This window comes from Micromesistius poutassou (assembly GCF_964030765.1).
Source record: "Micromesistius poutassou genome assembly, chromosome: 4".
Classification (NCBI taxonomy): Eukaryota; Metazoa; Chordata; class Actinopteri; order Gadiformes; family Gadidae; genus Micromesistius; species Micromesistius poutassou.
Window position 1 is genome coordinate 5,643,468 of NC_140274.1, and position 142,500 is coordinate 5,785,967.

The 142,500-nt window shown below is 46.0% G+C and overlaps 3 protein-coding genes and 1 non-coding gene across 5 annotated transcripts in view; 1 reads left to right on the plus strand and 3 right to left on the minus strand.

Moving 5' to 3' along the window:
* Positions 1–8,978: 8,978 nt before the first annotated feature.
* On the minus strand, positions 8,979–61,397 carry frya (furry homolog a). Of its 2 annotated transcripts, XM_084466326.1 has the most exons (61): positions 61,203–61,397; positions 58,735–58,934; positions 55,053–55,106; positions 53,189–53,328; positions 52,739–52,829; positions 52,455–52,534; positions 52,261–52,341; positions 50,484–50,652; positions 50,084–50,182; positions 49,651–49,749; positions 48,765–48,866; positions 48,310–48,413; positions 47,838–47,946; positions 47,615–47,701; positions 47,034–47,205; positions 46,475–46,607; positions 46,050–46,157; positions 44,982–45,237; positions 44,374–44,559; positions 43,982–44,068; positions 43,371–43,630; positions 42,547–42,760; positions 41,993–42,117; positions 41,462–41,519; positions 40,567–40,658; positions 40,294–40,466; positions 38,991–39,151; positions 37,709–37,819; positions 36,446–36,600; positions 35,302–35,401; positions 35,011–35,182; positions 34,322–34,599; positions 33,493–33,639; positions 32,964–33,132; positions 32,607–32,697; positions 32,405–32,487; positions 31,552–31,705; positions 31,210–31,313; positions 30,768–30,953; positions 28,817–29,012; positions 28,254–28,375; positions 27,710–27,897; positions 27,416–27,510; positions 26,699–27,318; positions 26,161–26,258; positions 25,889–26,059; positions 25,591–25,731; positions 24,941–25,123; positions 23,758–23,922; positions 23,418–23,492; positions 23,109–23,279; positions 21,365–21,574; positions 20,373–20,567; positions 19,096–19,250; positions 17,910–18,120; positions 17,121–17,270; positions 15,131–15,229; positions 14,724–14,807; positions 11,962–12,072; positions 11,374–11,579; positions 8,979–10,489 (listed from the first exon to the last, which is right to left on the minus strand). In XM_084466326.1, exons 1-61 carry the CDS (start codon positions 61,261–61,263, stop codon positions 10,246–10,248), a joined length of 9,141 nt encoding a protein of 3,046 aa, XP_084322452.1. In that variant the 5' UTR covers positions 61,264–61,397; the 3' UTR covers positions 8,979–10,245. The 2 variants fall into 2 exon arrangements, with proteins under 2 accessions (XP_084322452.1, XP_084322453.1); XM_084466327.1 differs by lacking the exons at positions 8,979–10,489; positions 11,374–11,579; positions 11,962–12,072; ... (5 more) ...; positions 20,373–20,567; positions 21,365–21,574 and adding an exon at positions 21,655–22,481.
* A 30,648-nt stretch (positions 61,398–92,045) lies between these two features.
* Positions 92,046–138,302, minus strand: b3glcta (beta 3-glucosyltransferase a). The gene is made up of 15 exons (XM_084466300.1): positions 138,164–138,302; positions 134,636–134,679; positions 121,165–121,204; positions 113,146–113,255; positions 108,490–108,566; positions 107,441–107,552; positions 106,560–106,696; positions 106,247–106,310; positions 104,973–105,104; positions 103,871–103,940; positions 101,959–102,072; positions 96,723–96,822; positions 96,330–96,449; positions 92,843–92,987; positions 92,046–92,305 (listed from the first exon to the last, which is right to left on the minus strand). Exons 1-15 carry the CDS (start codon positions 138,225–138,227, stop codon positions 92,138–92,140), a joined length of 1,497 nt encoding a protein of 498 aa, XP_084322426.1. The 5' UTR covers positions 138,228–138,302; the 3' UTR covers positions 92,046–92,137.
* Positions 138,303–140,177: 1,875 nt separating this feature from the next.
* wdr95 (WD40 repeat domain 95) overlaps positions 140,178–142,500 on the minus strand; it is a gene marked incomplete at both ends in the record, with an annotated part of 20,645 nt that continues 18,322 nt past the window's right edge. Inside the window, 2 exons of the mRNA XM_084467275.1 lie at positions 140,178–140,383; positions 141,514–141,602. Coding sequence (XP_084323401.1) covers positions 140,178–140,383; positions 141,514–141,602 — 295 coding nt within the window. The remainder of the gene's footprint in view (positions 140,384–141,513; positions 141,603–142,500) is intronic.
* LOC311342693 (small nucleolar RNA SNORA63) lies at positions 142,289–142,417 on the plus strand. The gene has a single exon (XR_014633434.1). It is a non-coding gene; the product is annotated as a small nucleolar RNA SNORA63 (small nucleolar RNA).

The window sequence follows — 142,500 nt, forward strand, 5'->3', positions numbered from 1 at the left end:
ACTCTCTCCCTCTGTCTTAATGTCTCTCTCCCACTTTGTCTGTGTCTCTCTGTCTCCATCTTCCTGTGCCCAAGTCGCTATCCCTTTCTGTCGGGCTGTCTTACTATCCATCTGTCTTACCGTGTATTTCCCTCTCTCCTCATTCTCTCTGTTTCCATCGCCTCAGTCTCTCTCCCTGCGTCTCTCTCTGAGGGATAGTTTGAGGAAGAGAAACCCTAGCAGAGGGACACAGCTGATGAATGAACCATCAAACAAAAACAGCTGTCAGAGGAGAGAGAGTCAGAGGAAGATCAATAAGGAAAGCACAAAAGAAAGGGAGAAAGAAAGAAAGAATGACAGAAACAAAAGAAACGAGAGGATCATCAATTAAAGTAACGGTCGAGTAGAATACACGTCTGTCTTCACCACACAAAACACACACACATGGACTCTCCCTTATTATTGTTACACACCTGCAGCCCTCTTTCTGCCCTACATCACACACACACACACACACACACACACACACACACACACACACACACACACACACACACACACACACACACACACACACACACACACACACACACACACACACACACACACACACACACCTGGAACTACTGTGCCGGCTGATCAGGTAACTCACACAAACACGGCTCACTTCCACAGCTGTCAAACTCCACCCCCACACGACCCACCCTCCGATGCAATCGCCATGGCAACGCCATAAATAATGCAGTCTGCTGCAAAGCATGTGGGGCGCCACAGAGACAGACGGGCAGAAGTCTTCAACCACCGGCTTGCATAACCTGAGACAGTCCCGCATATTAACTCTGCACCATCGTAAAAAGTACTACTCTGTGGGCGTGCCACCATGCCATGAGCCGTCCCCACCATAGTACCCATGAGCAAGGCATGGCAGTCCCAAACGCAGCTCTGGAACGAGGACTGCAGGGTGCTGGAGAGGCGGGTCCTACCTTGAGATGTGCCGTTGGCCAGGCTCTCCTCAGGGGAAGATGGGATGGAATCAACTCAGGCTGTAAGAGAGAGTGTGAGAGAGAGAGCGTGAGAGAGAGTGAGAGAGAGAGAGAAATAACACAATTAGGCCTGCTTTGCCACTTCTTCAAATCCTTCTTCAGTTCCATCCAGTACAGGTCAACAGGTTCACCCAGTAGCTCTTGACTGTAGCTACCCAACACGATTGTTCTCTGTGGACTCCTTTAAGGCCACAAGTGGACTGTGCAGTTCCACAACACAGCCACTAGGAGTCCGGCAGAGAGACACAAATATTATTTAATGACTTATTTATTGAATTATTATATTATCATTATCTATCTAGCACCACTAAAACAAGAAAATTGTATCGTAAAAAGTATGACATTGCAGATATGAACCCTACTGCTCTGCGAGTACGTTATGTTTCTCTCGTTCTATTTTTTGGTTCCAACACGCCTCTTGTCAGCATATTCACACCTTCACCATGAACTCTTTCTGTCTGCTTCATCTCTCTCTCTCTCTCTCTCTCTCTCTCTCGCTCTCTCTCTCTCTCTTCCCCCCCCCCAAGGGGCAGAGTAGCAGTGGTCTGAGGTCATCAGGCAAACACAGACAGACAGACAGACAGACAGACAGACAGTAGCCCAACACATTAACAGGAAATGAAATATACCACCCACACACCTAAACTTAACCCAACACCTACACTTTCCGCCTTCTATCAAACTACTGTGAGGTGGACGCACAGACTAGACGTCTGACGCCCCATCAATCAAACACTGATGGAGGCGCTGTCACTAATCCCTGATTACCTCAGGCCAACGCCGTGTGTGTGTGTGTGTGTGTGTGTTACTGAAGTGCTCTGTGCTAACAAACTGGATCTACCTCTTAATCAACTTACTAAGCTACATTCCCTCACACACACACACACACACACACACACACACACACACACACACACACACACACACACACACACACACACACACACACACACACACACACACACACACACACACCTATTAGCAGTCTTACTGGTGACAGCGACCTCGGATGAACCGTCCACGACAGAGGTTCTGTTCGGAGGCGTCGACTGCCAACATAATGTAATTCTGTCCAACCACACAGAACTCTTATGTCTTGGTGACCAAACGACCCTAGAGCTCATGGGAAATGTATCGAATGAATATGATTTGAATTTAAGTGGAGTGGAATAGAGTGGAATGAATGGAAAGTGAACTTGGCTACTTTTTCATTTGTTTAAAAGTAGCCAAGTTCTGCGTTCTATAAACTGCTCAGGTACACACAGTAGGAGACTGATGGGACGTGGCAGGTCCCCGGGCTGCGGCTAGTGGAGGGGAGCAGAGCCACATTGTGAAGCACTGCCTTTCCTCTCCACCGTCTTCCTAAAATATGAATCTAAAAAGATGTAAAGAGCAAAAATAAAGCAATTTCTTTCTTATACATATTTATGAGACAACTGTGTCTAATGGGCAGGTAGGAAGGAATCAGAGCAGAAGGGGGAAGATGATAGAGAGACACAGCTTAAATTAACCACCAGGGAACGCTCAGACAGGAGTGGCAGGGGGACGCAGTGGCAGAGAGAACGACATGAAGACAGAATGATGGACAGATGTACATTATATTGGAGAACACAAAGACACTGAAAGTACACTGAAAGCGATCATGTTGAGGCAAGGGTTGTAACGTGAGAGAGAGAGAGAGAGAGAGAGAGAGAGAGAGAGAGAGAGAGAGAGAGAGAGAGAGAGAGAGAGAGAGAGAGAGAGAGAGAGAGAGAGAGACGCTTGACTGATCTGGTTTTAAGAGAACACCAAAATCGGTTGGGGATGGGGGAGGTTAAGGGGGCTGTCTCTGTCCTGTCATCTTGTTAATACTGAGGTGAGAACACACTAGACATCTCCTCAGGGAGGGGGGGCAGAGGATGGCTCCTTAGAGAGTCTGAGAGAGAGTGAGAGAGAACGACAAAGAGAAAGAGAGATGCAGTATGAGGGATATGGGGATGAAATATGAGACAGATGTGATGATGATAATGCAAAAATAAGTATATAGTATTAAAGCTCCAAATTCAACTTGAAAAAATGATAAAAATAACTAATAAAGCCATGGTGTGTGAGACTGGGTACGGCGGATACAGACACGTTGTCACACGCTGTCAACATCACAGAGAGAGAGGGAGACAGCGAGCAAGACCACAATAGATAGACAGAGAGAGAGAGAGATTGAGAGACAGAGACAGAGACAGGAGACAGAGAGAGGGAGAGAGTGAGAGACAGAGACAGAGAGAGAGTGTGTAAAGTAAAAAAAACAACCTCAAAATTAATAAGGTGGTCCCTCCGGCTGTCTGGAGAAGCGAACACACACCACCACGTTTAAATCCACACTCATCAATTCATGTTAACCGAATTAGGGAAAATGTGAAGTATTCCTCGACGGGCCGGAGCAATGCGACCGGGATGACCTAACGTCCGTTGGTTAAATACTGATTATGTTAGTGGACTGGCCATGTCAATCATCGGTAAGTAAATAAGTAAAGAGTATGACCTTAAATCTTATTAGCCAAACGAAAGTGTGCGAGTAAACAGACTGAATCGTGACTTTCTGGAAGACAGACGGACACAGGAAGACAGGAAGAAAGAGATGAGCCAATGGAAGGAAGGAATTGTCCATCACCAGATTGAGAGAGTCGTATGCACGTTAGAGTGCCAAAATAAAAGCGCAAGCTCGAGATAAACAGAGATGCTTGATCGATGACCACACTTTGCTAAAAGCTAGGTCCTGGAAGGTGACAGCAGCGAAGGAAGGCAATGGAAAAGAGAGAGAAAGAAGGATGAATGTATTTATAGCTAATTGCATTACAGTTGCTTCAGTGGTTCTGGTGAGTCATGATCACTGACCACAGCCGACTGTCCCCTTAGCAGAGCGAGAGGAGGAGGAGGAGGAGGTTTGATAAGAGTGGACCAGGAGGATGAGAGGAGGAGGAGGAGGAGGAGGTGTGAAGAGAATACAAGAGGGGGACGTCGAAGAGGAAAAGTGGGTGGTCAAAACAAAGAGGACGTTTTTAGTATTCATCACAGTGGGGAAGGGAGGAGGGAGGGAGATGGACTCAGTCACCTTTCCCCAGTGTTTGACTGTCTGTGCATAAACACACGCAGGATGGCACACACACACACACACACACCCAGGAATGCTCTCACACACAGAGGGACTGTGTTGGACTGTGACGGAGGCAGGTAGTTAGAAAGCCCTGGATCTGCTTTCTAAATTTGTTTTTTCTCACTCCTATTTAAAGCATTCATACATCTCTGTCTAACCCCGCGTCACCATTTCTCTCCCAGCATTCTAAAAGATATGGAGGCAGAGTGCTCGGTGAAGTGTGTGTGTCTAGGGGGTGTGGCTGGCCCCAATGAGTGGGCGGTTCCCTCACCATATGGTCACACAAACACACACACACACACACACACACACACACACACACACACACACACACACACACACACACACACACACACACACACACACACACACACACACACACACACACACACACACACACACACACACACACACACACAGCTGTCATGCTTTAACATGCTGAGATATTGTGCCCTTGAATTTCATTTCAGTTCCATTTAATTTTGATTATCAGCCTTACGGTCGAATAAAAGGATCATAAAATGCAGAAAATTGAAAGTGGAATAAAAGATGTAGCAATCCACTTCAGGATAGGTGGGTTCAGATTCTTATATGCTGAATGTCAATAAAGATTGTGTGCAACTGTTTCCCATAAATACTTCAGGTATTGTGGTTTAATAATTGATTTGTGACCTTACAACCTGGGAGGTGGGAGCTGTAGAGGCTTAGAGACGGAAACACACCAGAGGAACAAGGGGTTTAAAGTGGCTCAAAGTGAACCACGCATCAAGCACAAATACAATCCCAAACACAGCGCAACACACACACATTAACTACACAGTCATTACATAACATGACAGCATCATACATAACACTGCCATTTATATTTCTCTGGTTGAAACCCTTTATAAACTGGGACTCATGTCTGATGAAGACTCTCCGTCAGACACCAGCGGCCTCAGTCGCGGTGTTCTCCTCCACCTCGGTCCGGCGGGGGTGGAGCGGCACGGCTAGGTGGTGGTGTTGGTGGAGCAGGAGAGCGACTAAACGCCAGGCTAACCATGCTAACCTCCCTTCAGACAGTGCGTCCATTTATTCAGCTCCTGGCACGGAGCTGGTCCGTCTAGCGCGGCCATACGTGTGCACGGCCGGTGGAGAGTGTGTGTGTGTGTGTGTGTGTGTGTGTGTGTGTGTGTGTGTGTGTGTGTGTGTGTGTGTGTGTGTGTGTGTGTGTGTGTGTGTGTGTGTGTGTGTGTGTGTGTGTGTGTGTCTAGTCCCTAGCTGGCCATGCATTGCAACGGGTCAAATTGACTCAAAACCCAAACAAACTATGTCCAGCCGTCAGTCTGTCCCTTATAAATAGCTCAGATGACAGGTGAGACTAACACAAACACACACACCCTTCTCACACACACACACACACACACACACCTTTATCCTAGGTTAATCTTCCCTGACTGCGGTGGCTAAAGGCACCAGAGCCAAGCTATGGTGTTGGCTGGGTCTCTAAACTGAGTCTTCTAAACACTGTCCCACTACTCTGTAGACACACACACACACACACACACACACACACACACACACACACACACACACACACACACACACACACACACACACACACACACACACACACACACACACACACACACACACACACACACACACTCCCCCCACCCCAGCCCAGCCCTGAGTCAAAGTGACAGATGATTGTTGTCGTACAGCCCATAAAACAACTCCCCTAATCTCTGGGTCTGGGGTGACCATGGCAACCGCCAGACAACCTTCCCGGGCCACGAGGAGCGAGGGCTCTTGGCTGGCCTCAGCCTCGATGTCCAGACTCCCAGTCCGCCCCGTACAACAGTAGCCCTTCTATAAAATCATGTTTGGCATGGAACAGGGGCAGCCAGGTCCAAATCATTTTAACAGCTTGGGCAATGATGTGGCCCATTTAAAAATAAACTGCCATCACACTGGGAACGCCTCCTTTAAAAAGAGGTTCAAACTCAAAAGAGTGCAGCCAAGAGCAGACCACTGGTACTGGAGGATGAGTATATGTTTCCTGTAGGGGACATTTATTTAATCTGCGTCATGTAATTACAGGTTTTTACAGCAGCCGGACGGTTTATAGTTTGTGTCCGGTCCCAGGGAGCAAAGGGCAGGCGCTGTGAGGTGATGAATGGACTGCCGACAGACTTGGGATGACAGAGTGAAAAGGGGAGCGGGGTAGATAAGCCAAACACAAAGGGGTCAGATGCAGAGAGGCATGAAGTGTGTTGGTACAAACCCATGTGAAATTCCATTGCTCTGAAATGTGAGGTCCCAGATTAAGGTTAGAGGCCTATGAGACCAATAGGCTATAATAATAGTCCCATGTCTAAAAACAACAACAACAACGACACTGTTGAACTCTAAATAAAAAAAAAACCTTATCCAAGACAATATTAAAACAATCCCACAATACTAAATATCAGTTGGGGCTGAAATACTGAAATGTGTGAACTGTCCTACAGACGCTTGAACCCAACCTAGACCCGGCAGCAGACCGACTCAGGTGGACCCGGGCAAGGCTTAAAGTGGATGAATCACGCCACCGTTACGTTAGATACGAGGAGGCCTACGTCATGGTGATACCATGAGTTCCTTCGGTCTATCTTATCAACTGAAGCTCAAGTTATCAATAGACTCAACTATAATTCATTCATTCATTAATTCGTCCGAGCTGATCTCCTATATCCCTTCGACCTGTCCTCCCTCCCGTGTGTCAATCCGCTGTGAACTCTATCGGCTCAGGTTCCCGTCACCACGTTGTAAACTCTGAGGTAACCCGGCCCCGGAGTCATCATACCCGGAGCGGGTCGTCCCCGCACTAGTGTCCAAAACTAGGCTCTACCTACCGGGGCCTGGCTGACCTAATGCTGCTGCAAAACGAGCAGCCAGCCCGGTGACACGGAATAATCTGTCCCCCTCATGCTGTACGACCTCCTCGGTTCATTTCGCTGCCCTGCTCCGGTCTACCGGTGCGTTCACCGGAGCACCGGTGTCTACAATGTGGACCCAGCAACCCGACGATCATTATCCCACACATCACGGCGTTTAGCAGGAGCCCGAAACACATGACATTAAAATGCACCGCTTCACGGCTGAATTAAAAACGGCCAACGCGTTAAAAATAACACAGGGGCTAACTCACCAGTTGTCTATTTCGATAAGGAAATTCCACCCTGGACAGTTATTCCAGACTCACAGCCACGCACGACCGCACGCATTCAGCCAACTCTACTGTGGTCTACACCCCACCGTTTTTTTCTTTATGGCAAACTTGCCTATCCCAGTCTATTGTTAGGTCCATAGAGCTACTGCACAGAACGCCCGCCCTGTGCACCCACACCAGCCCCGCATTGGTGGCTATTTAGCCCTTTCATGTTTTCATTGGACGACGCGGCTGTCCGTCAAAGAGGGGACCGGGTCTCAATAGGAACACTGGATTCCCACTGGAGCCGTGGGGTGCGTCTCAAAAGACACGGGGGAAATCATCTACTACACGAGTTCGATGACTCTCTCTTCGTTCTCAGTGTAGCTCAGTTTCGAAACAAGACGGTAGTTCATTACCCGAGGCTAAGGACAATTAAAAAAGGGGTTGTGGTCTAGGCCTGCTGTTCACCTTGCCCATTATATGTTTGCCTCTAGGCTTGAAATGAAACATTATAAAATGCTATAATGTATGTCATCTGGACATAATACCCAAAGATTACTACTTCAATCTGTAAAGGTAGTAGACATCGCAATCGCAATCTCTAAATCTCTAATAAATATGATGATGGATGGATGGATTAGTAGAGTAGGCTATATTTCCATCTCAGGATGAGTAATATATATATATATATATATATATATATATATATATATATATTTGCTTTTCAATAGTCAACTAGTTCTAACATTAATCACGAACCAAACCATTGGATCGATATTACGGACACAATTGTTGATACATAGCGTACTGTTCACAATTTATCCATAACTATAATGAATTGATTTGATGAAGAAATTGTAAAACAGTTCCCTCTAGTGGACACACGGGTAAATTGAGAAGTACATTACAATCGGTTCAAACGCTGGTCCCCGAATCCTGCTTATTCGAAGACCCTTAAGTAATTTCATGAACATTCTCAAAGTCTACATTTTGTTCGTTTTTTGGTCGAGTCTTTGGGTCCATATAAAAGCAAGCATGCGGTTTTAAATAGTATTCATTATTAATGTTATTATTACCTATGATTACCCATGTGTCAGTTTAATTACCTTTTTCCCAATGGCTTCTGGTTGAATTAAGGGCCATTATATTTAGGTTATTTAGGGGAATCTTGATTTACTTTGTGTCTGTGGTCAAAATAAATGGCTTACCTTGAAGATGGCAAAAGGCTTAAAGATTAGCCTTTAAACAATCAGGTGGGTTTAGCCCAAGTTGACATTTCACACACAAATAATAGAGGTAAGATGTAGGGCTATCTGTTTACACTGAAACAGTAGTAACAGCTCACATTACTAGGAGGCCGAAGCTAAAGTAATCCAGGACTCCGATTTCAGACCCTTTGTTTGCAGACACTTTTAGATACAACACTGGATGACTTTGAAACGTTACCGAGATGGGAAAACCCGCCCAATAGTTTTATGTTGGGTCAGGATAAGATCATCTAAGAAATATATGCATAGTGTTCAGGCCTACTTATATTTCATATGGTAAATGGTAGATTACTCTGGAATTAAGGATGAGTGTGTGAAAAATATATAGTTTTCTTTCCTGGAAAGAAGGAGAATAGAAACAAGTTAACAAATCTAGTCTTTACTCTTTATTGTCACAGAAGTGTAGAGATCACAACACATTGCAGTAGAGGCAGTAGTACAGTATTTACATGATGAAAAGCCAGGGCAATAATCCATATCAAAGCTGTACAAACACGGTGTCCTTCACTCAGCAAATAAACTCATAAAAATACAATCTTCTTGTAAGCCTGAGCCAGCCCTCATCGCAATATGTACATTTAGTTTCAGTCAAAATAGTTTTAAATGTATGTTTATAAATATTACTATTGCCATCTTATAGTACATACAATTCTTCACGCTTGGCATGTTATTTCCCAGATGGAACTATACTCTTCTATAAAACTAGCTCTGGAAGGGGAAAGCAGGTACATTAATGCATGATTAAAAATCATTTCATGATATGTGCTGACAGCCACCAAGCAGGAAGGTGCAGTTATGTGTGATGAAGTCATATCAATATTCTGGTAACATTATTATATGGTTGAAGTAGAAGGAATCAGTTGGTGAGACGTACAGTAGACGATGCAGCATGTCGACGCTGTGAGATACAGTATGTACATTGTTCTGTGATCAGCATTAGAGACCCACACGCACACACACACACACACACACACACACACACACACACACACACACACACACACCCTTTCTAAAATTACATCACAACTCTATTCCTACGACTTTCATGTAAGCCCAGAGCCCTGATACAACAACAAACAGTTTCCTCAATGATACAATATAGGTCTTCTTTAATTCTAAAAGCATTGCACATGTCCCTGGACAAAGTAAAAACAACAGCGTTGAATGAGAATAACTTAAAACTTTGGTACATCGTCGTAGAATGTAAAAACGTTAACTTCCGATGGCCCGCGGTTGGCAACCATCTTGTGACATCATCTACTCTTAGTGCAATGAAAGCCTGCGCGTCTCGGTGACGAGTAAAGCCTCTCAGGACCGACGAGTCCACCCAGTGCTGCTCCCTGAAGACCTGAACCACTTCCCATCTCTGAGCTCACGACAACCCGTCAGAAGACCAAGCTCCATCTCTGATCACATGACGCCACGACGTTGCGTTGAGTCTCAGGTGCCCTCCACATCTCGAACAGAAGACGACGGTTTTAGCCTCATGCATAACGACAACAATACCCGACCCCCGGAGATAAAGACAGCGTCTCAATATCCTGACGTATCCTGACGAAGAAGCTGAAAGGACATGGGGTCCGGGTCCGAGGTCCCCCCGAGCCGTAAACCTCACAGAGCCCCGGCCTAGACCGTCCCGGAGGTCAAAGGTCATACGTTGGAGTCTGGCAGGAAGGCGGCGATGGCGCGGAAGCCCTGGGTGCGGCGGACCAGGTCCCGGATCTCGGCGTTGAGCTCCGTCAGCTCCCCGCAGACCCGGGTGAGGTCCTGGACGGAGCCCACCAGGGCAAAGGTCCCGGGCCGGCCCAGCGCCTGGTGCCGGAAGAACATGTTGAGCAGCGTCTGCACCTCGTCCTCCGACGCGCTGCCGAAGATGTCGCTCGGCCACGCCTTCCTGGACGCAAACAAACGGCCCCACGCTCCAGTTCAGTCTTTTGTTCATTCATTTATGAGCGATATTTAGATATCAGTACAGGAACTGTTTTTTTAGGTAGCAATGTTGAATAGATTATTTGGGATTCACCCCTGAATATATTTTGTATTATTTAGTACTGATTTATTATGACTGGTGATTAATTCATAATTCTAAAACGGGTGGCTTAAATCAAGCGATCTGATTGGTTCCCAACTGTTGTATAATTAGCGTATACACACAGCTATGACGCCCGTTCAGGTTACAGAGTTCAGTATCACTCCGTGCCTAACTTGAACTGTTGTTTATTTATATATAAAAGCGATAGCATAGTTCACTGAAGCCTAAAAACATGTTGATTGCTGGAGAGGGTGGAAATGTTGTAAAGCAATAGGCACACAGTGAGTGAACTGCTCGATAGTAGGTCACGGAGTCACGGAGGCTGGATTTGATTGATATCATCAAAAAGAAGTGTAGTAGAAGCCACTCAGAACTTACTGCCAATGATTCCATGTGCTAAAAAGCTTATAATCACGACAGGCTGTGGAATGTGCTCATTATACCACAGTTAAGGGGGTCGCCGTCCCTCCGCTGTGCGTCGGGACGAACAACGCCCCTTAACTCTGGTATAATGAGCACATTCCACAGCCTGTCGTGATCTATTGCTTAAATATATTATATTATATTAATACATAGACTTTTTGAGAGGTATCAATACATACACTGGATTTAAATGGAATAAAAGGTGTTCATCCATAGACTGATCATAAACAGATTCCCAAGTATCAATCCCTAAACTGATTATAAGTGGACTATGACCGGTCGGTCCCTGAGCTGACTATCAGGCCAGGTGGAGGAGAGCTAACCTGCAGTCCCGGATGGTGCGGAGGGCGGAGGGGAAGTGCTGGTTCGTTAGGCCCTCCAGGACGCTCTGCACGGCCTCCTCAGAGGAGCTGAAGGTGGGCTCGGGGCCGTACCCGTCCGGGGGGTCCTGTGCGTCGCTGGTCACAGAGGCAGCCGCCCCCCTCAGGCCCCTCTCCAGGTCGTTCAGCTCAGAGGAAATGTTGCTCAGCTGGGGGGTCCAGGGGAGAGAGAGGAATCAGACTCACGGTTTATTTACTATCTCTATCTAGTTGTTTAGCAGGCACATTAATCCAAAGCCACAATCATTCAGGAGCAAGGCATGGTGATCAATGATGGTAGACTACAGGTAGACTGTAGTGAGGACGAGGGGATTGGACCCTGTGCACCCAGTTGGGAGTAAAGCACCCCTACCACTACAGTCTTCTTCCCCAGGATTATACCAATATCCAAGCATTATAGTAATAATTCAACTCCTTAATCTCCTGCTTGGGTATTACCTGTCAAAGCATGTTGTACACCACGTCTAGGATAAAACCGAGATGTTCAATAAAGATCTGTTGGGTAGGAGGATGGTAGGGGGGAGGTCCTACCTCAGGGATACAGCTGATGGTGTGGACCTGGCCAATCAGCTTGCAGTACGACTGAAAGAGCAGCAGGAGCTGGAAGTGGAGTTTGTAGAGCCGTTGACAGAGCTCCAGTTGCTGAGACGGAGAGAAACAAACAAAAACACTAATAAACAACAGTAGAGGAACAGTTGAAATGCCCTACTACTTTAATCAACTCCAAGACCGACTGACCCACTACTGTACACCGCCGTCTAGAGGCGATCTAGTGGTACTGCTTCTGTGGATTTGATTGATATAATCAAAAAGAAGTGTAGTAGAAGCCACTCAGAACTTACTGCCAATGATTCCATGTGCTAAAAAGCATGCGTGTTATGAGAGAGAAAAAGAGGGAAATGGACAGAATCAATGAAAAGCATGCATTGTCGCGTTAGTTAGCTCTTTCATCAAGCCACTAAAAGCTTGTGTTTTATTGGTGTGCACTAGTGGAGTGGAGAACAGAGGGTTGGCTGTTCGCTATGTGTGGGTCTGTGTATAACATAAAGGAGGAGGAGGCTCTGGTGACTCAGTGGCACATGAAGGTAAACAGCCAGGCAGGTCAAACAGCCCTTTTCTTGTGAGTCCACACAAAAGACCTGGTGGTCAACAGCCGCAGCGGCGCCTAGAGACCACAGTGACAGCTGACACCGTTACGGCTCCCGCAGAAAGCAAGCCATCAGCTCACGTTGCACTTTGACTCATGTTCTCTCTCATGTTCTCTCTTATGTTCTCTCTCCTTACTTTGGTTACATGTGTGCAAGATGTGTGCAAGTGTTTAGGAAATGCAAAGCCCAGCAATGAGCTTCCATGCTGCAGGACAGAGAGCAGCAGGGAGCAGTCAGTGCGTTTACATGACACTCAAGAAAGTCGATTTATTGGCTTAGTCCAACTATGATTGGATTACTAAAATGCATGTATACACCTTAGTCGAGCTATACTCGAATCGAATTGGCTTACTCATAGTCGAGTTAAGACCCCTAGATAATGCGATTCATAGTCGAGCTAAGCGTGCATGTAGCCAATCGAATTGGCTTATGCGTTGATTTGCGTTCTGCGCATGCTCGAGACCTTTTCCCGGGGCCGTGAGCCGGAAGTAGAAGGAGACGATAGTCTTGTTGTTGTTGTTGTCGCGGCCGTCGGATAAGGGATAACGAGAAACGGCGATTTATTTAAAAAGGTGGCGCAGAAGATGGAGGAAGCCGGTGAATGTAGTTACCCCCTATAAGAATTGTGTCCCGGCCGCGGGAGTGCGCATGGCATGCATTCATTAAAGGTGGAAACACACGGACACTACGCTTCCATTTCACCCAAGGCTGAATTAAAAGTACATGTTTTCTAAATGTGGGTCATCAACAAGGTTGTAAAGTAGTAACTTCGGGCACATCTGTCAAAATAAATGTTTTTTTCTCCCGACGTGTTTACGATCTTTATTCATTCCTTGCGATGCGGTGGGAAATGTATACGGACGGGCGGCGGAGGGGCTGCTCCAGCGGGAGAAAGATGTTTTCAGCAGACAGCTGTCAACTAACTTTGGGTTGGCGATTTATTAAAAAAGCTGGCGCAGAAGATGGAGGAAGCCGGTGTCGTGTAGTTACCCCCTATAAGGAGCGTATCATCATCAACGTGCATTCAGTACACACTACACTTCGATTTAACCCAATTCTGAATTAAATGTTTTGTTTTTCATCAATGTTGCTCATCAACGAGGTTGTAAAATAACTACGATCTTTATTAATTAATTTCGCCGCGGCCGAACTGACGGGGGTATTCTCTGATATTATGAATCTTACAGACTGCGTCGGGTTCTCCGACTCTCTGGTACTTCCACAACAAGTAAAGACTCCTAGTCGGGTTTATCTCGCCCATGGGCAAAAGGAATTGGGGGAAATTAACTTTGGCTTTGACTCTCTGAAGTCCAGATTGAAACGCGACATGGAGGAGAAAGCGATGTTTCAGCAGACAGCTGTCAGTTCACTTCGGGTCTATATCATTTCTCCGACGCTCCATTGTTCCTCTCGGTCGTATGCGGACTGCTCCACCGGCAGAGCAGCCGGAGGAGTCGGCATACGACCGAGAGATCGGAACAATGGAGCGTCGGAGAAATTATATAGACCCGAAGTGAACTGACAGCTGTCTGTTGAAACATCGCTTTCTGGAATGAGTTTGTTGTTGCTGGTGACGTAAGGAGGTCAACCGGTGGCTCTATTACCACTAGTTGAAATGGGCACAGCGCCACCTATCGTACCGGGGAATGACACGCTTCGGCCAATGAATCGATTTACTCACCGCCATGTATATGCGGACAATTGCAGTTGTCCAATTGAGGAGCATAATCGAGCTATGGCTTTAATCGAATTAAGCTGTGCATGTAAACGTACTGACTGATCATGGGGCGGTCGGGGGGCTACCCAAAGCAGCTCAAGGTGGAGTGTGAGAGGTGGGGGTATGAGTAGAGGAGAGGAAGAGATGCACTCACAGAGCTACAGAACCACACAGAGGACAGGAAGGCAGGGAGCACAGAGTAAGACACAGGGTTACAGAGGGAATCCACAGAGAGAGCGTTGAATCTAGTGCACGGCTTCCTCACAACACACTCATGAGTTGCTAAAACATGCAGAATATTAAGTTATTGAATGAGTACACTACAGAGCAGTACAGATAAGCTTTCATTCTTAACCATGGACTGAACAGGCTGTATTATTTGTAATGTACCAGTAGTGTATTTAGTAGGGTGTTTGTTTGTGCTGTACCTTGTCCTTCTCATCCTCTGGTTGGTGATTAATGGAGACGCCCTCAGTAACTCTGGGAAATGTAGTCTTACAGTCGCTCAGCCACTGTTTACAAGAGAGACACCACAGCAGCAATTACAGTCAACCCAGGGCCAATCCATCAAGCAACCGACAAATCGATCAACTGATGTATTCTGCTTCTAGAATTCTAGTCAAGAAAACTGCCCCATCGTTTCTCTAACATGACACAGATGAATATGGACATAATCAAAATGATGATAACAGATGTCATATAAATGATTGTGTTTTAATGTCCACAGCTATGACCCGCAGACCCTCCGAGCCCCCCATTGATCCTGTCACCATGCCTCAACCCAAACACACGAGAGCATTCGGAAGGTTTTAACCCAGAGAGTAAAAGAGCGTACAGAAATGGTGGCATCTCGTCGGTTGTTGTAGGTGTCCAGATACTCCTGGACCTCCAGCACACTGAACTTCATCTTTTCAAGGAGACCATATGACATGATCTGAAAAAAGAGGTTAAAATAATCAGTTTTCTCTCTGCCAGAAAAACTGCTGATAGGAGGAGCAGTGATGTTAGGGAATCATTTATCTACTATGTACTACCTGACCTCCACTTATCTCCCTCACCTCCCCCACCTCACCACTCTCCCCTCACCTCTCCTCTCCTCATCATATGTTCCTTACAGTGAACTGACATATCTCCTCTCATCTCCCCCCTAGACCTCACCTACCTCCCCTCCCCTCACTACCCAAACATACCGCCCCCTCCTCAGGTCATCGTACTCACAGTGTCTTAACATACTGCCCTCAGATCATCAGTCTCACAGTGTCCTAACTAGGGGTGGGAATCGAGAACCGGTTCCTACTCAGAACCGGCTCCAACTAACCAATTCCATCGGAATTGTACGCCTCCAACGTTATCGATTCTTATTAACAATCTCTGCGCAACATTTTCCGGTTTTCTCGTCGAATGCCATGTGTTCAAAAGCCTGCGTTTGAGTCAAGCGCTCTAATCAAGCGAATAATAAATCCTGATTCGAAAATGGATAACGCACAGAGCAGCCAACCTGAGCGGTAAACTGCAACCCCAAGTCATCCCCGCTGACAGCAACACGCTGCGTTGGTGGAGAGACACGGGCTGCCACAAATACCCGCTTCTCTCAACATAGACGCGCAAATCCCTGTGTGTGCCAGGCACGTCTGTGCGCTCCCAACGTGGGTTCTCCACCGCTCGTAACACCGTGAATAGAGGGGGCCGCACTTGATCCAGATCAAGTTGATAGACTGGTGTTTCTAGCAAAAAACATTAATAAATTAATTTCTTGCAGATAGGCTATAAGCCTTAGTACTCCTGCTGCTGTCTCTTGTTTAAGTTGTCACGTCATTGTTTGCGCTGTGCAGGATTCCGTTTTAGTTTTTCATTGCATAGCCTAATTTTGTGATATGCATAGTGGCACTTTATATTGATTAAGTTGATATATGTTTCAAACAAAGAGGATATGGTCTAAGTCCTGTTTATGTCTCCTCTAGTCACGTTATATATTTGTGATTGAATCTCCGTTACAGTGTTGTTGTTTTTTTGTGGGGGGGAGCAGGGCCTCATAGATATTCAAATATATTCGAATACGTTGCTTGATATTCGATATCCATTCAAACTTGATTTTTCTCAAAAGTGACAGCCCTGTATAGTAGTAGTATAGTCGTATTTATTAATAAGGCAGAGCGAGCTGCATACAAATATTTTCCGGTTTCATGGATTTTAGCTGATGATGACACGATAGCTCTCAGGCAGCTGGCCCCTCCACATCGGCTCAAGTTACCCCTATATTTTCTTTTCAACTCTATATCCTGCGATGGTGTTGTTCAGCATGTAAAAAATAAAAATGAAATGGTTGCTTTTGGTGCAGAAGACTGTGTAGAACTCTTTTTTGCCACTCAATGAACTACTCAGGAATCGGTAAGGAATTGGATCGATAGACAGAATCGACAATGGCATCGATATTGATAAAAACTTCAATTCCCACCCCTAGTCCTAACATATCACCCTCAGATCATCATACTCACAGTGTCCTAACATACCACCCTCAGATCATCATACTCACAGTGTCCTAACATACCGCCCTCAGATCATCATACTCACAGTGTCCTAACATACCGCCCTCAGATCATCATACTCACAGTGTCCTAACATACCGCCCTCAGATCATCATACTCACAGTGTCCTAACATACCGCCCTCAGATCATCATACTCACAGTGTCCTAACATACCGCCCTCAGCTAAGGTTATCGTACTCCCCCCTCGAAAAGTTGTTTACGGGGAGGGGGGGGGGTGGTGGGCCTGCTTCGCCCGTACCTAAAACCGCCACTGATACCCACAGTATCAGTATACTCACAGTGTCCGCGTCGATGAACAGTGTTGGACATTCCGAGCACGAGGTCAGCATCTGGGAAGACCGTGAGAACCTTGCTCCAATGCCCCTGAGTCCGTCGCCAAGGTAACTCACAGCCTCGCAGGTCAGGGAGCAGAACTTGTTCTGAATATTCTGTGGATCGAGGGAGGCGGAGGAGACGTGGTGGGGTCATGGATAATCACAGACTGTGAAATACACCTGGTGGTGTGTGAGCTGTTTGAGTGAACTCCATGTGGTGGTCGATAAGGCAGACGACAGCTCTGAAAATCACTGTGGGATTAACAAATCCAATCCTAATTCTTGTGACTTTCATTTCTCTTACAGTGAATCGGCCACAGGATGACTCCTGGTTGTGTTGAAGTAACTATTGTCAAACCTAAACCAAGAGGTACAATATACCTAAAAGAGACCCACTGATTCATGACGGCTGCAGTAAGTTTCACACATATACAGTAGCTGTACAACACAAATAGAGCAGCACAATTATATTAAAACAAATAAAGGTAAAATCAAACTCAATATTGTTTTCCGCAATAATATGCGGTGGTAATCGGTCTCATGTGCTGTGTGTTTTGTATTTCTCATTACTATCTCTCACTTCAACAGTGGTAAACATTGTGGATTAATCATAAGCTACCGAGCAGCCAGCGGTTCCCCTTAGGTACGTAACTCTCTCTGCATTGGCGCAACCCTGGCAACGACAGATGGCAGCTGGCGGTAATTAGTGGTTGGTTGTGGTGGGTTGGTGGTGGTGGGTGGGAGGGGGTTTACCTGGAAGAGCGAGGAGAACAGGTGGAAGGTGTAGACGGCGCAGGAGCCGTCGCTGTCGGCGACCAGCTGGCTGAGGTGGCGCCGCCAGGCCTCCTCCACGTCGTCGCACGCCGTGGGCTGGAACGCCGCCAAGATGGCGGAGAAGAACGGCGAGGGCGGCGGTGAGGAACGGCCGGACTGCAGCGTGTCGCCCCTCCTCTCTTCTGATTGGCTGAGAGGATAACAAGACCTTGTTTATTACTTACTGCTGTTTGTTTAATTGGATGACGCCTGACAGTGGATTCAGGTTCAGCCATTGAGTCCAACGCACACAGCCAGACAGGTGCTAATAATGTTTCAAAATGCTAGGCGCTCATGATTCTTTTTGGGTTGGGTTACAAATATAAACAGAAAAAGGAGCAGATAATGGTTAGGGTATCTTGCCCAAGGAGGACTACCGCTAGACTGTGAACTTGGGGATCGAATCCAGAACCTTTCAGCTTGGAGGCCATAGCCACTACACTACCCTGCCACAAGGAGTTAACATTGATGTCGTCCCATCCCATAATCCCACTCTCTTTGCACTTTGTTTTCATTGTTCTTGTTTAAAGCACACTGCGTTACAAAGATACAGTCTTTCTGTTGACATTGTGTTGTTCTAGTTTATTTGTACATGCCCTGTGTTGGCTCCCAGTGTTCACCACTGTTTGTGTGGCGGTTTACGGCCTTGGTTTAAAAGGAGTCCAGCTATGTTTACTGAACCGGTGAGCTACTGTTCTCTCGTAAACGTGTTGCATTCTCATTCTTTTTAGTTTTTTATTGTAGAGTAAGACAGGAAGGTATGGGAGAGAGAAGGGAAGACATGCAGCAAAGGACCACGGGCAGGAACGAACCCTGGTCACTGCGGTAAGGACTGGGCCACTCTACCCGGTGAACCACGGGGGGGGAGCCCCAATGTGTTGCATTTTGACTGGATGTGACATCACATGACATCACATGACCTGGCTTGGACTAAGGGGTTCCAGAGAGCACCTTCACCTCCACCCACAGCAACGTTGTTTGGGTTTTCACAAACAACCAAACCCTATGTTCTCTTGTACTAAAGGATATACAGTGATCCAAATGAGTGTGTGTGTGTGTGTGTGTGTGTGTGACCTCGGCGAGGCAGCGTTCCACCCGTCTGACCCGCGGGGGGGCCTGAGCGTACCTGGGCAGGCCGCGCGGGTCCAGCACCCCTCCGCCGTGGTCCTGGTGGGAGCGGTCCAGGGAGAAGACGTCTCCGCCCAGGTACTCCAGTGGGATGTCCGCGATGGAGAGGGAGTAGCGCTCCTCGTGGAGGTCGGCGTCTTCGTCTGCCGTCGACTGGAAGACGGAAAGAAGAAAGGACGGGGGGGGGGGGGGGGGGGGGGGTCGTCAGCGTTTTAGGATCTACGCCGGCCGCTGACACAAGGAAACGCTTGCATGCGGTAATACACAAACACATTGCTTGTACAGTCCAATCATGATTCACATCACAACAACGTACATACATACAAAATGGTGGATAAAACAGTTGGACTAACCTCTCGGAGACGGGACATTAGGGCACACTCCACGTGGTATTGTTTGTTTTTGTTTCAATTCTTAGTGTGCGAAAAGTCTTTTTTTGTTTTTTGTCCAATCAAATTAAAATCCTTCCACTCTTCTAGAAAGGGCGAGAGAGGGGGGGAATCCCTTTTTGCACAAACTGGTGGTTTTGGAACAGGCAACGTGTACACCTCCTGGACCCCCATGCACGCCATGAGCCACCTGCCCCCGCAGCAGGTGTACACGTTGCCTTGGGAACGGTGCAGAGGAGAAAGAAGGAAAGTCCCTACAAGGAAGAAGGAAAGTCCCTACAAGTCCCTAGACCCAATACCACAAGACGGCTCTACACCACTGCATGAGGCAGTACACTGCCCACAAGCACCCGCCGCCCCCCCCATCCCCAACCAAGCACCCCCCCCAACCAAGCACCCTCCGCCCCCCCTCCAGCTCCAGAAGGCCAAAGACCCCACCTTTGCAAGCTTCAGCGCGTTGTTTCTCATTCGCATGCAGAGGTTAGAAGCTCTTAAACGGACAGACGGAGATCTGTCATGCAGAGTCCATACGCCAGAAAGAATATAGATATACTGTACATATATATATATATATATATATATATATATTGTGTATGTTGTGTTAGTGTATGTGTGGGATGTTTGTGTGATCACCCCTAGATATCTCCAACAAGCCACAGATTAAATTGACAACCCCCCTGGTTCATGTTAACTGTCATGTCACTGTTGCATTGTGGGTGAAATACTGTGCGCAACAGAGCGAGGGAGAGAGCGTGGGGAGGTGTGTTTATGTGTGTGGGGAAGGTGTCTACTTGGCGGAGTTTGTGAAGAGCTGTAGGAGAGAGGAGCGTAGCGTGTAGGAGTTAGTGGCCTTGAGAATCTCAGACACCCTGAATCCCTTATTCACCCGCGGCTTGGGCTGTTCCCCGGCCGGCTGCACCTCCAGGCTGGGCCTCCTGGAGCCCAGAGGAGGAGCAGGGAGGCTCCCAGGCTCCGAGGACAGGGGAGGAGGAGGAGCCAGAGGAGCAGGGGTAGACGTGTCGAAGGAGGCGTTCAGGGAGTCACCGCTGGCACTCTCGGCCGACTGAGAGAGATGGACTGTCTGTGGAGATAAAGAGAGAGAGGGATAGAGAGAGAGAGAGAGAGAGAGAGAGAGAGAGAGAGAGAGAGAGAGAGAGAGAGAGAGAGAGAGAGAGAGAGAGAGAAAATCAGAGACACGAGACATTATCGTGGGACTGTTTGGTGTTTGTGTGTAAACACAGAGTGTGTCAGAGAGGGACTGAGAACAAGGACCATTAGAGAAGGGACCTGACAGATGTTCAGATACACGGCGTCTTCACTCCTTACGGATAGGAGAATTGCCTTCAGGACCCCTGTGTCCCACTCAATCACAGCTACAGACAAGCACTCCGGCTTCTCACACCCTGAGGCTACAAGGACTCTTCAGTTATAGCCACACCATGCTGGGTAAATTAATACAAAAATGCAGTTTTCATGTGTGGCTGTTCCACCAGATCATGAGAAGACCCTTTAGGTTTTCTGATGACTGGATCACCTCACAATTATATGTCATCCTTTTTAGAAACAAACGTTTTGTCCGTCCATACACCCACAGAAGTCTGGTGTTTAAGATCTGTCGGTTGTGAAAATGCCTGAAAGTGTATCCTGAATACCAATTTTTACAAAAATATACATTTATCCTGCGTAGCATAGCCCCAGTTTATGAATTCAGGAATACGATCATTCAGGAGCAAAGCACGGTGATCAATGATGGCTACTGGGTGGACTGCAGTGAGGACGTGGGGATTGGACCTAGTGCATCTAGTTTATATCTCAACGCTAAATGTGACACCCTGGTTAGTTGACCCAGTAATGAGTGCAGCCATCAGGTGAACTCACCAGCCGAGAGTGGGACAGGCCCTGGCTGGCCGAGAGGGAGTCCTCCTCCTCTGAGGAGGAGTCTCCAGACTCCTGGTCCCGTGCCAGCGGGCTGAGGCTAGGCAGGCTGGCCGCCAGCAGGTTCTCCTCCAGGGCCGGCGTCTCGCCCTGCTCCAGGCTGTCCATGGAGCGCCTCCGCACCCCCCAGTTGAAGTTGTCCACGCTCTCCCCCTGCAAGGCAGCCCGGCAGGGGCCGGGGGACACAGTGAGTGGGTGGTGGAGGGGGACGGCGGGCAGCAGAGAGCCACACATGCATGGATCCTACGCAGGCTACTCGTAGACAACACGTATACTCACACACACACACACACATGCATTCACACACGTGCACACACACGCATTCACACGCGCGCACGCATACATACATATACACGCATCGGGCACAGACACATGCGTGCACACACACACACACACACACACGATACACACGCACACATACTCACACACAAACACACAAACGAGTGCATACAAATGCACACACACGCCCATACACACACACACACACACACAGACACACACACACATGAACAAATGCACAAAGGCACATACTCAAACACACACATGTGCCATGCAGTGCAATGGAGGCCAGGCTGTGGGTCAGTTTCCTGCCCCATGAAGAGGAACAGAGTACAGGTCCTTATCCTGGTGTCAAACTACAAACCATTAGCTCTCCTAAAGCTGACACTTTCTGTTGTATCATGTAGTGTTTGTAGTGTTTGTAGCCACATATTGATGAACTACTGGCATCACTTGAGTCATGACTTGGGTCAGGCCAGTCTTGATGCAGTTCTATCTCTGGCCACTAGGTGGAGCCCATGTACCAATAATCAGGTCAGGATGTTTTATTCATTCATACACAAAGTTTGTCTATATTAGAGTTATGTGTGACATTCTTTTCTGCTCAGCATGTAAACTGCACTTCACTGTACGTCATGCACACACACACACACACACACACACACACAGACACACACACACACACACACACACACACAGGTAATACACTGCCAACTGTGTGCAGGTAGGACGACAGACCAGGTGTGTCTACAGAGCATTCAGCAGGACTTACCTGGAGCTCCTGGTAGCGTGGACAAAACAGAAAGGAAAGGCAATTACACGGAGAAGAGAGACCGAGAGATGAAATCAAAAGCTTTCATTCCTTTCCTTTCATTCATTTCTGTGTTTGTGTTCGATTGTGTCAAATTTTAGACCCCTTTTCCTCCTCCTGGTTATTTGATCTCCACTCATCACGGCAGAACAGATAAAAGAGAAGTATAAAGATAATTGATAGAGATAATTGCCTCTCTGTGTTTGTTGGGATACACCAGCTACTTGTATGCACCTGCCTACCCACTAATACAAATAAATGAAAAAGAAAATGAAATAGATGTAATCCCCTCACCTTAATCCTATAAGTACTCCTAAAAATGACTGCACTCGAATGTTAAAATGTCAAATGTCAAAAATATATTTTTTAAATTATTTAAATGATTGTATTTCATTTGAAAGTTTTGATTGTTCTTGTCCTCACTGTACGTCGCTTTGACAAAAATAAAAAAAAGTAGAATCATAAGCTTTCATGCGCGTGTTCTCTCCTCCATTGTTGTGTTCATGCATGTTCATCTCATCTTCTTTTCCTTCAGTACTCGACCTCGACTCTCCGTGACCCAAAGTGGGACATGTCCCTCAAGAGAAGGCCCATCACCTCTCCGTCCTCCAGCTCCACATCCAGGAAGTCAAAGTCCCGGAACACCCTGAACTGCTGCTCGGAGCAGGTGTCCTCCATGTTGTCCGGGTCTCTGGTGCCGTCCGAGGAGGAGACCAGGCTGGGCTGCAGCTCCATCAGGTCCAGCTCCCCACAGCTGGAGAAGATCACCTGGGACGCGGACACAGAGGAGACAGCAGGGTCAACAGGACCTGATGGTGGGTGTGCGTGTGGTTGTCTTAGTGAGTATGGTTCTACGCTGCGTGATCTGATGGTTCTGTGGTGTTTGAGGGTCTGGAGGGAACCTACTGAAGGGTTCTTGGTGAGTCCAACTTCTTGTCCACATAAAGACAACACGTCCACCAGCTTCTCCCGAGTTCGCTTCTGTAGGAGGGACATGAGTGATACGCTTCATACTGTATACACAACCAGAACTGGAAGAGGGTAAAACTGTATTTTAAAAAGTTGTTTAGAAAAAAGACACTAGATTAGAATAGATTAGAAAGTGTCTTTATTAGAATAAAGACACTTTCAGCATATAAAGAAAATGAGAAATCAATGTTTTTTGGGAATCCAAGGAGAAAATATGCAACATGCAATCCCAGTGTGAGCGAATGGAGACACACGACTCCACTGACAGCCCGCTGACCTGTGACGACTGAGGTCTCTTCCAGCTGACGGGCACCAGGACGGGCTGGGAGGATGAGCCGGACGAGGTGGAGGAGGTGCTGCGGGTCACGGCCAGGGCCCGGTTCTTACCATCGCACCCCGGGGAGCTGCGGGGGTCGTCACACCGCCGGCCGATGACGGGCGTCTGCCGGCCGGGAGGAGCGAAGATAAAAGGGGGAGGAAGGACGGAGCGGATGAGGAGGAGCGAGGAGGGCGTCAGGAGGAGAACGTTTGACTCTCCGCGGGGGAGGAAACATGGTGGCTCCCGTTTGGCTCCCAGAGGTCTCGCTGGAAACCTTAAAGCTCCGGTTCCGATGGTAGAACCGAGCAGAACGTCAAGGCCAGCAGATGTTTAGCTAAACTGTTCTCTAATGCTGGTCAGTGCTGAAGGGCTTTTAAAAAGGAAAAAAAGAAAAAAAGGACGGCAGGGAGAAAAAAGCAATGTATTTCTTGGAGACAAGTCCCTCAACTGTTCTCCTGTTCCATCTTAAAACACACCTAGGAGGTTTTTCCAGTGCGTGTGTTGGGGGTTTTACGTCTGTCAGTTTGAACCCTGGCTGTTTTCACACACAAAGGGCGGCAGCGAGCGCTGACATCATTTCCTGCCATTCATAAAGAACACACATAGCTGCCTGTTCAGTTCCCACACAGGCACCACCCTGCGTCTATGGCATCATTCTCCCCAGCCCTGCGCGGCTTAGCTAATTGTGTTTACCTTTTAGTAGCCTTCCAGCTAATCTCACATGGGATGCTGAGAGAGAAAATACTAGCAAACGAGGAGGGGGAGAGAAATGTTTCCTCTGCTCAAAGGCCAAATAGCATTCCATGCTCGTACACTCACCAGCTAGCTCCCATTAGCTTGAGAAAATAACCAAACACTAAAACACAAACGCTTTCTGTACATACCAATCATAAACAATAAAACTCTTCTTACTGCTACTACTACTGCAACTACTACTACTTCTTCTACCGCTACTACTAATATTAATATTAATAAAATGAATCATGAAATATCAATAGTTATAACATTAATACATGTATTGGTTAGGTTATTCAACTCTAATAACTCTAATAATAACTATAATAATAGTCCCAACAATAGTCATACCAGTAATACATATATCCTAATTATTAAACATGTTTAATATGTGGACATGTCTAACCTCCGAGATGTCGAAGTGGAAGTGCAGGGTCTTCCCAGGCAGGGCTTTAGAGGAGCGGTCCCATAGCCGGGCCCCGGGCTCCTGGGGGCCGGGCTCGCTGGGGGGGCCGGAGGGCTGCACCAGGCTGGCTGAGCGGGACACCACCAGCTTCAGGATGTTCAGAGCCTCCCTCCAATGGGACGTCTGGAGGAAACACACGCAGATAGATACACACACACACAAACAGGTTAACACATGACACACACACACACACACAAACATTAACAAACACACGCATAAACACATAATAGGTCACATGGACAAACACACACCCACAAATGGACACACACAAACACACACACAGAAGTTAGCACACATGCACTCATTGACACACACGCACACACACACACACACACACACACACGCACACACACACAAACAACGCTAAAGGCTCAGTGTAGGAAAACGTAGCACAATAGGTATGCATTTATTGGTGTTTAAAGACACCAGTGGTGCTCTATAAAGCCTACCATTAAAACAAGCAAACATGAAGAGCAAACAGATCCTTCAAGAGTCTTATTTTAGGGTCAATGTATGGTGTGTGTGTGTGTGTCTGTGTGTGTGTGGGGGGGGTGTTGTGTGTGCGTGTGTGTGTGTATGTTCTCCCTCACCTGTACAAATTTCTCGATAGTCTTCAGCACCTCCATGTTGAATGGCTTGGCCTGGATTCCAGCCAGGTCCATGTGACTCAACAGGCTGTAGATGATGTGCAGCAGTGTCTGTTGCATGCTGGGAAGTCCCTTCTCCAACAACTGACACCGTTAAGAAAGGAAACCATGAGTACCTTTTCCCTTAAATCGAGAAATTCTAGTACCTTTACTTTGACAACCCTGAACATGTCATTGTATCTTCCCTAAGAAAAAAACGATTTGAATGGCCACTCAGAGCAGAGAGTTTGGCTGTACTCACCTCGGCCATGTAGGTGACCATGCTGAGAGTGATGTCCGGGAAGGCCTCGTGGAGGTAGCGGCACACAACGTTCACCCAGGAGAAGCAGTCCCGCGTGTAGGCGTGTGTCTTGTACAAGGTCATCACGTGCGCCAGGTTAGACAGCTTGGCGTTCTTCTCCTCCAGACACACCTGCCGAATACCGAATATGGAAAACGGTTGGAATATGGAAAACGGTTGGAAACCAATGCCTGCACTTTAAATAATGAGGTGAAAAATGCTGAAACATGGACCTGTGCTATCCGCTGCGCGGCGTCTTGACAGAAGAGTGTGGGGCCGTCAAAGTTTTGGACGAGGTGTGGCAGCAGACAGAGGACGTTCAGGGGGAAACCTACACAGGGGAACAATGACAGAGATGAGCACTCATTCCCACAGGGACACTTCCATCAGGAATCTAAAACGGCCATGCCCCACTGAGACAGCTGCAGCTTGATGAGAAGTGAACGAACACTGCTGCACATCCGCCATTACTCTGGCAATTCCAATACTTTTTTCATTATATAAAGTATTTTATGGCCTCTTTATGCTTTAATAGGCAGGTCAGTAAAGAGAGACAGGGAAGTGGGTTGAAAAAGCCCCCCAGAGCCATTTCAATTTCTATCACCAGTGGAACAGTGAGTGTGTGGACAACATTTCAGTTTTTCGTATATTTCACGGTGAACTGTTCTGCTGGGTGGATGTAACACTCCAACTTTTGGCTTAGGGTTAACCCTGCGTACACAATCTGTGACAACACAAATCCCCCTGTACACCATAAGCAACACATCCCACCTATGGTCTGGGAGCTGTCCACCACGGGCACCCGGGACACAGGCGTGAGCTGGCAGAAGATGTGCAGGGTGAGCTCGGTGGTGGAGGGCGAGGTAAAGCCCTTCAGCAGCAGCTGCTGGAGCCCCCTGAAGCTGCTCCACCTCAGCTGCTCCTGCATCTTCTCCAGCTTCTCCCGGCTCTCCGGCTGCTCCAGGCACACCTGGGCCAGCAGCTTGCCCAGTAGCCTCAAGGACATCTGGTACTCAAACTCAAAGTCAGACTCCATCAGCGACACGCCCGCCCAGAAGATGGTGGCCAGCAGGTTGCTGGGGTGGTTGGCGTTGGAGGGGTCATTGAGATTGTCCCCGGACGAGGATAGCGGGTTGTGGGCGGGCTTGGCCAGGCCGCCGCCGCCACCGTGCTGGAAGCAGGCCTGCAGGCGGTCCATGGTGGCGCTGCGGGGGGGGTCCGAGCACGAGCGGTCCGCCTCGCCAAACTTCTTGGGCACCGAGGAGCTGCGCTGGTGCCGGCTCCGGTCGGCGCGCCGCGGGTTCAGTTGGCCCGTGCTCTTCCGGTTTGACATCAGCCGTACGCCCGCACCGCCAGCACCAACGCCGCCCAGGAAGTCTGGCGACGACGCTCTGGAGGGGAACACGGCGTTCATCAAGCTCTCTGGGAGACTGTGAGGGTGTAAGAGGAGAGGAGGAGAGAGGAGAGGGGGAGGAGGACGGGTCGTACCGGGTCAGCAGGGCCATGAGGTCCTGGTTCTTCAGACATTCTGCCAGGTTATCCACCACTGACTCGAGGGTCAGCAGAACCTCCAGCACGTAGCCCTGGAGGAGAACGGTCGGTTAACACATGGTGTTTTTGAGAAAGTTCTGAAAAGTTCTGGGTTCGATCCCCAATGTCCACAGCCACTTGTACACTACCTGCTCCGCTGAATATAATGCTAGTCACTTTGAATAGCAAACCCACACCCACCAACACCCACACACACCCCCACCCACACCCACATTAAACCCTCCTACTGACCTGGACCTCCTCCCCGTGCTCCCCCACCACCTCCACCAGCCGGGACAGCAGGTCGGACACGGCGTGGGCGGAGAGGGGCTGGCGGAGCGCCCGGTACACCTGGAAGGAGCGGCTGGCATAGTGGCGGGAGGAGCTGCACAGACCCGTCTGCAGCGCCACCTCGCTCAGCTGCTGCTCCAGGTGGAAGTCTGCACGGTGGAGGACAGACAGGCAGGGGACAGAGCAGATAGACAGGCAGGGGACATACAAGCAGGGGACAGACAGGCAGGGGACAGAGCAGATAGACAGGCAGGGGACATACAAGCAGGGGACAGACAGGCAGGGGACAGACAGGCAGGGGACAGAGCAGATAGACAGGCAGGGGACGAACAAACCGAGGACAGACAGACAGGGGACAGAGCAGAGAGGGAACAGAATGGTGAGCTATGCATTGAAGAGCCACCGTTGTAATAGCAGGATTGCTAGGTTTTCTAAAATGTGAGATGTGCCATCCTATTTGTGACATGTTATTGTGGGAGGGTCCATTCTCTGGGGAGAAGCGGACCTGACTTGGAGTCCTTGAACACAGAGATGACGTGCCGCAGGAAGTTGGTGAGCTGTTCGGTGCTCTTGGAGTTCTGGTTCTTGGGTGAGATGTCCTCGTGGCACCACAGGGGTCCGTAGGCTCTGGAGAACACCAGGGAGAACCTGTTAGACAACCGCATCTCCCAGGTTGGTACTGGTACTACTGGTCGTGTTGTTATCAACCAAAGACAAGGAAGATGCTACATTTCGCCTGCCTGCCTTCCTCTGTAATGTAGCCCATGGGCATTCAAATCAGTTGCGGGTTCGATTTCCTTCATGCAAAGAGTCAGCTGTGTGACAATGTTAGGCGCTAGTTGGCTTTTGCATAAAATACAAATTTGGCTTGGAATTGATATGTGAAGTTGTCATTTATCCTGTGATAGTCCCTGTCTGACTGTCAAACCAGTAGGGGGCGTACTAAATCCAGTGACGCTCCTCAATACAGGCAACCTTAGGATGTGACTGGTGACCCGGCTAGGGTTGAGAGCCAGGATGGAGCCAGGATGGAGCCAAGATGGCCACTAGCAGGGAGAAGGCCGGTACCTGGTGGTGAGGAACTCTATCAGCTTGTTGGTCTTGTGGTCCAGCTGGCCAGAGGGGTCCAGCTCCTCCTGGGACATGTCGGGCAGGTTGCTGGTGCTCCCCCCGAGGCTGAGGCTGGAGGAGGTGGAGGAGGAGTTCAGACCGGAGTCCGGGACCGGAGAGCCCTGGCCCTCCCTCAGGAAGTCAAACCCTCCACCTGGCGGGAGAGGAGGTGGGTGGTCATTGGTGACGGCAGGTAGAAGGGAGAATAATGCTGAACAAAACACTTAAAAGTGGAATTCTAATCCACTGCTTAGGTTTTACAGAACTAGGTTGCATCGGCGCGCTGTTACTTTGAAAGGTGCAGGTGTTGAGGTACGGAGGGAATTGTGTGTGTGTGTGTGTGTGTGTGTGTGTGTGTGTGTGTGTGTGTGTGTGTTTGTGGAGGAGAACCAGGGAGTAGTAGGAGGGGCTGTGTTTTGGCATCCCAGGAATTTGGATCCAATTAGTCCTGTCTACAGGTTCTACTTCCCCTGGTCTGTTTCAGAAGCCATCAGGTCGAATATCCGTGCAGTGGTAATGGGATGGCGCAGCTAAACACCACCGAGATAATATCACGTTTGTTTGTGTTTGGAGTCTGTAAAGGACACTCCCAAATGCCGGCTATGCCCAAGTAGCACCACCCACAGACAGGGGTGGAAGGAGGAAGCAGGAGGAGGAAGCAGGGTCGGAGTTATAGCACAGCACAGTCTTAGATAATTGCCTGCAGCTAACCCTCCTCCATGTTGACACCATGTATACAATATACTGTGAGGCCTCACTTATATATCAGTGAGGCCTGACCCGTCCGAAGGGCCCCATGCAAGCCTACTGGCTCCTAACCTCTCCTCTGGCAGGGGCACACCCCTTCTCAAAGGGGAGGCCTGGCTTCAGACTACTAGATCCACTCACACTTAACACACCCTAAGGCAATGACAAGCTGCTTCAAAACCTCACTTAACACACACTTGAGGATTTTTTGTACATTGTAGACGTCACACTGTGTGTGTTTTTGTTTGACTGGCCTTTTGCATTTATTACATCCATCTTCCATGTTTCAAGCTGTACCTGTTTAACTAAATTCATAGTATGGAATCATGAACCTTATACCTTATGAACAAGTCTTAGCATAGCGTCTTGATTCTTCAAAAGAGAGTCGATTTTGCATAGCAAATAAATACTCTTCCTACCAAACAATTTCCAAAGCACTAATTCATGCAGACATTCAAAATAAATATCAACGGACTGAACTCCAGATGTGTGCAGCACCACCCCTACAGAATGACTGTCTGGGTGCGGGTATAAATAGTCAGGTTGGAATGCTTTAATCAAGACCCTTGATGTCCTCTGCAAACAATATTGTTGTTGGCACCGTTTCTAAATATTTCCTCCCCCCTGATAAGGAACTTATCTGTCCTCCCTGACATGGAATGTGAGCTAAATTCCTGGCAGTACTTTTGCAGAGATTAGCCGAGGAGAGGAGCGTTGGGTTAAATGTACAGCTGCCACGCAAACACAGCTTCCCACCTCCCTCGGGGAAGCTCACTTAGTCATCTCATGCTCACAGCCGCGCTCGCCGTAGGAGGGTTAATGACTGTTGTTGTTCCTGGAGCCACAATCTGAATGTCCCTCATAAATCATGCTCCTGAAGGTTCTCTCGTGGACGGCGAGCTATGTTGTTATAAGATCCAGAGAACATCTTTGTTTCATCCAAGAAGTTTGTATTGGTGTTTTTGTTTTTAATCGTAATCATCTATCATTATTTCCATTATGTGTGCAAATATTCCGAACTGCTTGACCGAACTTGTACCCTAAGGGGGAAATCCAATATTAGATTAATAAAGTGAAGAGACAGTTTAGTATGAAGATAACAGTGGATCCAGAAGGCAATGTAAGGGATTGTGCGTGTACATGATATGTAAAGGCCTGGTACCTGTGGCGGAGCCGTCTGGCTGGAAGCTGGGACGGCTGGTCAGGGTTCTGCTGGCGTTGACCTCGCGGCTCTGCAGCAAGACCGGGGCGATGCCCTGGAAGTTGTTGTTGCAGGACAGGGTGATGAGCAGGTGGAGCAGGAGACGCTTGCTGTGGTCAAACACCTCTGGGCGGCAGTGGTCCATGCCTGGGGGAGAGAGAAGAGGGGCCTCCGTCAGTTCATGCTGAGGTCACTTGCCTGGAGAACTTTCTGAACAGTTTTTCTGGAGAGATAGAATGTCAGGGTCAGGGTAAAGGTCAGGGTTAAGTAAAGTCTTAGGGTTACAATAAGGGTCGGGGTTAAGTACAGTCTTATGGTCAGGGTTAAGAACAGTGTTAGGGTTAGGGTTAGGGTCCGGGTCGTGGTTTGGTATAGTCTTAGGGTCAGGCTGGTGAGGACATACCCAGGAACAAGGCGTGCAGCAGCAGGGGGAGGTGGACGGCCCAGTCTGCTCTGACGCTGTGGTCCACCACCATCTCCGTCATGAAGAGCACCGCTATGTTACACCTGTCACAGACAAGACACAACCAAGGATGGAGCCTTCTATTAACTCGCACTGGGTTTGATCCCCCAATGTGGCTTATCAGTAGGCTATCCTTAAGAAGGAATAATCTAAACCGCTACCTACTCCTTGAAGACATCTATCTCAAATCACTGTCGTGTAGGATGGAAGTTTCTACTAAATAGTTAGTCGAGGATATAATGGAACTATTATAGTTTGATAAAAATGTATACTTTGTCCTACCTGTGCAGGGGTCCTCGGGGGGGGATGGTGGTCTCGGGCAGGAAGTCCACCAGTGGGACCCAGCACCCTCCGTTGGAAGGCATAGGCAGAGGGTGGGGCTGGTTGGTCTCCACCACCGACACCAGCCATGCGGCGTAGGGAGGCAGGGGGTCGCCTGAGGAGACATACACACGTGAAATACATGAAGTATCACTATGGTTACTCCAACCCTGGGGCCGCAAGGGGAAGGGAGTTTGAATGGCTTGTGAGGTCCACTATTTTCCAACCCTTCAGCGTTGACCTGTGTGTGCTTATGTATATCAGCCCAAAACCTGTTTGATTATTTGCGCTTTATTTATCTTGAACAAGCGGTTCTCAGTATTCTGTCATATTTGGCTGTTATTGAGACTTGCAGTGTGCAGGATTAAGTGACGTCTAGGCGTGACGATGAAGAATCTAACCGCTTCTAATTTATTTTCAACCTTTTCCCACAAGTTTCATTGTTAGATTGTTAGTCAGATGCCGAGGCGACTTGGAGCCAGCAAAAGTTGAAACAATCGGTCGGTTTCAGGTCACTGGCAGTGTCTAAGCAACACCCCCCCCCCCCCACCACCACCACCACACCCCAGTATTCCTTTAGTGCGGTGCCAGTTGTTCTCCTCTCAGCCGGCCCCCCTCAGCAGAGCCCTGGGCCCCTCAGATCTCAGGGGCCGCTCTGTTGTGGTCCTCCTCATGCATAATCAATAGACACACCATCCCCTCCGCTCCAACACCCGGCGTGTTCCCCAGCTCACTGCTGGATGGTTCACACCCCCACCCTCGCCACCCATCCCGACCGAGGGAGCCCCCGGCTGGGGGAGGATAGGACTCTCACTCTTCTCGTCGTCGTAGGATCCTCCAGAGCTGTTGCTGTAGCGCGACTCCAGGCGGTTGTGGGCGCGCTTGATGTGGCTGAGCCTGTGGGGGGGTCACAGAAGGAGAGCACCATGAAGAGCTGGAGTTCCCCAGATGGGCTCTGGGACAACAGGGCGCAGGCCGGCCGTTGGTTCAGGGCGGCTGGGTGTTCACAGGCCTACCTCTCCTCGCTCTCCTTGGACGCTTTGGTCTCGTCCGTGTCAGCGAAGCCATCCTGGCCCGCCACCATCGTGTTGTTGCTGGATGTGGTGCCTAAAACATGTTTTAATAATGTGAGTATATTAGATCCAGTTTTATTCATACAGGAAAACCAGACACTCTGTACAGTCAACCCAAGTATGGGTTGGAACCCATTACAAGTATTAGCAGCTTTGGTTATTTGTATGATTGGCTACTAGCAGGAGTTTATGAACCAATCATGGTAATGCAACCATCAACCAATCATAAAGCCTTAAATTATCAACTTGACTCAACAAATGGGGACCACCAGGGTGTCACCAGGGAGTCACCAGGCGTACCTGAAGCCCCAGGGGGGGGCTTGCCCGTGGCAGTGAAGCGGTAGAAGGGGGGGCTGTCACAGTGCTGGACCACCGGGTTGACAGGGTCCGTCTGCTGCAGCTCGAACAGCAGCTCCTCCATCGTCTGGATGGTGTTGTCACGACACAGGTACACCACCACCTTCTTGATCTACACACACACAGTTATGGTCCATGTTACAACATAGTTCGGGTACAACACTAGAAGTGAATTTAGTGTGTTTGAGTGAATTCAGAGACATGTCATAATAACTAGCGCAAATCATTTACTTTAGGAGCATCTTTTGTCATAATTGTTGAAATTCTCTAACTTCTCTAACATACCATTCAGATATGAGGCTCAAGTTAAGATTTCAAACCTCGGCAGCTCAAACCATTCAGACGTGAGGCTCAAGCTCAAGACTGAGACCAGTGGGGTGAACCATTAAGACAAGATGCTCCCGCTAAGACTGAGACCAGCGAGTCGAACGATTCAGAAGCAATGCTCAAGCTAAGACCAGTGGAGGCTCACGTAGGGCAGCAGGGCTGTGTCGCTGCTGACTCCACACAGACTGATGAGGAACTGCAGCGTGGTGCGCAGGTTCTGGCCCCAGCGCTGGTTGTTGACCAGGGAGTTCCAGGCGTTCTCCATCTCCGGCCCGGGGACGTCGTCTCCGTACTGCCAGGGGAGGAGCAGCAGAGCAGGGTTAACTTCATCTAGTCAGGTCCCTCCCTTGACCGATATCCATCATCCATAATGACTATATTGAGGCTGTCTATCCTCAACCCACCCTGGTACACACACAGACACTACGCAGACACACACACACACACACACACACTACAGAGACACACCCGCACACACACACACTACGCAGACACACACACACACACACACACACACACACACACACACTACAGAGACATACACACACACACACACACACACACACACACACACACAATACAGAGGCACACCCACACACACACACACACACACACACACACTACGCACACACACACACACACACACACACACACACACACACTATGCAGAAACACACAGAGACACACACACACGCACACACACACACACACACACACACACACACACACACACACACACACACACACACACACACACACACACACTCAAATCCCTCTACTTATTTTACCTGGTTCACACACTAATATATAAATAAAAAGCACCTGCTTAATAAAACAAAAGTGATATCACATACTTTTACCCTTTACATTTACTCAGTTCTATCCAAAGCGACTAACATAACTAGAGAACTATCTAAGCATACTTAAATACTTCGATATCAAATCCTTCTCATTCCTCTTCCACGTGTGCATACCTTGGCGGTCATGAACATGAGGTTGTTGAGGACCATGGAGGTGGCCTGCAGAGACCCCCATCCGCTGCCCATCAGCTGGTGGTGGGAGCCCCCCAGACCAGCGTCCCCCCCAGAGGCCTCATACTCTGGGCTGCTGGGTGTGGAGAGGGGGGAGAGAGGGGAGAGGGGGGAGAGCAGGCCCTGGTCCACCAGCTCTATGTTGGAGAGCCAGGGCAGGAGGTAGGTGAGCATGACCTGCCGGCCATTGGGGTGGGTGGTGGGGAACCTCTGACTCACCTCTGGAGACCGGAAAGGAGAGAGAGCGAGAGGGAGAGAGAGAGAGAGAGAGAGAGAGAGAGAGAGAGAGAGAGAGAGAGAGAGAGAGAGAAAGAGAGAGAGAGAGAGAGACAGAAAGAGAGAGAAAGAGACGGACAGACGGACAGACAGACAGACACAGAGACAGAGAGAGAGAGAAAGAGAGAGCGAGAGACACAGCAAGAGAGAGAGACAGACAGAGAGAGAGAGGTTAAGTCAGGTAAAATCAGTGAGAGATTGTTGACAGAAATAAGTGCTGCATTTGTCCCAGCGTTATTGATGGCGCTTTGGAGGAGCTATTCGGAGAAATGCTTTTTTGTCACACACACACACACACACACTCATACACTCACACACGCACACACACACACACATTGACTCGTGCGCGTGGTCACCTGAGAACAGAGGCAGGGTGAGTTCGGGGTACATCCTAGCCAGCTGGCAGGAAAGCTGGGCTAGAGAGACGCTGTAGAGAGGTGGAAGGGGCCGGTGGGTGCCGTACAGTATACTGCTGGCCTTCTGCTCCCCAATCCTCTTAGAGTAAACAGACAGCTTAACTTCAAGAATCTAGCAGGATGGAAAAGAAGAAAGGGGACTTAAGTCAGTTAAAAACATATTGGGAGTAACCGGAGCAATGGTTTGTGGCCTGGCCTGGTTTGAGGTCTGGTTTCTCTTGAGTTCTTTACCTGCATTAGCTGCATGGAAATCTCATAGATTTCCCTACTGGAGTCTGACGCTTTGAAGAGCACCAGGTTCAGCAGGGTCACCATGTCACATGGGTAGTTCCTGCATGTTGGGAGAGAGGGACGAGAGAGGGACGTTTACATTACGCTCCCTCCGCCCCGCGTAGAAATATGGTCTGTGTGTGAGAGGGGTTGCGGCGAGATTGTGAACTCCTTTGTAGAGATCGATAAAACAAGGAAGGGAAGTGTGAAGAGGGATGAATGGAGAGCGAGCCCTCTAACAGGATTAGCTGAGGTGGAGAAGTGGAGCTGTAAGATCGCTGGCCAGAGCCGTTCACACCCTATCGGAGGAAATGTGGAAAGAGGCTGGAGGTTGAAGGCACCCGTGACAGGGATGCTGCGGTGCATCTCAAACAGGCTGGGAAACAAACACCACAGCGGAAACCACAAGATTTAACTACAATTTGATGTGATGTAAAAGTGAATTTCCTCGTCCTTTGCTCTGGAGAGCTGCATGAGCTCATCGTCTTGGTAAGCCGTAACTTGAACCACAAATGCTAAAAAAGTGATGCTAACTTGATGCCAAAAATGAAGTACACAGTTAAGTTTTATCAAACTACTTTCTCCATCACCCGTAATGCACTGCAAGCTGGCAAAATGTAGACTGTAGCCCCGCCCATTCTGCCGGCGATTTGAGTTCGCCCTGCAGAAGGGTCTGGAGAAGAGCAATACATTTCTTTCTAGTTTCGATACGTTTTTGCGGGAGCCAATCACTGGCTGTTCCCTCTGGCGTGCTATTGGCTGGTTTAACACAATGACGACAGGGAAGGCATGCACCGAATTAATCAATTCGGTGAATTAGTCAATTTAACATCATCCATTGATCACACCTCTTGTGCTGAAGAAAATTACAGCAACCTCCCCAGACCTACATGCAATCTACGATTGAGCTTGGTCTGGCAATAGCCAGGCTAGGCAAAATGGGTAATTCACCAACATCTATTTCAACTAGAATAATTTGATCTACAGGAAACACATTTACAATCAGTTGTCAGCCGCTGGCAGGCTACAAAAATTGTTTTCATTAACCTCAAGAACAAAAACACCACATGACTCCTGTATCGGGAGGACAGAGGGAATGCCGCACCTGCTTCCACAGACAGTGGCGATGGCTTTGAAGCAGCCGGACGCGAGCTGGTAGGAGCCGGTGTAGCAGCGGTCCACGGCCCAGTTGAAGAGGTGCACCTGCTGGGCGTTAAGCTCCAGCAGCAGGATGACCACCTCACAACCCAGCTGGTGGACCTGAGAGGAACACACAAGACATGATTATGGCTGCGTTCCAAAACATCCGTCCTATCGCTACTTTGTTCCACGTCGACGCAACGCAAGGGGGTTTACGGACCCATTACAGTCCTTGCGGACCCTCTTTGCCACCGCAAGGGCCTGACGTGCACCTCCCAAAAATATTAACCTTGTGTCGAGGCGACACAGCACTTACTAAAACCCCATGCAGAACCAAAACAGGTTCACAACTGCGTCGAAGCGTCTGCGTGGTCCTTGCGTTGCGTCGACGTGGAACCATAATCAGTCCTTAAGACAGTAGGAGGTGCAGCAGCAGAGAGTGTTTGACTGTGGATGATCTGGGCCCAGCACAATCTTCCAACTTGAAGATTAAAGGACAATTTATGTCTGAAGAGATAGAGGAGGAAATAAAAAACAAACTAAATGATACACTGATGTATCTTTGGTCAGAAGCCGCTTAAGACTGCTCTGATGTTACTACATATTAGGTCAGTCACATCGGGAGATTTATAAAGTGAGGGCGAGTGAGAAAGTGATATCTCCATATCTAGTTTGTCTGGTGTCTCATGTATCCGCCATGTTTGGTTCGCTAAATCAAAGGTTGATCCAGTTCACAAAGGGAGGCTCTCTAGGGAGCCATCCCGTTTTGAAAGATTAAGGTTTTTTGGGTTTGAAAAGCGTGTCATGGTTTTGATATGGCGCAGGGAGGAATCTATAATGCCATGCCAAAAGGAAGATGAATAACTTCTGTTCTGGGCAATATGCCAAGTCAATATCATCTATGCAACCCACACCCATGTAATGTTAACACAGACGCACAAGCTGAAAACCAACTTTATTTCTTATGAAGAGAGAATCAGCTAACACACAGAGAAACGCGCCACACTTTGTGCCTCAATAAACGCCTAAATGATTAAATTACCGCCAACATAAAAGCCATCTTTCCCCTGGCTGCCAGGCTTTTGGGCAGCTCTGTGACCAGCTCCCGGTTAGCGTTTGTATCTTTCCCCCTCGATTTGGGGGCCCCGAATCCCCAGCGATCAGAGGGCCGTTTCTGGGTCGGTTCTTTGTCTCAATACAACGGCGTGATGAATCACCAGCCACTTACCCGCTGGTCCTGGCAGGCCAGTATGTTATCCAGCCACTTATAGAGGTAGCCGTCAGGCGACAGGCCAACGTTATCAAACGCCGGACCACAGCACAGCACGGCAGACATGGCCTGGAAGGGACCGGGGGAAAACAATTAAAATTAGACACATTTGGAAGAAGAAGATAAACGGTTATTTCAGGAAACTATTCCGTTCGGGGAGAGTGAATTGTTGTTTTTTGGGGGGTCGGGGGACATCTGAAATGGACTGCAGCGATGCTATTTCAGAGGCAGCCGGGATCTTGAAAGCGTGAGAACGTCTGGGGTATGCAGGAGAAGGCTGAAATGTTATGGACAGCATTTTTCAGTGTTGTGCTTGTTTGGTTAGTCGTACACGTTTATGTCTATCAAAGCGTTAGGGTATTCGTAGGGTCACAACAACCTTAGAAGAAGTGGTTGGGTTATTCGAAGCATTAGCTTAGGGAGATTGGTTTGAATACACCTTTTTCTTGCAGAGGTGTATAAAGAACAATGTCTATTTGTGTAACAATTTTATAATTAAAGTTATTTTGTTTCCTTCTGCGCTACTGATAACAGTCCAGTCAAGAGCGTATTGTCTTTAAAAGTGTCATAAAACCTAAATGAACAAAGGGTCAACAGTCTTAAACAAAGACTTTGTAATTACACTCCTAAAAAAACTCTAGGAATTATGGGTATCACGCTTGATCTTAAAACCATAGCATGGGCACCAGCACTTCAAAGCACCAAGCAATGCAGTAACTTTGTTTTGTTAATGAGCTAAGCTGTTTACAGCCGATAGCAGCGTCTCCCAGCAGCGACCTGATATGCTGCTGCGTTGACGGGGGCTATGTGTCGCCATTGCAATGACTTTAACCTCTATGTATAGACTATGTCACAGGCTAAAATTAGAAGATAAGATGTTGAGGGGTCAAATTTAGCTTTGGCTAAGTCATCAAAACAAAGTTGGCTAACAGCAGTGAAAGAAAATACATAATTGAACTGTGCATTATATTGAACAGATGGTAGCTAACTATAAATGCTTGATGTATACGTAATGTGTTGTAAACCATTAAGGTCAATCTACCTTCTATGCACAGAAAGTCTTTGGTCCTTAAGGGGAAAATACTAGAGGTTGAGGAGGTCATAGATAAGGGCCTGAGTCACCCAGTGGGCATCATGCTTCCATTTTGGATCTTAACGCTAGCTGGGTGGGGGAACTGAATGCAACTTTGGAACTTTGGAACTTTGGAATGGGTGCCACCCATTGGGTGCAGGTGTTTACCTTGAGGGCACAATACTGATATCTGGTGATTTGGTGGTTCCTGTCGCTGTAGCGGTCCAGGGGGGTGAACATGATGCTGAACGGGCCAGCCCATTGGCTGAAGAGGATGAAGAGGTGGTGACGAAGACTCTGCTGGGGGAATAGGAAGCGCCTGTGGTGCACTAGAGAGAGAAGAAGCAGAGGAGGTGGAAAAACTAGCCAGAAGCGCTTACAAGTCCAGTGCAAATGTCTGTCTCACTATGCTGAGTCACCATACGGGAGAGATCTATATATACTATTTTTAAATATATATTATATTTATTAAAGTTTTCAGAGAGTGGGCTGCACTTAAAATTAACCTTCAAGACTGAACACAAATCGAACAGAAGCCAGGCGTAATACATCTGATGATCTAATGTCTAATTCATGCATAATGTCCTACCTCTTGAAATGCAGTGTTGTCTTTAATGCACAGGTTGAAATTAAAATGGTATTCTTATCCCTTAATGTTTTAATATCTTAATGTCTTGTGTTTTGTTCTGATTGTGTACATCCATTAACAGGTTCCCTCCAGTGAGAGGGCCTGAGAGCCATCTCAGTGTGAGTGATCACCTGCCTTAGCCTCTCCAGAACTCTCTTCTTAATTCATAAACTATTTCTGGAACCCGTTCCCTGGTGGGATATGTCCAAACGGAGATCAATGTTAAAGTTATTCTGTTAGACTGTAGGGACTGTACAGCACCAGGCCGGGACAGATTGAGGGCCCGTTTTTAATAATTCATAATCCTATAATGGACGGCCGGGACGCTCCACTAATGGACTGACGGACTCTAATAGACATCCTCCCCCCAGAAAGAGTTTTAAAGTGAGCAGATACTTTCAGTGCGGAGATTTGTACGACGAGGTTAGCCGGAGGTTAGACAATTGTTTTCATAGTTGTTGTGACATGATCAAATTAAAAAAGACAAATCTAATGTTATGTAATAGTAGAAGTCACGAAAAGCATGTTCATGACTGGAGGATGCATCTCTTCATCATAAATATGAATTTGAAATACAATAAGGTACAATGACGTGTTTTTTCAGAGCAGATAGTTGTGTACTACCAGATTAAACAAATTAACTTCTTTCTTTATTCTATAAAAATAAATATATATTTTTATAAAATGTAATACATCAATTTCGTTTTCTCAGATTTAAGATATTTTTAATTTTTATGTAACAATGAAATAACTAAGCTTGCAACATGATCCTGAGACCCAAATGATTTGTATGGTAAATCCCGTCTAGAGCTGCGTTCAACAGTTAAATCAAAGCGCCTCTACCTGGGACACACTGCACCATGTTGGCCACCATGGTGCTGAAGTGGGCCCGGATGTCCTTCAGGATCTCGGCGTCTTTGTCGTTCTCCGCCTCCAGCAGCATGCGGGTCATGTCCACGTACTCCAGGAACAAGGCGCCCAGGGCCAGGCTGTCCCGCTCCAGCGCCCCGCTGGTGCTGTTTCAAACAAACATCCCTGTGTGAGACACTGCGGAGGAGGCACACGCCCCAGGAGGCCGGAGAGCAGAGGGAGGACCTTGGGGTGGAACACGGCTACCTGTCGCTGATGACGCCGGCGTCTGCCAGCAGCTCAAAGATCCTCAGCAGCTGCAGCCTCAGCAGGTCTCTCCGCTCACGGCGCTTCTTGTTCTGGGTCAACGAGACGGGACACTTTACTCAACCAACCAACCATTCATCTACCAACCAACCTAACCACTTTTAACCAGCCATTCATCTACCAACCAACCTAACCACTTTTAACCAGCCATTCATCTACCAACCAACCTAACCACTTTTAACCAGCCATTCATCTACCAACCAACCGGCTGAACAACCAATCCACGACCAGCCAATAGTTACCAACCAACAAGTGCACCGACAAACCAACTAGCCAAACCAGTCAGTCAGCTAACCAGCCGGTCAGTGGGCCAGCCATACAAACAACCAGCCAGTCAGTCAGCCAGCCATACAAACAACCAGCCAGTCAGTCAGCCAGCCGTACAAACAACCAGCCAGTCAGTCAGCCAGCCATACAAACAACCAGCCAGTCAGTCAGTCAGCCAGCCATACAAACAACCAGCCAGTCATACAAACAACCAGCCAGTCAGTCAGCCAGCCATACAAACAACCAGCCAGTCAGTCAGTCAGCCAGCCATACAAACAACCAGCCAGTCATACAAACAACCAGCCAGTCAGTCAGCCAGCCATACAAACAACCAGCCAGTCAGTCAGTCAGCCAGCCATACAAACAACCAGCCAGTCAGTCAGCCAGCCATACAAACAACCAGCCAGTCAGTGGGCCAGCCATACAAACAACCAGCCAGTCAGTCAGCCAGCCATACAAACAACCAGCCAGTCAGTCAGCCAGCCATACAAACAACCAGCCAGTCAGTGGGCCAGCCATGCAAACAACCAGCCAGTCAGTCAGCCAGCCATGCAAACAAGCGACCAACCTCGGGTCTGCGTTCTAGTGCTTCCTTCATTAAGGGATGCAGCTCCTCCACCAGCTCCCTGTGTGAAGACATACAGACTCATGACTCCAACTGAAACAGCTTCCTAGTCACTAGTCACTACAATACTGAGGGAGAACTCAAGCTAACTACTACTAGTAAATATTGTTTTGTGGCTACAAACTGAACATATTGGGGTTAAAATCTTTTCCAGTGACAAAAAGGATGGGCCATAAAATGGCATGAATCCTGTGCTCCACTGTAATCCCCTGCTGAGCTCCTCTAAACCCAGACAAACACAGGACACCGCGTCCTTTAATTACTGGGAAAGTAACGCATTGTGTGGTGATTTCCATGTCAATGCTTTTTGCCCCATTAACAAAGACCAGATTAATCATGGCCCCGAAATAACGCTCAGCTAACCTGTTTCAACTGGATCTGAACACTCAGGGTTTCCCTAATTAACATCCAAAACACTACCATTATGCCCGTAAACTGTATATATTTCTATTGTGACAGATCTCTGGGTCTCACCTGAAGATCAGGGAGTTGGTGCGGCCGAAGCTGAGGACCAGAGCCTCGGTCAGCTCGATGCTCTCCGCCCTCATCAGGGGAGCCAGCTGCTTCAGGAGCCAGGCCACAGACGGGCTGCCGATGGCCTGGTGGAACAGGGTCAAACACAGGTCACATGATTGGAGCGGCCAATCGGAAAGATCCAAAGCACCCTGTTGTTAAAAGCTGCTTGGAATCTCTTTGGAAGAACATAAAGCCCCAGTCATGTATACATGCCTTTAAATAACTTACAAGTGAGTCTGAGAATTTATAATCATACAAAGAGTGCAAAAGAGTGCTGCATGACCAAATACAGGAATCATAAAGTCACAAAGTGTCATCTGTGCGCTTCGTATTCCCGTATTCCCTTCCCACAGTGTGTAACCTGACACCCAGTGAGGTCAGACATCAGCTCCGGGCTCAACACCTGATCCTCCCGGGGGGGGGGGGGAGGGGGCGGGGGAGCAGAACAAGAAGAACAATGGCCGCTTGGAGGCAGCGGGAGGAGGAGGCAGGAGCGGCGGAGGTGAAGGTACCTTGTTGTCGTGGAGAAGGACCCCACCGCCACCGCCACTGCTGTCAGCCGCACCGGTTGCCATGGCGACATCGGGCGTGGAGGCTCTCAGGTGGCCAGGGCTCATGATGCTGGGCTTGGCCACGCCGAAGCACAGGATCAGGTAGTTCCTCCACAGCGTCACGTAGCCGTCGCCGCCCGCAGACGTGCTGGTCTTCTTGGCATACACCGGGTTGCTGGGCAGGTCAAAGCGGGGAGAGGAGACGTTACGAGAGCCGAATCGGGCGTGGCTATTGTGTGAAACCTGTAGCATTCACAGTCTGACTGCCTGGCAGGGGGCTACTGTTATTACTGCAATGGAGCTGTTTAGGAGGCTCTAGTCCAAAGGGAAACTGAGATACATGTCTTTAAGAGGCAGGGCAGAGCTCGGGCATCTTACTCGAGAAAACCTCCAGCCAGAATGGTACCTTTTGTCTGGGAATCAATCACCCTCAGCAATAAACTACCATGTCAACAGCGAGAGGGAATGACACGTAGCCTCGGACTTCAGGCTGGAATGGAGCCTGAGTACAAGGTGTATTGCTTATGTTATTAGTACAACCAGCATAGCTCAGGGACCGTTTAGAAAGCTCTCTGTTGCCTTGAATGAACCTAACCCTGAGGTGTTAATCTCATATCAGCACAGTACAGACAGATGACAAGAGCAGATGACAAAGCTGTCTGAGTGCGTATGGGAATGTCCTGATCCTGTTGTTGCACTAAAGAACCAGGGATGGAGAGAACAGAGGGTGGAGGTGGTGGTGGTGGTGGTGGAGGTGGTGAAGGAGGTGGATGCGGGGGGCTTACTTGGGGTCGACCAGGGGCATGAGCAGCTGCATGCGGGTGAAGGCGTAGGGCCAGGCGTAGCTGAGCGCGGTGGGGCAGTGCTTGGGCAGGTTGTCCTGACGGAGGAAGCTGTATAGGCACAGCACCCAGGGGTCCTTGACGGACTGGGCGAAGATCCACACGTGGGAGGGGCTCCGCACGTCGTAGGGATTGTTGACCAGCAGGGCGTTCCACTCCACCAGCCACTGGAGGTCCACGCTGTGTCCCGGCGGGACAGAGGCCTGGGGGGGCGCATGGGGGCAGAGCCAGGAGGTCAAGGGTCAAAAGGACACAAGTGTCAAAGTCAGAAGAAAGATATATTTATTTTTTTATTTTGGGGTTTGTGTTTATGGTGAGGAGGGATTTCCATATGAACGTAATTCTCTGCCGCCTTAAACTGCATCACCCAGGCAGCAGAGGGGTAATGCATTCTGAATGCCACACTGGATAATTCGACACTTGGTTGTGCTTCCGAAGACAAGACACAGCAGTTCTTTCCCTCCACGTTACAGACTGAATACATTACGATGGTAATCTTAATGGATTGTAATGAGGGACTGAAAGCTATTTGGTTAAGTGAGAGAATAACTCACCGTGTCGGACACCGCCACGTTGATGAAGCTGTCCAGGATCACAGGGCTCAGCTGATCCATGATTTCAATCATCGGCTTGTTGTCATCCTTCAGTTGAAAAGAGATTAAAAACCCACAATTACTATTAAGCACCCCGGTTACTGAACAACAGCCTCAACGTCTCTATTTGGTTTTTATCTCCATGGAAATCGCCCTTCAATATTTTTTTTAACTTAGCAACATGAACTGAACATCCATGCCAAACTAGACCTAATAAACATCAGTGACCAAGGAGATTTGAATTTCACATGATTATCCTTTCTTTGAATTTGTCGGAGCCATTCTGAACCAACCATACACTAAGCCTTAAGGGACTGTATCACCCACCCACCCTGTGAGGCTGAGTCACGTACCTCCGTCTGCCCCAGGGCCATGAAGAGGCAGCGCACCTCCCTGAGGATGCAGACCGCCAGCCGGCGCGTGCTGAGCTGACAGGAGCAGAGGAGGACCAGCGCCAGGCCCTCTACCGCGTGCAGCACGGCCGAGTGGGAGCCCCGGTCGGCCGGGCCCCTGGGGCCGCTGGGGGCCCCCTGTAACAGCTGGGAGGGACAGAGAGGAGGAGCGGGTTCATAGTGTGGTGGTGGTGGTAGGGTGACTACTATTGTTGAGACCCTTTGGAGAATTGACTTTGGAGGAGACAAGTCAGAGGCTTGCAAGGTTGTGAAAAAGCAAAGCCAAAAGTTATTGTCTTTTGTCTAAGATATCCCTTTCAGAGAGAGCAGAGAAAGTGACAGAGAAACGTAATATAATTGGGATGATTGAGAAGAAACATCCAACTAGAAAACCTGTGAAAGTGATGAGTGAGAGTGTTGATTGATGTACGAATTGATTGACTGATTGTTTGAGGAACATTGAAAGAGAGACAGAGAACAAATCAAAGTCGACCGATCGAGCAGAAAACCTGTGAAAGTGACGTAGTGAGAGTGTAGAATGAACATGTTTAAGTGCTGTTAAGCTCTACCTCAGCCGTGTGTATCTTAGCCGGTTCCTGGCTTCTCCCAGGGGCGACCAAGGCCAGCTTCCATTGGGCGAGGAGCTGCAGGAGCAGCTTGAGGGAGGTGTCCAGCATGCCCTGGTGGGTGTCTTGGACCTCCCGCAGCAGGAAGTTGGTGAAGCCGAACAGGACGTCGTCACGCCAGTCGGGGAAATCCACCAACAGACTTTGCAACGAGTTCTGGGCGATGAGTCGCAGCTCGTCATCCATGTGGATGGTCAGCCTGCCCAGAAGAACCCAGATCAATGAAAACATGTTAACGAAAGCCTATACAGATACTGTATGGAGCGAAAGAAAAATAAACACTTAATAGTGCCAATGACAATTCATCCAAATTATTTTGAAATAATTTGGATGAATTATTTCAAAAGATGAGGAGCTGTTTACAAAAGAAAAAGGTGCACATTATGGTTGTCAATATTTTTTCATGATATTTAATGTGGTTCTCAATATTATGACCATAAAATTGATTGCACATGGAGTGAAACCTAGATTTAATTTGTCTAGTAGAGTTTGGAGCCGCTGAATGTCGTGCTAGCGTCTCAACTCACACCTCTGTGTAGTGCACACTTAGCACCGCCGTGTAAATATGGAGTCCGCTGTGGTGATACATAATGTAATAGACACTTGATGTTCTAGCTTGGACTGCAGTCTCATTCACTGCAACAAGCCTTTGAATGGCATCGTGTCAAAGGGTATATTCATGGTGTGGAAAATTAACTATCAGCAACATTTACATGGTTGACACCGTTTTTTTGTTGGAAATGTTACATACAAATGCAAGAATATTTTCTTTACAGTAGCATTTCAACTCGATTTTCTATTTTATCTTTTTTGTGTACTCACTCGTTTCTATCGTCATTATTTTACTTGTTTCAATGTGTAGCACTTTTTTAACTTATCTTTTTAATAAAAACATGTTTATAACAAAAGCTTGTAAATATATATTGCTGAAAGAGAACGATTTTTTTTTTTCATTCATTAATCAATGAAAACAATTATGTATGAATAAAGTGATTATTGTTGATAACGGACCTAGAGAGCAGGTCGACCAGCTCCGGTCTGGACATCCCATCTGGAAGGATCCGGGGAACCGCGGCAACACAGGTCCTGAACAGGTCGATCCTCGGCTTCCTCTCTCCTCTGTGGGTCAGAACATCCTGGGTTCACACTCCATCTTTAGGGGACCTTTGTGTTTCTAGTGTTACTATTAATACTATTGCTACTGCTTACAAGAACAAAGTTACCATCATAAATCAACAATAAACAATAATCCTCATCATCGTCATCATCACAGCCATATCATGGTAACATGATAATAATAATCGTCAACATCCAGTCTCATAAATAATGTTGATTGTTATTATTACCAACTCCGTCATACAGTGCTAACTGCTAACACTTGCATCAGTGCTGTGTGAGTCACCAGCGGAGGGCTTTCTGCAGAGCTGTGGACTCACGTGATCATCTCCTCAGGCTCTTTGTTCAACATCTGGACGTTGGTCATCATCATGCAGCGACCCACCTCCTTGTCCAGGTGTCTCAGCATGCTGTCGATGGCCTTCCGCACCTGGAAGTAGTACTGGAACATGCCTGCAGGCGGCAGGGGGGGGGGGGGGGGGGACACGACGCCGGGGAGTTTAACGGGGAATAGAACAGCTTCATAACTAGATTATGAATAGTAACTATGGCTACTGCAAGGACACAAAAGGACTAGGCGACCCTCCACGTTCCATGACAAGAAATATAGACATTAAAAAAATGTGTCATCATCTAAGGCACTGAGTTCAATCCCCTGTGTCTGCAGCCTCACTAATCTCTACTTGCTTGTTCATTCATTGTTAGTCGCTTTGAATGGAAGTGCATGCTAAATTACTAGCTAAGTAGCTAACAGCAAACAGTCAACAGTAAACAGTCAAAGCTAGTTGACTTTGCTCTAAGGCTACAGGAGTCATCGTGTCCTATGCCCTAGAGTCCTAAGCCCTAACCCCTAAAGGCCTGACTCTGGTGCCCCCCCACCGATGCCTTTGGCCTCTCCGTCGGTGAGGGTGGTGCTGAGGTAGGTCTTCTTGACGCGCAGCGTGTTCCCCGAGGGCATGCTGCAGCCGGTGTTGGGCATGGGGGGCTCCCCGTCCTTCTGCTGCAGCTTGTCCGCGATGACCAGGAACGCCCGCAGGCCGATGTTCATCCTCTGGAACCACAGGCACCCCGGAGCCATGGTTACTGCACCAGCCACCGCAGTGTGTGTGGGCGTTACTTATATGGAGAATTATATTACTATATAATACTTTAATTATCATTATGTGTATAATAAAACAAAGATATAATACTGATAAATGGTAAGAGAGACAAGTAAAAACTAATTATTATTGTTTTAAGATTAGTGGGATACAGCTGTCTTGAATAACTGTTTAATTGTTTAAGGGTCCATTAAATCTTGTGTGCTCGTAAAATTTATTTCAGTATATGTAATAATAGGTGGCAATTGTGGTTGATATCCCATAAACACCATTGGCCAAAATAAGGATAAAACCCCAGTAGACTGAGACGTCTCAAAACTTACTAGGGCAGATGAAGTGGAAGATTTAGAAACAGTATACCTCTGGATTAAGACTGAAGGCCTTCGCTGGTTTTCCAACGCTGAGTAGGTCGAAAATAATCTCTCTCATGGCGAAATCCAGTCTCTCCTGCAGGTTCCCAATAGAGAAAGCATATACATATGTTACATTCACATCAATAGCTCCCAAAGCCTATTCATGTGTGCACACAAAGTACGTCTGTGATCCAGGTACGTTTGATCACTGTCCAGGGTTCTGTCTCTACCTGGGCAATGAACTGGATGATTTTGACGAAGATGTTGAGTGGCATGTCTCTGGGCACCACACTGCGAGATCCCTTAGGGAAGAGAGTGGAGACGATGGTGCTGAGGCGGCTGCAGACAGAAAGAACCAGAGTTAAAGCACACACATGCTCAGCAAATGTTATGTTTCTGCGTGTTTTTATTTGAAGCCTCATTCAATAACGTATAATGTGTATAAAATATAAACAAACATTACCATATAGGCCTATATGAAAATGACATATATAAACATATAAATATAAATTACATTAACATATATATATATAAATATATAATAATGATTAAAACGTTGATCATTCATTTTATAGATAAGATAAGATAATTATGTATCCGCTCAATATCAGTTGGGTCTGAGTTGACCACTGAGTTGAGGAATCGCTGGGTCTACTGTCAGACCAGCCGATCCCTGAATTACACACAGAACAGGAGACTCACCCCTGGGTGGCTGTGTTGCTCTCACACTTGATCCTGATCATGTAGACCCACAGCAGACGGTACAGAGACTCCAGCGCTACACGGGCCATCTTAGGGTCTTTACTCTGGAAGAAGAGGGTTTCAATAAGTCAGAAAGGCACAGCAACAGACTAGGTTGCATTTAAGTATTTATTGTTGTGTATATACATTGTAATTATAGTGTTATGATCATTGACTGTTTGAGTTCAAAGCATGTTCCAGTTCCATTCCAAAACCTAATAACTACTATAACACACTAAACAGCCATGTACCACTACCACGACTATCAACTAAAACCTTGCCTTGGACCAACTGTATTACGAATTGTAGAATTGGGCATCAAGACACTGTCTCTCTCTCATTTAAACCAAGCTGGACATCTTTAGATGTCGCCTTGACTACATCAGCATGATGACTCGGCGGAGAGGACCCGTTACCTTGAGGTTGGAGAGGCAGTTGGTGAGGAAGATGTGCCACCGGCTGAGGAAGAACTGCTTCTGGCTGACACACAGCAGGCATGTGACCAGTGGGTACAGGGCCTGAGGACAAAAGAGGTAACAATAGTCTGAGAGTCACAGCTCCCTCAAGGTATAAATTGATCCTTCAGTGATACAGTAGTTCCAGACACGTTATTTTAATTAACTTGGGCCGAGGGGAGGATGAAAATGGATTGTGATCCATTCTGCCTTCAGGGAATAGATAAGATCATGAAACGCCTCCTGACAATACTCCCATACCTTCTTTTACTAAAATGTGGAAGCCGATGTGAGGTAATGAAATGAACCTCGCCTAACAGAAAGATTCTTCTAATAATATATGAAACTACCTCAGGCGACTGGGAGTCCTCTGTAGCGTCATGCGGGGGCTGCTGTCCAGCCGTCTGGACGGCCACAGAGGACATGTGACCCATAGTGGGCATGCTGGCCCTGATGCTAATGAAGTACTTAGCAGTGCTTCCTCTTGCGTTCAGCTCCACAGGACTCATATCAGGTCCTCACTTCCACTTACAGCGTAAGCGTCGGTGGCGGCGGCCACTCTTTCTTCGGCGCAACTTGAGCTGATTACACACCGTTGCAGACGCAATGAATCAATCTCAAGAATGTCTAATGAATTGAAAATAGAAAGCAGTGTGTGGTGGGAAAACAGCATGCCAGTCGGTATAAAGTCGGTATAAAGATTGACCTAGACTCCCACAGCACTTTAAGTCAGCCAAGGTGTGAAGCTGAGGCTGTTACCATGTCTATGGGTCAGGTGTAATGACAAACAAACAAACAAGACAAAACGGGCCGGCCTAGGAGTGTGGCTGAAGAGCTGGTGACTGACCAGTGAGTGCTTCTTCTTGGAGGACAACTCCAGGGTCGTGTCGTACATGCTCTCCACAAAGTTCCTCAGGCAAGGGACGTTCACTTCGTTCTTCACAGCCTGGGGCAGGACAAACATCACATTAAATCATCAATCCGTCCATTAATCAATCAAACTATATTTATAAAGAGCAAAAATATTTAGAGCAAAATAAGTAAACCGTGCTTCACAAGAGTAATAACACAAGAACAATATATAAAGTAAGATACAGAGAAAGAAATAGACAAAGATTATAAATGTATAGAGAAAAGCCAAAGCTCAGAAGGTCAGAGTTTGACCTCACATGGCGGCCTGAGTCTCCGCCCCAAAAAAGAGCTGGCTCTATCACACCAAGCCATCCCAAGACAGACATCCCAGACATGTCAGGTTGAACAGCCTGGCAGAAGACACTTACGGCCGCAACAGGAACTAGGATTTCTACGAAGAGGCCGGCCAAGGCATGCTTGATGTCCTTATCTCTGTCCTTGACCTCCAGGAAGTACTGTGCACACTCCTGCAGACACACATTTAGAATGGAATGAGGTGTTAGAATTTATATCTTCATTCTTATTAGTTCTGAATTCATGTTCAGAAGATTTTGCAGAGAACAAGGTGCACAAAGCATGAATGTTTACTTCAGATTTTCTTTGTAGATATTTTATTTTTACGAAAAGGGCTAAATCACCACAGCAAAGAAGGAAGAAGAAAGAACCATATAAAACAAATGTTTTCAAGTGTCCATGTTTTGATGAAGTAATTGGTTTTGTACTTCAGATTCAGATCCAATTGGCCTGGGTTCTCAAGTTGTAACTTACCTGCAGGAACTGGAAGGAGGCCTCAAAGTCTTCCACAGGGTACATCTTGATCCTGAAGAATTTGACTCCCATGATGAGGCTGATGGTGCTCTGGACCACATAGGGGCTCTGCTCCTTCTGCCTCAACTCCTTCAGCTCACTAAGGAACCTCTTCTTCACCACCGGGAACCTGAAGACCAGGAGGAGGACACAACCCAACCATTAACATGGGGTCGGCTTAGCTCAGGAGGTAGAGCTGGCTGACTTGTAACCGGAAGGTTGCTAGTTCCATCCCTGGCTCCTCCTAGCCGAGTGTCATTTTGTCCCTGATCAAGACACTTAACCCTAACTGCTCCTGAGGAGCTGGCTGTCGCCTTGCATAGTTGACTCATAAGTCACTTTGGATAAAAGCCTCTGCCAAATGCCCTAATTGTAATTAACAACATGAAGTTAGATCTACAGGTGGCTGGAGTGGATCCTGACTCCGCTGGTGGGACGTACAACGCACATGTACACGTCTTCATCCACCCACGTTCCTGTCCTTCCTGTCTGTCTTCACAGTTCGATGCATAAAAAGGCACAATGGCCCATCAAATATGGATCAAGAGTTGAGCTAAGTAAAGACTCATCCCAGTATGATGTCCCTTAGATCCGCCTTCTCATGCTCTTTTCCCTCTATATTCAGCAGATAGAAGAGGTCATAAAAGGTCCCAAATACTTGACGTTTCAACACAACTTCTATGAATATCGTCCTCCTCTGGCCCCGGCGCCGGCAGACGGTTAGTCTGCACCCAGGAATAAACCCTCCCTGGTCCCCGGTCTCCGGAGAAGTCGGACACATTTAGTCCCCATTTAACCACAATCCAAATTTAAACCCGAGACAAAATGCCTTCATTGGGCTAATTTGGGGAGGTTGTTCATCAGGGAAGTGCGTGTGAGCATCCCCCAGACCCTGGGACTGGGGGACGCTGAGGAACGTGTGTGTTCTACTGTATCTGGGATGACCTATCCTGGGAGAACCTGACGGTATCTGGAGCTGAATGTGTCTCGCCCGCCAGGCGAACAGAGAAGACCTCCCAGGAAAGTACAATGATTGAATCTGACAAGTTAAGTTACCCTTTATTGTTCCTTTTTGGGGTAAATTCTTTCTCTGATTTTGACCCATCCGGGAGCCATTGAACACATACACACTTGCACATACACACACAGAGGAGTGACCTTGTCAGAGGTCCACACACATGGGGGCATACCGGCACACATGGAGAAGTGAGCAGCCGCAGTGCATGACCGGGGAGCAGGTCCTCGCTCCGTGGATGAGGACGTAGCAGAGTGCTGCACAACTACCCTGTCCACATTTTTTGCCTACCGGTCGGGATTCAAACCGGCCACCCTCCGGTTACCGGTCCTTAACCAGTAGGCCACGGCTGATGAACCCGATTAAGCGGAATTGAGAAGAGGGTGCTCTCTCTCTCTCTCCTCTCTCTCTCTCTCTCTCTCTCTCTCTCTCTCTCTCTCTCTCTCTCTCTCTCTCTCTCTCTCTCTTCTGAGAGAGTGTATGAGCCTGAGTGTGTTATGGTCTCTATTGTCACCGCCATCGTCTTCACCCTCATCATAATCCTCTCCATCACCACCACAGCAACCATCACCATCACCATCATCATGTTATTAAATGAAAAGACATACACAGTAACACAGGTATTAAGTTTCACAAACTGAAGGTCTCAAAAGCATTCAGCACTGCATTCTACGACAGTCTGCCTGGCCCTAGCCCTGGTGGCTGTAGCACTGTTGGACTCACTTGGCCTGGGCCAGGACTCCTATGACTTCAGCGTAGAGGTCTGCCACAGTGTGCATGTTGCCAGTGTTGGGGCCATGGTATCTGTGGGGAGAAGGGGTGGGGGGGGGGAACAGGCAGAAGTTTAGAGAGCAACGCTCCATGACAACATGAGGGAGACGTACACGCGAGAGAGTTTTATAATGAAATAAGCTTACCCCTCTTTGTATCTAAAGTGCTTAAAGGCTAAGTTAATGACCTCATTAACCAGACTGTCAAGTACAGGGTGGAGTGGCATCTGGGGAGGGAGAGAAACAGTGTCATGGGAAACTCATGTGTCATGTTGGTTTTAAACGGAAAACATCAGACACGGTGTTCTCTTGATGCCAGCTGAAGCCGGTCTCAAAGAGCATGATTGCGTGGCACACAGATCAATTATATTGCGGTGTGCTGTGCAAATACACCCTGGTTGTGGGACAGGGCGGAGTCATTTGGGGGTCACCTGTTTTAATACTTCTATGAGGACCAGAGAGAAGATGAAGTCTATGGCCAGATCTCTCCTTTCAAGTAAATAATCCTTCTGCTGTTCATCACTAGAGGAGAAAAAAAAAGACAACATGTTTCCAATCACAAAATGAGTAACCGTCACTCGTAAAGCAAACATAGAACTTTTTCAACTTTTTTCACTGTATCTACAGTAAAAAATTGTAACTGTAGAGATGATCAATGATTTCCTAGCAATCCCAACAGCATTATCTTTTTTTATATATATATGTAATACAAGTGATGAGCCCAATTAAACAATGACACACATTCCAATTCCAATTCCAAGTATCTGCAGTTCTTCAAAAAGGGATTTCCTTGCAATAACAATACACAATAATCATTAAAAAAAAAGTTGAAAACATAGTGACTGCAGCAGAACCCGATGACATCCCCACTTGGAGCTCACTTCTTGGGCTTGGTGTTGGCGCGGGGCCGGTACTCGTGGTACTCCTCGTCCAGGCCCGTCTGCTTCTTGTACCAGTCGAACAGCGTGCGCAGGATGGAGGGCAGGCAGTACTCGGATAGGGAGCTCATGCTGTTGATCAGCTGCACACAGGAGACACAATGGAGAGGTTGGTCATTCAGGAGATAACTCTTTGTAAGTTACGTATGGACGAAAGCATCCACTTTAAGGAGCCGGTAGGGGTTAGAGAATGAATACAGGTCATTAAGGAGCAGATGGGGGTTAGAGAGTGAATACAGACACAGATTATTAAGGAGCAGGTAGGGGTTAGAGAATAAATATATATGTAGGTCATTAAGGAGCAGGTAGGGGTTAGAGAATAAATATATATGTAGGTCATTAAGGAGCAGGTAGGGGTTAGAGAATAAATATATATGTAGGTCATTAAGGAGCAGGTAGGGGTTAGAGAGTGAATACAGATACAGATTATTAAGGAGCAGGTAGGGGTTAGAGAGTGAATACAGATACAGGTAATTAAGGAGCAGGTAGGGGTTAGAGAGTGAATACAGATATAGGTCAATAAGGAGCAGGTAGGGGGTTAGTAGGTAGGTGTTAGCAGGTATGGGATTAGGCAGACATCTCAGCCACAATGCTAACCTGCCCCACATCAACACACAAACAAACGTTCAGCTCATGTGTTAAGCAAGCAGCAAACCAGAGAGCAGGGTGTACTAGATAATTAAAAAAAACAAATTTAACCAGAGAAGGGAATAGAGAGGGTGCACAGGTTCTGGTGGTGAGGGGGTACCTCTCTATTTACCTCTCTCCCCCTCCCCCTGCCCCCTTCTTTCCCTCCCTCCCTCCCCCCCCTCGCTTCCCCCCTCTCTCTCTCTCTCTCTCGCCCTCTCTCTCTCTCTCGCCCACTCTCTCTCTCTCTCTCTCTCTCTCTCTCTCTCTCTCTCTCTCTCTCTCTCTCTCTCTCTCTCTCTCTCTCCCTCCCCTGGGGGTGGGTTATGGGGCAGGAGGGACGGATGGGTGGGTGAGGGGGTTGGGGGTGGGTGGCAGGAAGGAAAGGCAGGGCGGGAGACGGGTGCAGCTCCCTGGCACACAGGAAGGGTGGAGAGGCTGTGTGCGGGTGTGGAGGGGGGTGAGGGGGCAAGGGAGGAGTGGGGGGGGGGGGGGGGGGGAGGGGAGGTGGGGTGGGGGGGGAACACTGCAGGGCCTTCATTCGGCGCCGGGCCCCGAGAAGAATCCGGGCTCTGTGACGGGAGTGGGGCGAGCGAGCCCCAGGCCAGGACACAAACGACGCTCTGTGGCCCTGAAAGAGGACCTTCTCCTCTCCGGGGCACACAGACCTGCCCCTGGACACACCTAGACCTGGGCCGTGGCCAGACCCTGAGGTAAACAGCCTCTGGCCCCTGCCACGGCCTACAAGACTCCTTGTAGGGTTATGAGTAGCCCCCTTTCAGCCCCCTTTCAGCCCCCTCCCCCGCCCAGCCCCCCAGCACCCCAGCCCCTCCCCCGGGTCAGGCTGGTGCCTTGCCAGAGGGCGGGGTTAGAAGGAGAGGATCGACTCAGTATGCAATTAATGTGTCGGACCGTAGAAATAAGGCCAGTGTTTCCTCAAAATGAGCACCTATGTTCTGCTTTTCAACATAGATCAGTTAATGTACTATGACTAACTGGGACATTTAAATATCAGTTGAATGTTGTTGAATACAACTAAATTGAGATAATCTTGATTAATAACAGAGAAACCTTGTATATTTCCTTTGTTAAATGTTATCCTAGGTGTTTCATGTATTTCATATCTCACGTGTCAATGAGATATGTAAAACGATGGTTCAGAGTATTGTGCCGCACTCACCTGGTCAAACTGTGGATCCTCCCCCCTCTGCAGTGATTTGGTCAACGGTTTCTCCTGAAATCAAAGAAAAGGAGGGAACATTATATTCGGTGTAGCTACTCAAATACTCACAATCACACACCTAAAAGAAAAAAAAGATCCGTCAACTTCAGTGGGACACGTCATCTTCCATGTCTGTGAGCGTGAAGAGGATGAAGGATGAGGATCTGAGGAGTCCTTCATCACGTGTTAATGATCGGAGAGACGTGCCATCAGCCTGATCCTGAGTCCATTAACCATGAGACACTAACGCTGTTCCCCCATTACAGCGGCCTTCACTCCTCCCTAAAGATGTCCTTCTTCCACAGAATTTCTGGGCTTGGATTTTGAAGAGTCACTTTTCTGTCTTAAACATGTGATCAGAATCTCCCTGTGATTATCTCAACAGTATAGTCAAACACACTGGTTCATGGGCCCCTCACAGACTGTACAATTCTCCCTCTCAATCACAATCCTGATAAAAGTTTTCCCAAGTATGACTGGTTGGTAAACTGGAGTCGGGACAGCTCATCCGACGGAGTTGTAGCAGTGTTGGACCTTTTGGTCAATGATCTTGCTACGTGTGGCTGGTGATACGATGCCATCCTGGCAAATGAACGATGGGAGCAGGGAGAGGATGGCCTACCAGCGGCCAGGAACAAAAAGGTAGAGCCTGGACGTGGTTGGTAAGCGTACAGTGAAACATTTTGAGACTTGACACCATACTTTTCTGTGTGCGCCATGGGCAAATTTCTAATAAATGCAACCTGGTAAAACCTGCCTGCTATTTATAAATAGCCAACTCCAGATGCAAAATAGCTTGAAACTTACCACAACAAACAAACTTCAGTTTCATAACCACTTGTGCTACTTTCTGTGCGATCTGAACCAAACACAGTAGTAGCTGACTGTTATGAGTTGTTGTAGTAAAACTACAGCTGCACAGTATATCCAATTCCCATCCTTATCCCAATATTGATGTTAGCAAAAATGCATAATACATCCCCCAACCTTGAGGGAAAGTTCCTGTATCTCTGTGGTGTCATGGTGGCCAGACAACACACTGCATTATATCTGTATCGATTATTCTTCTGGAAGAGATAGCGTCTGGTATTGACCTACTGTAGACTGTAAAAACGCTCTTTTCAACTGGAATTCCTATTAAAGCGTAATGCTGATGAAACTGATGTTGACAAATGCTTACATGGGACAAGTCCATTGGTACCCTCCTAACAGATAGTCAACCCCACAAAGTAAAAATCGAATGACTATATTGACTTTTGTTTGCTAATAATCAAGAGCAGAGGGGGATACGTCGTTTTCTAATAAGCACCGTGGCACGGCCTAATGAGGGAAATAGGGGACAGATTCCCTACAGGAGCCAGAGGAAGCAACAGCAGCGCTGTAATAAGGTAATTGACGTCATTATCCCTGTTCCCTGCAGACCCACGGCCGGGGCCCACAGCTCCAGCTCCAGCACCACTCAGTAGAGCTGAGACTTCCAGGGCCGAGAAAGTAAAAGTCCTCACAAAAGATCCTGGCTCCAGCATCTGGAGTCATTAGCTCTACCCAGAGGTAAGGGCCTCTGAAGGGACTTAAGGCATTTGGTACAGAGTTGTCGACCACTGCTTGCATGGTCACAGTCATCCAACACACACAGAGGGACTTGAGCACTGAGGGAGCCCGGATAGTCTTAAGGGTTAGAGGGGGCTTGACTTCCACTAAAAAGGTATGCGGTTTGATTTGTCCCCAGTTTCCCTGACTGTATGCGTCCAAGAGACAGATACATAAGTCCTATCAGCTCATGAAAGACATTTATCAGTATTTACTGATAGATAAATAAACAAGAAAGTAAATATAGCAGCATGACGGCCCTGTAGCAACAGATATAGCTGATTAGTATATGCTACACGTGAACCACCTAAGATGGGGTGGTGGTGGTAGGGGCGATGGTGGTGGTGGGGGCGATGGTGGTGGTGGAGTTGGTTGTGGTGGTGGTGGAGTTGGTTGTGGTGGTGGTGGAGTTGGTTGTGGTGGTGGTGGTGGCGGTGGTGATGGTGGTGGTGGCGCTGGTGGTGGTGGTGGTGGTGGGGGTGGTGGTGGTGGTGGAGTTGGTTGTGGTGGTGGTGGAGTTGGTTGTGGTGGTGGTGGCGGTGGTGATGGCGGTGGTGGTGGTGGCGGTGGGGCGATGGTGGTGGTGGTGGAGTTGGTTGTGGTGGTGGTGGAGTTGGTTGTGGTGGTGGTGGCGGTGGTGATGGCGGTGGTGGTGGCGGTGGGGCGATGGTGGTGGTGGTGGTGGTGGTGGTGGTGGTGATGGTGATGGTGGTGGTGGTGGTGGTGGAGTTGGTTGTGGTGGTGGTGGCGGTGGTGATGGCGGTGGTGGTGGTGGCGGTGGGGCGATGGTGGTGGTGGTGGTGGTGGTGGTGGTGGTGGTGGTGATGGTGATGGTGGTGGTGGTGGTGGTGGAGTTGGTTGTGGTGGTGGTGGTGGTGGTGGTGGTGGGGGTGGTGGTGTCGGGCACCACTCCCTCCATTGACCCAGGCTCCCCGCCACCTATCTGTCACCCCGGTGTATTTATCACGATTGTTCCTGGCACCGCTCACCCTTTTCCAGCCACTGTGGTTAAAACCACGTGGCATGACCTTTCTCCGGATGCCAGGGAGGGCATTCTTCAAATTTTGTCCCCATCGCTTCAACATTTTTATGTAATTATCGTCGCATTACTTTAGCAAAGCACAAAGCGTTCATCAATGTTTTATAGGTACAATGGAAACATGTTAATACAATCTGTGGAAACCTAGAGAGCCTGTTGAAATGCAACCGGCGTTTAAAACTGCAACGGCATGGATGATGTAATTGGCAGAGAACCCACAGGTTAATATCCCTGCCAGGTGAACGCAGAAAACGACTGTGTACTTAAACTGAAAACATTGGGCATATTTAAACTTGGGTATCACCATCAGTCTGGGAACACAGATCATGCTGTTTGACAAAGATATATTTATATGTATTCAGTGATCCATGGCCAATCCCTCTGTAGGCCTATACGTACCTGCTAGACTTAAAAAACGACAAAGAACTACAAAAACAACTGCAGGGAAAAACCACGACGAGCCATTTCCCAACATTATCCTGGGCAGCTGAACCCTTGTCTCATAGCGATGTAGCCTCTTGTAGTGATAGGTCCCTGTGGGGGAATCACCATCATGAGTTTCATTAGCAGGACGTTGACATACGCGGCCAACCTTTCACTAAGGGTGAGGTGTGGGCAAGCCTGCTGCCCCGTTTCACACAAAGGTCTTCATCCATCCTAACCTGGACTTACCCTGCCTTTTATCTTTCATGCACTAAGCAAGGCTTATGGCTATTCCGATACCAATGCTTTAAACAAGTCTTTCATTGAGTCGATTCCAATTAGCTATAAAAGCGCTACCAATGTGGCATCCTACATCCACAGGCTATCTCATCATAAGCATCTGAGCACACTGTCTTCCTGTTAACAAGCTCGCTTTTAAAGACAATAACAATAAAGTGCACTAATGGAATCGCCACTCCACTATCAAGAAATTAAATCAGGATGAACACAGGATGTTCAGGGCAGTATTGACGCAGTCTTTGTCCCATCATTTTGTGTCTGGTGTGTGTTCATTTTCTGCTGACTCACCAGTGGCTCTGCCATGATGATGCGTATCTTGCGCTCCGAGGCGATGGTGAAGTTGGCGAAAAGGCTCTTGAGGACGAACTCGCCCGGCTTGCTCTCGGGGTCCACGCTGATGGGCGTCATGGCCGGGGGGCCCTTCTCTCCCAGGGGACTGCAGACCGGAGCGATGGGGGGCTTGGTGTATCCGTTCCCCACGGGCGACGCTGGAGCACAAAACAAACACACACAAACACACACGCACACACAACACACATTTTAGCTTAACAGGCTTGCTAGCGTTTGCTTGAGGACACCCCCCCCCCCCACCCCCACTCTGTGGAAAGCAGAAGGTGAGCTAAGGCCAGGAGCTAAGGAACATGGTTGTGTTTACTGTAACCCCGAGATCACCTAACAGGGGATGGGGGAAAGGCTTCCAAAACCTTAGCCATTTCATTCCCAACATGGTGCTCATTCCTGGGGCAGTCTGCGCAGGGGGGCAATATCCTGCCTGCATGCCCTGACGTTGGTCGACTCTCTCCTGACACTGGAGAAACGCATGTGTGGAAAGTTAAAACATTGCGGTGGGCAGCTGGTGTTTTCATCTGGCAACTGAAGCTATTCCAGCTGACCTTCGAGGGAATCTGTGCAGCACGTGACCAAGAGTGCACTGGCGATACGTAGAATAACACATGCCGTTGGATCAGTGCGCAAAACCGAGCGTGCGCGGCAGGATTTGATCTTGGTGAACATACAACGACGTTAGCAAAAATAAATAGTGGAGGACGGTCAACGCGTTGCTAATAAGCATTGTGACAAATGTTCACCTAGCCTGAATCAATGCTATGGTTAGCTGCACTTCAACACTGTAAAATGCTGGATGAAACATAGAGGCTATTTCAACAGCAAAACTAGATTGATTACATAATGAAAAGGGCCCCACTTTCTCCAGTGTTCGGGTGTGTGGGTGTGTGGGTGTGTGGCTGTGTACAACAACAACCCTGAAACAGGAATGATTTACTGTCACGTATCACAGCTTGTCGAATGTTATTGCCAAAACATGTAATTGTATACCAGAGAACATTTGTTGGCCAACAAAGCACCATTTCAACCACGCATCTCTATAAGTATAAACACGTCATTAGAGAATAAGAGTTACAACACATTGATGTAAATAAATTAATCATTATTATAAACATTCAAGGTATGCGCAGTATTAATATAATCTGTATCATTTTAAATATCTGATCTGTTATTAGACATTTGATATGCAAATGATCTAACTATCTATCCAAATTATTAGTACACATTAATACACATTATCAGCAAAAATGGTTTGTACTACTATAAAATACTGTATGATGATCAAGTGATCATTGATATTGTCAATTTCCAGCTCTATTGCCCTACTACAGTGAACTATTCTACTCTAACTGATCATAATGTTTAGTGTTTTTTATATTTCTTATTGAAAAGTTGCAAGCATATAGATTTACCAGAAAATCCACAAAAACAACAAGGTGTAGCACTTTCAATTATACCACTGTCATGAATGAGGTCATCACAGGAGCTGTAAACTGATGTACTTAGACATTTAGGAGGAAATTCAGAAAAAAGGGGTGGAAGTTAAATTAATAAAACTTAAAAAAAAAGAATTGTCTAGTGACGCTGACTTCTGCTCCTTTAGGGAGGAAACACTGTAATCCAATCAACGGTCAGTCCAAAGACCTTCCTCATCATTACATTACTGCTAATGTGATCATTCCTTTATCACCCCTAACACCTCAATATCATTAGGTCTCATTACTGCTGCAGAGACCACTCGGCTAACCCATGACACACAGTAGGAAGCTGTAAATGATCATCTTTAAACAACGTTAGCAGTGTCATCAGCAATACTAAAGGAAGCATGGCTCTTAAATCTTAAAGCAGATCGAGATAACGCTGGATGGAAGAAGAAGTGTTTCATCCTCTTTAAGGAAGTCATCTTTCTAGCAGGCCTTTAAACTAAAACCTGAGGTAGCAACACAGAAGTCATCCCTGGGTCAGGGGTGTGACTACAGCACTAATAAAAATAATAACAACAACAATGAAACCAAAAACAGGATTATCATTTCAACCTTGCTGAAATAAATGTTGACAGACGCTTCATGTTGTCATGGAGTCACGGAAGAGGAACAAGGCAAACCTGCAATAAGCCTATTAAACCCTTTAGACAGACAGACAGAAGCAGACAGACAGAAACAGGAGAGCCAAACACTAGAAAGAAAGATGATTCTAGAAACGTGTGGTGGATCTTCTTTGCCCGTATCCAACATGGATCAATCTGGACAGCGCCAAGATTGGCCAGCATGTGTGTTTTCCACCTACACACACACTCACACACACACACACACACACACACGCACACGCACACACACACATACACACACCGCCACACACATGCACCAAGCCAGGTCAGGCATGCAGCTGCCCCCGGGGTGTCAGACACCTACCCAGGCCCTTGATGAAACGGATAACGCTGGCCTTACTCCAGCACACGGCCATGCCATCCATGGCGGGGAAGGACGATAAGGGATCCAGGGTCACGTCCAGTGTCAGGACACTAAAACAGCCCGCATGCGTCCGTCTGCGGGGCGGCCGCCTGTGCTGCTGCTGTGCAGCGAGTGCAGCCCCGTGGGAGTGTGGCAGTAGCGGGACTCGGAGTGGAAGGGGAGTGTGCGTCTGTCTGCCTTCTATTAGGGGCGGCGGTATACCTTGTGACCACCCAGTGCCTTCCAACAGTGAAGGTCAGACGTACATTTTTAGCCGCGGCTCAACTCAGCAGTGAGGTCTAACATGCTATGGTGGCATAGTTGTGGGGCTATATTTATCCTGCTGTACACTCTATACTAACAGATTCACTCCCCCTCCCCACTCCAACCCAATCCCCAAACACCCACCCCCTTGTCTGTCTCTCTGGCCACGAGGCACAGACCAGCAGCATGTAAACACCTCATTCCTAGCAGCGCTACCGCAGACTGAATTTCCCGCTACAACAGAGCTTTGCAAGACAAATGTACAACTTTTCAGGGAATAGAGAAACAGTAGCAAACTAATAGAGAATCAGCCTGACTGATTCTCAGTCAGACTGTTCCGGGGATGATTTTTACTGGTAAGTCGTTGTAAAAAGTGTCAAAATACTTGAAGTCCCTTGAGATCAAATCCTCTGCTTAAAATTGAACTATTTTAATATCAAAGATTGAAATACAAAATAGACACAGTGCATTCTCATGGTGTAGACTTGTTGAGCACCCATCGAGCCCGTATCAGCATTCTGAACCCAGGGCTCCATATTGAATTTGAGGGAAAACATGGCATTTATAGAAAATAATACAAAGGGCATATTTAATAACAGTCTGGAGAGTGGAGAGGCTGTGTGAATGGGGTCTTGTGTTGCTTGATTTCAGCCGAATAATAAAAGCCAAACAAACCAGACAATGCGCGTGGTAACGGAGCCGGCTGTGGCGCGCGGAGCAGCGCGCCTTGAGCAGAGAGCGGGTCATGTGACCGCGGAGACAAGAGGCCGGGCTGCTCTGTTTATCAGCCCATTACATCATCGCCACACAGAATCTCCCCTGGTGCAGCCGAGCTCCCCAGCGCACAATGCTGGTGGCATGACAAGTGATTCTCACACACACACACACACACACACACACACACACACACACACACACACACACACACACACACACACACACATAGAAGCACACACAAACACACATATATACATATACATATACACACACACACACACACACGCACACACACACACACATAGACAGACAGACACACATACATTAGGAACAGACATACACGCACAGTGTGTGCATGTTTGTGTATGTGTTTACACATACACACACACATACACAAACATGGACACACACAAACACACACAGCCAACTGCTAGCAGCATGACAAGCGGTTGTCTTATACAACCATACACACAAGCAGAGATGTAACACGCAATTACTTGATCAAAAATGCTATTATCCTAATACCCTGAAATATGAGAAATCTTCCCTCGTATTTCTGTTAAGCATCAACAAACACAATGAGCTGTGTTACCAGGGTACAATAAAGACCTCAAGGTTCACCTGGAAGTCAAACCACTCAGTATAACCAGCAGAATGAGCTGTGTTACCAGGGTACAGTAATGACCTAGAGTTGTTGACCTGGACGTGGAACCAGTATAACCAGCAGAATGAGCTGTGTGACCACGTTACAGTAATGACCTAGAGTTGTTGACCTGGACGTGGAGACCACCCCTCCATCCCATGTGTTCTGAGGGCGGTGGATTGGCATCGGAAAGAAAAGTCACATGACATCACCTAAGGGTGGTGGCTAGCTCCTTTATGGGCATAGCTGCACAGGCCAGCCATGGAACAAATATACACTGTTTAGGATACTCGCTTGGTTGAGAAACTACTCCAAATGGACACGGCGATGCAGAAATAGCCATCCTTTTTCGGTAAACATCCGGAAAGAAGGAGAGACTCAAAAAGCAAACAAGTGAAAGTTATGTTGGAGTGGGTGGTTATTTAGACAGCAGGGACTATCTGCCAGGACATTCCCACGTCACCGTAATGCTTATACACAAATTAGGGATATAGTATATAGTCAATGTTTCTCTGACAAACATTGACTATGTCTCCTCCCAAGCTTTGTTACGTCAAAACAATCCTATTTACACCTCTCTTTAACCCAGACCAGGAAGCAGACAACTTTTACAGTGTAGGCTTTTGTTAACATTAATAATATAACCAGAGATTTGTTCAGTGCTACGTAATGAAAAGGAACATTTTGCCCATTCATCTTTAAGTCCACAGAAAGACATTTATTTATAGTTCCTGTTCACATGCCAAATGTTCCAACTTGGCTAAAGGACCTGGTGTACTGTGCATATACCTCGCTAGAGGTTTAAACACATATTTATGACTGAGCTCCTGGTTTTAGAGGGAAAGCCTGAAAGGTTTAACAATGCTGTGAAAATGTATGATCTATGACATGGTGCTGGAAGAGATGATTGAAATGGGCTATAGCAGCAGCAGTGTTTGTGTGTAACTCTCCCAGTGAGCAAGGTTCAGAGGGAAAAGAGAGGGAACGAGAGAGGGGAGGGAGAAAGACTGGGAAATGAGAGCAGGGAGGGCAGATAATGAGAGAAAGAGGGAGGGGAGAGACCGAAGGAAAAAAAGAGAGGGAGAAAATAAGTGTGAGAGAGAGAGAGAACAGGGGAGAAAGGGGAGGAGAGAGAGAGAAAGTGAGAGGAAGAGAGGGAGGGAGAGAGAAAGAAAGAAAGTGATAGGAGGAGAGGGAGGGAGGGTGGAGTGACAGTGATGGAGAGAGAGGGGGGAGAAGAGTCCAGGCCCAATTTGTCAGAACGGGAGAAGTTGGAGGAACAACATCCTCATACGAATACATTATCACGTTTCCAGTTCCTGGCTGTGTGTGAACGGAAGAGACCAGAGAGAGTGGGAGATGGAGGGAGGGAGTGAGTGAGCAAGAGAGAGGGAGAGAGATGGAGTGAAAGAGAAGGGGTAGGGAGACAGAGAGAGAGAGAGAGAGAGAGAGAGAGAGAGAGAGAGAGAGAGACAAAGAAGGAGAGAGAAAAAAGAGAGCGAGAGAGAGCAAGCAAGAGAAAGAGACTTGGAGAGCGTGTGAGGTAGAGAGAGAGAGAGAGGAAGGGAAATAGAGGGAGAGAGAGGGAGGGTGATTACAGGCGGCTGTGGAAAGCAGATTAAAGCGCGGGTCTCTAGCTACTGACCATCGGGCCTGGCTTTAGCCAGCTGACCCCCGGCTGTGATCCAGGGTACGTCTGTTCCTTACGGGGGGATGCAGACATACCCTTTAGAGATGAAAGGCTTGCATTGTAGCCATGAAGATTTAAAGTAAATGATGCCCTTTCATTTCGGCTAATATTTGGCATACTTCATGCTGCTGATGTTAAACAATAGCCAAGACTTGAACGTCATCGAAGGGAAACTAAATAAACCAAAACAGACTCCGAAAACAGAATGCCACATTGGTCCTAAAAATAGCCCTTGTTTGGGCCAATCACTAAAGTTCCCGTATGCGGCTTTTCTCACCGATACTTCCCTCTCCCTCTCCTGTGCTGTGATTGGCTGGATGTGGATCTTCCTCTGGGACAAGTGGTGGTGCTCGGGTTGAAAACGCAAAGAGAAAACTAGTTCTCAAGTGTCTCAGACAATGGCCAGTCTGTGTGTCTGGTCAACACTCTTTTATTGGAAACATTAGGTCAGAGAATCCGGAGGGGGTATTTTTGTTTGTTTGGACAAACAGGCCGAACAGAACAGCAACAGCAACTTGTTGATAGAGCCCTGCATTGCTGCATTGCATGTGATCTTCTTTCATCAAGGACCGCAATAAAGAGGGACCTAAACTGAACCTAGACTGAACCTGACTGAACCTATACTGAAACTAAGCTGAACCTACACTGAACCTAGACTGAATCAGACTTAAACTACACTGAACCTAGACTGAACCTACACTGAATTAGACTGAATTAGACTTAAACTACTTTGAACCTAGACTGAACCTGACTGAAACTAAACTGAACCTAGACTTAACCTGACTGAATTAGACTTAAACTACTTTGAACCTAGACTGAAACTGACTGAACCTACACTGAACCTAGACTGAACCTGACTGAACCTAGACTGAACCTAGACTGAACCTACACTGAACCTGACTGAACCTAGAATGAACCTGACTGAACCTAGACTGAACCTAGAATGAACCTGACTGAACCTAGAATGAACCTGACTGAACCTAGACTGAACCTAGCTACTTCTGCACAACATCAAACAGAAAGGTTCAGCCATCATTGAGTGAAGATAATTTTTTCTGGGTCTTTCTCATCTTGTGATTTATTGCATAACACCCTGCGTGACACAACAGACAAATGCACACTGTTTGATTTCAAAATAAAACATATTTTAGAAACAGCACCACTACAGGCAAGGGGAGTTGGGGTAGAAAAGGACCAAACAAACAGATGGGATTGGGAATATCACTTTGGGGCTGACTGACTGCACTGGTGCTTTCAGCTGTGAATTATGTTATGTGTGGGCCTGTGGGTCTGCTAAATGTGTGCAGTCGATGTTGTTTACGTTTTTTTTTTTTACGTTTTTGTCCATCTGAAATTCAATTTAGGGGGATTTTGCTGACGCTTTTATCCAAAGTGAATTACTACCATTCATGCACACATTCACACACCAACGACAAAGGATTTAACGAGCAACCTTCCGGTTACCAGTCAACCCGCTCTACCTCCTAGGCTACTGCCGCCTATCTTTGTCCGTATATGCCTCTTTTTCTCGACTGAATCATCTACTGATAATGATCTCCCATCACATGTTGAACACCGTTTCAACTAAAGTTTTGTTCATCTGAGCCCTTATGTCCCTCCGACTTTTCAACACCAAGTGACTCCCTTCCTGGAGACCCATCACCGGCTACAGGCCATGCCCCATGGTGGTACAACGCAGTGTCTGTCCCTTTATCAGCAAAGTGACCCCTGCTGTGAGGATTATACAACACCATGGTACGGGAGACACGGCAGGCCCACTGTCTCCTGTCACAGTATCGCTCTACATCAGCATCCGATGCCCAGCTGCCCCTAAAGGCACCGGGTGATTAACCCAACCGTTGCGGGTAAATTTCGTGTTTCTTTCGCTATATCGCTTACATGTATTTATATAATTTCTAGGTTGTATACACCTCCGCATGTTTGAACACATAACAGCACAGGAGGACGTAGATGACCAGAGCGGAGGGGGTAACATAAACCTGAGGGCCGCCAGGTTGTGGGGACGGGACACACCAGCATGCGGTCTCTGCATCGTGAGTACAGGACATGCTACCCCGCTGAAGATCCTCCTAATCCTATTAGAGTGACCCAGTGCACAGGAGTGGGTATTTAGTCTCCGGGGAGAGAGGGGCCGAGGGGCAGGAGGGCCATGAGGGGCTGTTAAACGGGTGAGTTCAAATGAAATGATTAAATGTGACCATAAGGCAACAGGCCCAATGTAAGATGGACGCAGTTTGTTTAGTATGCAGTGAGCCTGAAGTGAGTTATGAGGCAGCAGTTAACATGGTTGATGAGAGGATTCTAGAGAGTGTTGTGGCTGCAGACCTGTGACGCACGTTGTTTGGTTTGGTTGTTCAAAATGTAATTATTCTAAATCGTTAAGAGCAAACTCACGGAGGGCTGAGCGACCGAAAAACGGGGACACCTTTATCCGAGAAGTAAACAAACCAACATCAATCCATTCCAGGGTTACATTTATGGTTAGGTTACCCCACACTCAAATTCAAGCTTTTCACTCACTTGACAAGGTGTCCACAAGAACCACCACAACAACAACAACAACAATAATAGCAACTGCAGCAGCCATCAAAATAACCAGCAAAGGAACTTCAACTTACTGCCACTCCATGATTTCAACAGAGATTTGATGCTGATTTCAAAGAATCCTGAATCCTGCTGGCTGGCCATGGCTACAGCTCCCTAGAGGTGGACTGTAGCAGACTGACGTGGACTGGTGTTGACCGGTGCAGTGTGGCTGCAGCCTCTCAGCCTAGAGCCAGCAGCAGGTAGAGCCTACCGTCACTCGCTGTGACGCGCTCACTGCTGCTGTGACACCGGTGAGAGAATGAGAGCCGGACAGAGGGAGAGAGACAGAGAGTCAGAGAGAGAGAGAGAGAGAGAGAGAGAGAGAGAGAGAGAGAGAGAGAGAGAGAGAGAGAGAGAGAGAGAGAGAGAGAGAGAGAGAGAGAGCAAGAGAGCTACAGTGGTTCCACCCCCTTCTCCTCCTCCCACTGTGTCATGTCCTTGGCTGTCAGTCTCTCTCTTCCCTCTTGCTATCGCTCTCTATCCCTCAATCTCCCTGCTCTCATGTCCTCCCCTCTCTCTCTCCCTACCACCCACCCTCTCCCTCCCCCTCAACTCCCTCCCTTTTCTCTCTCTCTCTCTCTCTCTCTCTCTCCCTCCCTCCCTCCCTCCCTCTCTATCTCTCTCTCTCTCATTCCCTGTTTCTCTCTAACCTATCTCTCTCCCTCCCTCCCTCCCTCCCTGCCTGCCTTCCTCTCTCTCCCTCCCACTCTCTCCCTCCCTCCCTCTAAAGCCGAGGCAGGCAGTGGGTAGTGGGCGGTAGCGTCGGTGGCAGCACAGCGAGCTAGCTCCCTTTAAATAACCGCGCGGAGGCAGCGAGCGCAGGATGCAATCCTCTTAGCGCAGCCCGGTTAATAATAACTAACCTCTCTCTCTCTACTCTATCTATCTCTCTCCACTCTCTCTCTACTCTATCTATCTCTCTCCACTCTCTCTCTCTCTCCCACTCTCTACTCTCTCTCTCCACTCTCTTGCTATACTCTCTCTCTCTACACTCTCCCTTTATCTCTCTCTCTCTCGCTCTCTCTAATCTATCTCTCCTCTCTATACACTCTACTCTCTCGCTGTCTCTCTCTCTCTCTACAATCTCTCTCTAATCTATCTCGCTCTCACGCTGTCTCCCTCTCTCTCTCTCCCGCTGCCTTCCTCTCTCTCGCTATCTCCCTTGTCATCAACGATAGCTCAGTAGCCCTCCCTGGGCTGTGGTCACCAAGATGGTGGGTCCGCCCTGGGGTCAGTAGCCCAGGAGTTGGGAGTGAGCAGCAAAGACATAACACAGAGCATCTGGTTCCCTGGGGGAGTGCATATGGGGGGGGGAAGGCCGAGCCAATGAGGATTAAAGAGATTTCCTTGAGTTTACTGTTTTAATGCGGGGGTCCAGGAGAGACTTGAGGCAAGACATGGCGTCTTAAGGCTTTCTTTTGGGGTCGCCTGAGCACATCAGTGTGTAAATCATTAAAACCGAGGTTGGCTGTGCTCTTTCCTTGGTATGTTACTCTCAGTAAACATGAAATGAGGTCAAATGGGAATCTATCGAATAGGGATGGTGGGAAAATACATGAATGATGTGCACTTGATAAATCTGTTTGCTTCCTTTCAGCTTGTTTGTATGTAAACACATATTTTAAGCCATAAGCGTAGGCTCTCCCATTTAGCCAGAGCGGGATTATTCTATTTAATTGCTAGATTGATCCAAGCATGAATCAACATCTTTAGCGTATCCAAGGCATATCTATATTTTATCACTATGGGAGATTTTAAAAGTCCATATTGCAATATTCCTTTCTCCACTGCCGTGTTGTGCTTTTATTCTAATCCTATCAGAACTGCCGCCTACCCATCAAGATATAAATACGAGACCTGTGTTATGTAACACCATTCACGCATAACCCATTTGCCTTTCAGGGCCAAAGCGGGGCCAGCAGCACGCTTTTATTTTGAAGTGCATGCGTTCATCTAGAATAGGGGATAATGGGGATCATGATTAATCTGTAATAAATCATGGAGAGAGGTTATGCTCTTGGATGTGTCACATGAATGTAAGCCAAAGTAACATAGAAATGATGATCAGTAACAAATAAAATATATTATTTCAAATAAAACAACAACTATAAATATGCTACACTGCAAATTTTAATCACTTAACCCACCCATTCATCATGCACCCATCCATCTATCTATCCATGGACGATGATATAGAATAAAACACACAGAATGTGCAGATAATACAATTTATCCAGCCCCAGTCCTCTTTATCATGAAGTGAAGCTTTAAAATCGGTTGCATTTAAGTTCCGGCCACAGAACCATTAAGGTGAATGTGATAGTCGTTCTTAGCTGGTCAGGGTAAAGGATCTATACTAAACCTGTGATTCGGCATGATATGATATGCTTTAGTAAGGGGAAACTTGTTCTATTTTTACTCCTCCACGTTTGATGTTACAATAAATTGCTTTGAGCAGATTAATCTTCGGCAAGAGAGAGGCAGCTGGCTGAATGCTATGCATAGTGTCTTGTCCAAATGTCACGACAGCAAAAAAGACACTTACTATGAGGTATTGTATTAAAACGGCACACATAAAAGCCTTTCATTAGCATATCTCATGCACTGCTGCCTCATACCGTTAGCTGTAATCTATTCATCTTGGCTTGGCCATTGACAGACCTGTTCAGGGGCAGGAGATTATGCAATTCCCTCGTTGGCTAATTTCAGAGACTTTAAAACAAGGCTGCTTAGCAGGAAATGGTTTATGTTGAGCGGGGTGGAGGGGGCACCCACGCACACACATTATATATATATATATATATATATATATATATATATATAAACACACAGACACTGCCACAACTTCCCCTGCATCTGGGGTACAATGCAAGCCAAGACCTCAAGTTACAGTCATCAGTTTTGTCGCTATTTAACAGCAATCCGTCCTGGTTTAGCTATGAAGTGATGCCACTCAGTCTAAACTATACTGTATACACACACATAAATGTAAAAAGACTGACATTTTTATAAATTAATTTAGATGAAAAATATTCAGTTCTTCATTCAAAGCGTCTTTTTTTCTAGTCTAGCTGTTAGAATATCCTTCACAGCCAAAAGTACAGCGAGTTTCTTTGCTTAATCAACAGGCTGTGCTGGCAGACGTTTAATAACTTCAGCTATGTACAGGGAAGATATTAACAGATATGTATTCATTTCTAAACAGACGTGTTCACTGTGGACATAAGAGAGCGCATTTTTTTCTCTTTTTTTACGGTATTCTCATTAAAATCACACGCTGACCCAACTTCAGAGAGAGGGATTATGGGATATTTTGACAGCCTGGCTCTAAGTTTGGGTATCGTTAGGAAAAATCAGACCTGCTGTCACCCCTGAGAGACTTTAAGACAGTGTTTGGGACATAACAACAGATCTGGACGTCCTTCTACTTATCAAGGGCCCCAAGTCCACCCGGCCATTGAGATGTAAGGTACTTCCACTATCACTAAGTCCTGAAGGATCAATACATCTTTACTATACTCAGCAGATGCTTTTATCCAAAGCGTTTTTCATTTACATGTGATTAAAGACCAGGCAGTTTAGGCACTGAGCTCAAGGAGGCCTACAGGTAGACCCTGGATTTTGGGAATCTAACCCAAACATCCTCACACCCTGCACCTTATTTCTTTAACATTACCTAACCACATCACAGAGGAGAGAATGTCTCATTCTGTCTGTCTTACCATGCAGTCCTGAGCCTTGTTTACAATCAACAACCCATACGATTATTTACAAGATAGAGGGTAAAGACCGAGTGGAGGGAGGGGGGGGGGGGTGTTAAAGGTAAATCAAAAGGTACTGAGAATGTTCTACTGGCACCGTGGCCTTCCAGTGTATGAGGGGCTCAGTCCCATCCAGAACTTATTAAAATCATTTTTCAGGCTCAGTCGAAGGTGAGGAATGTGAGGCACGTCTGTCCGGTTCTTAAGCCATCTGCTCAGACCCTCCACTCCCCTCTTAACTTCCCCACTCACCGACACTCTCCTCTCATCCTCCCTCTCCTTCCCTCCCTCACCCTACCTCTCTCCCTCTTCTCTACTCACTCACAAATAATAAACATTCAGATTTAGTTTTGAATACCAAAATACTTCTCACGTGTTCCTTTTGAGATATTTATATGTTTAGTTCTGACAGGCTTATCTAGTCCTCTAGTCCACGATTATGTTACTGTTAAGGAACAGGATTTTGGCTCTTAAAAACAATTATTACGATAAGTCATTAAGCCAACGGTTATTACAGTTGGCTTGATAAGAATATGTATCAATATGATTAGAATATTATTCAAATACCATTTGTGTTTATTCATGGGATACTACTTATGTAATGCACAGTTTAAAAATAGAAGAAATCCCATTAATAAGAAGTCACCAGATTCCTGTTTAAGGTGAGAGATTCGACAAAGTGATGTCAGCAGCTACAGAACTTTGCACATTATCTGTCGTCTGTTACAAGGGAACACTTCAACCAACGTAAAAAAAAAGGCTCCTGCACCTACTTTCAAGGATAGTGGGTCTCTTCCTCTGCCGTATCTTTCTAAACTTCCCTCTGAAGTCCCCCCCGCTGGGGAGTCTGTCCAGAGGCACCAGCTCGTCAAGCTCCTCCGAGCGTTCCCGCTCGCCCACACCCCCGTCCCGCGCAACACCGGCTGCAGAGGACATGCTGGATGGCAGGGAGCCCACGGGGAGTCCGGTCATTCTGCCAGGGACTTCATCTACAACCTGCAGCCAGCCCTGGCTCTCTGGAAGTCTATCACACACGTCTTCTGCTTATGTCTTCTTCTGCTGCTTTTCCCCAGCCTATGGGTCCTCCTTCTGGGTTGAAGTAGTGAGGTCCCCTGGAGTGGAGGTGCTGCCCCGGGGCCAGCTAGCTTACAGTCTCGCGCTAATGTGTTTTAACCCTTGCACTTGTCAGGGTAGCGGAGCGAGTTATACTCTAACACTCATGAATGGGGCAGGTGTAGGGTTACTGAGGAGCCCCTCCTCTTTCACACAAACCAAAGAAAACAGCTAAAGGCAAAGGAGGAGAAGGAGAGAGGTAAAGAGAGAGAAGTGCAATGAAGATTCAGTTACGGTGTACAGACAATATATGGGAAAAGAGGCAGGAGAGAGAGAGAAAGGAAGGAAGACAGAGGCAAGTAGAAGGGAAGAGAGAGAACAAGGCAGACAGACAGACAGATAAACAAACAGACAGACAGACAAAGGAAACGGCACCCTGTGGAATGATATCTTTGAAACAAAATCTTGCAACACACTTTGTTTACGAGATTTGGTGTAAAATATATATTTTGGTCTTTAAAAGCCTTTTTAATACAAACTTTCTGTACAAATATTGCCATCAACAGAATTGACCCAATTGAGTGAACAGAAACAATAAAAAGCTCAACAGTGGCTTTAGTTTTTCTTGTATCTTTAAATATAGATGAGTTTTTTATACAAAGCATGCAGATGCATTGTAGAACCATTTGTTTTTCATTCTTCACTTTCAGCAAACTCAACTCCTATTTCCTGAAATTCATAAATAATGCTCAAAATGAACAGTCACTGTGGAAACAATAGCTCGCAAAACTAAAGTACCAAAGCACATTATTTTAATATTAGCCACACCAGCATGAACAGGTTTTTCCTTGCCTGACCCACATTAGCAATACAAACAGCCAGTGTGCATACAGAGGTGTTGACTGCCTCATAAAGACATCCCATCTCATGTTCTATCCCTCTGTTCAATGCGTCACAATAGACATATTTCTAAATAAATTTTGTTTTAAAGCAAGACCTTTTCACTATTTTCCAATGAAAGAGTTAATCCCAGGACACAATAGACACTATTTATGTTCCAACCCGACTGAACATAGGCTACATTCATCTGTGTTTCCAAACCAAACAAATGCTGAACAGTGTTGGCCAGTCTATTAAGACAACACAGTAGTTTAACTATTCAACCCTGTGTCAGAGAAAGTTTCAGAAGAAAAGTAGCCTGAAGAGAGATGTTTTGATGGAAAGTGGAGAAGCAGTTGTTTACCAATAAACATGGCAAGGTGTCTGTTAGAGACCACTAGAGAGCTCTCTCTAAACACATTTCTAGTTCAGACTGTTACAGCAAACGTTCTTTATTTTACGTTTACTTTAGTTACGTATTTGCACGCCTGATTAATGCTAAAAGAATATATTTATGACGCTCTACTTCTAAGTGTAGTTATAGAAGTGGTCATGGTATGATGGCGCCCCCTGCTGTTTGGCAGTTTAACTACAGTCATTATTTGCAGGTGTGAGAAAAGAGCAAACAATTACATTCTTAGTATTACTAATTATATTTTTAAAAGCACTGCTCCTTATATGAATGTGAAATACGGGCTGTAAACTATAAACTTGAATGCAAATTTAAATTAAAGCCTGAGGTAAATTATATGTGATGAAACTAGCGATGATTTAGTCAGTGAAAACAAAACAAATTTTACATACAAATTTCTAATTAAACAATTAAAATATTTTACAAAAACTGCTGAAACAACTACACAACCAACTAGTTGTCTATGCCACTACAAAAATACAACTCCGTCAAAATACCACCAAACGCAAATGCTCCCAGGCATCATTACCCTGTGTGTGTGTGTGTGTGTGTGTGTGTGTGTGTGTGTGTGTGTGTGTGTGTGTGTGTGTGTGTGTGTGTGTGTGTGTGTGTGTGTGTGTGTGTGTGTGTGTGTGTGTGTGTGTGTGTGTGTCTGCATGTGGAGCAGGACAAGTCTGACTGGTGACACAGAGCCAGCGATGCTAAGAGAAACTCACACCCGAGGCGCTACACAGCCCGGTCGCCATGGTGAGAAGTATTCCAATTTAGCTCAGGGCACCGAGCAGGGCCCAGGATGAATAATTGATAGATATCACAGGCTAATTTTAGCACATTTCTGTTGAGGATGGGGTGGGGGTTAACTCCCAACTACGCTACGAAAATACAGCGTCCGATGGAAGGGATGCAACTAGTAGGTCACCTTGTAAGGTATTGGAGCATTGTCCCTCGGAAGTGTAATATCACGTTGACGAATAAACAGAGATGTCATGGAACAGTTATTACTGATGAGAGGAGAGATTCCAGTCATAAGGTCGGTATAATCGGCTGTTGCATTGGCCGAGTCTGAAAGCAACAAATTTAAACTAAACTTTCTCACAAACTCCCAGAGAGAGTAAGCCAAAAAGTGCCTCCTGTATTTTGGAGTTTTTTTCATCTCATTTGTCTCCACACACTGAATCATGTTGCTGGAGTTACAACTATTTATTTTGTCTTGCAGAAATGCTAAAAGAAACAACTAAACTCTGGATATATCTGTCAATACATATTAACAAAGGGGTCTTTTGTCAATGTATTTTCTTTAAATTGTTTCACTCTGAAGCCAACCAAATGCACATATTTATCACTCTATAAAGAGGACCTCAACTTGGACTTATACAAGTGTATATAATAATATAAAATCACCTGCAACCGAGAGAGCTTACTAGTGGCCCTTGAAGAAGAAAAGCCTCCACATCAACAGTGAGTAATTATTCAACGGATCGCATGTTCCCCTCACCTGTTCTGTCCAAGCTGGGGTGAGCTCAACAATAGCCCCATTCAGGGTCTGTAAACAAGCCCAGCAACAGCACCTGTTCCCTGGGTCTGAGGCTGGCTATTATCTGGCGAGGGGAGCAGGCTCCAGGTGACAGCCCCATGGCTCCCTCCGTGGCCCTTGAAAACGCTGGCCATCTTAAATGACAAACATCAGGCGAGTGTCTTCTCTTGTGCCGAGCACTAACATGCTAACCCCTTCTGCCTCTCTTTCATCTTTTCTGCAAGTGTTGGGTTGTTGAGTACACTTACTTGGTCACTCCCTGCAAAAGTCAGTAGTAGGTATCCAGAATGTGATGGCATTATCCTTAGTTACCTCCAGGTTTGGGAAAAAACTGTTTTTCCAGAATGTCATGACAGAAACGTCTCAGGGCATATCTGTTTGAAAACAACTTACGATTTAACTGATCTGTGCATGACATCGGTTGACCTCATCTTTATTCTTTGGTAAATCTGGGCTTTACACGTTTACTTTCTAAACATTATACTGTGTAGCAGTAGCGCATTGCAGGCTAGTGCAGCATAAACTAGCAATCCCAAGCCTCATGGAAAGTCCAACATAAGTGAATCAATCGTAACACACCTGACCCTCAAGGTACTTCTCACCACAAGCCTTGTGCTTTAACAGTGAAGAGCCAGCCAGCCAGCCTGCTACCTGGCTCTCCATTCAGGCTCCGACTGCCTCTCTCCTGCTTCGGTACCGTGATGACACTGGGGTCTATTGAGACAGGACAGCCATTTTGAGAGGGGTTAATACTGGGTTCTATCAGAGAATGTCTAATATGAAGAGAACTGGCACTCTCTGGTGACTTCCGGTTTCTGAACTGACATCTTTGTCCGTGCAAGGGCCCTCGCCAGTGAGTGCAGAATGAATGGGAGTCGACAGGGTTTCACCCTCAAATTACACCTTTCAGGGTGTCATTTTTTGTCAAGTAATTTGAGAGTCACATTCAAAAGGGGGGGCTAAAATAATACACTCAGCTGAATATTGCATTTTTTTAAGTTCACTTAACTTTTCTAAAAGTCAGTTTAAAAAGATGATGACGTCACTGCCAGAGGTCCTGCTGTAAGTCACTTTGGCACTTCATATATATATATATATATATATACATATTATATATATATATATATATATATATATATATATATATATAATATATAACAATTAACTTCAACGGAAAGTCCTCCTTAAGATAATGTTTCTGATTGTGATTCAGCTTCAGATGCCATCAAGAGGGGTCTCTGGTCGTAATCAGTCGCAAGTCTGTCCCTGACCAATCAGCATTCATTAGCAGAATGCTAGCATGTACGGCCAACAACGGCCCAAACTGTAAGAAAACGAAAGGACGAAAGGACATAAGTACTCATTCATTCGACTTTTGAACTATAAACTATATTGAATTTGCGGAATCTACAATATAATCTGCGATATTTCAACGACAAGCAGGTGAAAGAGATACATTTAGCCGTCTAGCCCCATAGACCCCCATTCAATCTGCACTCATTCGATCACCCCCAGTGGAATTCTAATGGACCTGCAACCAAGTTTGATACAATGGGGCTCAATAGAGAGTGCCAAGGCTCTCCGTATATGGGCTCTGGTTCTATTGAGGTAGGACGGCCATTTTGAGAGGGGTTAATACTGGGGTCTATTGAGACAGGACAGCCATTTTGAGAGGGGTTAATACTGGGGTCTATTGAGGCAGGACGGCCATTTTGAGATGGGTTAATACTGGGGTCTATTGAGGTCGGACGGCCATTTTGAGAGGGGTTAATACTGGGGTCTATTGAGGCAGGATGGCCATTTTAAGAGGGGTTAAAATGTCAAGCTTACTTTTGATCAACTGTCTGGTATGTCAACTGTCAGGGGTTAAAAGATCAAATTCAGACATTGTCTGTAGACATTCTTAATGAAGAATGTTGGTTTTTCTGAAGAATAATTGTCATGCTCCACACGTTTCCCCTTTTTATGCCACATTCCTTGCTTTAGATCATTCATACCTATTAACAGAATATCGATTAAACACATATTTCTGTTACATCATGTTTTTGGGTGCTGAAGTGATTATTAACTCTGATTTGAAGACTTGCTGAATAAGGGAATTCATGGTTGGTTCAATGACGTTTAAAATCCCTTGCCCTGTCAAATACACAAAGTGTGGACAGGTGGATTTGAAAAGGTGTGTGCTTTGCCTTATCTTACCTTCCCTTTGCCCTTGGTGGAGTTAACTTTCCAACATCCTTGGCAAGTCCTGTTTTATTATTTGGCTTGTTATGGAGCTTTTTTCATTATACTTCATTATACGGTGTGTGTATGTGTGTGTGTGTGTGTGTGTGTGTGCGTGCGCATATAACGCGCTTGCTACAGGCCTTGTGACTTCGCACTTTTTCTATTCAGAATAGGCTCAGAATATATTTAGTATCCTTAAGTTATGGGAGAAAAAAAAGGGGATCCTGTGTTGTGATGACTTCTTTAAATACTACACGCCAAACACGACACATTTCTGCTTCCAAAGTTACAAGGTAAAACTGAACTTTGTAGCTTGTTATTATGGTATGCTTGTTATTGGCGTGTTGCTTTTTTTAGTAGGTTGGAAATGCTCCAGGTAGCACAGTTAACTACGCTTATGTGAAATTCATGAGTTCGCTCCTGGCAGTTAAAGATACGCTTCGACTTAACGCGTCGATATCAGAAGTGCGTGACCAAAATTGTGAGAGACAACATCAAAGAGTGATAAATACCTTCAAGTCACGGCGGATTGTAGCTATTCCATCCTCTCGGCTGCGATTGGCGTCGAAACAGATCTCGAAGTCTACTACTCAGTGGACTGTCAAAGTGCACTTGTTCCAACTGTACTGTTGGTCCAAGTCTCCATCAACTGTAGAGGAACCAAACTCCACCCCTAGCAACAGCACTGGGCCTGCTGCCATCCTAGGCTGAGCGAGGACCCTGAACTGGAGCGTTATCCTGGTCTACCGCAATACAATTTCCGGTATCTTACTACCTATAAGCTGTGTATGACAGTAACAATTCCCCTGACCTAGAAAAAGATGACCATGACAAGAAGAATAAAAAATAATAATAACAATAAGAATATATTTTTACGACATTTTGTTAAAAGTAATATCTGAAACATGTAACGGAAACGGATATTCTTCAATCGAAAGTCCCTCCCTATGTCTCAACCCTAAACACATGTAACTTAAAGTCCCGCCCTCTGTCTCTCGAGCCAAGCCAATAACGCCCATAGGGAGCATCCCGTTTCAGCAGATGAGAACGACTGGAACAAGGTTATTGCCCTCCTGAATAATGGAAACACGTCGAAGATCGCCTTTCTGTGCCGTTTGGATGACACGGTTTCTGCGCCGTACACTGTGCCCAGGTTCGTATTTATTGGCGAATTTCTGTCATTCTACTTTCGTGTTCCGCGTTGGTTAAAGGTGCGGCTGGACCACATCAGTTGACCACACAATGGAGGATCAGTGGAAGGGCCTAGATCAAATATTGATTGACTTTGCTAAATTAATATCCCCTCTAGACTAAACTTTACAAACTAAATATAGTTAAGAAAAAAATATTAAAGTTCCAAGATACGATCAAGTGCTGCCTCCTCTAAGATGTTACATCTCATTAAATACAACAAGTAATCCTAATTAAATCAAATAACATGTAGGCGCTAGGCAATTAAAATACATTTTGAACAGATTGTGAATGCTGACCTCCCCAGTGCAATCATGTTTTTCCGTTTTTTACCAATAGAGGTCATACAAGGACATGAATGAGAAACGTAGAACTATCAGACATCAGTCACTAGGGCTCTTAAATCATGTAACACAACAGCTCATTGTTAATTATTTATTGATTGTGTATGTATTCATTTGTTTATTTATTAGGGAGCGTTACAAAACAGATATACTTATTATTTACCTGCATCACCACAATCCAAACAACTATAATAACATCTTGTTTTGTCAAAGCGTTGGGCCAAAGAATCTCATAGATTCAGCTGCTTGTCATTATAAATAACTTGACTAGTGTTAAATACCTGAATGCTATTTTATCAAATGTCACACTTTTATTTATTCTGGTGAGTCATTACAGGAACATGCCCAAAGCCCTGTCCAGACTCTCCAATGGCAATTGCCTTGTCGAGCGTGCTATAGCACACCACGGCTGTCATGGTGACAAACCGGTGCCCACGTTATAAAGCCCCGGGTGCTGCCAATCTGAAGTGACAGACGCAATAATGGTATTCAAGAAAGGCATCTATAGGCCATCATGTTTTATTTCCCCTGTTTAAATTCATTGACATAAGTTCTGTAATGACTTATGTTTGGCTTTTTAGACTATAGTACATATTAAACAAGGAGAAACTTCTGGAATTGCGTGTGTGTGTGTGTGTGTGTGTGTGTGTGTGTGTGTGTACTAGACACCTGGTTGGTTCACACCTGACTCAGGTAGCAAGATAAGTTTGAAGCTTATATTGAAGTCTCCAGAGCAATTAAAAACATGCTCCCAAGCAGGAATTTGCAAGTCATGTCACAGTTATGCATGAGTTCACATTATGCGATTATCCGCCGAGAATATTCATAAGTAAAAGCCTTTCGCAAAGAATTTTGTGAGGATAGAACGATTTTACTGCAGAGAACCACTATTCCACAAGCACGTTTCGTGTGCCACAGTAATCTGTATTAATTGCAAAATTGGAAGTCGAGACTTCAATGTATCTCATGTTTTCAAAGTCATCCACAAAGCAAGCATTTGGAACACATAATATATTCATAGATTTCCCATCATGGTGCCTATAGCTTGATATGCAGTCACTTGAAGTTATTGATCCAAGCTCAAAAGTAAATACGAAAAATAAACTATTTCAATTTGCGTTAAACATCCGTTACATCCAAGAGGATAGATGCAACGAATCTATGGCGCAAGTTGCTTTGCAGCTGGCTTTTTCCACGTCTAAGGACTATTCCATCCCCTTACTGATCTGCCTATCTCCAGCCTTCCCTCAGTGCCATCATTATGATAACAGCTACAATTACCTCAGTGATTCATCAGGTTCGTAAAAAGAATCCCTTGGTGAGACATGTGTAGGCCTCAGGATTCCAGTACATGGAGAGTGCCCTGCAAGCTTTCCACCTCTCTTTGGATTCAGCCTGGGTTTCGCTGCCTAACAGCAGTGAAATAAATCATTTTGTTATGATTACACATGCTCGTAGGTAGGCGTGAAGGCACGTCACAAGACTAATTACAAGGACTGTGTTTTCACCAGACAATATAAAGAACACCGGAAGAGAACCTTATGAAATTTAATCAAATGTAAGACTAATTTCCCCATGCTACAGTTGATGCCCGCCCCCGTTCCTGCTAACCTACCGGTCCCTGTGGGCCCAGCACAACGGAGCTTAGCTCTCTGTTGTGTTAGTATGCCATGGACATCTCTGAAGTAAAGTACGGACCTTTGAAGTCTCCGAACCATGACACACAAGGCCAGCCGTCTGGAGACAGAGAGATTTGAGGAGAGGGTGAGGGAGAGCAGCACTAGGAGAGAGGAAGGGAGATTAGAAGAGAGTGAGGGAGGGGAGAGCGAGAAGGAGAGACAGAGAGACAAGGACATAGCGAGAGAGAGGAGAGCAGTAGTAGGAGAGAGGAAGGGAGCTTAGGAGAGAGTGAGGAAGGGGAGAGCGAGAAGGGGAGGGAGAGAGACTAGGAGACAGGGAGAGGGGAGATGACAAGAGAGAAGAGAAGGAGGGAATAAAAGAGAGCGAGGGTGAGGAGGACATGAACTTGCAGGTCAATAAATGACTCACGTTGCCTGGTGTCTTGCGGGCAGGCCAATCCACGGCTCTGATTGGTCCAAGTGGCTCGGCACCACAAACAACATCGACAAACACTCCGATGAGATGTGCAGCCATGTGGAGCGCTGTGTCTGTTGGTTCACGGAGGGGTGGAACTCCAGTCAATGTGTTTGATCACTATAACCATATAGATATAGCGTGGGATGGAATGCACCGTCAGTTTTCCTTCAGCGGTTAGTTTACCGTGTGGTCATTAAGCAGATGCTTGTGCTATGCAAACCGAATGGCAGGGCATTTTAAATCCATGTCGATAAGGAGCAGACTTAGGGCTCAAGGACACATGCGGGTTGGAACCCCTAACCTTTCGACTGGGAGACACACCCCCTAAATCCCATCACACCAGCCTTTTCTTAGTTTATTAGATTGTATTAGATTTTATTAGGGATAGTAAACTATAAAAAAACAAATAACATAAAGCCCACCGAGCTGTTAAAAACAGAAATAAAACGGTTAACGTTGTTAGTATGTGAGTGCACTCAGGCGGCGTGGAAATAGGATGCAAGTGGATATGCAAATGAGCAGCGGTACCTTGGCGGCCTGGCCTGGCGTGGCTCTGATGAACAGATGGCTGAAGCGCGCTCGTTCCGGATCGATGAAATGGGCATCAGAGGTTGTATGACTTGCATATGGTCGGCTGGAGCCAGGACACCAAACAACATGGACCTCCGTGTCATCTCATGGATGGAGGCCTCTTCCTCCCTGCCTCGCTCTCTTTTTCTTTATCACCGCATACCATTTTTTTTCTTTCATCTTTCTCTGTTCCTTGTCCTTTCTTTCTCCCTCCCTTTCTCTCCTTTCTTTTTCTCTTCATTTCTATCTTTTTGTTCCTTTTTTTCTTTGTCTATCCTTTCTTTCTCTTGTCATTAATATCCTTTCTTTCTTTTCCTCTCCGTTTCTTTCTATCTCTCCTAATTTCCTTCTCTCTTCATTTCTATCCTCTTCGTTCCTTTCTTTCTCTTCCTTTTTATCCTTTTTCTCTCTTCATTAATATACTTTATTTCTCTGTTCCATTCTTCCTCTGTTCCTTTTTGTCCTTTCCTATTTCCTTCCTTTCCATCCTCACTTGATTTTCTTTCCCTCTCCTTTTTGACAATTTCTTTCTCTCTTTCATCTTTAGTATTCGTCTCTTTTTTTTCTCACATTTCTTATCTCCCTCCCTCCCTCCCTCCCTCCACTGCCTCTCCTCCTGGTCCAGGGTGTTAAAGCCTAGTGCTAGGTCACACGGTCTCAGATCAATGGCGTCCCCCTCTCCATACGGGCTGATCTGCCCACTGGGAGGAATTACTTCCCCTCGCCTCCCCGGTAAACAGCCTTGATCAGGCAGAGAGCACTGGCCTCTTCGGGGGAGGACGGCGAGCGTGACTAAGGCCATCCCGTGGAGCCTTCAGCCACTCCGTCTTGGTGCCAGTGTAAAAGGTACGAACATTGAACATCATGGAGATTGATGGCCGACGAGTTAGGAGTTTGCAGGAGGCAGCCAGCCAAGCCCGGGAGATTGATCTGGTTTATGACTCTGCTGTGTGCTAGTGTTAATTATTTTTTTTTATTTGCTTGGTCGACAGCAGAAAGAAATAGAAAGGTCTTGCACCAAAAATCAGATGATTCCTTTAGTGGGATGTAACTACTGACAACTTTTATTTTTAGTTGTATTTTGTATCCCTTCTCTTTGCTCTGGCTATTAGGGTTGGGAATGTCAGTCTGATAGCACAAGTCCTCATTGCAGCTTGGTCAACATCTGGTAGGTTTACACAACCAGACCCTTTCAAAGAGTCATCTTGAGGTGCCCTGGCCTCTACCTCTCTGAATTTCCAACTATAACCTTCAAATGAAAACAAACACAAAAAAAAAATAGGCGGTGATGTTGTGAATACTGAACCATGTCCTGATATGTACCAGAAGGTGTTTCAAACAGTCACCAGACCCTTGAGCACCACCGGGTAAAACAGGTTATTACAATCAGTGTTTCTAATAGGATCTAATTAGTGCACATCACTGAGCACCCGTTTCCACCGATCAGAAACAGGAATTCCATCACCTTGATTGGTGCCGTCTCTGGACTCAGATTATTGCTGGTAAGACAATCAATCCAAACAAATACAATACTCACCCTCAGGGTGATGACGGAGAGACAACAGCAAAGTCAGCAATCATCAACCCACATCTGTGCTGTAATATGTCTTGTCTTGTTGCCAGGAACCAAATATAATTTCTCTTGGGCCGATGCTCAAGTTCACACCCAACCCCGACTACCCCCTCGCCCCCACCCCCTCCATCTGGTACCTCTCGATCGCCTATCCTCTAATCGCTCACGTAGGGCTGCGCCCAAGGCCTATCATTCTTCTCTCGGTCTTCTACAAAGCAAACGACCCCGCCACACTACTGCGGTATCTATGAGGCTTGCTTGTCTCGTTTCTTTGTGGGCCTTGTTAACTGACACTTTCCCCACAAGTTCTTTGAATGTCATTGATCCACCTTTTCTAGACAATACACTCTCCGCATGTGAGTCCCGGTGGCCATATCTCAGACTGTCCCAAGGTCCACACCAAGGACACGCCTCAGACTGGAAGATTCAGGGCTCCTCACGGGATAAGACCTCGTAAATCACTCTTTTTCTCTCTCGCCCCTCCACGCTGTCGCTCATGGTGGAGCTGGGTGTGAGCGCTGCTCTCACACCCAGTCGCTCCAGAAACGACCGTCTCTCTATTGCCTCCTCATGACAGCTGCGCTGGGGTGTCCAGATGGGGCTGGGGGACGGAAGTTATTCCTGGCCAAGAAATAACTCACTATGATGGAGACGCATAAAAGCACCCGGTGGATTCGAGAGCCGGAGTGCCCCCCGGCCCACGGGGTAGCAGCCACCCCCCCCTCCTGGGGGTTCACACGCATCTGTCACCGCGGAAACCATTCTGAGCATCAGGGGGGCCAAATTGGACGATAAGTATTCAAAGTACAGAGAAAAATCGAACTGCAAAAAAAAAAAAAGGTGATGTTTATCAGTACTATTGACTCTCATTATAGAGCAGACCTCTTATTCAAAGCAACCTAGAGTGGTATTCAGGGACATGAGGAGCAGGTAGGGGTCAGGAATCCAGATCAAGGATGCCTACATGTATACGCTGCGGACATTGGGGATCAAACCCCGAACCTTTCAACTGAGATGTGCCCCATCAGTAGGTGTCTGGGGGGGGGGGGCAGGTTAGCTCTCTCATATTTCAGAAAAAGATTCAATGAGACCTGTACCTGAATGAAGGGGAATCATGGAGGGAGTGCAGAACGGTACGACTAGAATGAGGTGAAGAAGGTAATCTGGTTCAAAGAGAGGCTCACAGTGACCTCCCCGGGCATGTAAAGCTACTCTACTATTCAACAGCTACACAATCCGAGGTTGCCCCGGTGGCGCACCGGGTTACAGCGCATACCATATAGGCACAGTCCTGAACGCAGCGCCCCGGGTTCGAATCCTGCCCGTGGTCATTTGCTGCATGTCCTGCCCTCTGTCTCCCATACTTTCCTCTCTATGGTAAAGCATAAAAAAGTAAAAACTAATCTTTAAAAAAAGCTACACAATCCATAGAGACAATCGTCACTTGCAGCCAGCTACACAATGGCAAATTATATTGTGTTCAGATTCTATTGCATAATATTCTATTGCATAATATTCAGTCATTTGAACGTACACATTTCGTTTAGACGCAGCTGTGTGCACGTGATCCAAGCTATTGAGACCCTCATATAAAGACAAAACGATTGCAACACTAACAAAAGGTGGTCATCTTTTTCTCTCAAAGCAATCATGTCTGGTGGAGAAGGTGAACACAGGGAACAGAGGAAGGCTAACTTTCCTTTGAGCATCTGATAATGGCTCGGTGAATCAGTGGTCAGTGGAGCTTCTGAAGCAACTACCTCCAACGTAAAATGTACGTGGGTGGAGGACTGGGTCCTTTCATTTTGGCAGAAAATCCATCCTTTTCACACACACACACACACCTTTTTCAGTACCTAAATCCACAGAGCTCTGCGAGTGTGTAGGCAGACCAGAGATAAGCGCATGAAACACCAGTAAAGACGGCCTGGATCCATTTCTTCAAAGAGCGACCATGAAACCAAAAAGCTTTACTTCTGAACTCTAAACGCCACGGTTTGGCTCAGTTTAACATTACCGTCGACTTAACACGCCTCATGAATATTATGTGTGTTTCATGAATATTTATTGTCGGCTGTTACTATGAATTAAAATGAAACTGAGTTATTTTTTTATGGGTATTTTTCTAAATTAAAAATACCCACAGTTCATTTTCTAAATGAAGTGTTTTTATATTATTTTTCTTTCAGTCTGCCTGGCAACAGGCCTACAACAAAGCAGTACAGGCTCTTAACTTGAAAAGTAAAAACATCTAGCGGTCCAGCCAATCATCTTTGATTGTCCAGCTTGGGTCCTCAGGTCAACAGAATGAGGAGAGCATCTCGGATTTGTTTCCTTGGCAACGACCTCCAGCTTCTCCCCCAGGGATTCTGAAGGGAAGGTTTGGACCTTCTGTTCATTCAAACAAGTTCACTATGTCACCTCCTACTGCAAACTACTGAGATGTTCCTGTCTGGCGCAGTGGGTGGAGAATGGCATTAACACTAGTTGGTTTAGGGGTATGGTTAGCACTGGGGCCACCCAGGCTTACTATGTATCCATTCACAGTATTGTAAGCCGCTTTGGATTGAAGGCTTTATGTCCACTAAATTGGGGAAATCTAACAGAAGACATTTAGAGGAGTTTAGAGGAAGTGAAATTCCTGTACAACCACCACTGTTCATAGACACACCAGCCAACGTTTCAGCTTCAACGGTCTAATGCTTGTGGATGCGTTGGGTTTTCCTTCAGGCTTTTAGCCTTTTATCCAAAAATTAAGTAATATGTAATATGCAATATGCAAAATGGAAAATATTTTCATCGAAACGTTAAGCCTATATTAAAACCATGGCACAACCTCAAGTAAAAATGTCAAATTCCAGCATTGCTGCAAGGCTTTACCATGCATAGCCATCTTGTGGAGCCAACATAGTATTCCCTGTTCCTGTGATGCAGCAGGTCTACCTGGACTGCGTTTTATTTCAGGGAACATTATGTCTGGCTGATAGAGATGGAATGGTATCGACAGCCCGGTACATTCTTTGAAGAGACATTGTGGGGAAAAATGTTAAGAGCTTGACAAAGAATACAAATGTGGCTTTGACATGTTCTGAAAGGCACAGGGACAGGATTTCATAAATACAATTCTCATGAATGAGAATTGAAAAGGCAAGTGAGTGGCTCACGCTGGAATTATCGCCTTAGTGAAGAGCGGGGGGGTTCCTTTCAATGTGTCTCTGACTCCATCGCACAGCTCAGACACTTACTGTATATCCATAGGAGATATACATCAGGCACAGAGGAGATGTGGATAATATCCATAGGTTACCTAGATTTTTCTTTTTCTTTTTTACATAATAATAACCGTAACCTAAACGTTTTTTCAAATAAAATCAGGCAATAGGATAACAACATCCAATCACAAGCAAATAAAAGGGTGGGAGTTGTGTGGTTCGGGATGATGATGAGAACAAGGATTTTATAAGGACAAACGTGGGGGGGAGGTATGAAAGTAATGTCGCAATAACCTCAACAAATATGCAATTTCAAATGGAATACGTGTCTCCCCTGGGGGTTGAACAGGTTCCTTGCTCTGATATCTGTGTGCCTCCAAAACTATGCGTGACAAACTGAGCTCTCATATTTCAGATAAGCAATCATAAATTTCAATTTCAGGATTTCAACTGATCATCTAATGATGATGAGTAAAGGGCTCTTTATGGTCCCACGTTCTGCGTCGGGTTTACGTGTCACTATGCATGTGCAACAAAAGCAGAAGATAGGCTGCTAGTTGGTCATCGTTCTCCATTCTGGTCATTACATTCAAAGTCTATGATGACCGAATACAAAACGTCTCCACTTTTTACAGATTACTAGCGAGTTTAAAAAAGGTTACGGCTATGGAGGCAAAAGTTACATGGTTTGCCTTTGATTTTTTGCATTCAAAGCGTATTGCCGGAAATTATGTAGTTAGCGGACCAATCACAGCCTTGGGGCTGCGTCTCCTCGCAAGGTTACAATAAGGGGTCCGTAACCCCCTTGCGTTGCATGAACGTGGGACCATAACCAGCCCTTAAGTTCGAACATGATTCTCTCCCTTGCTGATTTCAAAGGCCTCCTGAAAGACTTGGAACACAACGGGCTTGGCTTATGTCTGTGTGCTTTATTTTTCCTTTGCACTTTCATCGCCAAATGTATGAGTTTTGCCAAACGTTGGTTGTTCTGTAGTTTTGTGTTTGTATTCAACATTGTGCTGTGCTGGCCTGTTGCCCAGGTCCCCCATGTAATATAAATGATGTGTTATCTAGCTGGATGAATAAAGGTTAAATGAATACAAATGATCGCCATGATTGATTAAGTGCTTGATAGTCTTATAAAAGGTACATTTCATTAAAGGAAGCACAAACATATGCATTAGCTCAGAGATTTGGCTGATGGTTCAACCCAGAGCCGTATAAAGAAACAGTTGCGACAACTCCACCAACAACTTTTTTTTTCAACAATTTTTTCAACAATGGTGTCTCATGCAGCCTATAAATAGTTCCCGGAAGTTGGGATCGAACTCAAAGGAGATGGTTTGTTGACAGTTGTTTTACTACTAATTACTCAAATTCACAATCCTGTATATTCTCTATATCTTGAAGGCTACTAAGCAGTTAAAAAGCTAACGTAGGCACAGCAACTGTCACTTTGTCACTCGCTTCCGGGAACTATTTGAGGCTTACACAAAACCACGTGACCAATGGAATTTTGAACCCCCATTGTCGCAACTCTATCTTTATACGGCTCTGGTTCAACCATGACAAGAATATGGATGTTCCTGTCCTTTGCTTCAAAGTGACGTACCAGCCCAAAGGTATGTGCACACACACACACAACTTATCTAGTCCGCCCACAGTATATATACGCACGCTTCGCTTTTATGTGCAACGCTGAAATCTCATTTAGCATGGGCTGTCAGGTACCGACAGGAGGAGAACCTGGACGCCCATCATACACAGACCGCTACTGCGACTACACAACAAAACTAAATAAATGAAAAAAGCAAATTCATTAGAGTCTGCTGCCAGTCTTGTGGACCTGTGTCCACATCCAGATGAGTCCCTGGGTAAATGTTGGCTTTCAAGGTTATTTGTGGGTTCCCAACCACATACCGTTATCTCTTGGAAGAATGTAAACTGTCAAGGTAGAGAGCTCTTCATAGAAGGTATTTTCAATCGCTGTTCTGGACTTTGACGGTCTGAAGCCACTAGATGAAAAGATAACTGAATCGAATAAAAAACTATCCATCAGCTATAATGACACTCAATGTAACGGCCGCTATTTGAGACTAAGGCCCTGTCCCATTTCCCCCCCCTTAAAACTTCCACTTGGTTTGCAGTACCCTCAACAGTAAATCTTCCACTTCGTTTTAAGCCTGCATCGGACCTCACTACATTTTGAGGGTTGATTATAAGGGCAAAATAGCACTCCCCCTTGCTCCCTACAGTAATGGGAAACCCTACCCCTACACAAGAACGCGCAAAATCTAGGGTTAGGGCAAAAATCTAGGGTTAGGGGAGGTATTGGGACGGGGCCTCAGAGTCTGTATTTGTGCCTGACATCTAGTGGGGTAGGTAGGTATGGGGGCAGCTCTCTTCCCTCTTGTGTTGGCTTCACCGTAACGAGAAGATAGTGAAGATAAAATGTGCCAACTGAACTGCTAATCAAAGAGACACAGATTTCAAGTATGGGAGAGGGGAGTACAAACTGATTGGACACAAACATCCACTTACATCTGGAGCAAAGTGATCGGGGTATAGCTGTAGAAATGTGTAACGGAATCAGTAAACACCACCTCCACATAACACTGTTATCCTCAGTCCTCCTCCTGCTCCCAATGGGATAGCCATCATGTGACATGATGGCTTTTGTGTCATCACGAAAACAAAGAAGGAATAAATAATAATCGGTTTAAAACGGTACAATTTAAATTCCATGTGCTACTTCAGCGAGCGGCTCATGGGATGACGCACAAAAGCCATTAGAAGCCCTGTGTCCGATCAATTCTTGGAAATATACATTTTAATGAAAAATTGTTTGGGGAAAAATTGTTTTTTTGGGGGGGGGGGCAAATCCATTTTTGGAGACTGCTTGTCCCCTGAAGAAAGGAGCGTTGTTATCGAGCCAGAAAGCCAGGGCGCAGATGAAATTCAGGCTGCGTCCGTCACCGGGGACACACACACACACAACACCACTGACCTCAACGCTTTCTCATCTGCCCCATTTTGAGGTGCTGGGCAGGCTACGGTTTTCTGGATCACACACACTGACAAGCACACACACAAACACGCACACACTGTCACACAGACAGAGCCTCTGATGAAAATCCATCAGCTCTGGCTCCCTACCCTGTAAAGTGTTACATCTGAGTCCCATCGTCGTCCCCCCCCCCCCCACACCCCATTTTATTTTCTTATGAATATTAAAGCCATCCGATCTGACCCTCTATTTGTCACATCACGCTCCGTTCCGTGTGAGTGCTCAGCCGTGTTTTAGCCTACAACCGCCGACACCATACAGCGCCACATCAAGCAGACGTAAAAGGATAACGCAGCGTAGCCAATTATACTCTCACCCATCGCTTCAAAGGGCTTTCACGGTTAAGCATGCAGCGTTTGCGGCTGACTTGCATCTAATAAATATCGGTTTAATCTCTGACACTGAAGTCTGCTGGATCTGTTTTCTGCTTTGTTTTGCTTTTACCAACTCTCTCCACTTAAACCTCATTCTCCTTCCTCCCATACACACACTCACAGACTCCCACGGCTCTTGAAAGATTTATTTTGGATCAATTTAGATACTACCTAAGGGGATCTTTTATGCAAACACAGCAACACATCTAAACTGTAGTCTCTCACAGAACGGATTTCAAGTGAACACATGTAGGCCGACACAACACCAGATGGATATATGTACGGGCGAACGGCAGAGGTGTTACAGGAAGGAAGCAACTTATTCAAACTAGAGACACATGACTATAACTATTAGGCCTAGTAGTTTAATTATTGAATTGGTTAAACACACACATTGGTTAAAATGGACCACATATGGCTCATAATAACCAAGAGTCTGTCAACCAATAACCATCCCCCCCCCCCCCCCCCCCCCCCCCCCCGTGTGTGTGTGCGTGTGTGTGTGTGTTAGAAGAATGCGTGCATCGCAGGAACGTGACAGTTGTCCTCTGGTGATTCGATGACCTAGATGATACCATCATGCTGGGAATACTCACTAGTTATTATGGGCTGTCTCATTTTACCGTTTCTTTTGGTGTTTCCCGACAACAACAACCCGATAGTTACAAAAAATCTATATGATAGTTACAATATATATATATAAAAACATATGAATAACTGCCGAATGTTGACAAAAAACATTTAAAAAAAAGAAACAAAGCAAAAAAAAGATTAATATAGCCACCAATATTTTTCCTACATTCGAAACCATCGCACTGACGCCATTTGTATACTGACAAAGCAAAGACCGCCCCAAGGTTAAAGATAAAGACTTAAATCACTGTGTATCCATTCTGATCGTGTAGCACAACCAACCTCCATTTCAAAAGAAAACCACTAACCAGGCACGACACCACAAGGTTAAACACAGAATAACCTTTAACAAGGCGCTGTGGAGACGTGGAAGAGCAGTTTGTTTTGCAGACACTCCAAGGTCAGCAGCAGAACAAGTTTCTGCAGTGACAAGTTACGGGTGAGTATTTTTTAACCTCTAGAAATGGAAGTGAGTGTAGTGTAAAAAAGTGAGACGGCGGCTCTTAAATCACCAGTTGGAGCATGATGGAAGTGAAGGTTAAAGCTGTAACGGGTTTACCCACAACCTGGAAAAGTTATTATGATGCCAGTAGTGGTAGTAGAAGTGATAGTTAAATCATTATTACTATTATAGTAATAAAATACATTCAAACCACAAATGCGTGTATTAAACAGTTGTACAAAAGTAATGAATATTATTTACATAATGACATTATTTATAGGGTTATCATTTACTGTATGCTTTTAAATGTTTTAATATAACCTTTAATTCGATATTTCTAATGGAGGGGGTCTTTGTTACATGAATAGGTAATGTTTAATGTATTGTTATTAGCATTCATAATAAACTAAATTCTGATTTATCTGGTTTGTATAAACGCAGTACAGAAATCACCACTATTATAAATAGATATTATTATCATAATATTAACAGTGAGGAAACTGGCACATAACTGAAATTAAAAGGCGGCACATGTTAAATGTTGATATTTTATGTCAAAATAGAGAAAACTGTACAGCAATGGGGCACTCTTGAGAGACCTTTGGCTCGCAACATACGAATAATACACAATAATAATAAACACAATATAAATATACACATATACATTCACACGTACAACTTACCCCTACATGGAACTCAAGTAAAAACCTCAGTCAACAGAAGTGTTCAGCCGTGTACACAGTAATTGGGCGGTCCTTCTGAAAATATATTTGTTTAAATTTACATTAATTTACATAAAAACATGGATGCACTCAAGACAAATTCAGTCATATTAACAACAATTCCATTCAATATCATTAGTTCGCAAAACACTGGCCAAAGAAATAACCATGCCCACACAAAGAAACAGACAGAGTCACACACACACATAGACAGAGACAGAGAGACTGAGAGAAGAGGGAGAGAGAATATAAGACAGAATGCGGAAAAGAGCTATGTATAAAAAAAAAAAAGAGAGCGAGATAGAGAGAGAGAGAACAATGTGTGATCGCAGCAGCAAGATTCGTCACCTGTTGTGATGAGAGAAGGACCTCAAACTCCCCATAAACAGACCTGGACTCACTCTTTCCATTTTTCCTTTCTTTAATTTATCTGTTGATTTATTTGGGGATCCTGTCATTTTTATAATATCGCACATTTTACTTTTTATAGTATAATATCTGATATGTATGTAAATATTTTGTATTTAACGTTTTATACTTATATTATACCTGACCTACTTTTTATTTCATTGTTCACCTGCTTTGGCAACGAAAATGTATATTTCTCATGCCAATAAAGCTTTTTTGAATTGATAGAGAGTGAGCGAGAGAGAGAGCGAGAGAATACTATTGAAACGAGGGAGACAGTGTGTTAGAGAGACAGAGAGACCGAGAAGGGGCGAGGGAGGGAAAAAGACAGAACATGAGACAGAGAGAGAGAGAGACACAGAGAGAGAGACACAGAGAGAGAGAGAGAGAGAGAGAGAGAGAGAGAGAGAGAGAGAGAGAGAGAGAGAGAGAGAGAGAGAGAGAGAGAGAGAGAGAGAGAGAGAGAGGCTCCAGGCTCTACAGTTCCGTCTTGGGGGTCTTGTCCGTTGGATGGTCCGCTGTGGTCGGGGCCCCCTCCCTCAGCCAGCTGTTGAACACCGCCACCGGGTTGATGTTCCAGTGTTTATGGAAGGAGATGGGCACCTGGTGGGACAGGTAGTCCCGCGCGTAGTCCTCCGGCCGGGCCTGGACGCACACACAATGCAACCTCACTTATTCAGGTTAGAATACGTTTCACCATATTGTGTATCTACATCTACACTGTGTTTTTTAGTCAAACGCACGTGGGCCTCGGTGCGTTCTATTCCTCGTACCGTCGCCGTGCCACTCAATAGTTTGGTAGCCGCAGTTAGCGTGCGTCTGCTGAGGGGTTCTGCGACCACACGGCTCTGCATGCGTGGTGTGTGTGACCGGGGCCGCGCTATGTCACAGCCGTCCTCTCCGTAGGACCGGGCTTCAGTTGAATGTTTTACAGTAAAAGCATGATGTACACCCCGGCCTCCCCCAGGGGCCACCGGGCGCCATCTGCTTCTGCCGCCGACATGAGGCCAGAGTGGTGGTCACAGGACGGAGCTCTTAGATGAGAGGACACCAGCAGAGTGGTGGCCACACACACACACACACACATTTATATATATATATATATATATAGATCAGAAGAACAAACACACACTCATACCCACACACATGTTCATGACACACACACACACACACACACACTACCTGGTGGAAGAGGGGGCTGTGCGTGACGGCCAGTCCCAGGGCGTTGAAGCACATGCCCAGCACCATGTCGTCTGGGGCGTCGTCGCTGTAACACTTACAGCCGCTCTGCAGCAGCTGCAGCACCGCCGCCCTGCTGAACACCATGCTGGACACACACACACACACACACACACACCATCACTACCATGGACCAACTCCCTGCTGAACACCATGCTGAACACACACACACACACACACACACACACACACACACACACACACACACACACCTGCTGAACACCATGCTGGACACACACACACACACACACACACACACACACACCCTGCTGAACACCATGCTGGACACACACACACACACACACACACACACACACACACACAACAGCCTAACTACCACGGACTGACTCACTCCATCCAGAGCCACCGCTGCTCCACTCACATTCATGTCACTCACAGTCTGTCATTCTGTGGCCGCGGTCCGCGGCCCAACTCCCTCCTTTCTCCTGTCCACCACCTTGGTTTGATTTCTACCGTCCATATTGTTTCTACTACGGTTATTGTCAATGTTGGCTTGTCTGTGAATTAATTTTGCAATTTATCTATTTGTACTTGTTGCTGTGGCGCCCGAATTTCCCATCTGAGGTCAATGAGTATTATCTCATCTGATCAGCGGCAGCGGCAGCTAGGGGTTAGACAGGGCATCTCGCTTGGGGGCATTGGGGATCAAGTACCTTTCTGCTAGGACTCTAACCCTCTAGTCTGGCCACTAATCAAACCCATCATTATTATCCCTGACCGTCAGAGTGGATGACTGGATGCATCCCGCTCAACGAGGCCCACAGGGAATTGGCGCCATTGGGGAATTTAACCCAGTACCTTCCGCTACACACTACACTCCCCACTCCCCACTCAATACACTGAGTCAACAGTTCATGCTAAGGCTGGACCTATGGGTGGCGCCGATTAAGCCAGACTCTAATGGCGCATTTCCACTGGTGGGTACGCTTCGGACCCAGCACGTCTCACTTCAGTAGTGAGGGTGCGGTATAGCCCAGCTCAGTTACGGCTTGCGATTCCACCGGCTTGCGATTCCGCCCGGTAGGGCGGGGTTTAAGCCGGACGGCGATAGCCACGGTAGCTACGTAAGCATTGTGATCTCATAGCAGCCCGACACAGTGTAGCCTGCTTATAAATCCAAACTTTTAGCAAACTTTTGCTAAAACTTTTGCAAACATTTTCTTCAATAAACGAAGCTTTCGCCGTTGTCCAGAAATACCTCGCGGGTACTGTGTTTGTTTGTTATTATCGCCCTGTCGCACGGAAGGGACGATTCTGTCAACCAATCAATGGACGGCGTGTGTAGCTCAAACTTGCCGGGACCCTTTCAGGCTCAGTACCCCAATGGAGGAGTGCTGCGAGACGAGAACGGCTCAGTCCGGGTCACGCCCACTTTTGGCGGTGGAAACATGAACCATGCCGCACATTTGCAGACTGAACCGACCCGCACCCTGCGGTGGATATGCGCCATTTAAGCTAAAGGTACCGGAGGTAGAGAGTCCTGTGGTGGTTTTCTTTGCTCCACCGATGCCACTGAGCCAGCAGATTTGACCAAGTTAGATGGGCCTCTGGGTTGCTATTAGCCTGGCATCTGGCTTCAGTGATGATACCGGAGGAAAAGACTCCTTCAGTGATATTTTGTCCTCCAGCAGATGAGAGGAAGCTCCAGGGCTGTCGATTAAGAAACATCAGACCATGGGCTAAATGATTCTGGGAGAACTTCTCCTGACCCAGGAAATCCCCCCCCCCCCCCGGTGGCACTCATCGCTGGCGTTTAAGGTTTTAAGAGACAACAGACTTCTTAAGTTCCTCTCTTCCCTGCTGGAGGTCCTGTCTCTCGTTCGGCTTCGTCACCAGTGGACGATAAAGAGGGTTGAGGCAGAGTTGAAGTCAAAACAGAGAGGACGTTTTTATTTTTTCTTGTGCTGTAAGATAGAAGAGTTGGTCACTTGCTGAGAGAGAGCTTCTTAAGAGAGACCATAAAGAAAAAAAACAAGTCATTACCGCTCAAAGTACAAAAAACTAAAACTAAATGGGAAACCGCTGATTGGTGCGAATTGCTTCAGTAATTAACACCCTTCAAATTGAATTAACCCAGCCCTCAACAAACTCTCAGCACAGCTGAGATCCAGTGCACCCTTCTGCCACTAGCATTCAGAGACCTTAAAATTCATCCTGGAGAGGAGGGAACACACAGTATACTTTATGCTTTGGGCTGTCATACTCATGCAGAATTCAACATACTGTATACTTTATGTTTTGGGCTGACATTCCCTACACTTCATTCAACATACTGTATACTTTATGGTTTGGACTGACAAACGCTGACTTCACTCAACACACTGTATACTTAATGCTTTGTGCTGGCATACTTGTCTAAAATTCAACATGCTGAATACTTTATGCTTTTGGCTGACAAACTCTTGACTTCATTCAACATGCTGTATGTGTTGCACTCAAGTTATAAAGGAGAACCCAAACAACTGGAATCATGTCCAGCCAATGCATCCTGGCCTAACCAGTCACTGGTGTATTCAACAGGCATCAGAGCTAAGCATTTTCATCGTCCTGGGACAGATGTGGCCCTCCCCCTGTATCGGTTTGTACCTGTATAGGTGGAGATCGATGCTCTATTTACTCTTTAGTGAGTCCTTAGGCAGATGCTAAACCATCAGATATTCGTGTCCAACATCTAAGTCAACCGTCGTCCGTCTAGTGAACCGGATCTCATCGGTCCTGGCAGTAAGCGTCTCCATCCAGTCTGGTTGGCCAGATGACCTTGTGTGTGTGATCCACAGGGTGCATGGGGCTGATCTATGTATATGTATTTAGATCTCTCTCTCTCTCTCTCTCGCTCTCTCTCTGGCGCATCTGTGTATGGCTGAGCCAAATTAAATAGGATTCTCCATAAATAACCAATCATAACTTATTCATAATGCACCGTATGTTCCCGGCTGCTCTGGACCACCCCTCCATCACCCTCCCTCCCTCCTCCACCACGACCCCCCCCCCCCCCCCCCGCACATCCTCTAATCAACCCTTTTCTTTTTTTCTGGAGGAAATATGGACCAAGCATCTGTGACGTCCTCGCTCATCGGTCTGCACACAGAAATCCAAGGGCGCAGATTGGCCTTCCATGGAGCGACGCCATTGTTTGAGATTCCTGCAGCCGGCAGCGGAAACGATCCTCGCTTGGCCAGTCGACGGCCAGCACTCATTCACTCCTTTGAAATGACTAACTCTCTGCACCGGCCACTGAAACCCTTGACATGAACGATTTTCGCTTTGTGTGACGACAACGAAAAACAGGAACGGTGGCGGGGTCGGTTCTGCAGCCGACCACACCGGCCCCCCCCCCCGGAGGCTGTCAGAGGAACTGCATCACTGCGTCACTGACAGGCGGTCAGGGCCGCTCTGGTCCGGGACTCACCCTCCTCCCCCGGTGATGTAGCTGTAGCCGCCCTGGCTGAGGCCGTAGCCGTAGCGCTCGCCCAGACACACCGGCTCCGAGGCGTCGTAGCAGCCCAGCAGCGCCCGCAGGCGGGGGAGGCTGCAGGGACACACACACACACTTTAGTATTCAGACACAGATAAAGCGAGCGGTTCCTGCGGCTATTAACCGCACAAACTAGTCCTTCTTCAGCCTAACTTGCAGGGGGAGCCCAGTGGAGATGAGATGCCAGTGTTAAAGCTACAGCGGCGGATAGCCTCCAGAATGGTAATGCCGGTACAACCGATGCTTCTACACAGGATACCCGGGGGGGGGGGGGAGCACACGCTCGCTCCACTTTAACATTGACAGTGTCAGTCAGTGAGAGCCTACCTGATGAGGGTGTCGTCGTCCACGATGATCAGCCACTTGGTCTCCGGCACGGCGCCGCTCACAAACTGTTTGAGGATGGCGAAGGTTTTCCCACAGTGGCCTGCATATCGAGAGATTATTTCAGCGGAGGAGTACATGGACAGGTATTGGCAGACGATGACAGACGATGACAAATGCCGCCGCAGGATACATTCAAAAACACAGAGAGGCAATATGTTAAATGCAATACTCACGGCTGCACGTGCACACGCGCACACACACACACACACACACACACACACACATTAATCAAACATTAGCAGGGTAATCAATAGATTCCCCAACACAGATTCTAATCTGAGTGGCTTCGAGGAGAGCTTCACAATGAAGCAACACGTCCATTGATCAAGCGGTGGTGTGGCTGGTCAGTGATCTCTGCAGCCCTGGCAGCTGCTGCAGGCGGAGCAGTCTGCCACCACCACACTGTCCTCACGGCACTCCACTGCGGTGGAACAGCAAGTTAAAGCCAATCGTTCCTCAGACCGTGACATCGCCTGATGTCCGTCGCTGACAACACCCAGGGAAAATAGGCTGCAAGTCAAAAAATAGGTAATTTTGGCTAGAGGCTGATTTGGTGAGGCACAGCCCTTAAGATTAGAGGGATTTAAGGATTTAAGGGAAACTGGGATTCAAGGGATATCGGGATTGGAGTGGGGTCGACGGTGGGGTCAAACGCAGGTCTGGTATGTGTAAAAATGTTAAACTCTACCAACAGGCTGAGTGGAAGGATCACCACAGGGCTAACACAACTCCTATTCAAAGCCCAGGCCTGGAGCCCACTGCTGGGTGGGGGAGCCCTTGCACCCCGGTCTGAGAGAGCTCCATTAGGGGCCACTCTCCTCACTGGACATATTGAAAATATGAATACTTTTATTTCATTTGATTTATTTTTTTATAAATCTATTGTATTTTATCTGCCCACCGTCTTCCATTGACATGATTTGATTGTATTTTATAATGGGTTATTTTACAAAGTGAATTGTACCTCTGGAATTTGAACTAAGGGATCTGTCCATCCACCCATCCATCCATCTAGATCCCCAAGCTGACTCATACGCTGGGGAGGACTTTTAGTCTGAACAGCTTCTGGTTTTTTCTTTTGGGTGGGTGAATACGGTTGGAGAGTCTCTAACTCATGTAGGTGACATCATGATGTCACATCATGATTCTTTATTTAAATGAAGAATATAAAACCAGGCGGAGATCAATACACTGTCAAACTGATGAGAGACCCAGCCCTTCAATCAGCTGGCCGGGTTTAATGGCGGCTGTGAACTTTAAAAAGAACCTGGATTTCCATCAGGCCTGGGTGGGACGTCTCTTCATCTTGCACCGGGGAAAAGGGCAGAGCGTTCGAGGGGACCGAAAAAAAATAAAAATGGAAAATCCCAAGGTTAAAAAATATCTCTAAAGTGAAGAAAATCCTTGTACTTTAGGATACAAAATATAGACACATCTCTCTGTCGCTCTCTCTGTCTCTCTCTCGATGGGAGAGGGCATGACGGAACAGACTGGAGGAGAGAGAATGGAACGTTCCGGGGGTCTCCGTAGAAACGAAAGCAGCAGGGGAGCTTATCCATCATGATCACATGGATCTCTCCCTCCAAACCCTGAATCTTAATACATTACTACGGGGAGCGGGAGGGGGAGATTGGGAGGGAAAACCTCAGCTGGGAGCTATCACAAAGAGAGCAGTGGGCCTGTTGTATTATTTATGTCTCCCCCCCTGTTCTCCCTTATATCGGTGCTTTCTCCCCTTGCCTGGTGTAAATAGAGGGATGCAGGACACCTTGAGCTGCTGATGGGAATAAAAGAGCAACATATTCCATCGGGCAGGTGTTCTGCTGGCAACCGGCACGCCGCTGGGAAAACATTCCTCTGTTCCCCTGCCAGCATCGCCGACAACCGCCTCCGAGCGCAAGAGATCATGAGACTGATATGACATGGAAGCTGGGCGCATCATGCTAAGAACACGCATGGAGAAAACAACTTCTGGGGATTCCATTCCTCCGAAGATGTGTCAGAGGACTGAGTGAACCTTACACTGGTGCCTTGTAAATGTTGAATTTAAACTGTCATGCTTTCTTGTCATAATGCAAAAAGTCCTGTTGTGGTGGATGATCAGCTCATTAAAAAAACTGATTATAAAAAAATATGTCAAAAAAGATATATATATATGTCAGATGAAATTAATGAGTCGATTCAACTAAATATAATTAAAGCAACCTACACACTTCGAGAGTCATTAAATGTTAGCATTTCGGATAGTTTCTACTAGAAGTCACTTTCATCAAAAGCAACTCGCAGGGGCATTCTCTTTCATTAAAGTAAATAAATGCAACCGACTTACCCCTACACCCCTTTCCCCCTGTGATAACTGATTTGTTACAGACATCTCTCCATCATGGCTTGCTTTCATTTGGTTCTGAGGTTCTGTTAATCCGTCTCGGATGCTCTTCCCTGGCAGGGGAGGTGCTGAACCCCCCAGGGCAGCACCTGGCCACGCTTGTTTCAACACAAGTTATGAATTAAGTGGATTCAGTCATTACTTCGCCTGGCGCCGTTCACAAAAACAGCCCAAGCTGCCAAGACTCGTCTCCTAAATGTTATCTGCGAGAGTGTTTGGCCTGTGATATATGACCGCTAATGGATAAAGTCTAACAAAGGGAAATGTCGTTTTGAGGTGTAACAGTGCAAAACCAACTGACGTAATAATCTTCCTTTAAACAAACATGTTCAACCTCAGATGCACCTTGATATGTTCAAAGGATTTATATACTAAATTAAATCCTATAATATGCATATAATATTAAGCAAAATAAGTACACTTTAAAGAATAAATTGGAAAAGATTTTGACATCTGCAGTCATATAAGTGGGGGGAGGGTATATATATGGTGTATACATCCCCTCAAGGCTCGCTCATGTGAGCCCGACATAAGGAGGAAATATACAAGCACATAATCATATGTAATCTAATACAGCTACTTATATGGAGCTACACTCCCCACATAGCTTGGGAAACCAAGACCTACATGAACAACACACACTATTTTCTCCAACTGGTGTTTAGTCTTTGTGAGGAAACTATCTTTTGTCAGCTGCGGTTTCCTTTGTAATGCTCCTTTCAATATTTGCAACAGCCTTGCATCACTGTTTGTATTTAATCTTTCAATTTCTTCACAATGAGATAACCCTCTTTCCAAACCCACTTGTGAACATGCATATAATTGGCAAAAAAACCTATGGTATCAAAAATACCCCATGTGGGTGCAGATTTTACACTCACGATACAACATTTAAGTAAAGCAAACAAAAGCACTACCATGTAAATAGATTAACTGCCCCCCCCCCCCCGATACCACGGACAGAGATGGAGGGGCGTAGGCATCCAGGGAACAGTTTGACAAAGTGCCTAGCGCTACCTGTTTGTCTTAGCTAAATGTCAGTGGCTCGCGTGCGCGCTATCCGGCGGGGTGCTATTAATGGATGCTCCGCTGGGGTTGTGAATTCGGTGCGCATCTTCATCACGTATTCTATCTTAAGCGCGCCGGAACACACAGCGGACCACAGAGAGCTGCTGCTGCCACAGGTGTGCCGGTAGCAGTAACCCTGAGCATCACGCATCGCGGAACGCACGTCGAGCAAAACCAACGCACCGTATCCATAGGGGATTTTGGGCCGTGGTGATCAGAGGCAGAAGAGTGAAACTGTGAAGCAGGCGGTGGATTGATGGCTGAACACGCCAGTGTGTGGTATACCATTACGCCTCGTATCGACCCCGGTTTCGATTCCCACCTGTGGTCCTGTGCCATGTGTCGTTACCTCTCTCTTTCAACCCTCTGTTCTGTCTGTCTACAACGTGAAAAGAGAATAGAACTGTGAACTAATTCTTTTTTTTGGGGTTCAAGTAAACTCGGTGGAAACGCTGCTAATTCAAAGGGGGCAGAAAGTCAGCGTTTAGGGGAAACAAATGGGAGAGGCAGCCGTTATTAAATCTGCACTAATCTACATTTTTTTGGACTTTTATGCAAAAGGTGACCTTGTGCCTCAATCAAAACGTCCTCCGGCGCCTTCCGTCTCCCAGCCACCAGCTGCTGCCCAATAGCCTCCCAACGCACCCGCATGCGAGCCGGTCCGCCTTCCGCCTGCCGCATGGGCCCCCTGCCCTTCAGATGTCACAAATCAATTAATGGCGCCGTTGTGTGGACGATAATGTGGCGAGCCATTCAGTCAGAGCAACAATCAAACCAGCAAATCAGAGGAGCAGCGCAAGCACTCCTGTGCCCTTTGAAACCCAAACGCCCCGCTTGCAACTCTCCTTCCAAGAGGGAGGCCGTTCGTTTTTTCCACAGTGACTCCCCAGCTCTGCACTGGAGCTGAACCAAAGACACTAGTCGAGTGAAAGTAGTCAGCATTCTCCTGCAGCGTGTCACACACGCAGTGTGAAGCCCACGTAAAACCATAATTACACTTGACATGCCTCCACAACATGTTCAAGACGTCATCCCTCTTCACTGCTGAAATACACACACACACACACACACACACACACACACACACACACACACACACACACACACACACACACACACACACACACACACACACACACGGCCTGTCTTTGTAACTTCCCTGTTTGCGGTCAGAAAGCCTGCGTTATAGTATTATGTTGATGATCCTGGAGTTGAATAACGCACGCCCGGGGCCGCGGAGTGGCCATCTTGATTGAATTAGAGGAGATCAAATTAGATAAAGTTTATTAAAGCCTGTGGCATCGCGGGTCACGCAGCATACGGAGAGACCGGGGATAGGATGAACACTCACATCAGACGGCGATGGTTTACACACCGTGCCAAGGGCAGACAAATATAATACAACTACGACGGGAGGAATTCATTTCATATGCTTTAGGCTGGTGGAGTAGAAATCTGAATGAAATGGGGAATAATGTGTTCCCTGATCGGATGTTCTTGCCAGGACCCTTATGATCAAATTCCAAACAGACCCGTGGAAATTAAGTACATTTGAAACCATATGCATTACCTCAAAATACACAGACACACAAAGGCTTTCATAAAATAAATATGCTATGTGAATACACAACATATTCTCCCACAGGTGAAACAACAACAAGTGTCAAATTAAAACTGGAAGCTGGATGTTTGTTTGTTGTTCAGGGTCGGAGCAGCACTCACCTCGCTCAGTGTTGGGCACCCCGAGGTTGATGGTGGGTATGGAGGGGTCTGCATGGTCACTGTAGTACTCCAAGAAGGACGCCTCTTCCTCCCAGGTCTTCTTCACCACCGGGACTACAACCCAGGGAAGACGGTGTGAGATGTCAGACACACAGTGAACACCACTGTGGAGTGTGTGTGGATGACGGCTGGTTTAAGCAGCCTCACCTGGCCGAGTCTGAGTGGACTCTAGGGCTGGGTGAGGTTTCACCCGCTGCACATTGAGTAACCAGTGTGAAACAGTTTAAACCAGCCGTCACCAAACACACTCAGGGAGGTCTCCTGCATGGCAACATGGAGCAGCAGGTCATGTATTGTGGTCTACAGCAGTCACCTAGGTGGTGTGTAGCATGGACATTGATACAACCACATTCCAGTCCTGGTCTCAGGAGACCATTCAGACAATCACGTTTGAGTTCAGCATTTAATATCAGTCTGGCTTTGGCTGTGAAACAATTTATTTAAAACAACTTTTCATTGTTCAAAAAGCCCCAGCTAATAGTAATGAGTCACTGACTGATCTGCAGAGAGAAACGTAATGTAGAATGTAAATGTGAACTGAATGTGAGGTTAGGAGGGTCTCACATGGCTACATCGGTCCAGTGACCAGAGTGGAGACCACAAGAGTCCACATCAGTCCAGTGGACAGAACGACATTCACAGCCTTTCATGCCATTCCCGGGTTCCGTTAAAATGATGATCACAGCATGAATCAATCATCTGCGGTCATTTTAACAGAAAGCTATTTTCAAATGTGATGGCATTCTACTTGGCAGACTAGAAGCAATTCCACAGCACATCAGGAAGTGAGTGTGTGCATTATTGAAGAATTGATCCATCTATTTTGTGATTTACAATCGCTCTTGTGACATTTCTCTATGGAACCTCTTGAATTCTTTAAAACACAAATGGGTTTCCAACATTATCGGGTAAGAATGAAATTAAAAAATAATTATATGCAATTTAAATATCCTTCCAAACTCTATAATGTATGTAGCCATCCATCTTTCTATGTATTATCTAATAATACATTTGTTGTTTTAATTCAGAGTATTTAAACATTGCCAAGAATGGTTAAAAAATATTTTAATGTAAATGTATGTACTAATCCACTAAATAGTAATCCAACATTCACAGCAGTTATAGTACACTGTTGATGCCAACAATGCATATAAATTAAAACTTACTTAATCAGTTTTTTTACTCCCAAGGCGAAGTTGACTATCCATTTTAATTTCTCCCTTTCTATTTTATTCAGGGAAGAGCAGCACATAAATTACCATTTAGAAGATAAGGAAGCATTAATGAAGTCATTAGGAGAAATAGCATTCGTGATCTGAGGATTTCTCAAAGTCTGTGTCTCATGGGATGGAAGTTACGCCTCGGTAAATCCATTTAAGTCTGCTTTAAATGCAAGAGGGTATTGTAAAGTACAGGGTGTTGTAATTTCCGGATAATTACCGTCGTTGTGTTTTATTTGATATTATCTCGACGTGGTATTAAAAATTGTAACACTCACAAGATTTTTTCCCCTTTCTCTCGCTCAGCCATTTCGATTCAGCCCCAAGTCGCTTTTACAACACGAGTACTTCAGATAATTAAACAGTCCTATTAGAACAAAACATACTTCATCAAGCACCGAGAGCTCCAACACATTTCACAATACATTCCCCCGGATAAGCACCTCACTAATCAAATCGGTCTTCCCGAACACTAATGAGAAACCACTTTTAGCCCAGTCATACAAATCCTTGCCGCATCCACCGCGATAAGAATAGGAGGGAGAGAAGGCGTTAAGTCTTCAGCGTGTGTCGTGTCTGGGCAGGTGTCTCGTGAAGGGATGGAGGTGTTTTAGCGTAGGTGCACTGCTTACCTCTCTCGGCGTGAAACTTCTTACAGGTTTTCACGGCCACAAACACATCTTCCTTACCCACGGCCTCTCCCTTTACGGAGAAAAAAACACAAGAAGAGAACTAAGACGAACGAGCAAAGAGAAGTGCTTATTTAAAGTTGCGATGGGTAATGTTTCAACTAGCTTGTAGCCTAAATGGACCCGGACATACCTGTAGTCCGTGCTGATCGATAAGGATTTCAATAATGTCATCAATGAAATCACATCTTATAACATCGGTACATTCTGCTCTTACTTTCCTCTTTGTTTACAACACAACACACGACTCTAGAGAGGATGCTTTGTTATCTTAGCATGGCTGTCTTACTTGCAAGCCATGGCGTATCATTTTACAGACTAAATAACTAAATATAATTCAGAAAACTATAAAGAAACCTCACCGTCTGACACTTGGCTAACCGATGCCGTTGTAGATTAGATGGTTTTGGAAGTGCCTTTGGGCAACTTACTGGCTGGTGAAGGCCACTGTAGCTTCTCCTACATCTTGGCAAAGGAGGGCTGAGCCCCCTTTAATGCTATCCATATTCCTCCTTATTACAGTTGTGCCGCAAGTTAGGTTTTGTTGTGTACCTTGTGTTGTGGTAATAGCCCACTGCTACCTGTTTAAAAAGCCTTATGAATATGTATAATTTCCACTGGAGGAATGAAAGGCTGGCCACCCTGCTGTGTGAAAGAAATTTCCAAATTTCTTCTTTGCCAAATTGAGTGTACAGTGCATGATTCATCTTTTAAAGTTTCACCAGTCGAGGTTAGCGCACCGAGGGGTAAACAACAAGCCAGAAATGGTTCAGCTCCATCATATCACTTCAAGAAAAACAAGTATTTTGTCACGTGAACATACAACCCACACATACTTTACCAAAGTGCAAAAAAATGACGTTCAAAGAAAACGTACTCTAGGCATAAACTACACACCAAAGAAACATTAAATTCAAAACTGGCCTACACAACCACATCAACCACTTCTGTCAGCGCTGCACACATTGCCGTTCTAAAACCACCCCCCCCATTGGTCCGCCCCGCTCCGCATGCTGAGTGTCTGGGGTGCGAGGGCGGTACCCACACATGCCGGGGCGGGGGTGCTGAGCGTGGTGGTGCAGTGGGGCGCCCGGGGAGAGTCCTGCAGCTCGGTGCACAGCTCGGGCACGCCGGTGAGCCGGAGGCCCTCGCCCTGGTCCCAGATGTACAAGGCCACCTGGAATCACGGAGAGAGCGCCGTCGGTCACAGTGTGGGGGCGGAATGCCAGTGTCTATTTCAGGGTCTGCTCCGATAATCGCGGTGTGGTTAGTGTCGCCGGAGGAAGCACAATGCGGCGGGCATCGCTGATTCTGGATTGTGGAGGAAAAACGGCGGCCGTGTGGTGAGAGAAGTGGGGTGAATGAGGGGTGGAGGAGGGAGGTAAATGGGTGCTGCGTACACACGAGCGGTTTGCCTCCTCTGAGCAGTAGGAGAAAAATAGAAAAGGGACAAGAAGAGAGTTAGGCTTTTGTGGGGAAAATGAAGAGAGATGAGTCCCTGCAAGAGAGTGCATAACAAAGATAGTTTGAAGCAGCCTTCCTATTCTTCTTCCCATGGCCAGAGAGCGTCACTTGAGTTATTTCTGTGTGCGCACACGTCTCTGTGCAGCCACACATTTTCATTCCCGGTGATGGAACCAAAGCAGACTGACTGAATGCAACACCGGGAGTTTAATGTGGAATTAATACTGTAATAAAACAGTGAGGACATTCACATGAGTGCTGTAATATAAACAACCTACCATGGCTGCTTACTCAAATGTAATATCTACTGATCAAGGAGCAGGTAGGGATTAGGCTTCTTGCTTAAAGACAGCCTAGTCACTCTACTGATTCCTGCCCGTTTTAACCAACCTTTCTTTCTTGGTACATCCCAACCAAGAGTTATGCCTTGCGTCTCCTCTTAACATTTCTTCCCCTGAGCAGGTAATTATTTTTGCATTCACATTTCTATACATCTTCCCTCGGCACCTCAGAGTCTTTTGCATGCAGATGAGCCTCGTCTTTTATTATTATAATGCTTCAGTCTCCGTCCAATGGGATCCCTGGTACGGTGGCCGAGTGAGATCTCGCAGTATCCCTGTGGTGGGGTAACAACCCCGACGACGCACCACCACAATTCTGGAGAGTAATGAGATTTGTGCTTTAAGGGGAAGATGAATTTCATGCTCTACTCAACTCACAAATGAAAAAGGGGAGAAGGTACGCTGGAGTGGCCGTGAGGCAGAGCAGAAGATGCAGAAGATACAGACGGGAAATGGGGGGGAAAAAAGAGCAAGATCATTGGGAATTGTGACAGGAGCGTCCGTCTTGATTTACCTCGTGCTTCAAGTCGATGGTGAAGTCAGACTTCAGCGGCTCATCTCGGATCCTGTCTGCGAGTCTGGAACAACGCAATGCACAGAAGCTCCTCAGAGGGTAGGTATTTAACAACGAGAGCAAATAGCTTGAGGCTATTTGGGTGGTTTATAGTTTATAATTGGGTGAACTTGAGATACGTCATTGATGAGCAGGTAAGGGGGGGCGGGGCAGCTGACAGGATAGGCCGTGGATATTGGGGTTGGAACCCAGAAGCTTTGTGCTGCGAGTCCAACCCTAATCCACCAGTCCATCCGGGCCGCGTGGCACGTACCTCTGAACGAGTGAGACGCTCAGAGCCCAGCCGGCGCTGAAGTCGGGGTATTTGAACTGCGGTGGGTTCTCAGCGAAGGCGTAGTGATGGATGATGGTGGACTCTTCGTCGTGGAGGGGCTTCCCGAGGAACCACTCCTGTTGAAGGGGACAGCGCGTCAACGTTAAGCCCCCCCTAGCTGCCCGTCTTAATCCTGATCGTCGTGTGTTTGGAGTGACCCCTTGGGTGAAATCACTGATGGTGTGATAGAGTGCTTTGAATGTGTTGACGTGGAAAGACGCGCTCGGTGAGCGATTATGCTTTGGGAGCAATTTTACCCAAACAAACAGTTAGTCAGTAATAGCAGATGTTTTGCAAATAAATCAAAAAGGCAGGATTAACCTCGATCCAGTTTCAACTTATGCTATTCTTATTTGCTTCCCGTTTTATTTGGGGTTTAAGTGTGGTTAACGCATATGACCAGCAACAGAACACAGAACACAGCTCTAAAGAAGAGTCCAAATGCATGTGGTTAAAAAAACAGCATCTTCTACAATGCTTGATTAGGAGCTAAACAGCGATCTCCCCCAGGCCGGGTCAATTCATCACAACCTCTGACAACAACACAGAGACAGAGACAGAGAAAGAGACTGGTGTGATGGATGTGTGTGACACGTCTCCCATCCAGGTGATGGAACACCGACCCGGGGCGGTTGCCGTTGTAATGCACCTGACCCGCTCTCTCAGAACCGCTCTGTGACAAGGGGCTGTGATGAGCTTTGAGCTCTGCAGAAGATTAGTTGTCAGTATCGGTCACGGGAGTTCAGACAAGGGGAGGTCCAGACAACAGGAGGTCTGGGAGGGAGTGAATGCCTAATGGCCGGAGGACAAAGGGGACTCACCTTGGTGCCGTCGAACTTTGCCAGCACTCCGAGGAGCTCCCCCACCTTCACATTGGTGTCCTCCTCCAGAAACACCAGCCATGAAGAGTTTTTACCAAAGGTTTTGGAAAAGCTTTGGGAGACACAAAACACAAACGGTTCCAACACATTTGTACCCTAACCCTAGCCATTAACTTAAGACTTAAGACTGATTGCTTTCCCAGGAACGATCTAGCTCCATGGGATAAGATCTAGCTCCATGGGATATGATCAATATGATCCCATATCATGGGATATGATCGAGCTCCATGGGATATGAGCCTGCTCCGAGGTGGAATGTGGACATGAGGGTCCGACCCCAGAACCTTTCGGCTGGGAGAATAACACCCTACATACGACCACCCGGGTCCCTCCCACATCGATACTCTCGGCCTCAGAGGCATCCAGAGTACGAACACTAAAGCATGTACTGCTTTACCTACACTGTGGGGAGGCTGCGGCTCAGGCTTGCTTCTGTGAGTCACCGTCTAATGGAGGGCCATGACTGGGTCCGTAATATAGGGGAACGCAAACGTTTACAGAAAACAAGCGTTTGAGCAGACCCGTTCTCTCTTGTTGAACTGCAATAGATTGAATTAGCTTCCCATCATCCAAATACTTCAGATGTGAGCGATGATGTCATTTTGAGGTAAAATATAACTTGAGATGATTTATTGGCCAATAAAAAAGAAAAACTGTTGAGCGGATAAGCCGAATACAGTCATGGCTGATTAATTTATTCCTTAATATATCATTTCACTTTGGTGCAACGAAAAACACAGAGACAAAAATACTGGCAAACAAATACTACTGCCATAACTACTGCACTGGGCTCAGGGCAGAACCTCTGCTCATTAAAACCAAGAGGCAGGCTTAATAAGTGTGTGTGTGTGTGTGTGTGTGTGTGTGTGTGTGTGTGTGTGTGTGTGTGTGTGTGTGTGTGTGTGTGTGTGTGTGTGTGTGTGTGAGAGAGTGTTGGGTCGAAGCGTGAGTCACATCTGCATGACTCCTGCGCTCCGTGGGCCACTTACTGAGGCAGCAGTGGCAGAATGCTCCAGTCACCCTCATTATCTGACAGACTGTGAAGAAACAGGACCACAGGTGGATCCTGAAAAAGACAAGCAGACCAGAAAACATTTGTTAATCAACTGCACAATGGCCGTGCCAAGCTGAGCGCGATGAGCGACAAGCCTTTCCCAGCACCACAGGCTGGCAGAGACGGCTCACTGCTGGTTACACCGTCCCACCGCCAGGGGAGCACACGTGTGAATGCGGGGGCGGCGGTCGCTACGGCACTGTTCAGCCGGCTCTTAAGGCAGGGATTGGTCAAAAGGAACCGATAGGGGAACGGGTGTCTGCGACTACGATGCTGGCACAGGTGTAGAGTGTAACATCAACATGTTAACGGTGTTATTCATGAGCAGTAGGCCGTGCAGCGACGTGCACTGGGATGTGTGAAACGGCTGTGATTGCTTAATGAATTAACACAATGCACAACAAATAGGAGTCTAGATTCGTATACTTTCAGAGTTGTCAATGCATAGTGCCACAGCTTCCTGGTTCAAGCCACCACTCCACATTAAAAGTCTCCTCCTGCAACAGTGAGTTCAGAGGGAAAGTAAACACGGCTCCAATTAAAATAAAACACAATGTATCGTGTGCGTGCGTAACATCCAATCAAGTGTCCCACATTTCTAACAGAGGCAGCAAAAAGAAACGCTCATCAGTGGTGAACAAATGAGCTTCCAACAGTTGCATTGGAGAGAGATAATTCTGGCAAGTGGAGGGGGGGGAAGGAGGAGAAGTAGGGCCGGGGAGGGGGGGGGGGGCTGTCAGGGAGAGTTATGAGGGGAGGGCGGGGATGTTTCACACTAGGGGGAAAACAATGCAGCCGAGTGTAAGAGCTCACTGTTCATCAAGCCATGCTTCACTCAGGCAGCGCGTCGAGGGGATACCCGCAGCCCGTTAGGATCAGCAGATGGGTTTGGACGCTGGTTGGAGCCCTCTTCTTGGAGCCCTCTTTCCTATCCCGCATCGGATAGGAATTAGATTCACTAGATAGTGGCGTATTCACACCTGTAAACACTTGATGCGATTTGCATTTTTGCATTTTGTTATCATATCAGCTGCAATAAACATGGAATTTACGTTGCTTTGATATATATTTGGATAAAAAAATAGATTTGGATATGTGAATTGGTTTATAGTTATTGCAATAGTTTAGCTCTACGGTTACCCCCGTTTCTGAGAGGGGGGGCATTGCCACAGCCGGGATGTGTGGCCTATATTTTCCACCACAACAAGGGAAGCCACACCCACCGGCACACCTGACCAATCAGGCCCTAGAATAGTCTCAATACGTTCCATTTTCATTCCAACGTTTCATTTTAGAAAAGGTTTTAATCTGTCATCTGGGAAAGTAGTCAAAATAAGGCTTTCCCCAGACAAGGGATATTCTCCAAACTCCAGCCAATCTACCACAAATATTGACAGAATGACAGTTATACAGTTGTACATTCATAATTCAGAAGCCTATTGGCACTTTGGCAGCGTTATAAATAAAACCTCTGCAAGGGCCATTCCCAGTTGTACTTGTTAAAACAAGAATACCACGCGGTTGCCCTCTTCCTACAGCTGAAGGTTTGTGTAAATATTTATATGTGGCATATTTAATCTGGCTGAGACAGATAAGTTATTTACTGGGGATCAAGAGCACACCTTCCCACTCCTGTGGTCCTTCTGACTCTGGAAAAGCTCCTTAAAAATGTCCTCCTGAGCTTCCACAGCTTACCCGACTTGCCTTATTGAAAGTATAATACCTGATATCATGAATGTACACACAAATACGTATATCCAGTGAATTCTACGGCTGATAGATGAGAAGCTTTGTTCAGCAGAAATGTGTCCAGTATTCATTATAAATAAAAGCTTCCAAAGACACAGACACACAGAGAGAGAGAGAGAGAGAGAGAGAGAGAGAGAGAGAGAGAGAGAGAGAGAGAGAGAGAGAGAGAGAGAGAGAGAGAGAGAGAGAGAGAGAGAAAGAAAGAAAGAAAGAAAGAAAGAAAGAAAGAAAGAAAGAAAGAAAGAAAGAGAGAGAGAGCGAGAGAAAGCGAGAGAGAGAGCGAGAGAAAGCGAGAGAAACAAACAAACAATGCCTGAGCAATGTTGTGCCAGTCTACTTTTCAGCTGCACCATTAGAAAGGCGAAGTGCTTTCCAAACCTAATCAAACGCCTGGAGAACCATTTCAGACAAGAACAGAAAATCTAAAAAGAAGAATTCCGGCCAGGAGCGCCTTGGGTTTCATTTCCTCCATGGTCGTAGCCCAATCATAGCTGACTTGTCTGTATCTGAATTGTTTCCCTGCGACAATGGACCAGTGCTGGGGTTTATACGCTGGATTACAAGACGAAGCAAATGATCTTCCGAGGTGTGCTCCCATTTTGTTATGCAATCACAAAAACAAAAAGGGAGCGAGGTGACTCAAGGTGAATCCTTAGAGCGAGACCGTGACTGTGTTCTCTCTCTGCACATCAGTCTGGCATTGAGCCTTTTGAAAGCCTACTCTGAAAAGCAGAAGAAAGAAGGACCAATCACAGCCCAAGGGCAGGGAGTTTCAGTTCATGACCATATGCTGCAGACTTAAAAGACAATGGTGGCGCGAGCGATGTTAAAAGGTGAACAGAAGGGGAGGCTTTCTCAAAGAATATGTTTTGCTTTACTTCCGACTAAATTCTTCAAAACTGAAGAGTCTGAAAAGCTGTCTGGATCTTTTGTTTGGCCGCACCATTTTGTGGGAATCAATTGCTTGAATCAATTTGCAGCCAAGGCCGGACAGATATTCATTGAAAATATCTCGATGGTCTCACAGCGCTGGTAACTGTGATTAAGCGATGAACCAATAAAAAGGCCTTGACTTATATAACCATGAGCCAAAGAGAATTGAAAAGCGTTGCTGAATAGGAGCCTTACAGGACCGGATGAAAAGCTTGACTAGATAAAAACAATCAATTCCACCTTTTGGTATTAACTTTTTTGCAAATATTTCATATTGGATTCAACAAAGAGGGGTTGATTTAAGTTTTGAAGGCATCCAACACCAGTAGCTCCAGAGGTGCTGGCCTGCCGCCTAGTATGGATGACACCTGCATGTCAACGTGTAAACGGCATGAATGGGAGGCGTTAATTGCGAAGAGCTCTGAGTGGCCACGCGGGTCAGAAAAGTGCTCCATAAATCTGTTCCATTCACCATTTAATGCCCAGCGGTGTAAACTAGTGGGTGTGGGTGTAACCATCCTGCTCAGAAAGGTTTGCCATGATAGAAAATAGACTGAGAATAGAATGGGGTCGGTACCGACATCATTGAGCGGGGATGGACTCTGACCTCAACCCGACTAGAGTTTCCGCTTTAATGGGCTGGGCTCAGTGAGTTAGGAAACAGATGGAGTTGAAATGCCCACGCCGATAGACTGTTCATGCTGTGTGGAGATGTTATGTATTGTAAGTACAAATCATAGCATCATGAAAATAAAAATAAAAATCTATAAAATCTATCTATAAAATACCAATAGCAGTGATATACAAACTACGAGGAGATTGAGATAACTGCCAATACGATATATTTATTTATTTATTTATCCATTTAACTCTTGACTGTTTTATTGTTTGTTGTTTCGAGCTACGATTTACTGCTCAAGGATGATTACAGATACATGCCGGAGATCAGAGTTTGAACCCAGGACCTTTGGGCTGTGAATCAACCCCCTCCCCACTAGACCATCTTAATCAATACAGACCGAAGAGAGACGTTTAAGAGCTACGAGCTGTAACAGCTGAATTTAAGCTCTTTAAATAAATACATAAATAGTAAAGCTAATAAATAAAACACTGTTCAGCCACACTTTCATCGCCTGAAGTTGAGTCTAGTTAATCTATTCTAGGGCTTATTGTCTGAAGTTAAAAAAAGCTTTATCCAATTAAATGTCTGTTTTTCTGTTGGCGTAATAACAAACTAATTATGAATTTCAAAAATACGTGAAGGGGCATGCTCTGAATTAAAATAGCTGTTAACAACAAGGTGACTTATTTATTATTCAACTCCATCTCGACTTTGTGTTATTGGTTTAGAGAGTTTCTCGTTATTCATGTATTAGAAGCAAGCACTCCTGAATTTGTTGAGTTCTGTGGAAACTCGTTTGTTTCATGTTAATGCAACACAATAACAGACAAGCTACACATAAACCACACACAATCAAATTGGTGCACTGCATTTCAAGCACAAAATAAGGAGATTAATCAGTCAGCGGCAAATGGATCTCTACCGCATATGAGTTCTTATGCATGTCACACTCTGCTTAAATCAGAACAGGTAACTGACGCTTAAACACCACATGATTTGTAAGCAGGCAGACCCGTTACCCCACTGAATGATGCACCGTGTGTACGGTTGGGGAGTGTGTGTGTGTGTGTGTGTGTGTGTGTGTGTGTGTGTGTGTGTGTGTGTGTGTGTGTGTGTGTGTGTGTGTGTGTTTTTTGTATGTATGTATGTGTGTAAGCGTGTATGCGTGCATGCGTGTGTGTGTGTGTTTTTTGTATGTATGTATGTATGTGTGCATGTGTGTATGTATGTGTGTGTGCATGCGTGTGCTCGTGTGTGTGTGCGGCTCCAGCCCTGCTCATCTCCTACCTCTGTGAGACTCGTTGCCTGCTGCAGCACACTGGCTCGGAGCCGCTCGGCCCGCCGGACATGGAAGGAGTTACTCTGGCTCTGGATGACAAACACTATCTGCCGGAGATCTGGGGAGGGGGAGAGGTAGAACAACACCGAAATAATGAACAACAAACTCGACGTGAATGGAAGTGAAGCTACAGCAGACGTCCTGCGCTCCCCTTCACCTCCTTAAGGACCTCATTCGGCTGGGATTCCCATGGCTAATATTCTGCAAACATTAGCTTTGTCACATCGACGCACACGTCAAGCGTATAATTGGCTTGCAGAATAAGCATGTCTATGTCACGGAACAGGGTCTGTTAATTAAATAATCTGTCAGTTAGCACCACGCTATGCTACGCGGGATTAATGTCCCGGAGGCTTGGGCTGAAGATCCACCCGATGAAATACACCGTTTAGCATCTTAAGCACACAAAGCGCAGAGTTAATGGAGGGGTCCTGTCTCCAAGTGGCATCACAGCATTTATAACATGGGGATACACGAGTGAGCTCCTCATAAGACCAATGGCTTAGAAGGTATCTCAACACCACAAATGGTGACACACACTCTAAGTTAATAGTCTTCGGAGGACATGATTTATGGGGACCTGACTTGTAAGGACCCGAGTTTGATCAGAACACACCGGAATAAATAAACCAGGACAAAGCTCATTAAACCAGAACACTCTGCACTTCTAACTCCTCCTGAGACTCCTGTTAACCACCACCACTTTCACAAAGCACACTGGACAAAAAACAACAACATATCTCAGCTGCAGCCCCTCATATGGCTGCTCATCAATTTGAGTTATAGGCTGCAGTTACACAACCTCCCCTCTGTGATGATGTGATTCCAACGACGTGCAAAAAAGTTTTCTGAAAAATCGGAATAAGGAACGGTGGCTACCGACGGGTCCATATTCACCTCGGTGGAATAGTTGTACAAAAGCGCTGCGATACTGCGGCGGGCTGGAGCTGACCACAGCAGAATAAAATGGATTCGCTCCACACTTCAATTACCAAAAGCAGGACCTCTCCCACCGAGGGCCCGCGATAACTCGTCAGGGTCAGGGAGGCACACTGCATCAGTGTCATATCTCTTTAATTTACTATGTTGGTGTTGAGTGTGTGTGTGTGTGTGTGTGTGTGTGTGTGTGTGTGTGTGTGTGTGTGTGTGTGTGTGTGTGTGTGTGTGTGTTTAATGTGCATGCGTGTGTTCGGATGCATTTATGAGCCTGCGTGTGTGTGTGTGCGTGCATGTGTGTGCGTGCTGTCCCAACTCTCCTGAACATTACAAAGCTCCCATTGATCTTCTCACCCCGTCAATGCAGCGACGGGGTGGGGGTGAGAGAGCTGGAGAGGATGCAGGGAGGGACGGGGGGAGGGAGGTCGGGAGGCAGGGGAGGAAGGGGTGCGTTGGATATACTCACTAAATCTCAGCGTGTCCATCAGCCTACAGATCTAACAGACCCGGGCTCTGCTGGGAGCGAAGCTTAGGGAGGGGAATGTGTCTTTCAGCGCACTACACCACCTCTAAACGTCCTTCTGCTAGGACTGCACATTAATGGCTGTGTGTCTGCGCATGGTTGCCTACATGTGTGTGTGTGTGTGTGTGTGTGTGTGTGTGTGTGTGGGTTGTGTGTGTTTTGCGCGCGCACGCACGTGCGTGCGTGTGTGTGTGTTGTGTTCGTGCGTGTGTAACTTTCGCCAATTTTGATATAACACGTGAAGGTTGGATGCATGCGTGTTCAAAAGTGTGTGAACTTCGCTATCCCAGCGAGCTCTTTTAAATCCCCTGGTGATGGTTCAGATGGCTCACACCCGGCACAGCAACAATTAAAACAGGAGACTAGTGCTACAGCCACGTCAGATAAGCCGATCCCCCTGGGTGCAGAGGCTGCAGCCGGTGGCAACGGAAGGGAGCAAAAACTGGAAAAAAGGCAATTAATTAAGACTAAACTCACTGGCCTTGGTTCCACTCTGATGGGATTCAATTAATAACAAAAAAAGAGAGCGAGAGAGAGAGAGGGGGCGAGAATGAGAGACAGACATTAAAAAAGGTACACGGTCCTTCTCCATTACTCAGGGTTTGCTCAACGGCAACAGGTAATCCACACAACGCAGGTCGTAGCCTCGGGCGACGCACTGTTACGACACCATCCGCCGAAGGGGAGGAGCTGGAAACAGCTCTGCTTTTGACAAACAAGCGTCGTTACATTTATGATCTCAGCAGAAAGGAAACATTCGGGTTGAAGGAAAATGGCGGTCAGGGAAATCACAGAGAGAAGAGCATGTGTCTGGTCGTCTGTTGCCTATGCCATATGGGTGCCACGCCGTAAAGATAAAAACATAGGGGCTGCCTGCAAATGTGTTAGAGGAAATCAGTCCCAGGAGAACACCTGACTCCCACTCTACCTATTTCTGCTTCTAATCAAGTGCTTGGATCCAAGTGCAGAGGCAGGGGGTGCCGACACCATTACCCCCCCCCCCCCCAGGGCTCCGAAACCAGAGCGCTTCAAAGCAGCGGGAAACACACTCGAGGAATGTGTGTTAACATCATCTTCTTTTGTTCCTATTTGTTTTCCTACAGCAGGCAGCCGTTGTTAGTCTCAAGAAGATTGGCCCCTGCAAACTAATTGAACGAACGAACAAACAAACAATTCCCGTTCGGAATTCCCGGCTTCCTCAACGTTACTAACAAGCAACAGTGCAATACAAATACAAGTAATGAAATAGGTTATTTAGGGTAAAAGCAGAAAATACACTTTTCCAATATAGGGATAGAACGATAATTTGGCAGCCATTCCCATCGGTGGAATTGTGTGTGTGTGTGTGTGTGTGTGTGTGTGTGTGTGTGTGTGTGTGTGTGTGTGTGTGTGTGTGTGTGTGTGTGTGTGTGTGTGTGTGTGTGTGTGTGTGTGTGTGTGTGCGCGCTGACCTGGCCCTGTGGTGTGCTGCCCCTGTTTGACACAAATCAATGGCAACACATCCTTGGAGTAGGACGCCAGACGGCGGATCGGGAGGGCAGAGAGGTTGACCTACGACCCCTGGAGCTCCATCAGTGTCACAGACCAGATGTGTCGACTCACCACAACGGTGCGCTCACTGCAGCTTATTTTTTATCTTTTTCCTCAGCCACAATTTAGTCATCACATGCTTTCATCCAAAGCACCCCACAGCTGTGTTTTAAGCACATTAAGCAGGTAGGAAATTGGCTGCACGTTGCTCTGGGATGTCCACAAGTAGGCTGAGGACATCGCGGTTTGAGCCTGGAATCTTTCAGCCGGGTGTCAAACACCCAAACCACATCATCCTGATTCCCTACGGGTTCCGGTGCATCAGTGTCTACCGCTACAGACGTAAAAAACGTGGAAAAATAGAACAAAAATCTGAAACTGAAGTCCAAAGAGACCAAACAAGTTGAAGATGAAGTGTGAGCGTCCCAGTGAGGGGAATAGTGATCAGGACCAGCAGACGCCGTGGTCAATACAATGCTGCAAGCAGCCCAGACTACAGTGACATCTCAATGACTGCCACCACCAGCACCAGCAGACCCACAGCCTGTTAATGTGTGCGTCGGAGCCCCAGACATCATGGTTATTGGCCGGCGCCGCCACAAACACAGAGGGCCGAGTGACGGATCGGAGGGGGTGGACGGCAAACACGTCCCGCAGGACAAGCCGCGCCATCATTAACGTTGTTTTATCGGGCGCCGCCGCCGACATCGAGGCCGAGCGGTTGATTGTGCCCGTGTAGAAGAAGACACACTCCAGTGACTCACATCATTGGATTTTGGGGAACAAGGGGAAAACAAACAATCTCAAAATACCACTCCCTTCCATCACCCACATGTCAATCGTTGTGATTGCTATACTTAAAAAACAAGAGATTCCCAATGAGGACCATTTTTAGTAGATAGCCATTTAATGGCATTGGCCTGTGTGTTTTGCTGCCGTCTATTCTGGTTTCAAAAGGTGGAGAGGCAGGGTTTGCGATACCTGGCAAATATAAAATGCTATATTCCTCAAACAAGAAGCGGTACGAAACAATAACGTACTGGCTTGGCAGCCCAAAAGAACCAACAAACAAGCAAACATTACAGCTGTCAAAAGTAAGCACACATTTATTGAAGTAAAAATAGCATCTTCCAGGGAAGCTAATTGCTGGATTCGCACTCAGACTCACTGAATGGTTTATTTCAAACAGAACCCAAATGTGAATTCACACCAAATCACACCAAATTAAGGATGTTCACATTCAAATGTATTAAATAAATGTCTGAAAGTATATGTGTTGTGCTGAAAGCTATAATCCAGAGTTACCCACAGCCTCTATGTCAAACACTTTTATATAACAGTTCCCATCAACAAGTTTAATTACCCTTGGATCAGAGGAGAGCGGGGTGTGTTCAAATGTGAGCTGAGGGCTGAATAGGTCAGTGCAATAAATATTACCTGCCAGAGTAAGAAGAAGCATTGGGGGGTAGAGGGGGGCATGCAGTAAGAAAGGAGAAGGCGTGTCAGAGAGAGAGAAAGAAAACAAACCCAAATCGAGAGAGAGAAAACAAGACGAATCGCTAGAGAGTGAAAACGTGCGAGAGAGAGCGAGAGAATAGGAGCAGACAGAGAGAGCGAGCGAGACTAAGGCCATCAGAGGACAAAAAAAGCCCCTCTTCATGTACAATAAATAAGTAAAAAGTGGTGATTATAATTCCATGCGAAAAGCAGCGGCACACAGTCATGCTCCCTACCTGAAGGTTAAGGAAGAGGACCAAAGACATGCTCTAATCTCACTCATTAGAGGTGCTCAGGGGTTTCAACTGCAGGGAAGCCTCTGCTAAACACTAATGAGCATTGTAGTCCGGCCCTCGGAGCCCAGCCAGCATCAATAATTCAAGCGCCGGCGCAATTAACTGTAAACAGATCCCAGTCTGCAACGGATCCAATGCCTAATAGATTAAAAAGGCATGGTTATCAAATATAAGAAATCAAACCTGATATTCGGTGTGCTATAGCGACTCTTCACGACTCTGAGTTGTTGTTCTTGGGGAAACGTGTTCGGGCAGCGGTCCAATTGTGATTGCATGCTTTGATTGTTGCTCCCAGCCTGGCGGTTGTTGTTGTTCGATAAAAGCATCTGTAAATGACTGAATGCAAGATAACAGGCAGGTCCTGCTCCTGCACAACCGATATTGGAAGAGAGATTTTGCCACATCTGCCAACATAGATATAGTTGAGTGTTGAGTATTTGGGGTCCGGTGTGGGCTGTTTGTATGTTGTCCGGCCTGGCCCAAAACGAACACGGCTCAACCATATCGAAGAGAAGGACTCCCTGGAGACAAGGGCTCAGACGTGTGGTGACAGGCAAGAGGCAGGGAGAAGAATGGGGGAGAAGGAGAGGCAGAGAAGGGGTTTGATGCCGGGTCGATGCTTGGTTCAAGGGTGCAATCAACAGCTTGTGAACATAAATTTTAAGGACCTTTCAAGCGAATCCCCATAGCTCTGACAGCATGGGTAAGAGCCCTAGCATAGCCCGACAGAAGGCTAGCGCTAGAGAGTGCAAGGTTATTGCTGAATGTACTGCGGCGTTAGTAGATTTCTGAATGCTAGAGGATTTATCAAAAAGGTCTGCTAAAGCTAAACCTCTAAGCCAAATGTATCTTTTAAACAATATCTACATCTAGCTTTGATGGTTTCGGCAACATATGTCGTAAAGAAGTTCAGGTAACAACACAAAATGGTGGACGGGTTTGAAAGAGAGGCGAGGTGAAGGAGCACAGAGACATTCCCTCAACAGATTGTGAAACAGATAAAGAGTATATTTCTGTAGGAGAGAGAAGATAATATCGTCCGGATCACCGCTGGCTCCGGGCACTTTGAGAAGGATTTATGAAGAGTGAAAAAGTTTGCTCAGTGCAGTTCCCGGCAGTCGTTTGATTTCAAATCTTCTGGGCACTACTTTCCGTCAAGCCAAGGCGGTGTCGTCTTAGTAAGTGTGGTCCCCAGAGCCAGCGAGATTTGATCAACCAAGAAAGGCCTTGCAGGGTTTTATCCACGAGGTTACTGGGAGGCTCTGCTCTGCCCAACGACTCTGTTGTGTGAGGTTGCTTCAAGCAACATGAACGAGCAGATATGTAAAATTGGGTCAAAAGACGACCTGGAGATTGTAATCTTTGTGTATGTCGCTATGCATCCTGTGAATTCACAGCCAGTAAAAGCTAATACAAAGTACTGCTTAGCATTATTTACTTGAAACAGTGTGCAATAGTGTGTAGTAATTTATGCAATAAACAACCTACTGTTTTCGTTTCGGACATTCTAAAATAGAAGGGCAGAGTTAGCAGGCAGAATCCCCATTTAGAGTAAGATAAATGCTATGCACCTATTATGTTGAAGTCTTCATTTCTCATGTGAATGCCCATTACATTAAAAATACATAGTTTAATAATATTCCTTCTCTTTTTACCAACAAAGAAACTTTTGTAATATTGTTAAAAATCCCATTTATTACATCTTGCTAGGTAATATTCCCTGCATGGTGTCAAAGAGAAGGGGTGACTTTGGGGAGGAGAGTGAATGAATGTGGCCACGTATCATGGCTCCATTCGTTCAGATTCCTCTGTCTGATACAGCCGAGTTGCCAACTGAAAGCGTTGTAAAGCCATGGCTGTGTGTTCTTTGCGTCTGTGGCGGAGCAGTTCAGTGAGCAGCGGGCACAGGTCCAGAATGTTGCCGGCTGACTCTGCCGGAGGCTTCTGAAAACCCAGCCTGACGGAACCTCCTGTCGTGCGTGAGCGAATGCAGAGGTAGACGTTTGTGTTTAGATTTGCGTGAGTCTGCTTGCTCCGACTCCTCAAACAAGAATATATCCTGCACACCAAAAAGCCTTTTGTCAATTGCAAGTTTAAATTGTATTCAAGTCTAAAACCTTCAGACGGTTTTGTATTCATACTCACACACGAGCAGTGAGATAATTTCCCCCTCTGCTCCTCGGAGTGGGATACTTTTCTGGCATGTTATGAAACAAGGTGAATTGTACATGATAGTATGTCCCCTTGATAGACAATCAGGCTCATACATGGATTGGAAAATACATATGAGGGTCTTGATAGTGCGGTTGCTGGCTGGTTAATTTGGCTTATCTTCAGTGGTTCTGTGTTAGATTCCCAAAGATCTCTGCATACCTGCAGACATCACTGATTGAGCAAGATGCTTTCCCCTTCCTGCTCGTTAATGACATGTATCCCAATCCATTGTAAGTCAGGCGAGATAAAGTATCTGTTAAATGAATAAATAGTAAGACCGTTATAGGTGTTCACCACTGACTTGTCAACCTTGTTGTAGGAGACAAGCATGAATACTAGGGATGCACCGAAATGAAAATTCTTGGCCGAAACCGAAAACCGAAAACGAGGAAACCAAGGCCGAAAACCGAAAAACCGAAATAAATTATTATGCCAATTATTAGTAGGCCTACCATTGCATTTATAGCTATGACTGTGTACTAACCTCACTAAAATCAAGGCATTGCAATTCAAAGCATAAATCAATTACAATTATTAAAAGTATAAAAATATTTATTTAGCACTGAAAAAACAACACAGTTTTCCGTTTTGCGCTTTGCAGACGGTCCCTAAGCTCGCGGATGATAGCCGACAGCTCATAGAAGCTGTCTCATAGCGAGCCGTCGCTAAAGACGGCTTGTTTGGATGAAAACAAGGTTGTAGCTGGTTCTCTAGATTACTACATTTAGCTAGAGGTGTCATTTGTTTCACAATGTTTCACTGATGATCTATGGCGCAGAGGCGCTTATTCAGACAAGCGTGTGCTGGTCGCGGTTTTTGCTTGCGTCATCACAATTTCCTGTTTCGGCCGTGTTGTTTCGGTGATAAGTGTTTCGGCGGCCGAAATTTCGGTGCATCCCTAATGAATATCAACCAACCGTTATATGACAAGGCTGCACTAAAACACATTAAGATAAAGAAAATTAACTCACCTAGTTGGCTGTTGGAGGCGACATTCATAGCATCTTCGCTCTGCAAAAAAGAGAGGTTTTCAATACATGAGGCAAAAAAAAAAAAATTCACCTTGAAGAGACGGGCACAAATGTACATCGATGCAGGTGTGATTTAATTATTTTAATGTCCCATATGGGGACGGTGATTCTAGAAAGAGCTAAAGGGTTATCTGGGAGAAAGGGGATGAGGTGGTGCACCCTGCTTCATTAGCCCAAGCTAATTGTTGGGAGTGTCCTGCCTGCAGCGTTTAAGATGTGAGACGTAGGCTCAATTAGGCCATTGACTGGCCCCCGGTCTCGACCTCCAGGCTTGTTGTCTGCGCACACAAAGCCAAAGCGCTCTAAGAGGCCCACTAAATCAATCACAACAGACGGCAAGAGACGCATTTTGGAGATTCTTGGCACGTCCATATTTCAGGGGGAACTGCCCCCCCCCCCGTCTTAAGGGGGTAGGAGAGGCTGGGGAAGTGGTTTTCTCAGTGTGCCGGGGACTCCAGTGCGAGTGCAGTGGAGTATTAATAGATAATGACTCACAGAGACCCGTGTTGATTTATGACTTCCTCTCTACGCTAACAATTATTCCACTTGCCAGGAGTCGAAGCCTAAAATCGAGGGCGAGGGAGTAAGGGAGACATCGAGAGAGAGAGAGTGTGAGAGAAAGAGCAGAAGAAAACGAGAGAGAGAGAGAAGGGGGAAGGTTGGGAGTTTGGGGTGCTTAACCAAATGATTAAATTAGCACTGACGTGGATTGAACTTGTATCCTGATTGGCCTGGCCGAGGCCGGCATCAGCCAATAGAAACGTTCCGAAGTGATCATGCCGTAATCAAAACGTATGAGTTATTCATTTACCGAAGCCTGTCTGTTGCAGATGTTTTTTTTTTCTTTTACACAACTTTCTTCCTTTCCCCATTCCTCCTCATATTCATCAACTGTTTAATAAGGTATTCCGACAGCGGAGCCATTCCGCTCCGACATCTGAGCAACAGCATGTAGGGCACACTGGAGTAGGGCTCTCCAACATCAGTGACTTACAGCTGAAGGATCTGTGCCAACCTCAGCAAGCTCTCTCTCTCTCTCTCGTCTGTTCTCATGATCTTTGACGAAGGGAAACCTGTATCTAATATAGTGCCGTGCAATCATTTTATCATCCAGAGCACACGAACACAGTGTGTATGTTATGATTTGCGTGCTTGGAGTTTAGGACCTGGCAGTGTATGCTAGGCCCACACTTCCAATTCTCCCTACATAATTAAAACCTCCTTGCAGAAGAGCGTCGCATGAGAAGAGCTATACAAGACATCTGTAGAATCAGGGTAGGAGAATAAGAAAACTACTCCTTTCAGAATGACCTTGTGGATATGATTGAATGCTAAGGCTGTGTCGATTTGTCAACGTTATCGATGACTTCAGCGCTGAAAATGGGTCGACGTCATTATATTATGTCATTAGTTGGCTGCTGTCAATATCTACTGATAAAAATAAAAAGACATTGCGGCAGCAGCAGAGTCTGCTACCAAAGAGGTTGCATGTCAAGGTTTCCCCGAGACCGAACGCTTCAAAAGTACGGAATTACTTTGAATAATCTGAAAACAAATGAGGCCGTTGGTTCTCTGTGCAAAATCTCTATGGCATTTCACCGCAGCAGTACCGCCAAAGACCCAAACAGAAAGCACGCAGCAGCTAGGCTGGAAGGTAGACCACCAGAAAAGGCAGAAACTGTTGAGTGTTTTTAGAAACTGCAGCCTGCCTTGTGTCTTTTGACTGTACATAAAAAGGAGAAATATTCTGACTTTGGGCGCTGTGCACAGCAGATACACCCAGTCAGACGGCTGGTCAGCTGAAGAGAAGACTTCTGTGGGATCCTCGGCTTAATAAGTCTAGACTATTAATGTTTAAGAAACAAATTACCAACATGTTATTAGAAGGGAGTGTTTGTCATTGTGGCTGCTACTATGCTCATTATCAAAGTCATGAACACTTGTTTGCCTGCGACCTTACATTTTCCAGTGAATGAGTGTTGATTAGAACATGTTTTATTCTACATTGATTGATGCTGTGTGTGCGTTGGATGTGTTCATTAAATTATTTTATTTCTGCCATTATGTTAAGCATATGTCTTTGTGTAGGGGATGTAATATCAATCATTTTATAAAAATTGTGATCAATATTGCGAGGGAATATTACTATATCCTACATTAAAGTAGCAAGCCCAAAGATCTCCAAAGATTGTCATCTAAATAAATGGCAGTTAGGGCCATCTATTTGAATGAGGCAACACAACGGTGATAGAGCCTATGGCCCACTGATGAAAGCCCCTACATTTGCACTATTATGAGTGTTGGGGAGCTGTGTGTCTGTGGCGACATTCCCACCACGCATTCAAATCACAAGCGCCGCACCGTTAGTGAGGCGTTTCTCTCACCCAGCAGTGGTGGGGTCACCAGAGAGGGTGCAGCGGAGTGACTGCAACAGACTCGCTCTGCAACCCACTGTGTGTGGAGCGCTGTAGTTTGAATTTCTCGGCCAGAGAACGAATCTGAGATCATCAAGAATGCCACTTTTACAAGTACCACATGTTTAATAATGATGATGTATTAGTTGATCTCCTTTCTTTATCCATTGCTCTGTCAAATGCGAGCCATCTGAATGATTCGTAAGCCTTTGAGAAGAAAATGAAAGTTTAAAGTAATCTGTACAAATGCATAGATTATCAATCAAAAATAATACAAAATATGATACTAGATGAAGTAATGGAACAATATTTGTGTGTGTGAGGCAGCACTATGAGAGGATGCAAATCCTTACACCACCAACCTGAATTGAATACTAATTAGGACACAATTATGAAGAGGGTTGCCAGCGCCAGAAGTATGCCAGAAAACGGGACCTTTCGCTGTCTCCCTCAGATGACAGCCATCATTGGCTCGCTCTCCTCCAACCGAGGAGGGAGACAGTGGGAAGGAGAACTGTCGTGTTCTTGCACAGGGAGGCTAAACCAGATAGACAGCGACCACAACCATATGATGGCCTTGTGTAAGGATGCCAACCCAATTGATTGTGTGCAACCCAATTTTGTGTGTGTGTGTGTGTGTGTGTGTGTGTGTGTGTGTGTGTGTGTGTGTGTGTGTGTGTGTGTGTGTGTGTGTGTGTGTGTGTGTGTGTGTGTGTGTGTGTGTAAAGGCCTGTCAGAAGAGTTTTCCACTCAACTCCTGACTTGAAAGACAACATCAGGAACAATGCATGTTTCCCTCCATAACGACAGGTTTAGAGTTCATTGTAAGATTCTTAGAGATGATTTGTCTGTTCAAGAGTCCCTCGCTGGAGGTCTTGGGTCTGTCCCACTATAGCTGCATAATTACAATACCCACCTGTCCTTTTCTGTTCTGACTGCACTGAAAAGTTTGCTGAGGTCAAACCATTTGAAGCCGGACCGAGGGGAGCACTGTTGGTAACAAAGACAGTGCTCTGCCTCCACACTTTCCATCTCCAGAAAAGGCTTTACCTCATCCACACAAGAAAGGTATTCATGAGATCTGGCAGGCTGGGCAGTAATACTGATGCAAACAGAGACATCAGATCTTCTCAGCCATTGTGTTCAGTAGGCTTTTTCTCAAGTCAGTCAGTTCGTTTACATGACACTCAAGAAAGCCGTGAGCCGGAAGTAGAAGGAGACGATAGTCGTGTTGTTGCCGCCGTCAGAAAACGAGAAACGGCGATTTATTTAAAAAGGTCACGCAGAAGATGGAGAAAGCCAGTGAATGTAGTTACCCCCTATAAGAATTGTGCCGGCCACGGGAGCGCGCATGGCATGCATTCATTAAAGGTGGAAGCACACAGACACTACGCTTCGATTTCACTTAAGGCTGAATTAAAAGTACATGTTTTCCTAAATGTGCGAGTCATTAACGAGGTTGTAAAGTAGTAACTTCGGGCTGTCAAAATAAATGTTTTTTTCTCCCGACGTGTTTACGATCTTTATTCATTCATTGCGCCACAGCGGGGAATTCCGTATACAGACGGGCTGCGGAAGGGCTGCTCCGGCGGGAGAAAGATGTTTTCAGCAGACAGCTGTCAACTCACTTCAGGTTGGCGATTTATTTAAAAAGCTGGCGCAGAAGATGGAGGAAGCCGGTGTCGTGCCAATGTAGTTACCCCCTATAAGGAGTGTATCATCAACATGCATTCAGTACACACTTCGCTTCGATTTCACTCAAGGCTGAATTAAAAGTACATGTTTTTCTAAATGTTTCTCATCAAAGAGGTTGTAAAATAACTACGATCTTTATTCATTCATTGCACCATGGCCAAACTGACGGGGGTATTCTCTGATATTATGAATCTTACAGACTGTCGGGTTCTCCAACTCTCGGGTACTTCCACAACAAGTAAAGACTCATAGTGGGGTTTATCTCGCCCATGGGGAAAAAAAGGAATTGGGGAAAATTAACTTTGGCTTTGACTCTCTGAAGTCGAGATTGAAACAAACGCTCCATTGTTCCGACCTCTCGGTCGTATGCGTATGCTCCGGCAGAGCAGCCAGAGGAGTCTGCATACGACCGAGATGTCGGAACAACGGAGCAGAGAAATGATATGGACCCAAAGTGAACTGACAGCTGTCTACTGAAAACATCTTTCTCGAATGCCGCCTGAGTTTGTTGTTGCTGGTGAGGTCAACTGGTGGCTCTAATACCACTAGTTGAAATGGGTACAGCGCCACCTATCGCACCGGGGAATGACATGCTTCGTCCAATGAATCGATTTACTCTTTAATCGGATTAAGCTGTGCATGTAAACGTACTGAGTGGCATGACCACGAAACGCAGTCTGGCGCCCAATGGGAAAAACAATATTCTGGTATTGTGACAACAGCCAATGGCAAGCTGTGTGCTTCTATCGTTTTTAATAAGTTTCTACAGTGAATGTAGTGGATGTTGATCCCATTCTATGAAATGGCTCTTCAATTCACTGGACGTTTTTGTAGTTAACAAGAAAGCAGACTGACAGCCCAAGTCAAACAAATGCCAGATTTAAGTGTGATACATTAAGGGCCCTATCTTGCACCCAGTGCAATTGACTTTCTACACCGTGGCATGTATCATTGCTAGTATACACCCGGCATAAAGCTGATTTTCCCCCCCAGCAAACTCGCACCACTACACTTGCGCCCGGAGAGGCGTGTCGGCAAAAAGCAGAGGCATTTTCTGGCGCAAATGATACAAGTGCTATTTTAGTGATCCAACAAGCAATTGCGCCACTGACCGGCAAATACCTGGTCTAAATGCACTAAATGCACACTTGGTGTTGCTATTTTGACGTGCCATGGCAGGTCGGAATTGCAACTTAAGCTTACACACACGAAGGCTATACACAGCACAATCATGCAAACAATTAGCCTAATTGAAATATTATGATGTCAAAGATTGTTTATATGTGTGAAACTGCATTTAAATAGCATGTGGATTGTGGAAAATAAAAATGTCCATAGGGGCTGTATGAATGAACACTGTAGTCTAATGCCATGCGTTAAAATAACAATAACAATATTAAACTCGAGCAAAGTATATCCCAGCCTTCCAAAACAAAATCTTGTTTTAGGGTAAATGATAACGTTGGTTAAATTATTTGGGAAAGAAAACAAACAGCGGTAAGAAATTGTACTTTTAAAACAATGCATCTGTAAACACCGTACAGAGCAAAAACATTTTCTTGACACAGACATTGTGTACAAGCCCATAACTTTTAGAATTGATGAGTATTTGATCATGAGAAAACATATTTTTAACGCAAGTGAGTGTTTAACAGAATGATGAATTCGGGTGCGTGCGCACAGTTCAACAATATGTGTGCACCCATCTGTTTAAACACACGCAAACTAAACATGTAACGCATAATACAGTCCATGGCAATGTATAGTAACGGGGGGACACATGCATATTATGAACAAAAGTTGATAACGATAATGTATACAATACTGGTAACAAACAATGTTAATATATTGCTGCATATCATTAAATAGACCCACCATTGCGACAGCACTGCATATCATGGGCTATGTGTTCATTCTCTTTGCCGACATTTTCATGACGACTCAGTGTTTCTGAAGTTGTAGAAGAAAACATAATTCCATGAATGAATTATGACTATTATTTGACCATAAACTGAGCCCTTTGAAGTTTGAAATTCATGTGGTCATGGATCTGTCTCAGCGGAGACTACAAACGCGCTGTCAAAATATAAACTTGTCAAGTTCAAATGCGCTGGCTCTTAAAGGAGATGGAACATGGCACTCTCATTGGTTTATTGCACGTTACGTCCAAAACACACCTACGCCACTTAAGCCACTTCAGATCAACCCATTTTAGTTTTGCGTCGGGCGCAATAGTCATTTATCCGCCGGTATAATAGCAACAGTGCCAGAGATCTGCCCACAAAGCTACTTGCATTTCGCGTTTCATACTTGCGTTTTAGACTTAAAATAGGGCCATAAGTGTATCTCATACATTGTATGTATGCATGCATACATTGTAAGTATGCATGCATGCATGCATGTAAATAAGAGCCATTACATGACAATGATATTCAGAAAACTGCTTGGGCCATGGTCATAACCAGCTTTATTCTACAGTCGGCTCTCCTACCCAAAGCATCTCGCACTGTAATAAACCCCTGGTATCCCCTCCTCTTGGGTGGTGCAGTATTTCCCATTACAGAGGAATCCTGGCTCCCTGCCCTCTTCTACAGCTCCCTGAGGGCACAGACGCATGGCTGATAGGACTGAGCCTTCTTGTCACATTAGGTCTTCATGCGGTGATGGCAGGAATGATTCAAGGTTGAGCGATTTCAGAGGGAGGCCATGATGGGAGTTGAAAAGGTGGGACGTAGTCAAAGAGGATAGACTGTGGACGAATGTGGAGGGGGAATACAATCTGTGACTTTGTTTGAAGTGGCCGTAAAATATTCTACTTCGGCACTGAATCTAGATGAGTGAACTTTCCAATGTTTTTAAAACTATGCATGTACAGTACAGTTGATATTATTCAAACTAATCTGGCGTTAGCTTGGATGAAATGCAGACAGATCTGACTGGAGGGCAGCTTTGATTTTGACCAATCAGGTAACCACTTAGAATACAAATAATGAAATAATGTCAACATGCAACAGCAACAACAAGTAAAAAAACCTGGGTTTTGGAATTGTATCACTGTTTACTTCTTTAATCATTGACAGAAACAGACTTTAATCACTTTTTGCTCACAGCATTGACTTTTTCACAAAGCCAGTCAGTCATTATTTACCCATTCTAAGAAGAAAAATTAATTATTGTTTCACACAAGCTATGATTGGCAGAGCTTCAGCTTCTAGCGTTATGTATTGAAACTTGTTTATTTCTGTATGAGGTCCCAATCAAGGAAAGCCACAGTAGGCCATTTCAAATCCAGATCAAAAGCTGCATCTAAAGCCGTCTTGGAATAATAAATAAATGCATACATATATATTCACAATAATTGCTAGAATTCACAAATTCCCACTATTCTTCACAACAGCAACAAAACAAACATCTGCATATGAAAGACAGCAGGATCCAATGCCAACTGCCAAAACAAATCAGTAATCAACTATTCGAGTATCAGGTCACTGCATCCTCCTTATCATCAATATCAATAAATACCATGCCAAGCTCATTTTTCAGGCACATTTCAAAAGGCAAAAGCAAGACATAGTACATTATTTTGTGTTTGGTAAATACAGAAATTACTTCATGCAAAACATAAAATGAACATAAGTAATTCTTCCATTCTGTTGGCTGAATAATGAATGAACACTCAATGATTGACACAGTTGTTTAGGACCACTTATGGCCTGACTAGCCCCTCTAGTCAGGCCATCATTGAACAATTTGGAGGTGGTAGGGTTGTGGATAATCATATTGTTGTGCAGAAACCATAATTTAGTGAAACAAGAACGAGGGTGAATGGACTTATAATCTTAAATCATAAAATTGTAAACATTGTAAAGCTAGGGATATTGAAACGAACAAATTGGAAAATCCACTTTTCTGGAGAGGTGTGTGTTCTGCCAACCAGGAGATGACGAGTATTAAGTTATATTTTCATAAGCATATGTATACACAGAGTATATACACAGGTACTGGTGAGGCTTACTTCATATGTATAAAGATCATTGAGTTGCCCAGACTTGGCGGAAAGTGGACACACAGGTCACTTTGTAACCATGAAAGAACGTTAACCCTATTTTGAACTAAATATGTGCATCAAGATATATGTATAGAATTGGGGTTATTGATGGCACAGTTTCTTCTCAACTGAATTTCCAGGCATTTACATTACCAAAGATCCAATTGGCAATTAACTTTAACACAAATACATTTCGGATTCAACTGTTGCAAATGCCTTTGAAGGGAGTCGAACTCCCTTCAAAATCTGAATGAATGATATTAGAATTACAGACAGATATACTTACATATATACACAATTGTTTATGTATAATGTTATCAATAAAACCACATCCCATCAATTATATAATCTAGAAATAACAAATGCTGGCCAGCCCATACCCCTCTTTATTTACAAGTCTCTTACTATCAACACACACAAATGCCCTCCAACTCACGCCACCAGCCAGCTGAACTACAGCTGTTTGTGTCACAGTTGCACAGCTGGTGAATGGACAGAAAAAAGAAATCCACTGACTGAGAGTGTCTCAATCTTACACATTGCGAACTATAAAGGTCATTCAATAAGGAGCGAGCCCAGAGCTTGACAAATCAAAGATAGGACTTGAGAAAAAAAAATCCAACTTAGAAGAAACAAATGAACTCATTTGAAATTAAAATTGTGAAGGTTTCATAAAAAACACAAAAGAGAGCAGATGCATAAACAAACATTTAGAGATCACATTGTACGAGTATGGGAAGGAAGTATGGGAGTTTGGCAGCCTTGATTTCACTTTTGCGTACATTAGGCAAAACATAAGATGAAGCAGTGGAGAACAGAAGGCCTAAGGTTGGAAGTTAGGACATTTCTTTCCTAAATAAGAGATTAATCAGTTCTACAGCTAGGGAAACTGAGAATTTAAACACAGGCAGGGTTATTTTAAATCCTGGCCTTTGAAATATTTTATTCTTTAAAGTAAGTGTTAAGTAGCTCTAGATTTGAAAGCCATCACTGCTATAGTGTTTGGTCTGTAACATGGGTCTCCTAGCCCCTCTCCTCTGCACTAAACAAAGAAAGATTCTAAATGACGGTAAAGAAAAGTAAAAAACCTGCCAGAAAAGGACGGTTAGGCCTTCGATAGGAATTATGTGGCAACGTGGGGAGGGGAGTTACTGCTAACTGATAAAACCGACAGGACGTTAGCCAAAATGATGTCATCACTTACCATCCGTAAGTTAACACAGAGGAGGATGGCCCCTCAAGTAAAGGAAACCCATGAAGCTACAGGCCGTCCAATGGCCTTTCTCCAACAATAACCAACATACAAATAGGGCAATGCGATAAGCTGATCCAAGAGAGACATGAGACACACTCATTATATTATTCATTGTTTTGTAAGGATCCTGCACAGGAAGTTTCCAAATCATTTGTTAGTGCGAGCATGTCCTTGTTTGACGTTCCCTCGCGACCAGAAGTTCTCCAAGAGTGCCAAAGTTCAAGGCTTTCGAGGTTAGACGAGCAAGGCTGCACGCCTTTGTTATCTACGATGTGTGTGGGAGCCTCCCAGCTAAATATCATCTGGTAACCTGTGTGTGCCTATGCCAGCCCCTTTAAGTCAAGGCTTGTGAAGATCCATGCAAGCCAGCATGCTCAGGGCGGTCTTCAACTGGCGGGGTCTGGGGTGCGGGGGGGGGAGAATGCTATGAGGGCATGGCTGCACATCTACGGTGCCAAGGTCTATGCTTCAAGAAAGACATGGCAGATTAGGTTTGGCACGCCTCAGTTAATCTTCACTGTAGGGCTGGGAGATTTGACCTAAAAATATATATTTTTTTTTAATAGTAAGTAATAATCGCCCAGCTCTACTTCACTGTGCATACTGCTACGAGATGTCAGTCATTTTCATCCATCTACGAGAGCACAGAATGAAGAACATAATATCTTATTAAGATACCACCACCACCACCACCAGCACCACCAGGATCGCAGTAACGAAGGTCTGTTTCTGAATCTATTGTGAACGTTCTAGAAAATCACCTAAACGTTTAGCATTCTTCCCTCATTTGGCCTCTCATGGACCCCAGCAGCCTATGAGGTTTGAGTTCTGCATTCCAGTCATGGTGGTGATCCGCACTGAGGCAATAGTGTGAGACAAGACCCTCCGTTCTCTCCTCGCCCGTTCCGATTATTAATGCAGGTCAGGCTTGAGGCTAGCTGCCCTGAGACCGATTAAACCCGGTGCCGATAGTGAGGGTCGTTCATGTTGTCCAATATGTGGTGCTACGTCGGTCTCATTTATGGAGCAGAAGGCCTCCTGGTTATGTCTGTGGATGGTCTTTAATTTGCATTTTTATTGTACATCTGCATCAAGCTTGTTGCACCAGCCCATTTTGTCTATACTCATTTGCGGTTCATTTCCGGATACATAATATATTGATGAAAACTGTGGGTGCTACAAGGCCGCATCATGCACAGAATGTCAGCATCCCTGCTCACCACTGTCAATGTGAAAAGAGACAAAACACAAGCTTATAATTGGACTGGTTTGACATTTTAACAATGATTTCCTTCTCGCGCTCAGGCAGATTTTATATTTTGACTAGGGATGTAAACGGTTAATCGACTATCGGTTAATTGTCGAAAATAATTTAATCGATTAAATTAAATTAATTGTAGGTTAACGCGGGATAACCACGTTAACCTACGGGATAGGTTAACGCGGTTATCCCGCGTTACGAGACACCCGCGGGTTTCTCGCGGGCGGCGAGAGACCCGGCACATAAACATGAGGCGATCAAAACGGAGTGGAGTATGGGAGCATTTCAAACTTAATGATGACAAAGACGCTCAATGTAAACTTTGCGGTACTACGTTTAAGTTCAGCAGCTCTACGAGTTCGCTAAGATACCACCTTCAAAACCTGCATGCAGCCGTGTTGCAGGGAGGAAGTCCATCGCCTTCACAACCGACTATCGCCGCGGTGATGGGAAGGCGAGTATGCGACGACAGGAAAGCTGAGGGCATTAGGCCTACTCAGACGATTTGCGGCATCATGATCGAAAAAGATATGATGCCAATTAGCACCACTGACGGCGAGGGATTTCGGGAGTTAATACACTTCATGGAGCCAGGTTATAATATCCCTTCTCGAGCGACCGTAACTACCCGCCTGGAAGCACGCTACAAAAACTAAAATCTGAACATGTATTCTCAGCAGCTGGCCTCACTGTAAACAGGCTGCGCACACGACTTACTCTAGACAATGTTAATATGCTTATTTTCCTGAACAAAAATACAGGGGTCTAGGTCAGGAGTCTATTGAAAACACATTGAGACAGGAATGTTTTTGTTTCAGGAGAGGTAGCCTATATCTTAATTTAATTGTTTAATAGAGGCCCTCTAATTTTACTGTCACCTTCCTCAGGGATTTAAGCTGTGTTCAGTACTACATGTTATGTTAAGTTTCCAGGGCTAGTGATCTTACTGTTACCTTTCTCAGAACAAGGGGGATTCTTAAGTGCTGCTGCTAATGTTTCAAGTTTTTTTTATACTTTACCAGATAATTATATGTAGGCTTAATGTTGTGTAGGCTAAGCCCATATTGTATAGATTTAAAATGTTATGTTGCTTAATGTTTCACATGCAACAGGTGAGCCAGTGCACAATTATTTTTTATGTATTTAAATTTTCTGTGCAGAATTTTGGTTAAATGCCATTATCTGTACCGTATTCCAACAGGTACAATAAAACATTAATTGAGGAATATAACGTGCATTTTTTATTCAGTATATAAGCAACATTTTGCTTTACGTTAAAGACACCATGAGAAATGTATGTTCTCAGGAAAAAAGCCGCTTATCAGTTAATCGTTAATCGATCGATAAGGTCAATCAACTAACGATTAATGAATTAATCGATAATTTGCATCCCTAATTTTGACAGTTGCGAAACATCTCACATGTAGTGCTTGTCAAGTTGTATCAAATTAAAATGGATGTGGGTCTAGAAAACCAGGGTCTAATGATGTTTAATAGACAAGGGCACATACTGAACACCACAGGGGTGAGGTGAAAACAGAGCCAGGGAGACAGGCTACCACCATGGTTCCCGCGGTAACTAAGCAACGCCCCTCTTGGCTAGCTCCCAAAGCAGGGGAGGAGGATTTTAGCCAAGAATGTGAGACACGTCAATAAACAGAAAGTTTGAAATCTGGGTAAGTTTCCTCAGAATAGAATGAAAGAGTATTGAGATGGATAAGACTTTCATTAATTGTAAGTTATGGCTGGGTTTGTCGTCTCATTTTTGAATGGGTTGAATGACTACTTCAACCAAATTAGTATGACTCTAATCTTCTCTCTGTTAGTTAATAGAGTTAATAGAAGACTATTGGGAAGCACTTTTCTAGTGTGTCATTTATTTTACTGAACAACTGTATTGAAGTCGAACTTAAAAGCACCATACTCCCATCTTTTGCATTTGATGAAATAGTGAAAATTGCTTATTGTCAGCACCACACAGTAAGTCCTTTAGCCCAGAACCTGAACCGAAAACGTTCAACCTCGGATGTAACAGCACTTTGAGTTTCACCATGAATAAAGAGTAGTAGGCACTCGTTTCAAACAACACATTCGTCCATGAGGTAAAAAGAAAAGTTGATACATAGAAAGTATCAAACTGCAATTTCAAAAACATTGTCTTGCATTTTCGGCATCAGACAGCGTCTGTCTGAAATGATTTGCCCGGGATGAGGCTGAGATGAACCAAATGTGTGCATGCTGGGGGGGGGGGGGGGGGGGGGATTACCTTGAAGGGTGAGAGGAAACGGGCTGACCTGGGTGAAAAACAAGAAAGTAATTTCCCATTTTTGTGACGCTAAGCGGCTCTGTCAAGCACCCTGCTGTCACCCGTGTCTCCCACCAATAAGAAGTGGAGCATCTGAACCTCTTAATTATTCATGGGGCGGCAACTGCAGACTCAGAACTGCAACCAAGGGGAAGACTTGTCTGACACCGGGGGTGGAGCGGGTGAGGAGGTATGGATTTGTGTTTAAGACTGAATTAAAGTTTGCAACCAAAGGCCATTGATCACCTCTCACAAGCACGCAACACACACACATAAACACACACACAAACAAACAGGTAAAAAAGGCCTTTCATGAAGGCACGGTAACAACAAAATGAGTGAGATGCATACCAATAAGCAAGCCACAAGACAAACAACAAACACACACACAGATTTTCATCTGCATAACCTCCACGAACATCCAAGTTCTTACCTGCAAGTCTTTCTTGGAGCTGCCAGTAACGAGGTTGTAGTGAACTATAATGAGCGGAAGAGGAAAAAAAATTGTTCACACATGCTTTAAAAAAATGTATCTTCTTAAATTAAAACAATTCAGAGTAAGAATCACTGACAGGCTCTGTCGCTTAGGGCACACACAAAACAAACAAAAAAAAACTGTTTCATGATGGCATTTTTTTAGAAGTGCTAGCTTTGGAGAGATTTTAAAACATATCCCGAGGGGCTAACTCTCTGGCCTGTGCTGGAATTCTGAGTGCATCGCCTGCCATTCATTGATGCAAGTTTGCAATAAATTATTCTATCAAATTATATTGTCATCGATTTTTGGACAAGAAAGTCTTTGCATGAAGATTCTTTCCCCCAAGATTTTCAGATCAATAAGTCTCATCAAACATCAGTATTGCTGAGTGTATTCAGGGCTACATCGGATCTGCCGATATTAAAACGAGGGGAAATGTGGTCATGGAATCCAGGCCTTCAGTCAAACTTTAATAAGACTATAATTACCAGAAAAATGGGGGTGTCAGATTTCATGCCTCCCTTTGAGCCCCCATCAGAGAGCACTCGAGGGTGTTAATTAGAGAGCGCATATCTGACAGCGGAAGACCATCCTACCATTACTGGCAAGTATAATATATATATATATATATATATATACATATACACATACATACAGACATACACTAACACTATATTACTGTACTGTATATTACTGTGTATATATATATATATATATATATATATATATATATATCCATTATTTTACGATACAGTACCACAGTAAGTCAACTGCTAGAAGACAATATAATACAATCAAACTAAAAGTGACCACAACTTCAAAACCTATCCACCAGTATACAAAAGGGCTGAGGACCCCATTGACATCTTAAGAAAATACAGAAATATACAGTTGATTCTTCATGTGTTGAACCGCAAGGAACTCAACACACTGAATGACATTTAGAATGCTTCCCAGCATCTAATAATCACCAGGGGAGAGAGTCTGAGGCCTCCTGTGAACCGCTCTTCACTTAACCACATCATTAACCTTTACCGGCTTGCAGCCGCCAAAGGCCTACTGCATCACCGCCACGGTTTAACCATGGTGGCGGTAAAAAGCCCAGCCATAAAAGACCTGAACTGTAGCAAATGAATTGCACTGCAGGGACCAAATCAGTTATTTTAAAGTTGTTTCAACTGTTACATCAGGAAGAAGAAGAAAGCCCCTTGCAAGTGCTTTAAAGCTGTTTTCTTGAATCGATAATGATGTCTCCAGCTATACACTATTGTCATTGAGCTCGTTCCAAGACGACTTACAGTCCGTTCTTTAGATACGTGACACTAAGGAGCAGCTTGAGTTGGCGTCTTGCTCAAGTGCGTCTACAGGTAGGTTGGATTGCAGCCACTGTGCTATCCTGTCGTTATTTATAATCTTCCTTTGTTTGTATATTTCCGAGAAAAACAAGAAAATCCTAATCCAACTGGCTCCTGGGCTCCTGCAGGGATTGAAACCGGAACAAGGGACACGCCAACACAAGATAATGTAGGAGTCAGTCCCGCATTCTCATCTGGCGAATCCCTGCTCCTTCTATCTAGGGGGATTCAAACTGCAGTGTGCAGCTCAGAACAAAGCACACCACGCAGGAACACAGCCAAGTTTGTGCAGCACATTCTGCCACATCTGCCTCAAACTTCCCCGTGTCTTTGCACGACTTTGCAGTCCCGCAGGAGGTGGGGAAGGGGATGGAGGGGCTGGGGTATCCCGTCGTGGAGCCTTGCGTCTTCATTCCTGGTGGGACAGAGTCGCCTGTTGTCGCCGCTTCTCTTTTATCTGCATAGCCAGCTGTGCCGGTGTCTGTGTTTCTAACCACTGGCTCAGATTAAGAGGCAGCCGAGGGATTTTCTCGCTGCTGGATTTGGGGTTTGGGCATCTCAAGATGGTAGGCCTACCCCAGTAACAACATTGTTAAAACACTTTGTTAAAAAATATTTTAATAGGATTCCATGTCGCATGAGGCCGCATTGTAGAGTATAGAACAGTTATGCACAGTTCTTGCATGCAAAAATACCTACTTGGTGCATTACACCCTTTGTCTTTGTTCATAGAGGTGATGTGGGGTTAAACACATGTGCATAGAACACTCTTTACACTAGAAATAAATACATGTTCAAAACATAAATACATATTTCAATACAGGCTGCTTCTCACTAACTTCTGTTACCTTCTCAGTAACTACAGACGACTTCAGAGCCGACCAGTCGAGTACCTGTTCTGTCATTTCAGAACAGTATCAGATGGCGAGCCTGTGTGAAAGTCCATTTTCAATGGAGTGTTTGGCAAAGGCAATCAAGTCAGTAGCACAATTCTTCCATCCCAACCTTTTATTTCCAGTTTCCCTTTCCCCTTACAGTAGAACTTTTCAACCTCTTCAGGGCTTTCACGAATAGCTGAAGGGTTTTCATAATGAAGTTAAATTTGGCCAGATTTTCATTCTGCTAGTTGTATGGACAAATGATCAATTATTCACTTTGAGCCCATTACCCAATTGATTGTCGTTTCAGAGAAATTGAAAGCACTTAACAGTTTGGCTTTAAGTGCATTTTGCTAACCTTTAACTAGTAGTGTAGCTGTGTCATTGGAGTGAGTCAGACCTTTTAAGCTTGATGTTTGTTCTGCTTTTGTGTCTTTCTCTTCAGTTCAACTCCATGGTACACCGACCACACATGAAAACATGACATGCCACTCAACATACAGTGCTGCACACATTCCTTAATAACGCTATAAAGATAATGGGAAATAATAACAAATAAAATAAAAAACCTGATTTAGTGCCGGTGAAAGTGATTGGACCCTAACCATTGCAACTGTCATCACCTTAAATACCAATTATTACAAACATCCACAAGTGCCACAGGCGTGGACAATAATTTAATAATAAAAGCAAACATTTTGAATGTTTGCTTTTATTATTTCTACCGACTCAAGTGTAACATAACATACAATTGCACTATTGCAGCAACGGTAAAGGCTAGATTAATTGATTATGAAATATAATAATTGTCATCATATAACCGGAATAAATAAATAAAAATCTTTAGAACAAGTACGTTGTCGTTACTGACCAACACTAACGTGAAGTCTGTATGCGCTGAAGCCGAACCCCAGCGGAACACACACACATCATCCATGATCCCACTGAAGTGTAATCATTGATCCTGATCGATGACACCCGTCATTCCCCAGCAGCGCTCCCTAAAGAGCGACCCGGGAGGCGGCGAGAGAACCACGGCTCCTCCGTGACTTCAACAGTCACCAGAAGTGACGGTCCGTTCAGAAAACTAACTCGAAGCCTAAACTATATATCCTGTTACAACAGACGCACTCCACTATAAGTTGCATGCAACTTTATTCGCTACGGTTTGGTGAGGGTCGTCTTCCGATTAAAGCGTGGCCGAAAAACACTGTTTACTCCAGCAGTGAAAACTAAAAGTGAATACTTACAAAACGAGAGGAAAATCAAGTATCTCGCCACTCTCGGCACAGTGTGAAGGTTGTTCGGTAGCATCCCTAGAGTCCGACGCCGTGAGCGGTGAACAGAGGCTATATCACCTTCAGCGGTCAGAGCTTTTTGACACACTGTTTTAAAACGTTTCCCTCTTCACGCTATCACGGAAAACAAGGCTCGAGCTGGAGGAGGTAACCAAGCCCTCCGAGGCGCAGGCGCGCCCTCTAGCGGCAGAACGGATCATTTGTTCCTGTACCCCAGTGTCCCCGTTTGTAGTTATTTATTATCACCTCCGTGATCCATTATCACATCCGTGACCAATGTCTGTACTTTTCATACCATATTGCACATTTGTTACAATGAAAGCAATATTTACATTTTATTTTCTACATACCAACCCACAAACCTACCAATAAAAGCTGGTTTATACCAGGATCGTTTTGTTTTTAATATATATTGTGTCATCACATCAACATTTATATAACCTGTATACATTTTATGAGGATACTTTAATAATGTTACTTACCGACTTTGAATTTCACCAAATATGTATTAGCCTATTTTCTCCCTTCACCAAGTCATTTTCGAATACAGAAATGAATGGGCATACTATGGAATTATAGAATAAGAAAATGTAGGTGTCCACATACCGTTTTAGTCTACTAAACCATTGTTATGACCATTTCTGTTTGGTTCATTGGCCCTTATATAGATATATAAGGGCCAATGAACCAACACAAACCCAATTCAGTTATTCAGCAGGTGCAGAAGACACTAGGCCACCACCTGGGAATCTAGTTCTTCAGTGCAATGATAATGAATTAAATGAACCCTCCATCTTAGGACTGTAATCAATAGAGCAACAACAAAACCAATCAATACTGTATCAGACAAGAAACAAACCCATCACACTCAAAGCTCATTTGAATAGAAAACTTATTTCAAAACATAAAGTTATTGTGAGACCAATTATCCCCATGGATGATATATCAAATGTATTTGTTTATTTATGAATTTATTTGTTTATGTATTGAATTATTATCATCCTTCGATTGCGGACAAGCGTCTGTTAAAATAAACACTCACTCCCATTTCTCATCTAAACCAGTCCCTAAAACAACAAGCAACAAAACAACAGTAATATTCACCCTGAGGGGCTCTGGGAGATTAGGTAATCCTTTCAGTCCCCCAACTCCCCTTATCAGCACAAATTGTGTTTTTATTCCATCTACTGCGGAACATCATTGCATCCCAACTGTCAAACAAGAGCCTGAACTAGCCTGCAGCCAGCAGTGTGTGCGCAGCAATAACCACACACTCTTCCCCCCAACTACAAGGCCACATAACGGCCAATAAAACATCCGACAAGGGGTGGGAAGCACTATCTTTGTTGTTATGTGGATTGGTTTGTGTCCAGGTCTTCTGCGGAGGAAGCTATGAAGGGCTGGGGACCACCAAAGGTCGGGTTTGGCTTCAAGCAGACCCCTGGTAGCTCCATGATGTCAAAGCACTTCAGACTGTGGTACACCGTCTGCCCACCGCTGAATGGTGACTTGTTGCTGTGTTTGAATATTTCATGTCGAAGGCTGAGAAATGAAAAGATGTCACGCAAACTTTAGCTCCACATCTCTTTTGTATAGTCTATACTACTGCAGCAGTAATAATATTGTGGGTTGACTTACCGCACGCCGTGTTGCTCTGGATACAATATACTCTTATATATTTCTTTTTCAATGTCGTTGTCACTGGTGGATGAGGACTGAGGATGGGATTCGGGCTGCTAAAGAGGCGAGAGGGAGGCAGTAAAAGCAGATTTCAGCGAGCGATACAACATTTTACACTCATTCAGCAGCAGACACTTTCATCCAGAGCACAATCAAACCCTGCAGAGTCAGAGCCACTGCAAGCCGCACCACCACGTTTGCCACAGACACTACCGTACAGAGGGCAGAACCGCCGTACGGGAGGCAGGACATGATCTCACCAACAGCGACCCCGTTCACATGCAGCTCACACCTTGAGCGGCACCACGCCTGGGTGTTCGGGTCGGGGGTCTGCGGGTCGGGGGGCCGCGGCGGGGGGGGCACTCGGGTCTTCTCGGAGGACGGGGTGGTCCGGCATGCTCAGTGGATCCACCAGGATTTCATGGGGGACCGCAGGGTGCCCCCAGGAGGCGGCGATGCGGAGGTTCCAGCTGTCCGCCTGGCCGAAGGTCCCTTGGAACAGAGAGCAGGCGAGGGCCCAGGTCATGTTCCTAAAGGGCTGATTATGGGATTCGAGGCAACGCAAGGGGGTTGACGGACCCGTTACGTCCTAGCGGACCCTCCTTGCGTCTACCACGAGGGCCTGACGTGCGCCTCCCAAAAATTGTAACCTTGCGTCGAAGTGACGCAGCAGCAAGGGCTGTGATTGGTCCGCTCACTAAAACCCGACGCAGAGCCAAAACAGGTTCACGACTTTGTCAAAGCGTCTGGGGGGTGACACGTCAGGGGGACGGACGTCATGCCTCGACTTCCCTGCTGTGTTTTCCGGTTCATTCACAGCTTATACAATATAAAGATGATAATATAAAGGTCACTCAATTCATTAATTTGGTCACTTGAGTCAAATATCTTGGCAGGTTCATTGTGCTTTCAGCAGGACAAACCCTGACAATCCAAGAATACACTTTGGGCCAATCCATTTGTCAGACGCTTCTTCAAGTCTTGAGTGGATTTCTTTGTTTATTCCAATGCCGCCGTGTGATCTCTTTCAAGAAAACTATCCAGCACTTGAATTAAAAAAGGATTTTTATCTTTTTTTCTTAAGAAGTTAATTAATGACAAATTGTCTCTTTCTATGAGTGTAGAAAAATAAATCAGGATTCCTCTGTATTCATGATATCTACAGCACTAGAATTCCCATTTTTAATTCATTTTGAGGTTTTATTCTCCAGACATTCTTATAAATGGACAGTTTTGATGGAAATTAATACGGCATAGTCCTACCCCATGGAGTCAGGGATAATTTGAAACAGTATAGTCCTAGACAATGGACTCAGGGATAGGAATGTTGGATGAGCACAAAAAGATCATATTATTCTCAGCAGCTACCTCCTCCCCCTCCCCCTTCCCCTCCCCCTCCCCCTCCTCCCCCTTCTCCTCACCCTCCCCCTCCTCCGCCTCCTCCTATTCTTCCTCTCCCTCCTCCTTCTCCTCTCCCTCCTCCTCTCCCTCCTCCTCCTCCTGCTCATCTCCACCCTTCCCACTTAATAGGGTGAGCTAGTCCCATGATTAATGTCATCTGCATGACCCGAGAAAATGTCAACAAAAGAAGGGGTAATTCCCTGTGCAGGAATGACACCCACCTATGAATTCTCCATAGATACTCCAGAGGCGAACGGTGCAGTCTGTGGAGGAGGTGAGCAGCATTTGGCCATTCTCCACAATCTGCAGACTAGAGACCAAAGGCAGAACAGGAGGAGATGTGAGCCAGAGCATACACAGCACCTACCCCAGGCAGGACACCCACTGATAAAAGGCTTCGGTCTGACGGTCGAGGCAAGCGTTGACTCAAATCTGTGTGAGAGCATGCCATGGGGAGACTTACATGACACATACGAGATGCGTGTCTGTGAGGCGTCAAAGTACAAAGACCAAGACACAACGACCAAGTGTTCAGATCAGAGAGTGAACAGTGTCTGATCTGGGCTACTGGTAAGGGTGTTGGCCTCTCAGCCGAAAGATTGCTGGTTTGAACCCCAATGAAACAGTTCAATTATAAATGTCAAAGTGAAGCAGGATAAGTTACAGGGCAGTAGTCGTTCCCCCTGCGTAGAGGAACTTGTTATCTTCTATCCCTGCGTGTTGACATGCCCCGATTGGCAGGGACGCTTGGTTTCACACAGTCAAACATTTTCTTTAGGAATTTAGAAAGCACTTCTAGTTACAGTTTGTGATGAAGTTTAAAAAGACTAGCCTTTTTTGGCTAGCCTTCTGATTCCTATGGCTAGGCAAACGACCAAGTGTTTGATCAGAATGGGAACAGTGACCGATGGCCTACTGGTAAGGGTGTCGGACTCTCAGCCGCAAGGTTGCTGCGTTGAACCCCAATGACACTGTTAAATAACGAAAGGCAACATGACGCAGGACAAGTTACAGTGCAGCTGTCGTAGTGCTGTGCTGTCGTTCCCCCTGCGAAAATCAAGTTGTTACCATCTATCCCTGTGTGTTGACATTCCCCGATGGGCAGGGACGCTTGGTTTCACACAGTCAGAACTTTTCTTCAGGAATTTAGAAAGCACTTCTAGTTACAGTTTGCACCAACACTTAAAAAATAATAAGAAGAATTTACT

What these genes read in the sequence shown, in the direction of transcription:
- b3glcta (XM_084466300.1), bottom strand. Translation starts at nt 138,227, where the DNA reads ATGCTACCGAACAACCTTCACACTGTGCCGAGAGTGGCGAGATACTTG. An exon ending in CTTGATTTTCCTCTCGTTTT is followed by an intron (nt 134,680 to 138,163) that starts GTAAGTATTCAC and finishes CGCTCATTATAG; the next exon opens with TTCACTACAACCTCGTTACT. An exon ending in TACATCACCGGGGGAGGAGG is followed by an intron (nt 92,988 to 96,329) that starts GTGAGTCCCGGA and finishes GTGTGTGTCCAG; the next exon opens with CATGGTGTTCAGCAGGGCGG.
- frya (XM_084466326.1), bottom strand. Translation starts at nt 61,263, where the DNA reads ATGGATGGCATGGCCGTGTGCTGGAGTAAGGCCAGCGTTATCCGTTTC. An exon ending in ATCCTACGACGACGAGAAGA is followed by an intron (nt 31,706 to 32,404) that starts GTGAGAGTCCTA and finishes ATGTCTCCTCAG; the next exon opens with GCGACCCCCTGCCTCCCTAC. An exon ending in CAGAGGATGAGAAGGACAAG is followed by an intron (nt 12,073 to 14,723) that starts GTACAGCACAAA and finishes TCTCCGTCTCAG; the next exon opens with CAACTGGAGCTCTGTCAACG.